The sequence below is a fragment of the Neoarius graeffei genome, chromosome 4 (genome assembly GCF_027579695.1).
Source record: "Neoarius graeffei isolate fNeoGra1 chromosome 4, fNeoGra1.pri, whole genome shotgun sequence".
In the NCBI taxonomy this organism is placed as follows: Eukaryota; Metazoa; Chordata; class Actinopteri; order Siluriformes; family Ariidae; genus Neoarius; species Neoarius graeffei.
In genome coordinates, this window is record NC_083572.1 from 66,215,595 (window position 1) to 66,359,773 (window position 144,179).

The 144,179-nt window shown below is 41.3% G+C and overlaps 3 protein-coding genes across 5 annotated transcripts; 1 reads left to right on the forward strand and 2 right to left on the reverse strand.

The window, feature by feature from the left end:
* Positions 1–4,785: 4,785 nt before the first annotated feature.
* Positions 4,786–13,460, forward strand: myl9b (myosin, light chain 9b, regulatory). Its single transcript, XM_060919500.1, has 4 exons — positions 4,786–4,879; positions 8,353–8,554; positions 11,678–11,839; positions 12,258–13,460. Exons 2-4 carry the CDS (start codon positions 8,371–8,373, stop codon positions 12,431–12,433), a joined length of 522 nt encoding a protein of 173 aa, XP_060775483.1. The 5' UTR covers positions 4,786–4,879; positions 8,353–8,370; the 3' UTR covers positions 12,434–13,460.
* A 122-nt stretch (positions 13,461–13,582) lies between these two features.
* LOC132885154 (homeobox protein TGIF2) lies at positions 13,583–22,429 on the reverse strand. 2 transcript variants are annotated; one of them, XM_060919499.1, is made up of 3 exons: positions 22,414–22,429; positions 18,681–18,937; positions 13,583–17,654 (listed from the first exon to the last, which is right to left on the reverse strand). In XM_060919499.1, exons 2-3 carry the CDS (start codon positions 18,909–18,911, stop codon positions 16,734–16,736), a joined length of 1,152 nt encoding a protein of 383 aa, XP_060775482.1. In that variant the 5' UTR covers positions 18,912–18,937; positions 22,414–22,429; the 3' UTR covers positions 13,583–16,733. The 2 variants fall into 2 exon arrangements, with proteins under 2 accessions (XP_060775482.1, XP_060775481.1); XM_060919498.1 differs by having other exon boundaries at positions 22,108–22,429.
* A 12,475-nt stretch (positions 22,430–34,904) lies between these two features.
* On the reverse strand, positions 34,905–91,664 carry dlgap4b (discs, large (Drosophila) homolog-associated protein 4b). Of its 2 annotated transcripts, XM_060919501.1 has the most exons (12): positions 91,226–91,664; positions 89,201–89,982; positions 88,545–88,759; positions 87,331–87,429; positions 83,123–83,276; positions 82,010–82,268; positions 49,513–49,880; positions 49,073–49,170; positions 46,484–46,995; positions 45,621–45,712; positions 39,472–39,627; positions 34,905–38,994 (listed from the first exon to the last, which is right to left on the reverse strand). In XM_060919501.1, the coding sequence occupies exons 1-12, from the start codon at positions 91,662–91,664 to the stop codon at positions 38,776–38,778; spliced, it is 3,393 nt and encodes a 1,130-aa protein (XP_060775484.1). In that variant the 3' UTR covers positions 34,905–38,775. The 2 variants fall into 2 exon arrangements, with proteins under 2 accessions (XP_060775484.1, XP_060775486.1); XM_060919503.1 differs by lacking the exon at positions 87,331–87,429.
* Positions 91,665–144,179: the final 52,515 nt, after the last annotated feature.

The window sequence follows — 144,179 nt, forward strand, 5'->3', positions numbered from 1 at the left end:
CGCCATGTGATATTGTAAGCTCATCCTACATGTATTACGTCACAATATTGAGATGGTTGTCAAGACAGCATGACGTCACACTTCGGAGCTGTCGAACACCAGAACTTCATTAGATCATTAGAATATTGCTCCATCGAGTGTGGAAGTATAATAATAATAACAATAATAATAATAATAGAGGTGGTGATGTACCAAGAAGGTCCGGGTTCGAGCCCCGTGGCCGGCGAGGGCCTTTCTGTGCGGAGTTTGCATGTTCTCCCCGTGTCCGCGTGGGTTTCCTCCGGTTTCCCCCATGGTCCAAAGACATGCAGGTTAGGCTAATTGGTGGCTCTAAATTGACCGTAGGTGTGAATGTGAGTGTGAATGGTTGTCTGTGTCTATGTGTCAGCCCTGTGATGACCTGGTGACTTGTTCAGGGTGTACCCCGCCTTTCGCCCGTAGTCAGCTGGGATAGGCTCCAGCTTGCCTGCGACCCTGTAGAACAGGATAAAGCGGCTACAGATAATGAGATGAGATAATAATAGGGGTGGTGATGTAGTGGTTAGCACTGTTGCCTCACAGCAAGAAGGTCCTGGGTTCGAGCCCAGCAGCTGGCGAGGGCCTTTCTATGCAGAGTTTGCATGTTCTCCCCGTGTCTGCATGGGTTTCCTCCGGGTGCTCCGGTTTCCCCCACAGTCCAAAGACATGCAGGTTAGGTTAACTGGTGACTCTAAATTGACCGTAGGTGTGAATGTGAGTGTGAATGGTTGTCTGTGTCTATGTGTCAGCCCTGTGATGACCTGGCGACTTGTCCAGGGTGTACCCCGCCTCTCGCCCGTAGTCAGCTGGGATAGGCTCCAGCTTGCCTGAGACCCTGTAGGACAGGATAAGCGGCGACAGATAATGATGGATGGATGGATGGATGGATAATAATAATAATGGGGTGGTGGTGTAGTAGTTCACATTGTCGCCTCACAGCAAGAAGGTCCTGGGTTCGAGCCCAGCAGCCAGTGAGGGCCTTACTGTGTGGAGTTTGCATGTTCTCCCCGTGTCGGTTTCCTCTGGGTGCTCCGGTTTCCCCCACAGTCCAAAGACATGCAGGTTAGGTTAACTGGTGACTCTAAATTGAGCATAGGTGTGAATGTGAGTGTGAATGGTTGTCTGTGTCTATGTGTCAGCCCTGTGATGACCTGGCGACTTGTCCAGGGTGTACCCCGCCTTTCGCCCGTAGTCAGCTGGGATAGGCTCCAGCTTGCCTGCGACCCTGTAAAACAGGATAAGCAGTGACAGATAATGGATGGATGGATGATAATATTTGCTGGCTTTTTTTCATGGTATATCAGATATATTTCATTCAGCTAGCTCATCTTCGACTCGTTCAATATCATGCTAGCTGAATGGAATATATCTGAAATACCATGAAAAAAAAGCCAGCCAATATTATTTCAATGTTTTGTTTATTGTTTTGCTTCATCACTGAAAATTGTTCCCAAAGAAGCTACAGCTGCAGAGAATGTTACATGTTACCATGCCAACGCACAGACAGACTCACTGACAGCTAAAGGAAAACCCGGACATTCTCATCGCAGGTAAGCATGGTGGAAAGATCATGGACATGTTTTTACTTATCAAGTTCACTGATATTTCATGATCTCCTTGTCAAAACCTACTTTGTTTCTTACTCTTTCATATGACAGTCACCATTTTGTATCTAAATGCGCATTTGAGAAGTCACGTGAGGTGTCATAATAGTGATCACTTTTGCCAGTGTCCACCATTATCGACACCCTGTGGAATTACGTAACATTTACAATGTTTATGTATCGATCTTTGTGTAACATTGTTGAAGTAAATGAAGTACTTTAAAAAAAAAAAGTTCTGTGATTTTTTTCTGATTCATAACAGAATGGAATGTTTATAGAGTATTTGGAATCCTATTGCAATAAATAGAATTCGACCAGAAATAAATTCCTAGCATATAAAACATTACATGCTTGAAATATTCAGATTTTTCTATTCCATTCAGAAAATATATATATATATTTTTGGGCTTTTTTTCACCTTTATTGGATAGGACAGTGTAGAGACAGGACAGGAAATGAGTGGGAGAGAGAGATGGGGAGGGAGTGGGAAATGACCTCGGGTCGGAATCAAACCCGGGTCCCTGGATTTATGGTATGGCACCTTAGCCACCTGAGCCACGACGCACAAAGGTGTCAATAATTGTGGAATGGTGTCACGTGATCTGATATGCTAAGTAATCGGGAATCAACTTATTTTTTTCCAGTGGCACTTTGAGTAATTATTCATGCACAATTTATGTATTGAAAGTCTTCTACTTTTGCAACGGCCAAAAGATCATTAAGGTGTCGATAATTGTAGCCACCACTCTAGTAAATATCAGCTCTGTTAGAACGCCGCCTGTCCAATCAAATTAGTGTACTGGAACTAACTGTTAATAAAGTGAAATGGAAACTCAATCCATCCCATTTACAACATCCTTACACACACACACACACACACACGTTTGTCTCACTATCCTTGTGAGGACCTTCCATTGACATAATTATTATTGCAGTTAATTAATGCTGTACCCGCACCCAAACCTAACCCTAACCTCAGTAATGAAAAGGAAAGTTTTTGGCTCTTTTAATTTTTTGTTTTTCAATTTTGTTTTAAAAAATAAACTAACACAACAGGGCGGCACGGTGGTGTCGTGGTTAGCACTGTCGCCTCACAGCAAGAAGGTCCGGGTTCGAGCCCCGTGGCCGGCGAGGGCCTTTCTGTGTGGAGTTTGCATGTTCTCCCCGTGTCCGCGTGGGTTTCCTCCGGGTGCTCCGGTTTCCCCCACAGTCCAAAGACATGCAGGTTAGGTTAACTGGTGACTCTAAGGCTACGTTTACACTAGACCGTATCTGTCTCGTTTTCTTCGCGGATGCACTGTCCGTTTACATTAACCCCCCTGAAAAAGCGGGGAAACGGGAATCCGCCAGCGTCCACGTATTCAATCTAGATCGTATCAGCTCCGGTGCTGTGTAAACATTGAGAATACGCGAATACGCTGTGCTGAGCTCTAGCTGGTGTCTCATTGGACAACGTCACTGTGACATCCACCTTCCTGATTCGCTGGCGTTGGTCATGTGACGCGACTGCTGAAAAACGGCGCAGACTTCCGCCTTGTATCACCTTTCATTAAAGAGTATAAAAGTATGAAAATACTGCAAATACTGATGCAAATACTGCCCATTGTGTAGTTATGATTGTCTTTAGGCTTGCCATCCTTCCACTTGCAAGTAATAAGTGATATGCGCTGGGATCTCACACACAGCGGCTCAGTCCCGAATCGTGGCTTGTTCACTTCACTCGCGCGCTCTGTGAGCTGCGCAGGGCCGGAGTGCGCACCCTCCAGAGGGCACTCGCTGTTCAGGGCGGAGTGATTTGGAGCGCAGGATGCCTGCGGAGCCGAGCGTATCCGCGTATTGGTGTTGCTGTGTGCACGGCTAACGGTTTTAGTGTAAACGCGAATCGTTTTAAGAACGTTAATCTGATGATCCGCTGATTCGACGTAATGTAAACGTAGCCTAAATTGAGCGTAGGTGTGAATGTGAGTGTGAATGGTTGTCTGTGTCTATGTGTCAGCCCTGTGATGACCTGGCGACTTGTCCAGGGTGTACCCCGCCTTTCGCCCGTAGTCAGCTGGGATAGGCTCCAGCTTGCCTGCGACCCTGTAGAACAGGATAAAGCGGCTAGAGATAACGAGATGAGATGAGACTAACACAACAGCAGTTTCCTTGTGGGGACCATCCGAATGTCCCCACAATGTCGAAATCATCAGATTTTACTATTTTTGTGGGGACATTTGGTCCTCAGTAATATATAAAAACACGTGCGCACACACACACACGGGTGTACTTGAATGTTGTATATTTTAATTCGTATATTGGTATAATCTAATTATTCATTGAATATAACGTGTTATTTAAAATGTATTCCTCTTCGTTCCTTTTTACACACCTCCATTTACAGGACCATTCTGTCCAAGTGTCCAGTTGTGAATTTTGTTTCACTTCCAAAAAGCATCACCTGTGAATCCAGCCTGTTTCTTTCGGTCATTTTGTCTCTTTGCCTTTCAGACAACTCTTTAATCCCTTCAATAATGTCATGCTGTTCAAACATCAAGCAGCACATCTTATAAACTGTATCCCATTCTTTCTGACTCTTTTACACTTTCATTGTTATACTGGTGCTGTCTCTCTTCACTGTGTTAGTATCAGATAACAAGATACTAAGACTGAATCTTAAGCCATTGCAAAAAACCTCAATGTGAAGAAAAAAAGGTGCAAAAAAACCACGAAAGTATTATTGGGCCTCAACAAGTTATTCAGACAGAAAGAGGACGGGGCTGTAGGGATTAGTGAAAACATTACTTCCATACATTCATGCTCATATGTGTACAACCTCTTCCTTTTTAAGGCGTGTTTCGGCTGTGTGGTTCTGAGATATAAACTGTAGTATATAACCTTTAATATCTTCGTTGTCCATCCTCTGTCCTCACACACACACACACACTTGTGGGTTTTTTTTCTTTTCTAAATAAGGCAGACTTCCTTATCTGTGTTTCTGTCATTTCGGCCCCATTCCTGTGAGTATCCCATTCTGCAGGGTTCAGGCCAAGGGGCAGGCCGCAGCTGCACATTCTTTTCCCTTATATGGCTAAATCCCTGCTTGGGCCCTGCCCCTTATGGGTAAACCAGGACCCCTGATAGGTCAGGAGATAAATGGGAGGGGTGAATTACTAAACTGATGCTTTAAACAAACTTTTGTACAGAGTTACTGCCTCCATCCCTCTCTCTCACAGACAAAGCTTAATCGGCCGTTCACTTCATCACCTGAAGCCAAGGTGAGCAGGAAGGGGTTTTTTTTCTTTCTTTTTTTTCGATTTTATTAATACAGCTAGATAGTAAAGGCTGTGTTCAGTGGTGTTGAGCTTTGGTATGTGTGGCTCTGCACTGTCTGTTGCTGCTGTTGGCTGTAGTGAATAGATAGATGGAGATGTTGATGTATGTTCTATGTATAGAGAAAGCTGGTCTGGGGTCAATTACAGTTAACATCACAGTTCCGAACTGAAATTTGCCTCTGAATGTGTGTCCCAGAGTGTAAGAGTGTGGGATTGTTCATAACAGTAATAGACTGGTCGTAATAACATTAAGATGCAGTGAGATCATTAAACAGCTATCAGTAATAAAATCTGCAGAAGACACAGCTGTTCCTAAATATGCTTTTAAGTAGACTGACTGATTCCTCACTGCCTGTCTCCTACTGTGACGATGTTTGTTTTTAGTGCCATTGTGAGGGAATTTGGCTGTAACCCGCAGGCAGTGTAGCCTGAAGAATGTTGTTTCTAATCTTGCTTCTGTTATCTGGGGTCAGAGGTTAAGACAAAAGTGGTCTTGTGTGTTGTAAGACTATGTGGAGAGGCCTGAGGTTGAAAGAAGAGAGCGAAGGAGCAATTTCCCAGAACAAAACACTTATTAACTACAAAGAGAATAAAAGAAATGGTTTGGAGCGTCTACTGACAAAAATAAAACGTTGTTTAGATAAAAAGCATACTGGCAAAGCTGAAGCATTAAGTGGTTTAACTTCATCTACGTACACATAATAATACAATTTAGAATTTTGTCAAGACGAGGAGCTTTGATACGAAAGAGTTAAGTGCGGTCTTTAGAAGTTGTGGAGGTCTCAGTAGGATTACTGTGACTGTGTAAAATGGAAAAGGATACAGACATTTTGAGTTGTCGTTTCACTCGTTTTAAACTTTTATTTTAAATGGGATTATTTGCAGATTCATCTGAGATTTCCCCCAAAACACACACACACACACACACACACACCAACAAACTGGGATATGAAGTGAGCTGGATTGTGTAATGGTATAAAAACAGTCTACACGTTATGATAGGAAAAACCAGCGACATGGAGAGTGTGTCTATTTTTAAGCGAGTAGTAGAAACATGGGATTTAAAAAGCAGTTGTTGCAAAGCAGCTGCCACCACTATAACATTTAAAAAAAAAAAAACAAAGACACTTGTGAATATCACAGGAAATTTTGCACATTGCCTGAGACTTATGTCCACTTGGCATTTACAAGGATTTCTCATCTCATCTCATTATCTCTAGCCGCTTTATCCTGTCCTACAGGGTCGCAGGCAAGCTGGAGCCTATCCCAGCTGACTACGGGCGAAAGGCGGGGTACACCCTGGACAAGTCGCCAGGTCATCACAGGGCTGACACATAGACACAGACAACCATTCACACTCACATTCACACCTACGGTCAATTTAGAGTCACCAGTTAACCTAACCTGCATGTCTTTGGACTGTGGGGGAAACCGGAGCACCCGGAGGAAACCCACGCGGACACGGGGAGAACATGCAAACTCCACACAGAAAGGCCCTCGCTGGCCACGGGGCTCGAACCCGGACCTTCTTGCTGTGAGGCGACAGCGCTAACCACTACACCACCATGCCGCCCATTTACAAGGATTTGTAAATGTAAATATTTTATTCAGCAGTTGATAGACAGACAGACAGACTTTATGAAATGAAGTCTGCTCATGAACGTTTGGAAAAGAAAAAGAATGCACGATTCCTAGTTTGGACCATATCATGTTAACTTTAATTGTTAATGCCTATGCGAAGTATTTGCTGATCTTATTTACCACATACCGATCAGCATAAAAAGAAATGACTGCATCCACAGTGTGCTAGTCACTGTATTATCCTAAGTATAGCTCATGGCCTTCTCTTATATTATGAGTCATTGCTAGCTCACCCCTACCTCAAAGAATTGTATGACATGCTGTGACTATATCCAAATTAAAACAAGGACATCAGCATGTGTAATAGGACAGACTCGAAGCTGGTAGATTGCTAACAACATGACGTGCACTTCATTACAGCTTACAGTACAGCACAGCAAAGCATAGGAACCCTGAAAGGCAGCGCTGCTCTGTGCATATTGTTGCAGTATTGATTCGGTGAGGAGTTATTTTTGTCGCGTGAAGCTGAAACATGATCCTTGGACTGAAATTCACACAGGAAATGAGGTCTCACAGGGGAGAGGGAAGAGAAGTTCAGAAGATACAAAGGAGCATTGTAGTTGTGAGAGAGTTAGAGAATGTGACTGTGTAGTACATGGTTAGAGCAATGCACACAGTATATAATGACTAATGTAGGTACGCAGGGACTTTTTTTTTCTTTTTTCTGTTGAGTCTGCAAACTTCATGTATTGGCTGATTGCTAACACCCAACCTAAATATTGTGAGACGGTCATAGGTAGACTAAGACGAGAACAGGCAGGCACACAAAACCAAACCAAACAAACCATAATTTTTTAAAAACATCATGGCTAGTTCATATACAAAGGAAAACTGAGCTTCAAACCAGGGTGTGTCTTTATTGAGGAAAAACGTAAAATAGTTTCTCTGCTCAAGTGAAATCAAGCATATAGTTATTGGAGTACCTGTATGCATATACACACCGTGATATCCAGATCAGGCTTGACCTGGTTACATGCTTGAAGAAGTAACAGGCATCTTAACTTCCTCAAATGTGGCCAAGAACTGTGGCTGCATGTCAGCTTTCCTGGCTTTTTGTATTATGCCACGGCTACACGAGTCGGCAATCAGAGCGAGCCAGATGCCTCAGTGTGGCAGGATGACACCACCCTCATGTTTCCTTTCTCATGATCCCCTCAATCATAAATGCAATACTGCAATATGGATCATTAAAGGAACCTCCACCATTTATATTGAAATATATGTCACGATTTTGGTGATAGTATCTTGGTTGATGCTCTGTTTTTGTTGTGGGAAGGTGGTAGTTGTGTGCCATGTAGAAGACACAGGGGGACATTGCTAATGCAGTTACACTGGTGATTAATCAAATAATATTTCCAACAACTTCAAACATAAGGGATAATGGGCAGGGTTCGCTGTTTGCACCTAAAAAAAGGCAAGAGCTTCTTTTCTCACGCATCATTTACTGGCTCTTTCGGTAGACATGAAGTGAGGGCTAATTCTCACTGGTACCACAATCAGCAGGTAGTCAAATGGCATTGATGGTAATATAGGACATCTTTAACCAAAGTGAAAATTGATCAATACGTCAATGAAAGGTGTTTCAACTAAAAAAGTCAACTGTGAATTTCATTCTAAAATAAATCTGGGACACCATTGAAGATCACATGTTAATATGCAAGTTGTTCAGGGTGGATTTTTCCAGAAATAACTGTACATAAAACTAGACTTAGAAACAAGCAGACGCGCCAGTGTTTGACTTTATATTGTCAGTTACAGCTTTAACTCATCCCCAGGTTCAGTCAGACGCCATCATGTCCAGCAAACGTGCCAAAGGAAAGTCCACAAAGAAGAGGCCACAGAGGGCCACGTCCAATGTGTTTGCTATGTTCGACCAGTCGCAGATCCAGGAGTTCAAGGAGGCCTTCAATATGATTGACCAGAACAGGGACGGATTCATTGACAAGGAGGATCTACATGACATGTTAGCCTCCTTGGGTATGTCAGTGGAAAAATTTTTTTAAATTAATTAAATAAATAAATAAAAGCCATTATGGGTAGAATTACAGTGTGTGTTTAAATATACAGGGCTGTACTATTTAAGTACAAACTTTATTATAGATTTTATGTTGTATGATTTCTACATTATTGAGTCTGTACAAAAACATTTTAGATTTCCAAACATTAGTTTTCCTGCATGAAATCAATGTTACAAAAAAATATTTGAATGTCTGTAAAGAAAGCAGAATATAGTGGAAGAGACAACTTTTCAGACAAAAACCGTAGTGAAGGTTGCTGGATTTTGCTGCAAAAATAAGAAGCCAATGTGGCTGGTTCTGCAGGATGCTCAGCAAAACTTACTCGCTAATTTCCTTATATAACTGCGCGCGCATACACATATACACACATATATACATACAAACACACACCACACCAAATATTTATTACTGTTTACTGCTCTTTATCGTATCTTTTTAAATGTAGAAACATGTTTTGTTTCATTATTTTTGATGCCATCTTTGTTTTACAGCATTTTTGGCATGTGCCAAAAACTTTCAGTTCTAATTATTTTTTTCCATGTTTTTTTTCTTTATTTTTATTAATTAAAAGACACTTCATGCCTTAAAGTAATGATGGATGTCATTTCTCTTTACTTAGTTGAGCGGTTTTTGACATAATATAGATTACTACAGTTGTGGAATCAGGCTATTTACTGTATTTTTATTATTTACTGTTTGATCTCAAACACATTAAGAAGGCAAGAAATTGCACTGATTAACTTTTGACGAGGCACCTGTTAATTGAAAATCATTCCAGGTGACGACCTCATGAAGCTGGTTAAGATAATGCCAATAGTGCACAAAGCGTCGTCAGGGTAAACGCTGGCTACTTTGAGTAATCTAAAATATGAAACATATGTTTTTTGTTAACACTTTGTTTACTCCATAATTCCATGTATGTTCTTTCATAATTTTGATGTCTTCAGGATTGTTCTACAATTTTGAAAATAATGAAAAATACAAAAAAACCTATGAATGAGTAGGCGTGTCCAAACATTTGACTGGCACTGTACATACAACCCCAAATCAGAAAAAGTTGGGATGGTATGGAAAATGCAAATTAAAAAAAGAAAGCAGTGATTTCTAAATTGACTTGTATTTCATTACAGACAGTATGAACCCAAGATATTTCATGTTTTTGTCTGGTCAACTTCATTTCACTTGTTAATATAAATCAATTCCTTCCTGTCAGGCCTGCAACACTTTCCAAAAAAGTTGGGATGAGGGCAAATTAGGGCAAGTAATGAGGTAAAACAATGAATTAATGATGTGATTTGAAACAGGTGATTGTAATCGTGATTTGGTACAAAATCAGTATCCAGGAAAGGCCTAGTCTTTGAGGAGCAAAGATGAGCTGAGGATCTCCAGTTTGTCAACAAATGCCTGAGATTACTGAAATACAATGTTCCTCAAAGAAAGATATGAAGGGATTTGGATATTTCACCCTAAATGGTACATAATCTCGTTAAATGATTCACGGAATCTGGAGGAATATCAGTGTATAAAGGGCAAGGGCACGAGCCTAAGCTGAACACCCGTGCTCTCCGACAACAGTGCTTCAAGAACCATCATTCATCTATAGCTGATATAGCCACATGGGCTTGGGATTGCTTTGGCAGACCTTTTGTCATCCACAAATACCAGTTAAAAATTTACTGTGCAAAAAGGAAGCCTTATGCTAACTGCGTCCAAGAGCACCGTCGACTTCCCTGCGCTCAGAGGCATCTCGGATGGACCATCACACAGTGGAAATGTGTATTATAGTCAGATGAATCAGTATTCCAGCTTTTTCCCCCCTTTTTTGTAAGAAATGGATGCTGCGTGCTCCAGACCAAAGATGCAAAGGACCAACCAGACTGTTGCCAGCAACAAGTCCAAAAGCCAGGGTCTGTCATGGTATGGGGTTGTGTCAGTGCCCTTGGTAAAGGTAACTTACACTAATTTGATGGCAAGACCATGCAAAACCACATTCTGCACACATTACAAAGGCATGGCTGTGGAAGAAGAGGGTGCCTGTCCCCTCTGGAGAACATGTGGTAAATTTTGAAACAAAAAATGACATGAACGTCCCCGTACTGTTGCACACCTTAAGACCTGTTTGCAGGAAGAATGGGACAAAAAAACCCACCTGAAACACTTCATCACTTAGCGTCTTCAGTCCTTAAACATCTTTTAGGTGTTGTGAGAAGGAATAGCAACATTACAAAGTGGCAAATGCTTTACTGTTCTAACCTTTTTTGAAATATGTTGCAAAAATCAAAATGGAAATGTTATTTTGGGAAAAAAAAATCATGATGTAAAACATCAATGTGCTGTTCTGTTGCTTTGAGTGCAATATGGGTCAAAGATTATTTACAAATCATTGTTTTCAGTTTTGAAACTGCTGAAAAAGTTAATACTAACACTTTTCTGTTTTAGCCAGCATTAACTTTTTCAGCAGTTTGTGCTACAGTAGCTCTCCTATGGGACTGGACCATATAGGCTACCCTTCGTGCCTCATGCAAATCAGTGAACCTTCGACACCCATGACCCTGTTGCCAGTTCACCGGTTGTCCTTCCTTGGACCACTTTTGGTAGGTACTAACCACTGCATACCGGGAACACGCCACAGGATGTGCCATTTTGGAGATGCTCAGATCCAATCATCTCGCCATCACAATTTAGCCCTGGTCAGATTCGCTCAGGTTCTTACGCTTGCCCATTTTTCCTGCTTCCAACACGTCAACTTCAAGAACTGACTGTTCTCTTGCTGCCTGATATATCCCACCCCTTGACAGGTTCCATTGTAATGAGATAAATGTTATTCACTTCACCTGTCAGTGGTCATAATGTTGTGGCTGATCAGTGTAGATATAAAACCCCAAACCAGAAAAAGTTGGAAGAGTCTGTTGAAATTAAAACTGAAAACAATGATTTGTAAATAATTATATACAAGTGTGTATTTTTAGTCTACAATAACATGACTCATTTTAGTTGCTTGTGGGATTACATTATTTGTTCAGGATTATATTTAATAAACTGACCATTTCACAAGCACTGCTTTGGTCTTAAATGTGTGCAGGTAAAAACCCGTCTGATGACTACCTAGAGGGCATGATGAGTGAAGCTCCAGGTCCCATCAACTTCACCATGTTCCTCACCATGTTCGGGGAACGTCTGAATGGAACAGACCCTGAGGATGTGATCAGGAATGCCTTCGCCTGCTTTGATGAGGAAGGATCTGGTAAGCCAAACACTGCATTTCATAACCTTTACACTAATTAGGAATGGTTGGAAAAGTAATTCTATAATAAATTTAAAAAAAAAAAGTTTTGGGGATTCTGGCAGCAAAACACCACACTCTCAGCCCAGAGTTTTATTTAGTATCTTAAAAAAAAAAAACAAGCAACTCTGTATAATGATTGAACATTATAATTTCTTTGAAAAAAAAAATTGCCATGGTTACTTATTTCCAAGTAAAATACATATTCCTACTGTAAAATTTTGTATGATACGTACTTAAATATTGAGGAATTTAACAGGCCTTTAAATGTTTTACAGAGCATTAGTAAATTTCTCACATCCTTGAACGTGAATTTCATTTCACCCATGTTGAAGTGTTCTCCCACTGCAATGCGAATGCCTTCACTTTTCCTGGGCAGGTGTGATTCACGAAGATCACCTGAGAGAGCTGTTGACCACTATGGGGGATCGTTTCACCGATGAGGAAGTGGATGAGCTATTCCGAGAGGCTCCCATTGACAAGAAAGGCAATTTCAACTACGCCGAATTCACTCGCATCCTTAAACATGGAGCTAAGGACAAGGATGACATGTAAAACCTGAGAGACTCTTAACCTGGCAGCAGAGTGCATTTTACTTACAGCAATAATGTGTCCATAAAGGGAGAACAAAAACAAACTATGCATTATTGTAAAGTAAAAAGCACACAACACAATTGTGTTACACTATAACCACAAAAATAATTACTTTTAATTATAGTCTACTTGCACTTGTGTAGATTCAGTTGTGAGAACGCTATACCTCTTTCCCCCCCTCCACATGCCCATGCGCCTTAAAGAATTATCATGCACAGAGCTCTTTTTATTCTGCAGACGTTCAAATAGTTTGTTGGTTACTGTGAAGTTCAGCTAATATGAAGTCAACAAAAGATTGTTGTGCAACATCGTTTCATAGTTCAGAGGGAAATCATTGGAATATGGTCAGATTAAACAGAGAAAACACTGGCTTTTTTTTTTTTAAAGAAGGAATTGTGGCATTATCTTTCAGGGAAAATTGTAGCTCTTTCGGGTGACCAAAAGCTTAAAAAAAAAAAAAAGCCTGCACAGTTCCCTCACTTTCTGCACCCAACATCTGTCCAGGGTTTATGCCTTCTTTACTGAACCCAAATTTTATTAAACGCATCAAGCGTGTTTAAGCATTTCCCTTAAACGGACACCAAGATGCCCAAAAATAAGATGGTTATGTAACATATCTGAAAGAGTCTCCAGTGTCAGCACTTTAAACAGTCGGAAGCAAGGCGATGCCTTTAAGTTTAACAAGGGGATTTTTTTTTTTTGTCTTGACGTCAAGAGAGTTAAAAGGAGTGCTTGGATCCCTAAATTTAAAACAAGTACATTGGGTAACAAAATTAACTTGACAAATTGCTGTTGTATAAGAGGAAGAAATCACTTTCATATCGTAACACAATCACCCAATTTTTTGATTACTTTCCTACAACAGCATGCCGTGTTAAGAGTCATTTTGAGACCAATGAGCAAACCTTGCACATCATTTTAAAATGTCATCTTTTAATGGGAGACAGTTACTATCCTATTCAATAAAATTTGATTCTTATTATAAAAACATTTCACAATTCTTGTTTATTATGGAGCAGTTGGTGACGCCAATACTCTCCCACCATCAACTCCTCTCAAGCACAGTAATAAGCAAAGCCGGTGCTGTAGTAACGCACACATGCATTCAACTTGTATGAAAACTGTACTTTATTTCTCTGAAATGTACAAAAGGAAGGAGGACACATCACAAGTTTAAGGCAGATATTGCACAGACTAGTCCAAAGATTTCTAGAAAAGCTGGGAAGATTCTCTTGTTCTCAGGTAAGGCACAAATGCCAAGTTCACTGTCCATACTTTTTTTTTTTTTTAACTTGATACACTGATAGGAAATGTAAGAAAACAAAAAACCATTCATATCCATCTTTAAAGTATTTGGTCATATATATAGAGAGAGACAGCTACACATGTATTATACATAAAAACCAGACCCAATAGACATGCGCTTTATATCTACAAGACCCCTTCTCAACTAAATAGACACGGTATCTAGAATATCAACATCAGTCATTCTACCGAAGTGAAAAAATATAGCATCTCTGAAAAATATACGTATACATCCAGTACCCATTATTGTTCCAGGAACCCAGTAACTAACAGAAAACTCACAGTGGTTTTTCATGTAGTGGTACACTGGTCTTAACACCTAGTTATCGTCTATGCCAATTTCTCATTTCCAGAAAACCAAAGCTGGACATACAAGCATGTCAAAACACTGGTCTAAAGCACATTACTGATCTCTAATACTCTTGGTTTTCTCACCAGTGGCTAAAATCTATACTAAAAGGAGGAATGACTGACTTAACCTGAGACTGAATGCAATGCAGAAAACAAAAGAAATTTTACAATATTACAGAACATAAGGGCTGACCTCCAAAACAGGACACAGTCATGATTAGATGCCACCTTACTTGAAACAGAACCGTGACCATAAAGAGAGGGGGGGGCCCTTAGATGTCTGCAAAATTTTAGCATTTTCACAAATACATAAGTTAACTGCTGATAAAACAACTGGAGGGGGAGAATGGCACCACTGGAGGTAAACTAGAACGGTGTGCATTGAATACAGTGACTACAACTCATTCAGGCACAAAGCTATAAGGTTAAAAAAAAAAATGAAAATGGTACATCACCGTTTCATGGAACTTGGGCATGGAAAGAAACGTGGACCGTAACACACAAACGGTGTGACAACAGTTACAATAAAATCAATAACGTACATAATGAGAAACAAACATGAATAGAAAGAAAAAGAAAACCTCTTATAATGCTCCAAAGTTTAAACTAAAAGAAATGCCAGCACCCTAATACAGCGATCTTTCACATTCACAGGCACACAATCCTGCGCTGAAATTGATCCCATGTCAACAAGGCTATTATACCCACCTTCTTTGCTATAGTGAAGACAGCTGTGCACCTTTTTATACCAGCATTACGAAAGATGCTTTACAGTATTCCTCAGCTCATGAAATAAAGTTTAAATCCAAGAACAAGCTAATAGTATGAGCCAATAAGGATATGAACACACTACTGGTGAATCTGAAAGATAAAACTGATCGTGTCTTCTCTCACTTTCCCCACATCGATCCATGTAACATATACCTTAATTCTGCTCTCTCACACTATCTGCCTGTCTGATGTGCACGCGCACACAAACGAGTTTGTGACATCTATGGAAATGCTCAACACTTTGCACCCCTAAAGCGCCATAAACGCTCCACATTTAATTAAAAAAAAAAACCAAAACTTAAAGCTTGTCTGGGATAGGAAGGAGCGTCCCTCAGGAAATCAGTGGCGGCTCTGCAGCTGTCTCACGCCATGTCACTGCAGAGGAACGATCAGGCTGAGCTATGCTCTCTGCAGTGCAATCAATTTCCCCAAGCATCCATCTCCTCTCCCTCATCCTTACAACCTTACCACAGACACTGTGCTCAAGGAGGCAAAACAAAATTTGAATAATACCCCCCCCAAAAAAAATTTAAGGTTTTGAAGTACTGGCGACATACAGACTTAGAAATAAAGTGCAGAATGTATGAGTGACCACACAAAAACAGAAAAGAAAGATGATATTTGGAAGTCGTGGTCCCATTTGCAGTGGTTTCAGGCCACTGGAATGAGGTATCAAACAAACAAGGCTGCAGCATGCCAGGGGTTTTCAAACCAAAAAAAGTGTAGCTCCTAGACTCAGCAGGATTAAGTCCAAGTCCCTGTTTGCACACTGACATCCAACCCACCAGCATTTCATTCAACATCGCATGCTGGTGCACAACGAGCATTCAAGAGTCATGTACAACGTTATTTAGCCATGCTACATTATAGTCTACTTATCTAGCCCTAAACCGGGACACTGGAACATGCAGGCAAGAACAGCATCAAAATCCGCTCGGTCTTATGTTACATCATATCAGAATTCACTCTTCTGAGATTAACGTGGGTGTGCTGTTTCACTAGTGTACTGCGTTTCAAACTGAACTTCAGCTAAACCAAAAATCATGTATTGTGTAAGTAAACATCAAGTATTGTGATATGATGTTTTTGCCATAATCGCCTACCCCTACTTTAACCAAAATATCTAAGGCAAAAACAGACCAAGGCCACTTGTGTAACTTCTAACGGCAGTCCTAAAAGCAAAAAAAAAAAAAAATACATGTCTTGCCTATCAGTTAGATACATAACACTGAGAAACATCACAACTCTGCCAGGGTTTGTGTGGAAAGTTCCCCATTCGTGGCAAACCTGAAAATGCCCTGTTCAGGATTGTAAGCCCATGAGATTTGCTTCCCTTTTAAGTCGAGCCTCATCATACATTCTCAATAACCGTCGTGCTGAAATGGTTAAGAGGACCCAAAATAAATGTAGTGAAAATGACAGAAAGGTCTTTTAAAAGTTTTAAAAGACTTGCTGCTTTAAAAACACATCCTTTGTGTCAATAAAAGGTAAACTTAGTGTATGACATACAAACAGATTATCTGAACCAATCAGGCGAAATGTCGCATGACCTTCTGGTTGGTCGTCTGGCAACCGTCCAATCACATCCATGACAACTGGAGATTGTCAAGGAGAGGGTGACATTGTGGCCATATAACTGTCCATCTTCTCGCATGTCCCCAAAAAAAAAAAAAAAAAAAAGGGAAAAAAGTGTCACGGACAAGCTCGGCCAAACAAGAACCTGGAACAAAGGAGTGTCGCATTCACGTCTTGGGTGTGTGGAATGTCCTTTTCTCAGCTGTTGCTTTTTGTCCTTCATAAATGCATACACCTGCCATTTTGATTCTCTCATTTCTCAGTTGACTGCTTCTCGGACAGCGTGGAGCGTGTGCTGTGAGCTCCAGGTGTGTGAGACACTGGTTGGAGGTGGACTCGCTGGTCTTAGCATGCTCCACACATCTTTTGGCTGAAAATTCACTGCTCCAGCAACTCTGTGTGGACCTACTGGCAGGTTAACGCCTGCTTCACTGGCAGGAAGAGCAGAAGCATTTAACGCAGGCACAGAGACGGGGAGAACGGCCTTCTCCTGCAAGCTTGGAGTAGAGTCAGGTTTGCTGCTGGAGTTGAGGTTTTCATGGCTCTTTTCCTGCTCTGTCTTCCTAATGAGAGCTTCTGCTGCTGAAACAGACACAGGAACAGAACAGGGCACTCTAGTTGAAGGTTGCTCCTTCTGTCTCTGGTTTTCTTGCTCCGCTGCTCTCTGTAGAGCTGCATCTACGAGCAGCTTGAGGTCGCTGAAGTCATGTGGGCAGAGCTCTGGGGGTGTAGGGGGCGGGGTGTTGAACAGCACCACAGTAGGACTCATCGTTCCCAGGCTTGGACTGCTGGAAGAAGACCCTGGAATAGTAGTTAGACTAGGAGGTCCATTCACACTTTCTTTCTTGATCAGGCCACGAGTATCCACCTGCATGAGGGTCTGGACACCACAGTCTTGGCCTGTTAACCCTGACCCCACTAAACAGCCAGCCCCGGTCAAGATGGCAGTTGCTGTATTACCTAGCATGCTCAGGTCCAATGTGGGGGCAGGGCGAATGACAGAGGGGCGGGATGCAGGGACCAGTGGAGGGGTAGAGTGGTCTGGGGAGGCAGACCCAACTGATCGGCTGTCTGATTTGCTGGCACGGCGGGAGATTGTGAACTGAGTCGGGTCCTTTCCATCCTTCCTAAGCAGGTCAGGGAGCAGCCGTCGCCGTGCATTGATAAACCAGTTACAGATCTGAAAGATAGCATTAAAGACAGTCAATTTTGTATGAAAATGAACACAAATACACCCTCCCCCATCAGAAGTTCCTCCAGTTCTACACACAGTCAGAAAACACACGTGCTTGAGTCAGAAACAGATTTCTGAACTGGCAGGCAAATAGAGGCACTTTCTATTGCTGATTTTTAAAATTCAGATTTGTTTTCCCCCCCAAGGCATCACAGAAACCAGAGAATATGAAGAGAACAATTGCAAATCACAAAACGTGTTACAGCGGGGGTGCAGAGGTGTTTGCACACACCATTTGTCCCTCCTCAAACAGATGTTTTACAGTGTTCCATGTCAAACTAGGCTGAGCCAAAGAAACCACCAAAACTAAAAATTGTGTGCCGATACTGAGAACCAATACAGACAAGACTTATGATTACAGTTATAAGACTTGCATGTGGACCCAGCAGTCGGTTACCAAACAATCACAATGCAAGGGAAATCTTACTTCACAGCTCGTCATCACTGGAATGAGAATGACTACTTCTTACATAACCAACCCACATTCCTTGGCGTCATTTTTCACATTACTATTGTTTCTGGTCTTGTGATAAAAGTAAATCACTGTTTAGATTTGCTGTCCAATCACCTCAACCAACTATGAACAGAATCCATTTCTGCTTATCATTATAGAGCCTTGGGCATGTGTGCACCCTCTTGTGCCTAGACTACAAATTGCAGGTTTCCAAACAGCTGGCTGTAATGGAGTTTGGAGGGAAAAATGCAAAGCCACAATACAAGGGCCTCAGTGCCTGCATTCCTGCACACTGACACCACCACTGCTCCTGACTCACAATCAAGGACAGAACATGGCCGAGATCACACACACCATGTTTTTAAATGGGCTGTTTCTGCAAATAGATCAGGGTGTGTAACATTTGCTAAATGCCTCTATCTGTTGTTTTAAAAGACACTGGGAATACTAGGGAAATAACATGTACCAAGACACCAATACGAACACAAGATCCTTGAGAAGTAGATTATAAAGCTCACCTGCGAAATGGAGAGATTAGTCTGTCCTGACAGACTAAGCTTCTCCTGCTCAGAAGGATAGGCGTTAAAACGATGCTCATATAGCCAGCTCCTCAGAATCTGAACCGACTCTTTAGGCAGGTTCCCCCGGCGGCGACGCTTAGCAGAAGCTCCACGGGCACCAGTGGAAAGATTGAGTGGATAAGCTTCATCCTCACAGGGATCGCTGTCTGACATGGCAGAAAACTCCATCTCTCCACTGTGCTCCTCTTCACACACTGGAAATCAAGGTAACAAACAGTAGGCATTACTGGTCTAAAACAAAAAAAACACGTGGCATAAAAATGGCAGGGAAAATTAGTCGTTTTTTCCCTTCCCCCTTTTTAAAAACATAACGCATATACAACATACACTTTACATAATCAGGTTTAAACAAGACAAAACACAGTGAATCAAATTCGCATCTACATACAAAGGCCTGACCTCCCTTGAAGCAGATCTGCTTTACATTTCAATGGATGAATGGCTGGTGGCGATTCATTTTAAGAAAGAACATTGTAATCTGAAGACCTAAACACACATTATTGGCAAAGGTACATGAAGTATGAGCTTACATCATGGCATATAATGTCTAACCATATAACCCCCCACACACACAAAAAAAAAACCCCCACAGCAGTCTGAAACAGGACATCTTAAAAATAGCTACTCCGTGCCCCATCAAGAACAGCATTGTTTCTGCAGCACTTGCACTCAAGCAGCCATTACATAAAACAGAGCACTAAAATATACCTTTATACTTTGTGACCAGTGACTATAGATGTACCAGATAACCTCACACACAGACCTGAAGTGCAGCGAGTCCACGGGGAAAAAAAAGGGGTAGAAACAATGCCAGAAAGCCAAGCTGTGAGTGAAGCGTAAAATAAATTGAGCGAGTGAGTCATGGCTGCACATGCAATCTCGCTCAAAACCCGCCAGTGAAGCATTCAGCAGTGTGTTTATCAAGACTAATTTTCTCTCTCACACACACCCCTTATAAAGTGCTATCAGCAGACAAAATTAATGTTGCTTGTTTCCCTTTAACTTTGGGACAGCCCACTCTGCTCCAGACATACTACTATAATTAAAAAAAAAAAAAAAGAAGAAGTGTTTCACTAAATAGCAGTTATTTTGTTCAGGACTGAGCCATTGTCATACAAATGTGCAGCAAATAGGTCATTCAAAACGCAAATGAGACATCATTCACAAACATCTGCTAGGAAAACGTAGCCACCGCACGGTCATCATAAAGTAAGAATTTAATAAATACAGCCTATTTAGAAAAGTCAAAGAATCATCATCTCTATTCTGAGGCAAACAACTGTGACTCCTATTTAAATCAGAAACCATGACTGTGTAACTCGTCCCAGAAAGCATGCTGTCCTTGGTTAAATAACACTTTGTATTTTGTTTTCAGGCAGTCTGCATCTTTTGTGCTTCTTTTTTGAAATCATATCCCAAAGAAAATCTATGACAAATAGGAACATAAATCTGTAGACAGACACTTCATTATAGATGATGAGACTTCCTTGGTTTTTTTATAGCCTGAATCATTTTGTCAAACGTAAAATTAGCTCGATGTTTGGTACCGAATTGTACAAGATAAGGGTTCCTACAAAAGCCTGGAGCAGGCATCCTGAGGGCTGAGATAATGATTAGCTAAGTCGAGGCAAGTTCTCTTCAGATGAGCAGTAGGAGTGAATCTATCCACTCTTTAATTTCCTCCCTTTCATCCCCCTACGCTTCCTCTCTGCTCCATTCACCACACAAGCTGGACCTTTCCACACTTTCCCAAACTCCAAAGCAAAGCGTCGGCGCTCGTCTGTGTGTAAATAAAACTAAAAAAAAAATTTAAAAGCAAGAATTGTGCATTTATACAGCAGTTTTTAAACATCTGAGAGGCTTTTGTTCTTCAGTGAAGAAAGCTATTTCAAGGCTGGATACAGAAAGCCGAGTCCAATCACCATCTTAGCAGTAAAGGAGGAAAATGTCCTCTTCAGCGTCTGCTTGTTGACATGCAGAACAAAAAAAAAAACAAACCAAAAGTCTCCTCAGACTGACTGACCTAAACTTCAAAAAGTTTTGGGCATGTTTTAGCGAGTACCTGGGAATAAAAGTGCCAGTGAACTCAGCACTGACTTGCCCGAGGAGTTTTATGATATTTTTTTGAACTGAAAGAAAGGTTTAGTGGGAGAACAATGGCGCAGAAAATGTGCTAGAAAATATGGTTCCTGTGTTTTTCTGTCTCACAGTGAAACCCGAAGCCTGCAGGAGCAGACAGAAATGTGGCAGTTCCTGCGTTCTTTCCCAACAAAGGAGTGTGTGTGTGTGCTCTATCCATCTCAAGTACTGAGGGGCTTTAGTGTGTGTGTGTGTGTGTGTGTGGTATCCATCTCGAGCAAGGACGGGGTTTTAGTGCTCCTTTACCCTTCCAAAGCTGACACCCTCCTCCCCTCCCCCTGGACATACAGCTAAAGCTAACTACAGCCGTTACAGACAGGCGTCAGTCTCGCTTTATTATCCAACAACCGGTGACTGTAAATAAAATTGAGCTGCTGCCGCCTGCGGCGACGACAAAATACTCCAAATACTCCAGACTGGCCTTGCTGACGTGCACACACACACACACACTTTCTGCTGAAAGCGGATAAAACCTGTAACTCCGAGATAAACACAATGATCCTGGATTTGTAGCTGTGTGTGAAAGATGAGGATAGCACTGATCTGATCTGATCTGTCAAATATTTCCACACGTATAGAAATGAGTTCACCTCCCAACATATCTGAGCCAATAACTATGTAATATTCTCGGGATTTGAACCTACTCTGTAACACACGAGGCCGCCAAACTTTTCCAGGCATGCAACAAATGCTGGCAGTTTGTTACCGTTATAAAGAGCGTCCAGTCTCCAGAAGCCTGAAAGTGGAAATCCCCACTGGTTCAGCCGTGCTAATGAGCAGCTAGCGACAAAATGTGCAACAAATAAATAAATATATTTTCCAAAACACCGCACACGCAAATTATCGGTCTTGATATATCAGACATGATTAAGCTTTTTTTTTTTTTTTAAAGTCCTTTATTTTCCTAGTCAGGGCCGCTGAGAGACTCTGTACACTCATTATGACAAAACACGCTTTAACTGTGCTGTTGTTTAGGACAGCAGCAGATGGACACCATGCTCAGCTTAGCGGCAGGCAGTTAGCTTAGCTTAGCTTAATTTAGCTTAGCTTAGCCTGCTCAGCTAGCCATCCGTCCGTCCACATTCAAACAAACACACACACACACACACACACACACACAAAGCCACATTCTTCTTAAAATCTACACTCATTCTAACTTCAATATCCATCCAGCACGAAAACTAGCTAAGGAAAAAATAAAAATCTGGTATAAAATTCACTTTACCTCTTTTGACAGATTTCATCCTTTGTTAGATTGGGTTTCAGGATTTAAAAAAAAAAAAAAAAAAAATACACAGCTTTCGAAGTTCCTCAGAGAAGAAAAGCGCGTGCTGCCCACAAAGCAGCGACACAACGGCAGCTTCTTCTGGCCCAAAATGCGGTGGGGTTTTTCAGCCTGCGTTCGTCTTTTTCACCCCCCAAAAAAACTCAGACTAGCGCGGCGTTACCGTGTCCTACCGAGTCTGCTTCATTTCTCGCACATGTTAATGAAAGCAGAAAAAATGGTGTTGACAAACGCGTCCCGATTTACCTGCAATGCCGTTCGTTCTCCGCCAGCGCTGTGTCAGTGACAGAGCACTTGACCCCACCCCCAGCCGTCCATCAGCCAATCAGAAGCCGCCGATCCAAGCTCCATACACCTCCACATCACCAGCGACTAATGAACAATCCAGCTGAAGCAGACACACAAATATATATATATATATATATATATATATATATATATATATATATATATATAACATTATTAACGTTAAATCGTTTAGCATCCATCCATTATCTTCTATACTGGCTCTAGTTCACGGCAAGGTTCGAACCCAGATCATATTCGCTGTGAGGCGACAGTAATAACCACTGCTCCACCCTTAAAAAAAGTTTTTAGCTAAATTTTATTTTCTTTTGAAGGACCGTGATAGTGCTGTCGATATACTCTAGCAAATAGCAAAACCAGGCCTTCGCTCAGTCTGGTCCAGTCAGTCTACAGTGTTTTAGCCCCATCTTTGAATTGAACTAATTTTGATCATAATTTTGACACCAGTAACAGTCATTTATCAGTTTTTAGAGTTATGGATGAGAGTGATTGGCGGCCATTTTGTCGTAACCGCTAACATGCTGAACATCTTACAGTACATTCTTCAGGTGTTTTAGCCCCATCTTTGAATTGAACTGATTTTGATCATAATTTTACCTTCTAAGACACCAATAACAGTCATTTATCAGTTTTTAGAGTTATGGATGAGAAGTTATATCACCCACAACCATATACTGATTGGCGGCCATTTTGTCGTGACCGCTAACATGCTAAACATCTTAGATTCTTCAGGTGTTTTGGCCCTATCTTTGAATTTAACTGATTTTGATCATAAGTTTACTTTCTAAGACACCAATAACAGTCATTTATCAATTTTTAGAGTTATGGATGAGAAGTTATATCACCCACAACCATATACTGATTGGCAGCCATTTTGTCGTGACCGCTAACATACTGAACATCTTACATTCTTCAGGTGTTTTAGCCCCATCTTTGAATTGAACTAAGTTTGATCATAATTTTGACATCAGTCATTTATCAGTTTTTAGAGTTATGGATGAGAAGTTATATCGCCCGCAACCATATACTGATTGGCGGCCATTTTGTCATAACCGCTAACATGCTGAACATCATACAGTACGTTCTTCAGGTGTTTTAGCCCCATCTTTGAATTGAACTAATTTTGATCATAATTTTGACACCAGTAACAGTCATTTATCAGTTTTTAGAGTTATGGATGAGAAGTTATATCGCCCGCAACCATATACTGATTGGTGGCCATTTTGTTGTGACTACTAACATGCTGAACATCTTACATTCTTCAGGTGTTTTAGCCCCATCTTTGAATTGAACAAATTTTGATCATAATTTTACCTTTTAAGACACCAATAACAGTCATTCATGAGAGCTTTTAGAATTAAGTTTCACAAAAAATTATATAAATATTGACTGGCGACCATATTGCCATGACCATGAACATCTGACCATAGGAAAAGCCCAAGCTTTTCTGTGAGTAAATACAGTAAAAAAAAAAAATCTATTGAAAAAATGGAAATAGATGTCCTTTATTTATTTTTGGGGCTAAAACACTTGAAGATAGGGGTAATACACTGGGGGCTAAACCACCAGATGCAGTCCAGTCTGTAACCAACTTACAGCACTCAGTAAAAATGGCTCTGTAGGTAGCTACAATTTGTACTTAAAATCTCCACACAGTTTAATAAATATATATTCGTATATAATTTTATAACCCATACAACTATATAGTTTCTTTAAATAAAGCCCATCTTTACTACTTTCTACCGCGAAAACATGTAGGGTTAAACGAAGAAGGGAATATTTGCAGATGTTTAATGTCCTTTTGGTTTAGCCTGTTAGCATATTCAAGCTGCAGATCGTGGGATGTTTCAGAGAAGGAAAAAGTGGGAAATTTTGGGAAAATTGTGTCTGGGAGAATAGATTTGTTCTTATTTCACCATGGCAGAGGTTCCTTACCTCTTAAAATATGTCCCCTTAACAGGGCAACACCATGTTTTTTTAAGATGCTATTACAACTATGACATGGTGACTGACGCTGGTAAACCTACACGCTACACAAGATACACAGATGTATCATCGATGTCCAAACAAACTAACTGATTATTTGACTCAGAAATGTTCCTGGATTAGCACTGTGAATATCACTCACGTCTCGGTTCAGCTAATTATTTCATTTCTTTACATAATTTCAGAGGTGGACAAAGTACCCAACTTCATTACTTAAGTCAAAGTACAGATCCCACTGGTTAAATGTTACTCCGATACAAGTGAAAGTTGTCCAGTCAAATTTTTACTCAAGTATAGTACATTTTCTGTCAACGCAGCGTTGTATTATTACCACAACGCTTACAAAACCTAATGCCGTTACCAAAGACAGAAATGTGACTTCACAAAACGAACACATCATGGTGGTTTAATGTTAAGCTAGCTAGTCAGTGAAGCTCCACCTGACATGCTAGTAAACTCTTTTCAAACTCAAAATCATATTGGGTAGCTAATATTACTAGAAAAGAAAGATTTCTACATTCTGTTTATTTGGCAAGATTATGCTAAACGTATTTCTGAAAGGACTTCAGATAAGTTAACGTTATTCATGTTAGCGTAACTCCGTTTTTACACGCTAACTAACAGTGTCCAAGTTAACTAGCTATGTGTAAACGTTAGCCATGGACAAGGCTACGGCAACTTGGCAGGAAAATCCATAGAAAGTCATTGACTGACCAGACTGCAGAGCTATTGCAACGTTATCGCTAGCTCTAAAAGCACAGACAACTTCGTTGCAAGCTTTCTCTTGGAATAAAACATTTACATACTTCAATATGCTTCTGCAGGTTGGACGACAAATTTTTGTAGGTTGTGATTTGGTTCATTTTATGTAAACAAAGCAAACATTTAAAATGAAATGACTCTTTAATACTTTCAGAAAACTGAAACATGGGTGGGCCATGGGTGTGTGCATTCCCCAGAAGAACCACCTCTTTCCATTCTGCCATCAACTGATCTTGTTCGAATAATGCTGCTGAGAAATCATTGAACTTGATTTTATCCGGTCTATGGACGTGACCCTAGTGATTACTGATAGGCTGTCTCAGTGTCACCTGCAAAAAAACCAATCACATTTTAGAAAAGAAAAAACATCCACTTTCAAAGCTGCTTCATTGTAACGAGGACCTTGATGGAAATGTAGTGGAGTGAAAAGTACGATATTTGTCTTTCAAATGTAGTGAAGTCATAAGTTTCCAAAAAAAATACTCAAGTAAAGTACAGATACTCAAAAAGTGTACTTAAGTACAGTACTCAAGTAAACGTTACTCTGCATAATTTTAACGATTATTTCACAGTATAACTCACAATATAGGCCTCCCTGCACTACCACAACACTCCAGTAGGGGGAGCAGGTTGAACCTCACTCTTCCCTCTTGTGTGTTTTTTCTTCCACATGCAGGAATGTGCTGTAGGCACAGTGGCCAGAGTGAAGTGGTAGTTTAACACTCAGAGGTCCGGGGCCTTTCAGACAGTTTGAGGCAGTCTGCTACACCTTGACATTTCTAAGTTTTTCATCTAACTAAGAACATCTATGCAAAAGTGGCACATATGGTGATATTCTAGAAAACCTCAACAGTAACAATATGAGAGTAAAGTAAATGTAATGAAATTAGTTTTTATTAAAATTCAGTGTAAACACAACTAGACAAAAACCTATTTTCAAAGGTCTTCAAATCTTGTAAAAAAACACACACACTATAAATATATCTAGCCAAGACTTTTGAAGTTTGAACCTTGTAAACATAAGTATTGGCTACATAAAAGTAAGAAGAGCATTCAGGTTACATCCACACGACAACGGCAACGAGATATTATTTAAAAAAATATCGCGTCCATATGGGCAACGGATCAGTAAAATATCAGGTACATATGGCAACGCAACGCTTGCTGAAAACGATGCAATACACATGCCACACCTCTACGTGCGCTGTAAGACGGTCCCATTGGAGACACCAGAACAATAGAAGAAGTAGGATGCATGCGCATAAACCCCTTCTTCTACCCGGCGTGAAGCACTCACAGGAACAAACACACAACAACAAGAAGAAGATGGCTGCGACTACGTGAGGAAATCGTGCCTTCTGTGTGTACAAATTAGTTTTATTAGTGTGCATAGTTATATATAACTTAATTTTCTTATTGTGTGTGAACATTTTGAAAAGCAGTCTTATCCAATAAAAAAAAGAAATTCAAGAAATGGTTCAGTTACTTGTTTATTTAAAAGAAAAGCTGTATACAAAAGTGAATGCAATGCGTGGTTCATACAAAACAGCGAGAGTGCTGCTTGTTCTAGTCATGTGGTTGTGACGTCATCGTAAACAAATCCGTTCTACTCATCCAGACGACTTCGCAATGGCGCAGCTGCCAGATTTTTCCACTCTGGAACCCGTTCTCGTTTTGGGGCACCCAAAACACCGGTGCCGTGTGGACGCCAGGCCGAAACGATAAACAATTTTATCAGATTCACCTGAATCCGTTGCCGTGTGGACAGCCTCTCAGTAATGTTATGTAGTTTCAATACATGGGTGCAGATCCCGGGGGGGACATGAACCCCCCAATTTCTGAAAAACATGAATTGCCCTCCCAATAAAAATCCCCTAAATTATTCAAAATTGTACAAACAAATGTATTTTCAGACAAATGATTCCCTGTGCAGTACTTTTTGAATGATGTGGCGAGCCTCTACGAAGTTGTGATTTATGGTTGCATGGTATGAGTTGCATACGGGCAAAAAAAAAAAAAAAAAATCACTTTTGTGTCCCCCCCCCCCAATCCTGACATCAGATCTGCACCCCTGTTTCAATACAAATTGCAAAAAAGTCAGAAAAACTGAAACCAGTGGCTATTTCAAATGAATACTGATTAGATGGGTGTATCACACCTGTAACTGCCCCCACCCCCCGTCACTGTTCATGTGGTGTTGACTGTCAATCTGTCAATGGCTGTCTTTGTCCTGTCAATGGCTCCACCAGGGCACTGTTGTTACCTTCCCCCAAAGCTTTGCGAGCTACTGCAAAGAAAGTGTCACTGTGGCTCTCTGCTCCCATGTACAGTCTGTCACAGGCAACCCTATTCCAAGTGTGTCCAAATCCAAAAGAGCTTATAAAAATCCTCTTCAACTGTACATACTCAATAAATTGTTCAATAGGTAATGATGCCTGGAATGTCACTGTGGCTCTCTGCTTCCATTTCCATCTCTTTGTAAAGTCACAGGCAAACCAGTTCCAAAAGTGTGTCCAAATCCAAAAGAGCTTATAAAATATGACCTCTTCAGCTGTATGATAGCCAATAAGTTGTGAAGTCGCAATCAGCAAAGAAAAGCGCTTCCAATAATCTTTGCCTCAAATCACCAGTCCTCATCTGGATGCCAAGCATCAAAACAGTTTCTGTCTGGTTGAAGGCAGAGGTAGACATCACATGCTTTGCACTTCCACTGGGTCTTTGTTTGTCTTCCTTGCTGTCTGCAGTACACACAGCATCTGCAACCATCACCGGCCCTCTTCCCACCTGTGCTAAGCACGATCCCACAAACTGGATTGTGTGCCTTGTCAGCTTACTTCAGGGGAGCCTGTGGGGCCTGAAAACCCAGTGGCACACCATACAGCTGTGCAGTGAGCTCCTCCATGAATTGCTTGTGGCTCATGCTTTTCTCATGCATGTTTTCCATGAGTTCTTTGTGGAGAATGAAGGCATTTGTTGCAGTGATGTCCAGGAAGTGAAAAAAAGAGCTTCTTATACCACTTCACAGTTTTGTGCGGTGTTGTGCAGTACTGGATCAACTGATCCGACAAATCCACACCACCCATGAACTTCTTGTACTCTACCACAGGTTTTGGGGCATGGAACAGACTGTCTTGACCAGGCACCCTGTCTGTTTTTCACTCTCCGCTGCACTGCATCCCCAGTGTAGGCAGCATGGATAGTGGAGGAGATAGACACCTCTCATGTATCCATCCACTTCACATAGACAGCAGGTCCATCTCTTATCCAGGAAATTGTTCCTCTGGGTGAATGCTTTGTCAGTGCATTGATGTTACTGCGTGGGCAATCCCTTCAGGATTCTCTGTATGTTCCACAAGCAGTAAACTTGGCAGCATACAAGTCCTTGAAAAGCTTTGGACTTGTGTAAAAATTGTCCATGTAGATATGGTATCCAGACCCCAAATATCCTTTGTTAGTCAGTGACATGACAGTCATAAGAGAGGCCATAGCCCATGGGCAAATTGTTCTTTCCTGTATATACAGAAAAGTTGACAGTGTACCCATTGCTGGAGTCTGCGAGTACAAACAACTTGAAGCCCCACTTGGTTGGTTTGTCTTTCATGTATTGTCTCATAGTATGGCCTCTGGAAGCCACCATGCGTTCATTCACAGAAAGGTTCCTGTGGGGATGATAGAATGCCTTATAGACATTCTGGATGGTGCCCATGAGGGGTTTGACACGGAACAGCTTGTCATGGGCTGAGGTTCCCTTCTTGGCATCATTCGCTCTGTCTTCATCTGGGTCACTCATGTGCACATTCCAGAAGATTGTTCGGTATCTGTCCCTTGCCATCATCTCTGCTGGAAAAGGGACAGTGAAGATGTTGTGTCTCCTCCAGTAGTCATTGACTTGACTCATCTTGAGCATGCCCATGTAGAATACCAGTCCAAGGAATCTGTAGAATTCAGCTACTCCAACATCCACCCAGCTGTACTTGGCACCTCTGGCAACGTTCCTGGCAGCTTGCTTGTTGATGTTACGGCAGAGTGTTTCTACAGTATCCTCTGAAAAGAACAGCTTGAAGAGATGCAGAGGAGTGTGGTTGTCCTCTGCCGTCAGGTGCACACCAGGCTCCCTTGCAGGTAGAAAGCGCAGTGGTGGTGGAGTAGCATCTTCTTCACGTTCTGTCTTCCATGAAAGTGGATGCTGTTGTTTGGTCTGACGTCGTGCTCTCTTCTTAGCTGGTGCAGGTGAGATGTTCTCCACATTACTGTAAATACAATAGAAGATACAGTATTTAGAATTTGCTGTTACATTGTCTTTTTCCAACATTGAATTCATTATTAGAAGACAGATATAATGGCGGGGCGGCACGGTGGTGTAGTGGTTGGCACTGTCGCCTCACAGCAAGAAGGTCCGGGTTCGAGCCCCGTGGCCGGTGAGGGCCTTTCTGCGCGGCGTTTGCATGTTCACCCCGTGTCCGTGTGGGTTTCCTCTGGGTGCTCCGGTTTATCCTGTTCTACAGGGTCGCAGGCAAGCTGGAGCCTATCCCAGCTGACCACGGGCGAAAGGTGGGGTACACCCTGGACAAGTCGCTAAGTCATCAGAGGGCTGACACATGGACAACCATTCACACTCACATTCACATCTACGGTCAATTTAGAGTCATCAGTTAACCTAACCTGCATGTCTTTGGACTGTGGGGGAAACCGGAGCACCCGGAGGAAACCCACGCGGAGAACATGCAAACTCCACACAGAAAGGCCCTCGCTGGCCACGGGGCTCGAACTGCTGTGAGGCGACAGCGCTAACCACTACACCACCGTGCCGCCCTGTGGACTTGTTTATACCGGTGAAACGAGGCGTGTTCTCACCCTGTCCTTAGCATCAGTGTGTCATTAAGAGGCTGCTACTGCCTAGAGAGCTGAAAATCCTAAGATTTCTTTTTATTGTCTTTACAAAGAGCCATCGATGAAAATTATTTTAAAACGCACATACATATATATATATATATATATATATATATATAAATAAATAAATGTATGTGTTTTAAAATTATATATATATGAAAATTATTTTAAAACGCACATACATATATACATATACATATATATATATATATATATATATATATATACACACACACACATACACACACACTAGTGCATCTCAAAAAATTAGAATAATTGTGAAAAAGTTCAATATTTTCCATCAGTTATTTAAGAAAATTAAAATGTTATATACTATAGACTCATTACACATAAACTAAAATGTTTTAAGCATTTTTCTATTTTAATTGTAATCAGTATGGCATACAGTACAAAAACATTTAAAAAAACATCTCAAAATATTAGAATATTTCATTTTGAGTTTGAGCAAAACAGTATGAACACAGTGTATCTCTCGGTCTAGTTCAGTACACTCAACCACAATCATGGGGAAGACTGCTGACTTGACTGTTGTCCAGAAGATGATCACTGATGCCCTCCACAAGGAGGGTAAGCCACAAAAGGTCATTGCTGAAAAGGGTGGCTGGAAAAGGTGCACAAGCAACAGGGATGGCCGCAGTCTTGAGAGGATTGTCAAGAAAAGTTGATTCAAGAACTTGGGAGAGCTTCACAAGGAGTGGACTGAGGCTGGTGTCAGTGTATCAAGACCCATCACGAACAGACATCTTCAAGAAAGGGGATACAACTTTTGCATTCCTAATATCAAGCTACTCCTGAGTCAGAGACAATGTCAGAAGTGTCTTATCTGGGCTACGGAGAGAAAGAAATGGACTGTTGCTCAGTGGTCCAAAGTCCTCTTTTCAGATGAAAGTACATTTTGCATTTAATTTGGAAATCACGGTTCTAGAGTCTGGAGGAAGAGTGGAGAGGCACAGAATCCAAGGTGTTTGAAGCCCAGTGTGAAGTTTCCACAGTCTGTGATGATTTGGGGTGCCATGTCATCTGCTGGTGTTGGTCCACTGTATTTTATCAAGTCCAAAGTCAACACAGCCATCTACCAGGAGATTTTAGAGCACTTCATGCTTCCATCTGCTGACAAGCTTTTGCTGATTTCCTTTTCCAGCAGGACTTAGCACCTACCCACAGTGCCAAAACTACTGCCAAATGGTTTGCTGACCATGATATTACTGTGTTTGATTGGCCAGCCAACTTGCCTGACCTGAATCCCATAGAGAATCTATGAGGTATTGTCAAGAGGAAGATGAGAAACACCCGACCCAAAAATACAGATACGCTGAAGGCCACTATCAAAGCAACCTGGGCTTCAATAACACTTCAGCAGTGCCACAGACTGATCACCTCCATGCCACACCGCATTGATACAGTAATTCATGGTAAAGGAGCCCCAACCAAGTACTGAGTGTATAAATGAATATACTTTTCAGAAGTTGGACATTTCTGTATTGTAAGTCCTTTTTTTGATTGATCTTAGGGAATATTCTAATAATTTGAGATACTGGATTTCTGATTTTCATGAGCTATAAGCCATAATCATCAAAATTAAAACAAAAAAGGCTTTAAATATTTTACTTTACATGTAATGAATATAGAATATATGAAAGTTTACCTTTTTGAATTAAATTATGAAAAAAAGGAACTTTTTCATGGTATTCTAATTTTTTGAGATGCACTAGTGTGTGTATATATATATATATATATATAATTTGTAAATTAGAAGATTCAAGGTTTCTAATGGTGTCATATGTCTCCAGGACAAAAACTTGCATAGCTTCAGATGTGTATTTGGAACAGTCTTCAATATCTCCCGGGGGGGAGAGCAGACCTTTAAACCAGAGTTGCAACCCCCAAGCTGTAACTCCTACAGGATAATATCCACCATTCAAAGGCCTTTGCAAAGCTCAATCCTAAAGTGATTGCTGTAGGTGCTGTATATTCCACACTCCAGTGCCTGTAGCTGCGGTGTTGTGTTTATTGTTCTGGGTGTACCTGCTCAGCATATTGTCTTGTCTCATGTTGCACTCCAACCTTTTCTGATTTGCAGTACATGCGTAGTGATTGTCTTGCCTGTCGTCACTTTTCTGTAATACATTGCACCAAGGCCTTGAAAAACATTTTATCTTACTGTGCACTTGTATATAGCTAGCATGACAATAAAACACTCTACTCTGCTCTACTTATGTCACAAATGTGGTAAAAGTACCCAATCTAACAGCACTTTCCCTTTCAATGTCACACTCTAATGGCTACTTAACAGAGATTATCATATTTAAATTCTGATTCATCAACCAGTACTGCTGAATTGTTGAATCTTAGACTATCTTTGTCATTCAGTATGCAACAAGTGTACACAGAACGAAATTTCGTTGCAGCACGGAATTAAATATGAAAGTGTATTAAATTATACAGCAGCAAAAATATTATAAAAGTGCAATAGTATAAAGTGACCTGTGGAATTAGGAATTGTTCAAGTATAAATAGAAGTTTAGAGTTTGGATTTGGAGTTCAGCAGTCTGGTGACCTAGGGGGAAAAAGCTGTTACAGAACCTGGTGATCCTGCACCAAATGCTGTGGAACCTCTTTCCAGAGGCCAGAAGAAAGAAAGCACAGCTTTATTTATCACACACTTGTGAAATTCCTCTCTGCATTTAACCCATCTGAAGCAGTGAAAATCAAACACACAAACATACCCAGAGCAGTGGGCAGCCATGCTAATAGCGCCCGGGGAGCAGTTGGGAGTTAGGTGCCTCACTCAAGGGCACCTCAGCCCAAAGCCTAACCGCATGTCTTTGAACTGTAGGGGAAACTGGAGCACCCGGAGGAAACACACGCGGACATGGGGGGAACATGCCAACTCCACACAGAAAGGCCCCCCGCCAGCCACTGGGTTCGAACCCAGAACCTTCTTGCTGTACTTACACCACTGTGCTGCCCCACGGGGGGGGGGGGGGGGGGGGGGGGGGGGGGGGAACGACACTCCATGGTGAGGGTGTGAGGGATCACTGATGATGTTTCTGGCTCAGGACATGCAGCACCTAGGTGCGATGTCCTGAATGGAGGGAAGAGAAGTCCCAATGATTTTCTCCACTGTCCTCACCACTCTTCTCACACAGCCCTCCAGTCAGAAGCACTGCAGCCTCCACACCACACAGATGCAGCTGGTCAGAACGCACTCTATGGTGCTTCTGTAGAATGTAGTGAGGATAAGCAGGGGCAGGTGGGCTCTCCTCATCCTATGCAGGAAGTGCAGACACTGCTGTGCCTTCTTGACCAGTGACACGGTGTTCACAGACCAGGTGAAGTTGTCAGTGACGTGCACCCCCAGGAACTTGGTGCTATTGACCACCTCCACAGCCGTGTTGTTGAGAAGTGGAGCGTGGCTGGGCTGGTTTTTCCTGAAGTCAACAACGATCTCAGAATCTCAGTTGAATTACAATTTCAGAAGCCAAAGAGAAAAGTTAAAATGCTACAGCTTAAATAGGAGGAAAAGCCTACAATTTCACAGCACCTCACTGAGGCAACAATTAAGGCTACATCCACACGACAACGAGATGTTATTTAAAAAAATATCGCGTCCAAATGGGCAGCGATCAGTAAAATATCAGGTCCATATGGCAACGCAACGCTTGCTGAAAACAATGCAATACACATGCCACACCTCTAGGGGCGCTGTAAGACGGTCCCTTCGGAGACACCAGAACAATAGAAGTAGTAAGGACGCATGCGCATAAACTATTATGCGCGAGACTTTATATTAGCCACAAAGTCAGGAAAATCTGTTCGTAAAATTACATTATAATGACCAAATATAATGAAAAGTATTTTTCCAGTCTCACCTGTGAAAGGTAATCCCATGTGATCTCGTTTGGATGGTAAACCTGTTGGTACAGTTAAACGCAGCACATGAATGAGGCATCTTTATTCTCCGCTTTGACCTATCCAATATGGCGGCGAGGATGACGTATGATTCTACGCGGAAGGCGGCGTCTTTAATGGTCCGGAATAAATTGAATGCTACACGTTGATGGATTAATTTGTTGTTCTATGCCCTTTTTGAGGAATGCATTGTAGGACTTAAACCAACATCTGAAGAGGTGAGATCGCTCCTTTTTTTCCCTATTTTTGCTGGCGGGATTGACTCTGCCCTAAGGGCTATTTTCTCTCTCTCACTTTGCACCATTACACAATAAATATTCACAGTGAAAATATTTTGTAAGCGCGTTTCATGAACCAAGTTATAGGATTTGTTGACAACTCGCATCGAGTTTGTTACACTTCTACCCGGCGTGAAGCACTCACAGTCATGTGGTTGTGACGTCATCGTAAACAAATCCGTTCTACTCATCCAGACGACTTCGCAACGGCAACGTTGCCAGATCTTTCCACTCTGGAACCCGTTCTCAAAAAGATTGCGTTTTGGGCACCCAAAACGCCGGTGCCGTGTGGACGCCAGGCCTAAACGATAAGCAATTGTATCGGAGTCACCTGAATCCGTTGCCGTGTGGACAGGGCCTGAAAAGCCATGATCAAGTTAATAGTCAGGTGTAGAAGTGTACTGTAAAAACCTGCAGTAGTATTCTGTGGTGCGTGTATAAAACTAACACGCTCAAATTGAGATTGATCACATCCTTTATTTTTGTGGTCACTGTGGTTTGAGAACTTTGCACTATGGTTTAAGTAGCAATATAGCAAAAAGAAGAATACAATAAACAATCTTTTGATTAACTTAAGTCCGTTTTTATTGTATTTCTTACTAAAACAAAAAAGACCCTGACATACACAGCCTAAAATTTATATAGCATTAGATATACCTAACAAATCCTAGTCAGTAAAATATGTGCTTGTCTCATAAAATATCAATTATAATAATTTCTTATTTTTTGCTACAGATGCTTGCATTGAATGTTGAGTTCTCCTTGACCCCTCATATAGCCCCTGTAGTATAACCAAATGGATTTAAAAGTAAAACATAGCCAGAAAAAGACAAAAGATTTGAGAGAAAACCTAGCTCATTTTTTTTTTTTTTTGCAGGTTAGGCTGATGAACACCAGGTAGAAGTATACACTTACGGTTAAGTGCAGGGTGAGTACAGGGTCACCATTTGGGCTTCCCTTACCCCAGCTTGGGCTGTAGCCTACCAAAATTGTGCCGCGTGTCAGTTACTTAAGAGGTATATTAAAAACTTTAGAACCTAAGCAGCGTGAGCAGGGCAGAAACCGAATGTCCCTCCAAAGTGTCTCTCAATTGAAAAGTTGTCTTCAAAATATTGTCCCGCAATTCCACACGTGGGGCTTTTCTGCTGTCCAACAGAGAAAGCAGTTTCCCAGCTTTTAAAACACACCGAGTGTGTCAAAGACGACAAGAAGAGTATTGGTCCACTGTGGTCCTAAGGGAAGCCCACATACATGATCAAGAAAACAGACTCAAAGTAAAATACATTCAGACTAGATTGAATGAAAACAAGGAATAGATGAAAGATTTAAGAACTACTTCATGTGAGAAAAGAAAATTTTCAAAAGCTGGAAACAAATACATTAAATGAACAAAGAAATTCAGTAAGCACAAAGATATTATACGAATAGACAAATGTAGTAAGTGAGGGAAACATGGATCTACAAGATCTACTAATAAAGAGGGAAATCTGGGAGCTTTAGTAGTTTTTAGATGAAACCGTTCATCCAGCAATCTCTACATTTACATTATTTTCCTTTTCCTAACTGCAGTGTAACAGACGTTAAATGTATTCAAAGCCTTGTAGATGCGATTCATGTTTCTTCATCATTTCTTGAATCAAGGACAAAAATGTCCAATATATACACACACACACGAGTGTGAAACCTTTTTCCATTTTCCCTGCCCCAGCTGTGTGTAAACATGATCATAATTCTTCAAGTTACAAGCTCAGACACAGCTTTGACGATTCTATATGCTGGCCTTCACTCGCGCTTACATTTTATGCCCCTTAGTGTTACAACCATTTCTGGCCTATTCTCGAGGACGTATTTTGAGAATTACAATCTAACCAGCTGTCCTTGCAATCATGTAATAACAAGACACCAGAGAAACAATGAGAACTACAGACGATTCATTTCCACCATGATTTGTTCCAACCTGCAGATGGCACAACTCTATTTAGCAGATCTCGGACTCAGAATAAGCATACTTCACTGACTTACTTGAAACCCCAATTCACCGATTTAGAAATGGGGCTGTTAAAGTAGTTCTGTAGGGATTTGTCAGACAGACATGCCTTGAAACCCTGTGGAGGGATAAGCTGTAGGCCATCAGCACACAAAGCCGCAGGCGTTAACGACTCACCCCCGGGCCAAATGGGGGAAAGCAGTGGAGAGAGAGGAGATCCTATTCACACCGTTACTGCAAACAGCAAAGGGAGCCATCACTGGCCTCGCTAACACACAACAGTGCAGACAAAGGGAGCCAATCACTCAACTATTTCATCATGCAGAGTGCTTGTGGGTGTGGGTCTGTTTAAAGAAAGCAGGTGGGCCACTGGATGGGTCTTTCCTAGTTAAAATGCACATATATCCCTTTTTAAATGGACGGAGTCAGATACAAATTCTTGGTGCATTGCTCAGGCTTCATATCTGTTTTGAGAATGTATGGATGTAAAGTTTCATTCGTCGGAGTCCTTCAAATCCACGAAAAAATAAAAAGTACGTCCCACTCTGTGCTGTGAAGCCTGGAGCTACTTTCTTACAAGTGTTATCAGCTTCCTGTTGTCCATGACCCAAATGAACTCGCATTACTCCTTAGGAATGTCAGTGTGCTTCAAGACCAACAGTGCCAGACTAGACTCTCAATTAACTTCCTGTTCATCAGCATGGATAAACTACGCAAATACTGATGCAAATGAAAACCTCTTGCGATTTCTGTTTTTATAACGCTGGGTTGGTGCAAATGGTGCAACCATTTAGATAAGTTCAAAATTAAAGCACCTCTTCGAAACCCTGTCATCATTTGATAAACCAGTAAAAAGGTTTGAAATGACACCTAACAAATGCATATAAAATAATTTAATAATTCTTCTTTAAAACAGACATAACTTCAATGAGGATAAATAATAACAAGGTAAACAAAGTAAATGAAAGAGAATTTAAAAAAATTTAAAATAAAAAAAAGATAGGACTATGGAAAGTAGAATAAAAATGCCTTCACTTTGTCAGGACAGCTCACAGGATAAAGGACCCAAACAAGCACAGAGGTGCCGTCACTCCATAACCTACCTTAGGATTGTTTTAACTCTGCAATGTTACATGTTCTACAGCTTTAGAATGACTAAATACGATTAAGTAAAATGATTGTTTTTAACAGAGTGTCAACATTTTAGAGTGAGCTCATTAATTATCTTTCATGATCTTTCCTTACAATAAAAAATAAAAAAAATAATAAATAAAAAGCAGCTGGTTCATTTTCCTACAGGATACTAAAATTGGCAGTGGTTTTGATGCGTGATCAGACCCTACCTGTGAGCTACGGTTCCTGAAAGAATTGTGCCTTCATTACGGCAAAGTGACATTTCTAACTGCAATATAAGATGCGTGTAGATTCAGAAGCATATAATGTGCCTTCCCTGCTTACTTTTTAATCGCAAAATATATATATTTTTAAAATAACGGGGAAATAAATGGTATTTTATCAGCTGCAGTTCAGTCACACATAATTGGGTCACTGTTAGTTACATGGTTTATCAAGATATCAGAACAGGCAATCATTTCTCCAAAACCCACCCAAAACTTCCTACATCTACTATTAATCAATCAATCAGTGATTTATATTTTCCTTAAAATTTTTAAAAATCACATTTTCAAAGGGAATCTTATTTATTGCTCCTTTAAAATGGAGTGTGCGCGCGCGTGTGTGCGCATTAACATTAGGCAAGCACCCAGTAAATGGTATGAAAGCTTACCATGAAGGGAAAGTCAAGTAGGAGTGAAAACCAGATGGGTGAAATAAAGTGCCCTACATTTCTATACCATTCTTTTCCATTCTAAAAGGCTTTTGTTTATTCGTTACTGCGATCGGGGGGGGGGGGGGGGGGGGAGATCTATAGCTTGGTGCTAGTGGCTGAAAATCAACAGACCAAATTAGCAAACAGGAAGACAAATATTTCAGAGAGGGCACACATTAGAAGGCATCCTCCAAGCAAGTATGTGTATATGGAAACCTCAGAGGAGGATTTTCTACTAGATGCAGTGGTAAAGGCAAAAAAAAATCCAAGTGTGGCTACCTTAGTCCACATAGATTAAATCTCTTATCCAAGATATTAGAACATTTAAAAACAGTCTGATATAGACTTTAGTTGATATAATTATCAGCAATAATAATAATAATAATAATAATAATGTCTGTGAGGTTTTCCTTGGCAGTCTCTGAAAAGAGAAGCTCTTTGTGTGGCCTGTCCACAACTTCCACATTCTCCTTTCTCAATTTTAGGCTGCCACCAAAATAAAGAGCATTTTGCATTTGATACTAGAGCAGATCTGTGTAGTGCTCTGATGTCTTCTCACTCTTGTTTTCTCTTTCCCCTTCATTCTTTCCTCTCCCCACATGGCTGAGCCGTGGTTCCATTTCATCATTTCTCTTCTCTCAGAGGCGTGTCTGGGCTTCGGGGACGTAGATCTCGATGTTGTCCGAGCTCTCGGTGGCAGAGTTCTGTTTGACTGACTGTGCTCTCTTGGCTGCCATCAGTCTCTTACGGGCTTCCTGCCTCTGTTTATCTGCCGCCTCACTGCTTTTCTCCCGGGTCAGCACTGCCTTGCTCTTCCCAGGCTTCTTTGGCACAGGTGGAGCTTGCTTCTGATTCTTCTAGAGATCAAAATAGTGTTTACATGCACAAGAAGAAGCTGATTGTTCGCTGAATTTGGCAGTTATCAAAATGAGTCAAGCAGGTATGTAAACAGCATGCCACAATATCCTAAAATCATATGAAACTAATTATTCAATTTTGGATAAGATTTTAGCCCAAATAATGGGGTTATTCAGTACATGTATACTATTAATCTCATTTCTTTGATTTTTTAAAAATTTCATACGTATGCAAACATAACTGGAAACTCACGAAGAAATGTTTTTTTACAATGCAACACAGCTGAATTGTTTCAAGTCTGTGCTTTTGTAAGAAATTACAAGAAATGCAGTGCATAACATGTTCATCACCGCTAGTCCATGGATTGGCTGATAAAATAGTTCAAGCTACTTTTAAAACGCTGAGGCCACCCACTCACTATGGAAAAACATATTTAAAGTCAGTGCAGCTACTTGAATTCTTAGAATGACCTATACCTGTTTGTCTGGGGAATCTCGGTCCAGTTTCCAGTCATTAGTTTTGAGGTGGTAGAGCTCATCAAATTTGAGGCTAATGTCTTCTATTGAGAGCTGAAGAAGGTCCCAGAATCCTGCCAAGTCCTGAGCGGTGGGCCTCGGGTTAGCATTCACATTCTACAGGAGAAAGCCAGCGAGAAAAGGAAATTAAAACAATTGCAGCTTAATTTGGTTTAGCTTTAAAATCAAATAAACCAATAATAAAATTTGGGTGGATTCACTCTAAAGAAGAATGACTTTATTCATCACACGCTTGTGAAATTCCTCTCTGCATTTAACCCATCTGAAGCAGTGAACACACATGCGCACACATACCCAGAGCAGTGGGCAGCCATGCTAACAGCACCTGGGGAGTTAGGTGCCTCACTCAAGGGCACTTCAGCCCAAGGCCGTCCCATATTAACCTAACTGCATGCCTTTGAACTGTGGGGGAAACCGGCGCGCGCGGAGGAAACCCACAGACACGGGGAGAACATACAAACTCCACACAGAAAGGCCCCCGCTGGCTGCAAATCCAGAACCTTCTTGCTGTGAGGCGACTGTGCTAACCACTACACCACTCTGGTTTCCTCCCACACATGCCTGTCCATCCATCCATCCATTTTGGCACATCACTGCAGTGACGTGGCCACCCTGACGGCTTCGGCCATCAAAGTCTCTAGGGAACATTACAGTAGTGGTTTCCCGTTGCCTTCTAGTGGATAATTATAGAGGTTTTCTCCTCTCAACCATTCACACTCACACCTATGGACAATTTAGAGCCACCAGTTAGCCTAACCTGCATGCCTTTGGACTGTGGGGGAAACCGGAGCACCCAGAGGAAACCCACGCAGACACGGGGAGAACATGCAAACTCCACACAGAAAGGCCCTCGCCGACCGCTGGGCTCAAACCCAGGACCTTCTTACTGTGAGGCAACAATGCTAATCTACCGTGCCGGTAGGTGGACTGGCTACTCTAAATTTCTCCTAGTTGTGAATGAAGGTGCAAACGGGTGTGATACACAAAGATGGATGGGTGGCCCAGTTCAGCTTTGCAGTCAGTGATCCTGGGACTGGCTCCAGATCCAATCTGACCCAGTTTAAAGAGCTTACTGAAGATGAATGATTGTTAAATGGCATGTTCTGAAATTTGACCGATGTCTTGATTTCCTTGTGCACAAGAGGGCAGTATAACACTGAACAGAAGGCAAGAATGCGACACCACTCTTTCAGGGGCATTTTAGGCTACGTTCACACTGCAGGCTGAAGTGACTCAAATCCGATCTTTTCGCCCATATGTGACCTGTATCCGATCTTTTATTGACAATATGAACGACACAGATCCGATTTTTTCAAATCCGACCCAGGCCGTTTGGATATGTGGTGCTAATTCAGATTCCTATCCGCTCTTTTCATATGCGACTTCAGTCTGAACCGCCAGGTCGCATTCATCCGACTTACACGTCATCAACAAGCCACAAACGTCACTATTCTGCGCTGAAGTAGGCGGCGGGTCTCTCAAAAAAGTTACAACAACATGGCGCATAATCACGGGCGCAGATAGACGGTGGGACGAGTCATATTTAAATTCACCTCGTTCGGTCCCCCCTACTTATAGGGAGGAAAAAACGTCTATGCTGTCTTTCTTTGCATAAGGCAAACCTCACGGAAAAATCAAAAGACTAATTACCATTCGGTTTATTAAGGTGCACAGCAGTGTATACATATAGTTGCAACAACTCACATAAAACAAAACAAAGACTGATATTCGGTTGGTTGAGCTGCGCAGACTGCACAGGTTGCGAGCTCGGTTGCTATGGTTACTAACAACAAGTTTGACAGGCATATTGGGGTTGGTTTGCTGGCAGCTTTGTCCCCCCCAGTTTTTTGTCCCCCCCAGTTCAAAAAACGTATCTGCGCCTCTGCGCATGACATCAATGCGAGGGACGCTTCGGGCTGTGAAGGTTCTGAATCTTCTCAATGGAAGGACGCAGAGGTTAGGGAGCTGATTTCCATTTGGGGGGATGCAGCTATTCAAGCTAGATTGGATGGGTCATACCGCAACCGGGCGGTTTTACTTCCGTAAACACTGGCCATGCTCACTGCGTGTGACGTCGTCGTATCCTGCAGTGCGCATGCGGAACACTTTTAGGTCGCTTTTCGTTCATACTGAGGATCACATACAAGTCGCATATATTTGTTAATGTGAACGACCTCACAAAAAAATCGGATTTCACAAAAAAATCGGAATTGAGCATTAAGCCTTGCAGTGTGAACGTAGCGTTAGTGTCATTGTCTGCTTGCTGGCAAGATTTTAGGAGGTGGGAGTAAACAGGAGAGCTTGAGAGGAAACTCTTGAATATTCCACACAGACAGTAACCAGAGCTGCTGTATGCTGGGTTATGCGGTCTACCCCAGTGCATCGCATCACTCTTTCTGCTTTATACCACAGTGCTCTAGAAGTCTGTGTTATGATGTGTCAGGTGTTTGATTTTCTAGAATAGCACAGCTAAGACGTTGGACTACTGATTGGAAAGTTGTTAGTTCAAGTCCCAGCACAGCCAAGCTACCACTGCTGGGCCCTTGAGCAAGGCCTTTAACTCTCAGCTACTTAGTTATAAAAATGAAATAAATGTAAATTGCTCTTGATAACTGTGCCTTCCAAGTGCCATAAATTTAAATGCAGTGTTGGCTGTAAGGCAAATCGCAGCGATGTTTATTTAGCTCCCATTAGTGATTTGTAACAGTCAGAGGTAAGGGAGCAGCTTTACATTTTTTCACACATCAGCCTTCAGGACAGACGGCATTTTGCATTTTCTCTGCAAAATGACACTGCATTTTTTGTGTGTTTAAAACAGGGGAAGGAATGATTAAAATCAAAATCAATCAATCATCGGCACTCTTGGGGTATAAGAACAACAAAAGACTTCAGGAAATGCAGTTATTGGAAAATAATCAACTCCAGGATGGCACGGGCTAATGGTTTGAGAAGCAGCTTTGGGACCAAAAGGTTGCTGGTTCGATTCCCTGGACCAGCAGGAATGGCTGAAGTGCCCTTGAGCAAGGCACCTAACCCCCACCTGCTCCCCAGGCTGCTCTGGATATGTTGTACACCACTCAGGATAAAAGCATCTGCTAAATGCCATTAATATAATGTAAATGTAACAGTAACTCTGCTTTGCACTGGACCACAATACACTATCTCACCTTTGAAGATTTTCTGAGAACAGCATCCTAAAAAGTGTTTTATTCTTTACTTGTACAATCCTTATAAAGCAGTGGCTATGATTATATGCAAGAATTTTTGTGAACTGAAATGAACTCATTCTGAATTCAATTCTAAAAAGTGTTTATATGCACCCTGTTGGGAATCTCTTTTTAAATAAAAGTATTATACAGGGTGTAATCCACACCAAACATTTACACACACACACACACACACGAAATTAGTGTCAGTGTTCCCACAAAACAAAACAAGAATCCTGGCAGTGTACCAAGCAGCTGATGATATGTCTGCGTGTCGGGTAAAACCCTAGACTGGATCACTTGCGTCTTAAATCTTGGATAATTTTAGTTTCAGCAAAATGTCCTCTACATGTCCTTATTAAATAGACGCAAGTAAAAATGTGTCCTGCATCTTTCTACATTGAAACTATAAACTGGATACCTCTTAATCCAACCCATTATTTTTAAATCTTTTATAATGAGTAACAAGACTTGTTTCCTCACAACAAGCATGTCACACATCCACTGGTTTTCTCCCCCCCCGCAAAGGAAATAAGAATCAAGTTGGAACATACTATGGGCAGTAATACATAATTAAGAAACACCATATGAAAAATCAATGATAAAACAGAAGAGGGGGAAAAAAAAAAAAAAACAACTTAAGAAAATGTCTTTAGCAGCTTTTTAAAATGGGCGGCACGGTGGTGTAGTGGTTAGCGCTGTCGCCTCACAGCAAGAAGGTCCGGGTTCGAGCCTGGCGAGGACCTTTCTGTGCGGAGTTTGCATGTTCTCCCCGTGTCCGCGTGGGTTTCCTCCGGGTGCTCCGGTTTCCCCCACAGTCCAAAAACATGCAGGTTAGGTTAACTGGTGACTCTAAATTGACCGTAGGTGTGAATGTGAGTGTGAATGGTTATCTGTGTCTATGTGTCAGCCCTGTGATGACCTGGCAACTTGTCCAGGGTGTACCCCGCCTTTCGCCCGTAGTCAGTTGGGATAGGCTCCAGCTTGCCTGCGACCCTGTAGAACAGGATAAAGCGGCTAGAGATAATGAGATGAGAATGAGCTTTTTAAAATATCTAGTAGTTGCCTGTCTGATCTCAAATGGGAAATCATTAATTAGTAGGTTTACATGAAGATTTTCTGTATTTGGACTGTCAATCTGTGGAAACTCCAACAGCTATTAGTTTGCAAGTAAACGTAGCTAGTCTGACCCTGCCTCATTTTGGTTTCAATCTCAACTTCATAACAGATTTGATCTGAAATCACCACCATTTCAACATGCCTACAAATATCGGAGTTTTGGCCATATTCACCATTCTAAATCAGCTGACTGAGTTAATGGGGTTCGAAAGTAGACTTTACTTCATGGAAGTGGGTGTCATTCTTCAATAATGTGTAGAATAGTATATGTTTGGGATGTGCATCTCCATCACTGAGGCGATACACGTCTCGATGCACCGCCAGTGATCCGATACATGAAAGATAAACATGAAGCGAGTACTCGTGCGATAGGATACGATTCAGCCCATTCCAACGCACTGCCATTCGACACGATTTGATTCAATGCGAGGCAATTCAATGGACGCGATGTGATGCAAAAGAATATGATGCTACACAATTCGATATAGTAGTTCATCCTCCTTCGTGATAATCTGCGAGTTGCCTGGATACGCTTCCAACTCGGCAAGACTTGGCCGTGAGAATTGGCCACTGACTGCAGTGGAGATGAGGGCACACACTTCAACAGTTCAGAGAGGAGGAATCAATCTAAATATAAAATTATTGGCTAAAGGTTACTAGTCCCTTTTCCAAATAGGAAGAAACCTGTGGTCACGTACACTCAAGCACACAGTGAAATTTAACCTCTGTATTTAACCCAGCTGAAGCAGTGAACACACACAAGTGAGCAATGAGCACACACTAAAGCTGTGTTCACATATATACCGGTACGAAAGTGGTATAACTGTATCGATACAAAGTATACCGGTATAGTTTAGTGCACATGTCCACACTAGCGAGAAATGTTTGCGGTTTTCTTTCACAGTAGTTGAAATGCGCGTGCGCGAAATGTTTCCGTGGTTACCGAGTAACTTCCTTCCGAGAATATGGCGGATGAAACAACGTGTGTGTGCTTTTTGTTGTCAGTGTACAGTCTGTATTTCTGGTGGTCATTTATTCAGTCGAATCGTATAAAACGCGCGAGGCAGTTGAGAAAGAAACAAACGAATCTCCGTTCTTCACTATTTTATTCAGCGAAGACATCGATTGAGGTGTGTGACTTTGCGCATGCGCATTATATTTGTATCGATACAGAACCGCTTCATCTGTCCACGCTACAGCGAAGCGCTACAGTACCGGTACGAAACCCATACATTTGTGGGTTTCGTACCGATACAGTTATACCGCTACAGTACCGGTATAGTTGCTAGTGTGGACAGGTGTTGCGGTACGAAAGTAGTATCGTATCGGTACAAAATCCCTAGTGTGGACAGGGTAAAAGAAAGGTACAGAGCCTCTACTAATAATTACATGAATAAACTGGATTTTACAGATGTGAGGACATTAGAAACGATGCATCCTGATTGCCATCCCAAACTGTATACAGTGCACTTTTTTTTTTTTTAAACTGGAGTCATCAACTAGTGAACTTTTAAATCAGTGAACTGATGCAAATTGGTGAATTATCATCCATATAGTGTAGAACTATGTCAAGTTTATTTGCACAACACTTAAACATTGTCACAAACCGGCTTGACAGAAAATTAAAGATTTTGTATGCAAATGTGTAGATACCATGATAATGATCTTTCCTGTGGTAAATGGCTTACTTGTGCCTGCATGTATGTATGTGTGGGAAACATTGGGGAGAGAGAGAGAGAGAGAGAGAGACAGACAGACACTCACCAAATTTTGTTCGCATAACCCTCTGAACTGCTGAAACTTTTGAGACATGAGGAGCTGAGCACTGCCCACTGCACTGCGCACCTTACCCAGCACTGCACACACACACAGTGAGGAAAAAATACAAAATACAATATTAACCACTTGACAAACAAACAGTTTGTTCAGTCTAAAAACAGAGAAAATGTGTAACGCCGTGCCATCTCAATTTAGGCTCTTCTGAAAGAACAGCATTAATTGTAAAAGTAGCGTCAGTCGTGAAAACATCAACTTCCTCCTTGGCCTCCTTTCCATGTTCTTTCTCTTATTTAAAATTTCACCAACCAGCCAATTCACTACCGACACCAAAGATCCAATCCAAACCTGCCCATGGCATTTACCAGCCAATGCAAATTCACCACTAATTTGCCAATCAGCATGCAGAACTCTTCACACGCAATATTGATTATTAGAACTCAAATGAGTCTTGAGCTGGGTCTCAAATGGGGTACTTCACATACTTTTAGCGTGGGCCGTGTGTTCATACTGGAAAAAAATTCACTGAAATGTAGTGCATGTTAATACTTGAATGACCAAACAGCTGAAAAATGAACACCGTTCGCCTTTCGTGGTTGCAACCTGAGCTATGTGGGAAACCACCAGATGGCTCTGTGGTTTAAATTTTGCTGAAAGATTGAAGCACAGAGCAAGAATTTATGCTGAAATACCACAACATAGAAATAAATTGTAATTTTTTTGGTTTGCTGCAAAATATAAGTCATTTCGGGTACTCAAGTAGACATTTTAAAGAACACAGTATGTTATTTGTGAGTCACATGTTTGTAGTCTGCAGCTGCACACACAAACGCACATCAATTCCCTCTTACCCTCTTCAGAGAGCTGGTGCTCTTTGGTCTCCTCCTCCATCTGTTTGCACCATCCCTCCATCCGTGCGGTCTCTGCCTGCAGCAGCTTCAGGAACCAATGCCCATCTCTCCGGCATGCCGACATGCCACCTGACGACGTGTGCGTGGGGACTCCGTTTCCAGTCCCGTTGCCGCTCTCCAACCAGGGGTCGGGCGGCGGCAGGGAGGAGGGGTCGAGGGCGGGGTCTAAGCTCTCTGAAAACGAGGAAGAGCTGCTTTTTGTTGTCGAGCGATTAGTCAGGAGCTGGCGGGAAGGACCGCTGGTTGTCACAACGTCTTCATCGTGGCTACCGTTGTCGAGAGAGATTTGGGCGTGGAAGTCCACGGATTGGCTAGAGCTGTTGACCATGACTTTTTTCTCAGTGGGTCTAGAGGCGTTGTTGGATGAAACACTGGTGACAGAATTAAGAGAGAGATCTTGTGTGTCGGAGTCCGTTTCCTGCTTCGATGCCATACTACTGGAACGGCTGAGTCTGGGTGTAGAAGGAAGAAAAAAAAAAAAAGGCATTTGTAGATTTAAATAAGACCATATTTAACAGTAATGTTTATGCTCAAAAAAGAAAAACCCTCTGTTCTAGCCAAAAATCTGTGGTAAAGAACTCCCGAGGCCCGTCCTTGGATTCGGTCTTATCTATAACGGAGATAAGTGAAAGCCCATGCACAGAACAGCAAACAGGTCTGAACACCAGACTAAAAACTGCCAAGTTTAGTGAGCTACTATTACAGCAGACAGAGCTGTATCTGGCAGGAAGTAAGAAGAGTCTCTGGTGGATGCAGGAGATACATTATAGATAGTTATCTTTTATCCACCAAGTTAGACAGCACGGTTTGCCTGTGGAAGACATATTTTTAAAATTCTTATTACAACCCCGATTCCAAAAAAGTTGGGACAAAGTACAAATTGTAAATAAAAACGGAATGCAATAATTTACAAATCTCAAAAACTGATATTGTATTCATAATAGAACATAGACAACATATCAAATGTCGAAAGTGAGACATTTTGAAATTTCGTGACAGCAACACATCTCAAAAAAGTTGGGACAGGGGCAATAAGAGGCTGGAAAAGTTAAAGGTACAAAAAAGGAACAGCTGGAGGACCAAATTGCAACTCATTAGGTCAATTGGCAATAGGTCATTAACATGACTGGGTATAAAAAGGAGCATCTTGGAGTGGCAGCGGCTCTCAGAAGTAAAGATGGGAAGAGGATCACCAATCCCCCTAATTCTGCGCCGACAAATAGTGGAGCAATATCAGAAAGGAGTTCGACAGTGTAAAATTGCAAAGAGTTTGAACATATCATCATCTACAGTGCATAATATCATCAAAAGATTCAGAGAATCAGGAAGAATCTCTGTGCGTAAGGGTCAAGGCCGGAAAACCATACTGGGTGCCCGTGATCTTCGGGCCCTTAGATGGCACTGCATCACATACAGGCATGCTTCTGTATTGGAAATCACAAAATGGGCTCAGGAATATTTCCAGAGAACATTATCTGTGAACACAATTCACCGTGCCATCCGCCGTTGCCAGCTAAAACTCTATAGTTCAAAGAAGAAGCCGTATCTAAACATGATCCAGAAGTGCAGACGTCTTCTCTGGGCCAAGGCTCATTTAAAATGGACTGTGGCAAAGTGGAAAACTGTTCTGTGGTCAGACGAATCAAAATTTGAAGTTCTTTATGGAAATCAGGGACGCCGTGTCATTTGGAATAAAGAGGAGAAGGACGACCCAAGTTATCAGCGCTCAGTTCAGAAGCCTGCATCTCTGATGGTATGGGGTTGCATTAGTGCGTGTGGCATGGGCAGCTTACACATCTGGAAAGACACCATCAATGCTGAAAGGTATATCCAGGTTCTAGAGCAACATATGCTCCCATCCAGACGACGTCTCTTTTAGGGAAGACCTTGCATTTTCCAACATGACAATGCCAAACCACATACTGCATCAATTACAGCATCATGGCTACGTAGAAGAAGGGTCCGGGTACTGAACTGGCCAGCCTGCAGTCCAGATCTTTCACCCAGAGAAAACATTTGGCGCATCATAAAACGGAAGATACGACAAAAAAGACCTAAGACAGTTGAGCAACTAGAATCCTACATTAGACAAGAATGGGTTAACATTCCTATCCCTAAACTTGAGCAACTTGTCTCCTCAGTCCCCAGACGTTTACAGACTGTTGTAAAGAGAAAAGGGGATGTCTCACAGTGGTAAACATGGCCTTGTCCCAACTTTGAGATGTGTTGTCGTGAAAAGAAAAAAAAAAAAACAAAAAAAAAAAAACTAATTTTTCTCTTTAAATGATACATTTTCTCAGTTTAAACATTTGATATGTCATCTATGTTCTATTCTGAATAAAATGTGGAATTTTGAAACTTCCACATCATTGCATTCTGTTTTTATTTACAATTTGTACTTTGTCCCAACTTTTTTAGAATCGTGGTTGTAAATGGACTAATAAAAGGTAAAACATCTTTCACAGTAGATGCCCTTTTCTTCCGCTCAGAAGTTGAAAGGAGAAAAACGGTGAGACAGGAAGTACTCACGTCCAGCCGTCCTCCACCTGCACTCCAATCGACTGGAACCTGGCCAATGGCGGCGTCGGCGTCTCGACTCTGTTCTGAATTTCCTGGATGCTGTCCACCTATTATTTAATCACAGAGTACAGGGTTTAACAGCATATTTATTATCAAAAGTTTAATGAAACACAACATGCAAAAAGTATTCCTTTGACCGAATATAAGGTTAAACAACATTCAACATCCTGTCCTGGATGATCATTATGCCAAAGAGTTCAGTGTTTTACTACATCAACACAACTTAGGAGGTATTCAAGATAAAATCTGTACATCAAAACAAAAAACACTGATGTCGTGTAAGGCCCAAAACCAGTCTGTGATTAAGCCTTCCAACTCTCAGTTGTGGTCGTCAATGTGTTTTAAAAAGGCTTGCAGGGATGGAAGTCCCGCTTGAAACTTGCACCCACCTGTATTCCAATAGAAGAAAGTTTGCGACGGGGTACGGGCTCCGTTCTGGGCTTGTCTGCTGCTCCTCCTGCCTTCACCTGCTCATTCTGCAGCTCACGAGAGGAGTCCGGTGAAAGCACCACAGCTGCCGGAACCTGTGGCTCGCGAGGTCCGAGCACAGGCGGGTGACTTCGTGACCCTTTTGTCAAGCTGCTGTCTGACGAGCTGCCGTTGGTGTGGCTCTTGAACTCGTGGTTGTCCAAGTAACCGTCCTGCGCCGATTCGGTGCTGCTCTGCACAGTCACGGAGATGAAGGGCTTGGAGGTGGAATTGCGAGGAGGGACAGGGGGAGGAGCTATCTTCTTACACGTTGTTATACATGTTGAGACTGCACAGAAGAAGAGTGCAAAAGGAAATGTTACTTTTACACCTACAACCAAAACATTAATAATTAAATGTGCAACATTATATTTGCGAGCGTGTTTATATGGAGGTTTTTTTTTTGTCCAATTCACCAAACCGTCTAAACAACTGCACTTGCATTTTAATCTTGATGTTTTCTGACTAACAGCTGCCATTTGGAGTGTTGTTCTATAACATACAAGATGTATGTAATTAGCTATAATGTGATTTCAAGGGAGCAGGAAACAATGAACACAGCTAACCAAAAGCTCGTATGTATGTATGTGTGCGTGTGAGAGAGAGAGAGAGAGAGAGAGAGAGAGAGAGAGAGAGAGAGAGAGAGAGAATCATGGAATTTCTGTAATAAAGGATTCATTCAGCCCACGCCCCAAAGCATTTGTGATAGAATGCATGCGGGTAAAAACCCAGGAAATGAAGTTGATGCAGGAAGTAATGACTGGCTCTAATTTTCCACTAATTACACAAGTACACACACACACACACACTCGCTCTCTATTCTTTTCTTCTCTTGTATCATTTTACTGACTCAATAGATAAACTTTTGAGAAAGTCAATAAAATTGATGTATAGGTGCACAGATATAAAAAAAAAAGGGGGGGGGGGAACTGTTGCTTGTTTAAGGGCAAACAAAAGACAAAAGGCTGAAAGCACGGTGTTCAGCATTTACCATTAAGTAAGTAGACCTCATGCACTGTGAAGTGCTGCTTTACTGCTGACTGAACGTCTGTATATGGGAACATCCTGCTCTGTTTAATGGACTAAGTGTGTGGATAACAAACACACACACTTCGATACACTGAGGGAGACTGGGAGTACATCGATTTGGCAAAGTTTTACAGAAAGTACTTTTTTGCATCACCGTGTGCTACGGCGCCTGCACCGTGTCCTGCTGCAAGACTCTGCAGCGCATCGTGAGAGCAGCTGAGAGGATCATTGGTGTCTCTCTCCCTTCTCTTATGGCTATCTATAACTCCCGCCTCACCCGCAAAGCCATCAGGATTGCAGGTGACCCCACCCACCCATCTCACAACCTCTTCAGCCTGCTGCCGTCGGGGAGGAGACTGCGGAGTCTCCGGGCCAAAACCAGCAGGCTCAAGAACAGTTTCTTTCACCAGGCAGTCAGGAGGCTCAACTCCCTCCCTGTTCTGCCCCTCCTCCCCCCTCTGCCCCCTGCCACAGATTCTGCCCACACACACCCCTGCCCCCCCTTCAGCATCTGACATGTCACCCTCACAGTTTCCCCCCACCAACACACACACATACTCTCAACGTTCATTCACACACTGAACTCAGGGACTGCACATTTCACTTTACCTCACTCATTTGCACTATTCCGCACTACCTCACCTTAACAGCTATTAGTTTATTGTTTATACTGCTTATTTCATGTTTACCTGCTATTCCTCAAGTGCCCTTGACTCTTTATTTGCTCCAATTTATATATGCGCGTGTGTGTGTGTATATATATATATATATAAAAAAAAAAAAGAGAGTGTTTAGTCCATGTCTTTTTTTTACCTTTATTCGACAGGACAGTGTAGAGACAGGTAATGAGCAGGAGAGGGAGAGAGACGGGTCGGATTCGAACCCAGGCCCCCGGATTTATGGTGTGGCGCCTTATCCACCTGAGCCACGACGCCCCCGTTTAGTCCATGTCTAGTTCTTATCTAGAGTGTTTGCACTGTTTATATTGTTTATTTCAATTATTCTATTTTTATTTATTGCATTGCCTGTTTGCACCGTGGGTCAGAGAGGACTGTAATTTCATCTGTGCTGTATGTCGAGCATGTATAGCATATTTGACAAAGTGGACTTTAAAAAAAAAAAAAAAAAGCTGATTGTCCTTCATATGAAACCATTTCCATACCTCGCTGCATGTGTGTAGGTTACCAGTGTTTACTGTACGCTCTGCTGTGACGCAAATATGCCGCCCTGTTCCCCTTTTTCCTACACCATGCTGGTTATTCCAGCCCTGTCTCTCAGTAGGTGGGTGAGTACACAAGTCAATGTGTGTTTGGGTGGGGGTGGGGGGGGGGGGGGGATTTATGAGTGTATAAAGTGGTGTCTGCAGATGTGTGTATAAGCGTTCAAGGATGTGTGTGTCTGTCTCTTTCTCAGCATGAGAGAAATAGAACAGAAATGTATTTTGGGGAATATGGGTGGAGCCAGCAGCCAGCCAGAGAGCGAGCAATTGATGAAATGTGAAAGAAGCTGACAGAAATCTTCCCACATGGGGTGTGTATACAATTTTAGATTTAGCTCTCTGCGCACCATACATAATGACCTCGAGCTGAGATTGTTTTTTCAGCCCTCCAATAAAAAGTTGGGGTTTTACTTGCCCCCTCTTCTGTAGCCGGCGTGTAAATCTGATTAGAAAACAACGTTAGCCTCAAATCTCAACCGTGTTTACACTGTAGAACCTGACAGGAAACATGCAGCAAGCAGACACACAGCCGAGTGGTAAAAAGCCATATAAAAGAACTCCTGTTCCTGTTTTGTCCAAAAGCAGGTATTCAAACTCCTGTGCAAACACGCGAGAGAGATCAAGGTAAACAGGCAAGACAAAAGAGCTGCTGTTAAATTTGATCCATGCTAAGTATTGCTGTTTTGTGTGTGTACACAAGTCTTTCTGCTTCCAGGAACTGTAGTCACATAGTAGCCAGACAAATTTCTGTAGACGTGAGTAACTTCACTAGTTACGCAAAGTCATTAGACGAGAATTCTATCAGACTGCCTGATTTTATATCTCCTGAACAATATGCAAATAAGCATACACCAATTTCTCCACGCTCCGGCCAGTGTTTATTAGGAAATACTTTTACATCTCATTTGTGCAGTTATCCAATCAGACTATCATGTGGCAGCAACACAAAGCACAGAATCAGTTTTTGGTTTTTGACCATTTTCTACACTGTAGAACAATACTGAAGATGTTGAAAGTATGAAATGACATATGGAACATATATGGAATTACTTTATCTGGTTTGAAAAAAAAAAATCCCATACATCTCATTATCTTTAGCTGCTTTATCCTGTTCTACAGGGTCGCAGGCAAGCTGCAGCCTATAAATCCCATATATATATATATATATATATATATATATATATATATATATATAAAAATATATATATATATATATATATATATATATATATATATATATATATAAAAAAGATTCTTCAAACTAGCCAGTGTCTACCCTGATGACGCTTTGCACGCTATTGGCGTTATCTTAACCAGCTTCATGAAGTCATCACCTGGAACGCTTTTCAATTAATAGGTGCACCTCGTCAAAAGTTAATTAGTGCAATTTCTTGCCTTCTTAAATGTGTTTGGGATCAAAAAGTAAAAGAGTAAACAGCCGTATTCCACAACTGTAGTAATCCATATTATGTCAAGAACCGCTCAACTAAGGAAAGACGGTCCATCATTACTTTAAGACATGAAGTGTCTTAATAAATAAAAAGAAAGAAAAAATGTTGAATAAGGTGTGTACAAGCTTTCAACTGGTACTGTATTTCAGAAACTGCTGATCTTCTGGCATCTCACACAAATCTCTAGTTTACACAGAATGGTGGTGATGGGGAACAAAAAAGCCCATCCAGTGTGGGTTGAAATGCCTAGTACAGGGCTTTTCAAAGTGTGGGGTGCAGAGCGCCTCCCCTAGGGGGCACCAGAGTTCTTCAGGGGGGGCGCAACGTGAGGAAAAAATAAACCAGAATAAGTTACTATTGCGGACATTTAGTGAACTTCAGCTAGCCTTTGCCAGAGACAAAATGGATCGATTTTCAATACCTAAAGCTACAGTGAGTGAGGAGAGAGAGTCTGGGCCAAGCAAAAAAAAGAAGGAAGTATGACCACGATTATTTAAAGTTTGGATTTTCATTGACTGGATCTGAAGATGCTCCACTGCCACAGTGTGCTGTCTGCCAAGAGGTGCTAGCTAACGATGCTATGAGATGTTTAAAATGTGTAAAACAAGATGTTTAAAAAAAAAAAAAAAGCACAGGTGTTTAAAATGTGTAAAAGAAAAAAATGTGTAGAACCATTTTTTAAAAATACGAATGGAACATTAAGTATAGCAACAACAAAAATTGTGGTGGGGGGCGGGCGCTGTTGTTTATTTGCCATCTGAGGGGGGTCTGACTCTCCCACACTTTGAAAATCCCTGGCCTAGTAGATTTGAGAGGTCAGAGGAGAATGGTCAGATTGGTTCAAGCAGACATGAAGGCTATAGTAACTCAAATAAAATCACTCTTTACAACTATGGTAAGCAGAAAAGCATCTCAGAATGCACAACACGTTGAACCTTGATAAAAGCAGAAGCACATCAGGTTCCACTTCTATCAGTAAAAACTGAGGCTGGACTGGGCACAGATCCACCAAACCATGTGATGTTTTTCCAATCTTCAACTAAACCACATTACCTTCTGATCATGATCACCAGAAACAGACTGCCATTTCTTTCTTTCATGCCCAGCTCATCATAAAATGCACATTAATGCAGGCTTCCAGACACTTTCTCTCATCTGCTCCAAGTCAGCTGCTTAAGTGCTCTACACTAACTTCCGTGTTTTTTTTTCTCCTTTGTAATTTTGCTTTTAATCCAAATAAACATGTATTCAGATATACTGTGTGCGCATGGGGAATTCCAGTCTAGAGAAAGAAGTTTGGTGTACATCTGAGTCAACACTGCTGGCTGTTACTCCCCTGACTGGAGCCTGCTTACAGCTTCATGACTCACATCATATGAGCAATGATCTGTCCACTGATGCCGAGTGACTATTCTTCAGACTATGCTGGATAGTCTTCACTGGCTTTGTAATAGCTTCTTAAATGGATTGTGTAAGACAATACCCGAATTTAAGTCTGGAAGGCTGAGGCAGAACTTCCCTGCAACTGGCTCCCCCCCCCCAATGGTCAGAAGGTGGCGCAGGGCTCGACATTAATGATAGCCCAACTGTCCGGGACAACCAAATGTTTGGTCTGGACAAGTCAAATCTATTTCTGCCTGTCTGATGGGACAAGTTGAATATTTGCTGAAAATCACAATTTTTATAGTAATTATTCAAGAGTTACATCAATAAAGTTCCAACAAAACTAGTTCAATCCCCTCAGTGATCTGGCCATGTTATTGTTTACAAAATTCCGGGGAAGCCGAGTACAGCAGGTGTGTGTAAATACAACCACATCGTAATATCTAATTATAGACCCTGAATTAATCGAAATGGCAATCAAATACTTCAATAAAATAAATATTTGTGGTGAATCATTCATTTCATTTTTCTTTTGTATGGTACATTAACGATCACAAATATTGTGAAATATTTCGCAGGAATTTTACGACCGTGTCAAACTCACGGTTTGTTTTCATTCACAATGTGATTCTGTCACCCTTACGTTCAACTTGTTTACTTTTGGTTTAATTTCTTTAAATCATTAAAGCATAATGATCATCATAACTATACCTGCTTTTTGATAAACTTTGTTAAATCGCTTAATCTTTGTAATTACATAGCAATAAGATTATGGTCAGTACAAGTGAAAAATCTTGCTGCTTGTCCAACTGGACTAAAAAGTTAAATGTTGAACCCTGTGGTGATTAATATTTATACCACAGAGATTATGAATTCTCAAATAAAGGTGCGGATTTGTTTTCTAAAACAGCACGGCTCTAAAAATAGTTCCAAACGACAGGTTTATGTTAAAGCGCTTATTCTATTCTAAGGGACTGTTTCTATAGTAACAGCTCATACACGGGGACTCGTATTGTGGATGCTCCACATAATCAAAACCTAAAAATGAACAGCTTAAGAAAAAAAATACTTAAAGAAATGTGTATAAATCATTAAACGTGGTGATGTTTTCTATTAAATTCAATTCAAAACACTTTATTTGTCCCCGCAGGACAATTAAAAGAGCATCAAGAGCAGCATTAGGGCAGTCGAACATCAGACAACATAAAAACATAAAAACACAAATTAGAATACTCTACAGCTGTCAGTTCTGTGTGCATTCAGTCTGACGAGGGGCTGGACAATGATGTTGGGACAGGGAAGGGTCAGTGTTCAGGAGTCGGACCGCTGTGGGAACAAAGGTGGACCTCCTCCTTTGTGTCCTGCAGCGTGGACAGCGCAGCCTGCGTCCTAATGGAAGCCACTCCAACACTGAGTGTAGTGTGTGTGAGGGGTCATGTAGGATCCTGTGGGCGGTGCGGATGGTTTGCTGGTCACAAAAAGCAGAGAGAGCTCGAACAGGGAGTCCAATGATTTTGGAACAGACTTTGGTGATAGTGAGTAGTCTTGACCGGTCTTGTAGGCTGATGGAGTGAAACCATGAGATGAATGAAAATGTTAATACACTCTCAATGAAAGAGTGGTAGAAAGTCAGGAGAATGTCTTTATTTACTCCAAATGATCTCAGCTTCCTCAGCAAATATTGTCTCTGGTGGCACTTCTTGAGGATCTCCTCAGTGTTGGAGGAAAACCTCAGAAGACTGTCAAATATTGTGCCCAAATACTTGTATTCCTCCACCAGCTCCACCGGCTCCCCCCGGATGGTGGTCGTGTGAGCCTCTGCCAGTTGTCTCTGCTTGATGGAGAATGTCACAATCAACTCTTTGGTCTTATTAGAGTTCAACTGGAGACCGGCTCCCTCACACCAGGAGATGAAGTCCTGAAGTACAGAGCCATGGTGTGGGTTAGAGGCGGAAAGCAGAGAGAGCAGGACTGTGTCGTCCGCAAATTTCACCAGATGACAGTCTGGCTGAGTGGACCTGCAATCATCGGTGTAGAGGATGTAAAGCAGGGGCGATAGGACACAGCCCTGTGGGGAGCCAGTGGAGGTGTGGAGAGGTTTAATTAACATTTATAAAAGGAGTCTCGAGCGTCAGTGCTTTGTAAATGATCAGTGAGTTTTTCCACCACAGGAGAGGGTATGACTTTGCTTTCTCTCTAACGCACCCCGTAGCTTGTCATGTTTTTTTCCCCCCTTTTGGCCTAAATTTGACGGGAGAACACAGTGAGGCTGGTGATGGATTAACTCTTTAGAGCTGCTACAATGTGATAACCAGAGATGGACAAAGTACCCAACTTCATTACTGAAGTCAAAGTACAGGTCCCGCTGGTCAAATGTTACTCCAATACAAGTGAAAGTAGTACAGTCAAATTTTTACTTAAAGTACTGAAGTACTTGCTTTTAAAAATACTTGCGTATTAAAAGTATATTTTCTGTCAACGCATTGTTGTATTATTGCCACGACACTTACAAAACCTAATGCCGTTACCAAAGACAGAAATGTGAATTCACAAAATGAACGCATGCTGTGCCATCATGGTGGTTTAACGCTAAGCTAGCTAGTCAGTGAAACTCCACCTGACATGCTAGCAAACACTTTTCAAACTTGAATCATATTGTGTAGCTAATGTTACTAGGAAAAAAAAAAAAAGATTTCTACATTGTTTATTTGGCAAGATTATACTAAAACATTTCTGAAAGGACTTCGGATAAGTTAACGTTATTCATGTTAGCGTAACTCCGTTTTTACATGCTAACTAACAGTGTCCAAGTTAACTAGCCGTGTGTTATTGTTAGCCGTGGACAAGGCTACGGCAAATTTTGCGGGCAAATCCATAGAAGGTCATTTGACTAACCAGACTGCATAGCTACGTTTGCAACGTTATCACTAGCTCTAAAAGCACAGACAACTTCGTTGCAAGCTTTCTCTTGGAATAAAACATTTACATCCCTCACTATGCTTCTGCAGATCAGATGGTGAGTTTTTGTAGGCCGTGATGTGGCTCATTTTTGGCAAACAAAACAAAAACATTTAACCCTTTGGTGACTGACCCCTTGAAAATGGTTCCTCCAGGAACGATGACGTTTCAGTTGTCAAGACAACGGAAAAACTAAAATACAAAAACAGAAAGATACGTCACAATGCTCTTGTGCACAAAACAAAATGCTCTTGTATTTGTATTTTAGTTTTTCCGTTGTCTTGACAACTGAAACGTCATGGTTCCTGGAGGAACCATTTTCAAGGGGTCAGTCACCAAAGGGTTAAAACTTAACCAAACCAATCCTTAAAGGAACAGTCCACCGTACTTCCATAATGAAATATGCTCTTATCTGAATTGAGACGAGCTGCTCCGTACCTCTCCGAGCTTTGCGCGACCTCCCAGTCAGTCAGACGCGCTGTCACTCCTGTTAGCAATGTAGCTAGGCTCAGTATGGCCAATGGTATTTTTTGGGGCTGTAGTTAGATGCGACCAAACTCTTCCGCGTTTTTCCTGTTTACATAGGTTTATATGACCAGTGATATGAAACAAGTTCAGTGAAAAAATTGAAACGTAGCGATTTTCTATGCTATGGAAAGTCGGCACTATAATGACAGGCGTACTAACACCTTCTGCGCGCTTCGACAGCGCATTGATACGGAGCTCAGATATCAATGCGCTGTCGAAGCGCGCAGAAGGTGTTAGTACGCCTGTCATTATAGTGCCGACTTTCCATAGCATAGAAAATCGCTACGTTTCAATTTTTTTCACTGAACTTTTTTCATATCACTGGTCATATAAATCTATGTAAACAGGAAAAACGCGGAAGAGTTTGGTCGCATCTAACTACAGCCCCAAAAAATACCATTGGCCATGCTGAGCCTAGCTACATTGCTAACAGGAGTGACAGCGCGTCTGACTGCGTCTGACTGACTGGGAGGTCGCGCAAAGCTCGGAGAGGTACGGAGCAGCTCGTCTCAATTCAGATAAGAGCATATTTCATTATGGAAGTACGGTGGACTGTTCCTTTAATCCTTTCAGAAAACTGAAACATGGGTTCAGCCATCAACTGATTGTGTTCAAATAACGCAGCTGAGAAAATCACTGATCTTGATTTTATCCAGTCTATGGACGTGACGTGACCCTAGTGATTACTGATAGGCTGTCTCAGTGTCACCTGCAATAAAACGATCACGTTTTAGAAGAGAAGAGAAAAGAAAAAAAACACATCCACTTTCAAAGCTGCTTCATCGTAACGAGTAACAAGGACCTTGATAGAAATGTAGTGGAGTGAAAAGTACGATATTTGCCTTTCAAATGTAGTGAAGTTAAAGTCAGAAGTTTCAATAAATTAAATAAATACTCGAGTACAGATACTCAAAAAGTGTACTTAAGTACAGTACTCAAGTAAATGTACTTCGTTACTGTCCACCTCTAGTAATAACAGGAACTAACCTGTTTCATGGGTGTCAAGAACACTGAATGTAACCATAGAAAATGAAAACGGTTTTGGGGGCGTCGTGGCTCAGGTGGTTAAGGCGCCATACCATGAATGCGGGCGACCCGGGTTCGATTCCGGCCCGAGGTCATTTCCCGATCCCTTCCCGTCTCTCTCTCCCGCTCATTTCCTGTCTCTACACTGTCCTATCCAATAAAGGTGCAAAAAGCCCCAAAAAAATCTTTAAAAAAAGAAAAGAAAATGAAAACGGTTTCATGCGTCATTCTTTAATTAATAAATATTATAAAAGATGCCAAATTACTGTGGTCCAAGAGAGAGTGCGGTGACATAACAGCACATGCAGTCATGGTCCAGTTCTCACTCATCTCTGATGCTTGACTATATTTTCATCTGGAACGTGGGGAGTTTTGCTGTACTTGTGAAGCAGACAGCTACATTCCCTCATTCTTTGCAGAGTCAGCATACACAGTGGTAAGTGCATATGTGAACCGTCCTAATGCTTAAACATAAATCCCGGATTTGGCTGAAAGGTGATAAAATGCTTAAGGCAGTGCCCTACCCAGACACAGCCTCGTCAAGTCAACCAAACACTCCCTTCCAGAACACTACAGGGGTGTAGCAAACATTTTAAATATCCTAACTTTTTTAAATATAAACGTTAATAGCACTCCAGAAGTTGGATACTATAAAAAGAACAAGCATCTGAAGCTCAGCTTACATTGAAACAACAACTGATACTGCAATGAGACTGGTTCTGGTTGGTTTAGATGTCTGTTGAGATGAGTGATGACAAGAGTTACTTAAATTAATTCCTGAAACACAAACACACTCAATCTTCCTCATTAGTACAGATATGGTTTGTGACGAGCTGTTTCCTGTCTAGAATTCTTACATCCTTCCAGTGAAATGTTGAGAAGACTTGTGCACTTGGGTGTGACTCGAGACAGTGTTCATTGCCAGGTCAGTCCTGCAACACGACATATAAACTCAAACAGGAGTCAATGAGAAAGAAAAGAAGGAAGTAGTCTGTTCAGGACATTCTGTAATCTGTTGGCTACGTCAAGATCACGTGTTTAAACCGTCCAATAAAAATATCGAAAGAAAAATGTCAAACATCCCGGAAGTTTCCGATTCATTATAAGCGATCTCATTGGCTGCCAATGTTGTCCCCCACCAGACGGACAAAGCCGACTGACTTTAATAAGCTAGGAGAAGACTCGCTGGACAATTTGATCCACATCAGCATGGATGACAGCGAGATGGACTGCGAGAGGGTTGGCCAACATTGGGCCGAGCAAAAGCCAAGGAGAATTAATCTGCTTTAAAGGAGCAGAAAACTTAATTCATTAGTTTGGGTTTGCAGAAAGATTATGTACTTATAAACACTCTCATGAAGTGAAGTTGTCCAAATGTGTCAAATATAGCATAATTTCAAATAATCATCATAAGCATTTTTGGCAGCGTGATGTCCCTGGGATCCATTTAACAAAAGAAGGCTCCGGATTATTCTTTTGTTAAAGGCTCACAGTGACATCACACTGCCAAATACAGAATGAAGATTTTCAAATCTATCATATACCTCAGTAATCTATAACAAAACAGTTTAACTTGCATGTTGAACTTTAAGGTGAAATTTCAAATGTGTATAGATTAATACTGTTTAGGTCAGAAATCATTGAAACACTGGTAAAATCTATCCTATAATCATGTATCTAAAACCTCTCAGAGACCCTGAAAATGCACCTGAGAGCATCTATTTTCAAAAAATTTTCTGGGGGTGCATGCCCCCAGACCCCCCTAGTTTCACTTCGCGCCGTTGGCACTCAATTGTCTGTGTTTTATCATGCCAGAATTTAGGGCTTTAATTTTTTTCTGGGGAAAACACTGCATGACCTCGGCCAGTACTTTCAAGACCTCAGTCACGGTATTTCACAATACGGACCTCCCAGCTGGTAAATAACACACACACACACACATATATATACACACACACGTACATATACACATTTTATATATCTCCTGTCCTATCTTGTACAGTCTTCATTTGGAATACGCTTAGCTATATACTGACCCTATTACACAGTACGAAGCAGTTTCACCAGATCCGGGGGTATAAACAGCAAAAAACACAAATGACAAAAAGGGCCACAGTTGTTTTCAGCAGCTGGATTACAAGTTTGACTAACCGTGTCCAAATACTTCTGTCTTCACTTTGTAGGAATCTGCAGTGGTCAAAAACGCTAACTTCAGTTATGTTTGAGATCAGCTAACCAACAAATATAATCTACTGCAGACTCGCCTCCATGATGGAGATCTCCATCTTATGCTCCATAAGGTCCTGTGCTTTAAGAATGCTGGACTCGAGCTAACCACAGTTCATGTACAAAGCCACAAATTACTAACCTATCAGTTTACAGACTCAAAGCTTGAACAGTTCAGAAAGCACGTGCTGTGGCATGCAGCCCTCTCTGCATACAGAATGCAGACATCATTTTTCCAGATTTGGCTTTAAAAAGACATGGAACATGAACAAAAAACAGGCATAACGGCACTTTCAGTACCGCTAAATTACTTAAAATGAACCGAAAACAGATCAGGGTCTGATTAACATGCCGTTCACGCAGGAGCAGACTGCTCACCCACTTGACTAATGTATTAAACTAAATATACTTTAATATACAGTAGGTGCTACATGACCATGTGCATGTGCGTAATGCATACTCTCACTAATCACTCACTCTCACATTCCTAAGATTTGTTGACAGCGCTGCAGATAGTAGCCTCAGTGACGAGACAACACACAGAAACTTGGCAGTCATGCTGTTAACATGCAGCGCTATGCTTGGAATGAATTCAGAACTCAAACACCCTCTTTCTTTCCCTCCCTCTCAAATTTTAATTCTATAGTTGACTTGCACAAGTGAGTGCTACTCGTTCGTCATCCAAGTGCTTTATATTAGCTGGGGTCATGGAAACATCATCTCCACAACACTAGGTGCAAGGTGAGAGAGAATTCCACATGGAACACCAGATCACTGTAGGACATTTGCACGTTACTGTTGTTCATCCCAATCCTTAACTTCAGTAATTAAAAAAAAAAAAAAAAAAGGCAATTTCCTCCTGGAAAGCAGCCAAATGTCACCTCAAGGTTAAACTATCATATTTAGTCCCCAGACAGAGACAAAACAAACATACTGCAGACACACACAATATGCCAGGATCAGACTACACAAATTCAGCTTGATTTTGACATGATTTTGTCAAGGACGACATATTTTAAAAGTTTGGCCTAAATGTAAATGATGAACAAGCCTTGTCGTGTGATGTAATCAAAGAACAGCGATGTGGCATCTGGGATGCCACACAGCACTCCGACAAAAAAAGTTTAGCATGTCAGAATTTATTTGAAGACTTTCATCGCAAAATTATATATCTCCAGTTTTGCTAATTTGAGAAAAAGCTATTTTTTTGTTGTGCATTATTGAAAAATGAAACTGATATTTGAAAAAATTATAAGCTACTCTAAATCATATGACATGTTCTGATAAAATCTTTAACTCATACAAAATGAGAAAAAACAAAACTTTTTTTTCCCAAAAAATGCTATAAATCCATTTGACCATTTTTTCACAAAATACTAATATCTCCAAGTTAATTAATAATGACAAAAGTCTAAAGTTTTGCATGCAGTAAACTAGGGGTCGACCGATAATCGGCCTGGCCGATATATCGGGCCGATATTCTGCATTTTTAGGGTTATCGGTATCGGCCATAATTTCCACCGATATGCCGATAACATGCCTTTTTGCAGCCATTTCGTTCCTAACGCGACTGTCACTGCACGTCCTTTCCTGCACTCGCCTCTCTGAGTTCAAGAACACGGTCCCGCCCACCACAACATCTGATTTGTTTGGCACAAGAGATATAGCCAATCGACACGTGCAGCTAAACACTCTGAACTGTTTCAAGGTAAGGACACGCTGCTTTTCCCGCAATAAGTCACAAACACACAAGTTGCAAAAGCACATCATCATATGTTTACATTCTTCATCTACTACTCGTTAAAATTGTCCATTTGCATCTGTGTAGCCAGGCAAACTTAGCTTATGGAAGGAAGCACTTGAATTAGCCTACAACCAACTAGTCTCGCTGAAACAGCATAACGTAGGCTGCAGTCATTTTTAAATCCCCGTCTGGAAACGTTGTGAATGTGTCAGTAGTTCTACTCGAACAGTAGAATGACAGCCACACAGAGGTGGTCAAGGGAAGACGAAATAAAACGTAGTGTTTGTGCTCTGTAGGCTAGCGCAAGCCTACTGGCTATTTGTTATGGTGATGAGTAAACTTCATGACGTGACTCGTGCTCAAAAAGCGCATTGCACTTGTATATGTTAGGTAACTTTATAAAGCGCTATTTGAACATTTAAACAAACCAGATGTGACTAGTATTTATAATTCTTGCGCAAGTGATTCTCCTCGCTTGCGCTTCTGATTCAGAAAGCGATATACTCTTAAAGGAGCAGCCGCTCCTAATAGGGAGTGATAGCCTACTTTACTGAATGTTTGATTTTACTTTTTAAAAAATGCTGCAGGCAGCTCCCTACACTTGATTTGTTATTTAAAAACTACTTGAAGTTGGTAAGTCTTACTTAGTTCTTAGTGTAAAAGAATCCAGAGTGTATTTTCATTTATTTTCCACTGAAAATGGTGAGCTGTAATATAGTAGGGAGTGACATTTTTTTATTGGTGAATATTTATTTTATTTCTCATTTTATTCTAACTAATGTTTGACTTTATTGTACAAATGCTGCTGGCATCTCCCTGCACAAAATTTCATGTTCAATTTTACAATTAAACATACATTTCATGGATATGAAGGTCTGTGTCAGTGTGTGCTATGTTTAATTTCATGTGAATTATAATGTTTACATTTATCGGTTGCACATATCGGTTATCGGCATCCCAATTCCATAATAATCGGTATCGGTCCTGAAAAAAAACATATTGGTCGATCCCTACAGTAAACTGTCACAATATCGTTTCTTAAATAATAATAATAATAATAATAATAATAATAAAGTCCTCCCAAGCATAATAAATGTGAAACTTTACACTTAATTGTAGCATTTACCCTTTGTAACAAGAATGCTCTGAAGAGTTATATAGTAAAAAGCACTATGATGGTTTCACCCCACGGTTAATTTTTTAGAGCTAGCAACAGGACTAAAATATAGATATATGCACAAATCAGTTTACAAGAAAACCCTGCATGCCTCATCTAAAATAGTAATTTGTTCTTTTAACCTTTTGTCCCATTTTACGTCCTGACCTCCTTCTCTCCAGCATTAAAAGCTAAATCATCGTTGGAAAGTTTGTCCGTATGACAAAGAGAACGATTGTCCAGTGCATTGTGAGTACACCCAATTTGTGGCACCTTTCCACCAGCAGAAGACCTTATTTGCTTCTTTATTTCACGCTCATGAAATTCTACAGTCCACCCTCTTTTTCTTAGCTTTGGTGAAACCAGTATTTTATCCTCTAATCCGTCAAAATCATTCATTATTTGCAGAGAATAGTTCTCGATTCAGCGTCACTTCAAACGATCGTAGACGCTGCCATATTGGACAATCAAGTGCGCTGACTAGCTGAGCGGATATAGCACGATTCAGAAGAAAATTACAGTGACAGATATCATGGTTTGATAAAGTAGAACTTCGTGCAGGAAAAGCAATGGGATGTGTCGCGTTTTGACAAAAAAAAAAAAAAAAAAAAATTGAGATGTGAATAGAACTTACACAATAGACGATGTATATTGGTTCCAAAATTTCAAATATGGCGCTTATTGCATTTTGCGATGAAAGTCTTCATTTATAATAAATAAATAAAATGAAAATTCCTCACATAGTTCAACTACTCCAACAACATGTTCCTTGATAGCCATGTTTTACAATTTCTTGACTCTCCTCCCCAAAAAAACAAAACAAGAACAACAACTTTATCACACGTACATTCTGCATTTAAGCCATCTGAAGAAGTGAAAACACACATGAGCAATGAGCACACAGACATACCCAGAGCAGTGGGCAGCTATACTACAGCGCCTGGGGAGCAGTTTGGGATTAGGTGCCTCGCTCAAGGGCACTTCAGCCCAAGGCCGCCCCATGTTAACCTAACTGCATGTCTTTGGACTGTGGGGGAAACCGGAGCACCCGGAGGAAACCCACGCAGACACGGGGAGAACATGCAAACTCCACACAGAAAGGTCAGCCACTGGACACGAACCCAAAACCTTCTTGCTGCGAGGTGCCAGTGCTAACCGCTACACCACCGTGCCGCCCAGGACATGAACGATGATTGGCTGGGGTCAAACTTGCAGTGCCGTCGTTGTCTCCCGATAGAAACACAGCAAGACTTTATGGCACTATGATTGCCTAATCGGACATGGTGACTATCGCGAAAAGACAAAAATATCATGTTGTCTGATGATCCTGGCATTAGCCAGAACGGAATGTGATTCATCTACTGAAGAAGCCAAAAATCGATTGGGAGTATAAAAATAGAGCCACTCATACAGCCCCAACTGGACCACAATAAATGTTAGGGGTTTTTTTTGTTTAGTTTTTTTTTTTTGCAGTGAGGGCTGGCCATGGGTAGTCAGATCAATATAAACCCAGCCAATTCTATGATCTCCCTTCAGCCATACTTGGCTCAGGGTGAACTCTTCATCCTTTCCTACCATCTCATCTATGAACCATGTAACTATTGATTAGGCTTGAACTGCACAACATACAGGAGATTTCCTGCATTAGACCTAGTCTGGCTAACGCGACTTCAAAGCTCTGCGAGCATTTGGTCTGGCAAAGATATTAAGCCCAACCATTTCCCAAAGTGCGTGGTTGACCCGCCTCCCTGAAATGCCTCAGTTTGCTACTGCTTGAAGCCAGAAAAGGCTGTGACGAAGCTTAAACCAATCACATCACTCTTTCCTCTGACGTATGTGACACGACGGGGCTAACTGGTAGATTAAACTCTTACCGAAGCCGGTCGGGAGCAAGGCGAAAACGTCCTTCCTTTCAATAAATACCTCCAGGGCTGCTCTTTGCTCCGTTTTCAATGAGAACTTCCCGTTGAATGCTTTCAATACAGCATCTACCGCTGTGTTAAAGGCTTGCCGCTGCTCCATGTTCATGATGTGAATGAAGCGCTTCCGGCATAGATTCTGTAAACAATCTACGGCTTCCGGTCGCAGTTCTACTACGTCACTGCCTTGAACACGCCTCTACCCAGGGCCGTTGGAGATGCTCAAAGTTGATTGGCTCCCGATTTTTCGGGAGCTTGGAAGAGCTGTAGATAGCTTGCCTGGCCAGACTAAGCTCGCAACAGGCCCTCGTGTTGCGTCACGCTTAGGATGGGCAGGCCCAGGCTACATTAGACCTGCCACTGAGCTGAGGAGGTGGGGGAAAAAGAAAGAAGAAAAAAAAAAAAGCTAGGAGGAGACAGGTGTGTGGTGACTTGGTTACACATTCAGACACAAGTGTAAACACGTGTATACAGCGCATCTGGTAAAGTATGTGTCATCACTAAACTAATGGGTGTGAACATGAGAGGTTGAGAAAGAGACTGACTGTCTGCATACCAACTGTATGATGCTCCAGACCCTGCTCAATATCACGTCCTCTAAATAACTCTTCACAAGACCTCAGTCACAGACTAAATCTGGCATCTTTAATAGACCTGATGGAAACCAGTGCATCTTGAAACATCTTGGGTGCCTAGGTGACCAAATATAGAACGGAAGCTGAGTTGTGTGTAAATGAGACCTCCAGGAAACAAGGAAACGGAGAAACCACATTTACACCCACCAAATGAAACCCAACCTCGACAAAGCCAGCTAATAACATCACATTTACTGATGATAGGGATTGAGAGGGAAGAGAAAAGTGTTATTTACTACACAGCAACTTAAGAGCGACTGCAGTGCATTGCATATTTATGAATTCAATGTGCAACATGCTTGCATGCAATTCTGAAATGTAATTCTAAATAATGCATACCTCCTGAAGTGCCCGGAGCAGCAAACAGAAAACAGGCTTTGATGCAAATAAATTACCGCTTTCTTTAATTCCTCCAATCTGAGATAGAAGAACTGATTTCCACTGCCAGATCTTTTATTACATGCCATGCAATTAAGCAGATGGAGACGTAATCATTATCATCAGCCAGGCTAAACTTGGCTGTGGTTCTGTGACACCAAGACTCCTGCACACTACAGACTGAAATCATACATTATCTACAAGGAAGTACCCTTAAAATCTAGGGTGTACATAAAAACTTGCTCGAAAACAGTCACAGTCAGGTATTCGAATCTGCGTCCACAACTGAACATACTATTATTTCATCCTTTAAAAAACAAAAAAAATTTATGGTACAAAAATTGTAATAAGAGATAGCATAGTGGTGTAGTGGAGCGCATCCCCGCCTCACAGCTCCCGGGTCCCTGGTTCAATTCTGAGCTAAGCTTAGTGTCGGCGTGCAGTTTCATATTTGTGCTTGTTCTCACGGGTTTCCTTCCACCTCCCCCCCTCCAAAAAAAAAAAATAATAATTTAGTTAGACTGGTTGTGCTCAATTGTCCCTAGGTGTGAATAATGTATGAAGGAAGAGAGACCTTGTAATTCAAAAAGGTGCTACATGACAATTCTATGATTTTAACATACTGAGCCACAACTTTCAATTTCCTTTCTAGACTTTTAAAAAATTAAACAATATTTTGGTATTTAAAAAAAAAAAAAAAAAAAAGTCTCATCTTACTGTCCAGCAAAACATTCAATAACAAAGTCAGATTTTTAAGATGCTACAGTATAAAAAAATATTTTAATCGCATATATTCCATCCCCATTCACTGGATATGAGCAATTGCGTGCTCTGATTGGCTACTCTACTACTAGGATATCAACTCATATACCATGAGTAGAGAAAAACAAAGTGGCGGAGCGTGTTGCCGAACCAACAGAGGACGAAATAAACTCTACTCAACCCCCCCCCCCAAAAAAAAGCAACAAAACATGGAATTAAAAGTACGTGATGGTAAGAACATTTCCCCCCCTCCACAAGAATTATTACGAATGCATTTTTCACAAATTGCGACTGTCATTTCACCGGTTTGTTTACATTGTAAGCCGAAATGATTGTCAGATGTTTTGTAAGAAGTTCTTTATTGAATCTGCAAAATTAATGCACTGTTTCTCAAAATCCAGTGAATTTGGATAGAATAAAACAATTATTCCGCTCATTCCCATCGTAAATGGTTGATAGCCAACTTGACGCGTCCTCATGTACGACTCAATTTCGTGGAATAACCGAACTGGGTTTAAATATTAATATAGAGAGCCATGATGCACAGTACTGTGCAGAAGTCTTTAGTACAACTTGTTACTGATGTTTATTTTATGAATTCTGCATTAGTCAGTACAAAGCATTTTATATTTCCAAACATGACTTTTCGAACAAAAAAAAAAATGTTTGCATGTCAGCAAAGAAAGCAGCATTTTATGTAACATCCCTTCTCACACACACAAAAAAAAAAAATATATGCGCGCGCGAGTCAAAATTCTCTAGGATGGACATTAATACTACGTTCACACTGCAAGGCTTAATGCTCAATTCCGATTTTTTTGTGAAATCCGCTTTTTTTGTGAGGTCGTTCACATTAACAAATATATACGACTTGTATGTGATCTTCAGTATGAACGAAAAGCGACCTAAAAGTGTTCCGCATGCGCATTGCAGGATACGACGACGTCACACGCAGTGAGCATGGCCAGTGTTTACGGAAGTAACCTAAAGTTTCCTGTGTACCAGTTGCGGTATGACCCATCCAATCTAGCTTGAATAGCTGCATCCCCCCAAATGGAAATCAGCTCCCTAACCTCTGCGTCCTTCCATTGAGAAGATTCAGAACCTTCACAGCCCGAAGCATCCCTCGCATTGTCGTCATGCACCATGTTGTTGTAACTTTTTTTGAGAGACCCGCCGCCTACTTCAGCGCAGAATAGTGACGTTTGTGGCTTGTTGATGACGTGCAAGTCAGATGAATGCGACCTGGCGGTTCAGACTGAAGTCGCATATGAAAAGATCGGATAGGAATCGGAATTAGGGCCACATATCCAAACGGCCTGGGTCGGATTTGAAAAAAATCGGATCTGTGTCATTCATATTGTCAATAAAAGATCGGATACAGGTCACATATGGGCGAAAAAAAAAAATCGGATTTGAGTCACTTCAGCCTGCAGTGTGAACGTAGTGTATATCTTGCCAGCTCATTTCCATTTAGCAGACAGACATTCTTATCCAGAGAGACAAACAACAAGGGGAGCAGTTGGGGGTTAGCTGCCTTGCTCAAGGGCACTTCAGCCATTCCTGCTGGCCCAGGGAATTGAACCAGCACCCTTTTGGTCCCAAAGCTGCTTCTTTAACTATGAGGCCATGGCTTCCCCATTTCCTTATAAAGCTGCACAAAGTGTACCAAACAACTGATGCATTTTTTTCTTTAAATAGCAAAGGATCAGCACATCAAATATTGAATTTATTAAAATTTACTGTTTTCTGCACTTTAAATTTTTTAATGTAAAAATGTTTAATTTCATTACTTTTTCAAGCATCTTTGCTTTACAGCATTTCTTTGCATTTGCCCAAGACTTTTGCACAGTACAGTATAAACATAAGATAATTCTGAGTGGAACAGATTGTTCAGTCATTTAATCATAGCTGGGGTGGAACATAACGTGATTACCCTTCAATGTGTTCAATGGTGACAATCAAAAATCAGCAGCTGTTTTGAGGAGAGAAGAAGTCTGTTCTGTTACTGAAACTGATGAATGGAGAACAATACGAGTCGAGACGTGAACTAACAAGGCGAAAATAAAAGTCTATTCTTGATACATCAGAACATCCCGTTCACAGAGGATTCGGTATTGACAACAGGGTCTTCTTTGTGTGTGTGTGTGTGTGTGTGTGTGTGTGGGGGGGGGGGGATTTTCCACTTTGTGAATTATTATCGAATTCTAGTAATATCTCGGAACAGAAGCTAAAAATAAAAACTTGTATTCATTTTTAAATTACTGACTCAGTTATTCACAAATTCTTGGTAGTGGAATTGACAGACACGATTGGTTTGTAATGTACGTGGAATGTAGATTCTGCATTCTCTTTCAGTCTTTCCTACACACAGGCATAGAAGCATTAGACAATTCTGGAGCCCAGAATATTGTCTCTTACCCAGAGCTAGAAGAACAGCCATCAGTAAGAGCATCAGCGTTAACGCTGTTAATATTAAATGACCTATGCCAGCTGAAAGGCTGTCTCACAGTGATAACTTGGTAAACACAAGAATAGCCTATGCCATCACAGATTCTATTTTGTGTGCGTTTGCCATCTAGCCCATCCTGTGAAGGGAGTTGAGTGAATGAACAGCACGTTCCCCTCCCTCTGTATCATGGCTGAAGTGCCCTTGAGCAAGATGCTCAACCTGCTCACCGGGCGCTGTAGCATAGCTGCCCACTGCTCTGGGTGTGTGTGTGCGCGCTCACTTATGAGGGTGTGCACATGCGCGTGTTCACTGCTGAGGATGAGTTAAATGCAGAGGAGGAATTTTGCTGTGCTTGAGTGTCCATGACTAACAAAGGCTTCTTCTTCCCTTGCTATGATCCATGTAAAGTTTGTTCTCTCTCTTGTCGAGGCTGTGCCAACTCACTCTGCTTACAAACTGATGGCCAGAAAACACACTGTCATATTCGCCAAGACATACAGCATCCCGGTCTACATCTGCCCCCCCCCCCAAAAAAAGAAAACACACCACACACGCTTCCAAGTGGACCATCTGCTCAGAAATACTGTGCAACAAAAACGAATACTAATTAAATGCTAATTTACAGCATAGTCAGATGGAACATTCTTCCTCCATTAATTTATGCTAACAGGCGTGTAAACTTAGCTTGAAATTACCACAGTCACTTTGGCGAAAAATATCCCCTGCGCACGTCTGGCGAGATCAGATCTTGTGCGCAGATGACTGGGCGAAAAACAAGGTTCAATCTTTGAACACCACACAGACACACTGGTCATACAATGTGTTTATAATCTCAACAAACATCACACAATTTAATGGAAACATCTTTTAGTTTTTACGCCATTTTGATTGGCTGAGCGAACTGCAAATAACTGCCTACAAATGGTCTGCTCATGCACAGTTTCTCTGCACTTTTGTCCACACGGCTCACGTCCCTATATTGACAGACAACGAGTTTGCTTCTTTAATTAAACACCGAAAAAAAAAAAAGCTTTTAGTGCAAACTTTACAACCAGTATTTAAAAAACACACTGAAAATTACTGAACTCTTTTCACAAACTATTGGGATTCGTTAGTGTCTTGCAAGCAATTATTTGCCTCTGCTTTCAGCAAATAATTGCTTGCTCGCCACGAACAAGTCAATTTATTTTGTTCAACCTCATCCAATAATTGCTTATTATTGGGGGTTTTCCCAATTTTGCTCATTCGTTTCATCCGTTTCCAAATATCTGCAGGTTACTGTTTCAGAAAAATTTTCCAGTCAACTGTTCAAGCTAATTAACATGAACAGCTTTTTTTTTTTAATTTAATTTAAGCAGATCTCTTCCCACTTTTGCTACTCTCGATTTTACGATTAGACTCATTTTGGGAAGTGCCAATTACCCTGAACATGAAATCTTTTACTTTTCTCACAGCACATGCATATTATTGGAAAGCACGTTCATAAGGACAACAGTTTTTCCAAATTCTGATATGTAATATTTTTGGTAACGTGCAATCACGTGAGTAAGTTACATAAATTTTTTTGTTCATAAAAGAACTTACCATTAAGAGTAATGTCATGAAAGTCGGCTAGTCTCAGCAATCAACCTTTTCTCACTCAACACTTCACTGTCTATGGAATTTTGAATTTCATGTGTTATGGTCAAGTTTAATAATTAAAAAAAGTTCAGGAATTTGGTTAACATAAGAATAATTTGTTCTGGTTTGGTTATTATTAAAGTCTCTAACCTTTCAGAGAAGGACAAACCCTGACCTTGGAGAGAGACCTTCTGCACCAACACGCAGGTGTGTACGTAGAGAAATGACTCAATAACTAAGCAGCTTTAACATTGCGTGGCAGCAACCCAAAGACAGCATCAAACATGATTGTGGGGGAAACAGTGCTCATAAGCAGCCGTCATCATTAGCGATCCCTCATCCCGAACTGATTTTAGGAACAAATGCCAACAAAAACAACACGCACAATATAATGAAAAAAAAAAAAAAGTCTTACATCGAGAGGCTGCAACATGTTCAGTGGCCTGCAGTCGTGGTTTTGATAACAGGTGCCAGGAATGAAAAAAAAAAAAGTAGTTAACAGCTGTGATGTTTTTAAGCAAAGTAATCCGCAGATTTATTTCGCGTCTCTGGTATGATAATACTGAAGCAAAACTTTGTACACCCTCTGCATTAAAAAAAAAAAAAAAGACACTAATCTACTAAACAAAAAAAAAGTGGGATCTGTGACACTGTACAGTAAAAATCATTGTGTGTGTAAATCTCTCTTTATTGAGTTTCTCTGAGGGCGGACTGTTTGCTTATAAATAACCCGCTGCAAACGGGTCGCTATGATGCACGCAACTCTACTGCGTTCACATTGAAGCTATTCAAACTTATAATTACAGAGAAAAATAAAAGCTGCAGGTTATACTTACAAATATAAACACACATGCACATGACTCTTTCTGTGATGTAACTGGGGCAACCATGGCCTGAAGGTTAGAGAAGCAACCTTGGGCCCAAAGGGTCACTGGTTCAATTCCTGGGACTGGCAGAAAACATGTGAGGGGAGTTGAGTGAATGAACAGCACTTTCCCCTCCCTCTGTATCCCTGAACAAGGCACCTAACCCCCACAGCTACCCACTGTTCTGGGTGTCTGGATGCTCATGTGTGTGTTCACTGCTTCAGATGGGTTAAATGCAGATGAGGAACGTCACTGTGCTTGAGCCTACTCAGATTAATGCTGCCGCACCCAACTGAGCGGTCAAGTTTCAGTATCTTAGTAGGTATACAGATATACAAAATATGTAAGCGATAAAAACACAAGGGCGGGGTGGGGTACTAGTATAGGAAAACAATGCATGGCAGGTTGGTGCGATGTGGTACGGTGCAAGGTCACTGCAGAGTCACTGTTCCTACCATTACTATTGATTATTTTCCTATTACTGCCTGTACTAAAGTTTTTATTCCTTTTATACCACAGCAGTTTGTCAATTATTTTTGTCATGCTTTTTATAGCTAAATGTAATGTTTCCAACATCCGACAAGTTAGTTCTTGCTATCGCTCACATTATAGCAGCTATAAACATCCATTCCTTCACTAGCCTCTCTCGAACTTTATTAAAAAAAAAAAAAAAGGAGCACAACCGGTTATGCTACCAAGAAAACAAAGTAAAGTCCTTTGTCCTGATTTACGGTCACAAAACGCTGAAACTCACAGGACTCCTTCCTTCATTTATTTATTTAGGTTACGTAAATGTCCCCAAACAGAAAGTGTCACCAGATTGAAGACTTTGTTAATGAGGAAAAATTTATTTTTTAACCTGTTTATTAGATTATGTAGACCTTGGACTATACAAGTCCCTGTGATTTAGCTGAATGAGGTGCTGTTTAGGAAAATTTAAAATCAACACCTTCTGACTAGGGCGGCACAGTGGTGTAGTGGTTAGCGCTGTCGCCTCACAGCAAGAAGGTCCGGGTTCGAGCCCCGTGGCCAGCGAGGGCCTTTCTGTGCGGAGTTTGCATGTTCTCCCCGTGTCCGCGTGGGTTTCCTCTGGGTGCTCCGGTTTCCCCCACAGTCCAAAGACATGCAGGTTAGGTTAACTGGTGACTCTAAGTTGACCGTAGGTGTGAATGGTTGTCTGTGTCTGTTACCCCTTTTCCACCAAATCAGTTCCAGGGCTGGTGCTGGTTCACAACTCGTTCAACTTGCGAGCCAGCTGAGAACCAGTTTGCTTTTCCATAGCTCGGGGTGCTAAGGGGAGCCACGTCATTACGTCTGCATAAACCTTGGCGCGAACATCGAAGCAACAACACAGAGAAGCAGCAGTAACAACAACAATAATAACGGAGGACTTCGTGTTTGTACAGCTGCTGCTTCTCGTCGCTTAAAAATGATGATCTTTCGCAGTCTTGCTATTGTTGTCGGTCTCAACAACTCCGCCCCCCGCTGACGTAAGCGGTTCTTTCCTCTGGCCCAACAAAGAGTTGGTGCTAGCCTGGAACCGGTTTTTCTGGCCCCAGAGACAGTTCTTTGTCAGTGGAAACAGAAAACCCGGTTCCAAACTAAGCACTGGCCTCGAACCAGCCCTGGAACTGCTTTGGTGGAAAAGGGGCATGTGTGTCAGCCCTGTGATGACCTGGCGACTTGTCCAGGGTGTACCCTGCCTTTCGCCCATAGTCAGCTGGGATAGGCTCTATGGAATCAATTTTGTGCCAAAATGTTCATACAATACTTTTGAAATATCAAACAAAAATGACAAATCAAAATACAAAAAAAAAAAGTCAAAATTTTTTTAGACTGGCAAACAAATTATTCGTGTAATCGTGCAAAATATTACTCTTCAGAAACCTTTTATTTTTGTTCCGCGTCTTTCTCAGTTTTGTTTGACGTAATTTTATTTTGGTTGCGATTCCAGCTCTCGTTTGCGCTCCCTGACTTTTTGCTTGCAGTTTTGGCACAAACTTCACGTGTGGGTGGGCTGTCCAGGAATGCATTCCCATTAGGTAACTTGTGTTTGACTGACAGCTATGTTCAGCAATCCCCCCGGAGGCTGTTGCGGCCATTTCCTACTCGGATTTTGGTGGACTGTTTGACGAGTGACCGATCCATTGACGGTAAACAAGGATCGAGTGGACTTGTGTACTACTGCAACACATACAACACGTTTGTCCCGTACTTACACTTTGTTGAATTAATTCAATATCATAGTCGCCACTGAACTCCACTCGATCCTTATTTACCGTCAATGGATCGGTCACTCATCAAACAGTCCGCCAGAATCCGAGTAGGGAATGGCTGAGCGTAGCTGTCAGTCAAACACAAGTTAGCCAATGGGAATGCATTCCTGGACAGCCCACCCACACGTCAAGTTTGTGCCAAAACTGCAAGCAAAAAGTCAGGGAGCGCAAACGAGAAAGCTGGAATCGCAACCAAAATAAATTACGTCAAACAAAACTGAGAAAGACGCGGAACAAAAATAAAAGGTTTCTGAAGAGTAATAGACTGATATTTTGCACGATTACACAAATAATTTGTTTGCCAGTCTAAAAAAATTGACTTTTTTTTCTTTTTTTGTATTTTGATTTGTCGTTTTTGTTTGATATTTCAAAAGTATTGTATGAACATTTTGGCACAAAATTGATTCCATAAGGCTCCAGCTTGCCTGGGACCCTGTAGAACAGGATAAAGAGGCTACAGATAATGAGATGAGACCTTCTGACCAATCAGAATCCAGAATTTAACCGAGGTATAAGTAGTATGCATCTTCAAGTTCAATTAAAAAAAAAAAGTTTAACAGTCTGACTACTTACCCTCTTGTTGTATGGGTGCACAACAGTGATCGTGAAAGAAAAAGAGAGAGAGCTCAGTGACACTCAGGAGTTTCAGGACAGTCCCTACGGGTGTGTAGGAAGTGGGCGGGGCTCTTCTTGTGGCCAGTGGGCGGGGCCGCTGCGTGGCTGACTAAGATAGACAACACCCTATTTAGCTCGAGCAGGCGAGCGCACGTGCTCCGATGAACAGTTCAAAGGTTGACAGGAATAATAAAAACTTACACAAAGCTAAACAGTTAGCATAATAAACAGAGGTTTAATAAAGTAAAAACCCAGAGTGCTGCTCTACTGTGTCGTCCTGCCAAAACCGTACCGAGTCAGTGAAGCTCCATAAACCGGCTTCTTGAGGAAAAAGACCGGTTTCAAGGTAAAAACTGAGGTATCACTAATTACAACAGAGGTTTGTTCGTTTAATTCCCTTTTCTAAGTGATTCCGACCTGGATGAAATCCGCTAGTTTTCCTCAGACTCAGACAGACAGACAGTCATATGCAGGTAGGCGGCTGCTGGAGGAAAGCATCCATGACTGTAACAACCTCACCAACACAGCCATCAGGAAACAGAAAAACATGTCTGACAGATTAAAACGGAATAAAAACAACCAAAGTAGATAATCACCTCACAGCTAAGCGGTAAGGGACTGCATATTTACCTATTTACCACCCATCACGCATCTTCATCTCAGCGCATCCGTGTTTCAAAGGAATAAATATTCACTTGAAACCACCAGGTTTTTCCCCGAGTGACGCTAAAATAACATTTCTAAAATAACACCTCGCTGTGGCTGACTAAAACGAGCTAATTTTCTAATTTGCCGTAAAGACGTCCAGTGTCGTGGTCCACGTCGCGGAAAGAAAGGATTGTAAGAAACGCCTCTTTCCTATTGGCCATTGGAGTATTGTTTGGAGAAGATGCACCTTATTGGATAAATAGGCTGTCGGTCAAAGAAGTACGCGTATGTGATTGGCTCACGTTACTATGGACCAACCCTAAAATCCTGTCACGCACCAGCGTTGTATCTCACTAGACTCCCGCCCTGTCTGACGCAAATAGTGAATGAAGATGTGGTGCTTCTTCTCGTTTTATAAACTTTTCTTGTTAGTTAAATAAATGTCAATTCACCAATATGATACCATTTCCCCCTTTCAAATATCCAAGAATTCAAATATTGCAAAGACTACTGTATTCTTTCTTCAAATAACCCCAAAGCTCAAATAAAAAAACATTGCTGCTGTTAACATCTCACAACTTTGTAATAAATGTTTGATTTTTTTAAATTTGTGTTTTTTTTCTCCTGTCTGTCTAGTCCTCTGGTGAGATTGTATAGATTGTATTGTTTGAGTTTTGCACAGGGTGGTACGGTGGTGTAGTGCTATCGCCTCACAGCAAGAAGGTCCGGGTTCGAGCCCCGTAGCCAGCGAGGGCCTTTCTGTGCGGAGTTTGCATGTTCTCCCCGCGTCCGCGTGGGTTTCCTCTGGGTGCTCCGGTTTCCCCCACAGTCCAAAGACATGCAGGTTAGGTTAACTGGTGACTCTAAATTGACCGTAGGTGTGAATGTGAGTGTGAATGGTTGTCTGTGTCTATGTGTCAGCCCTGTGATGACCTGCAACTTGTCCAGGGTGTACCCCGCCTTTCACCCATAGTCAGCTGGGATAGGCTCCAGCTTGCCTGCGACCCTGTAGAACAGGATAAAGTGGCTAGAGATAATGAGAGGAGATGAGAACGTGTTTATTGTCATATGCACAGTAAGGACATGTCCTCTTACACAATGAAATTCTTAGTTTGCTGTCCACCATGAATGCCAATTGCAAATAAATAAATAGGCAGAAGAAACAATATAAAGTTAAGGCAATATCCATCCATCCACCCATTATCTGTAGCCGACATATCCTGTTCTACAGGGTCGCAGGCAAGCTGGAGCCTATCCCAGCTGACTATGGGCGAGAGGCGGGGTACACCTTGGACAAGTCGCCAGATCATCACAGGGCTGACACACAGAGACAAACAACCATTCACACTCACACCTACGGTCAACTTAGAGCCACCAATTAACCGAACCTGCATGTCTTTGGACTGTGGGGGAAACCGGCGCACCCGGAAGAAACCCACGCAGACAACATGCAAACTCCACGTAGAAAGGCCCTCGCCGGCCTCGAACCCAGAACCTTCTTGCTGTGATGCAACAGTGCTAACCATTACACCACTGTGCCGCCCCCGTTAAGGCAATATAATGCAAAATAAAAGCAAAAAACACCCAGTATAGTACAAAATAAAGGTAAATGTAGTGCAAAATAGGTAGTGGAACACAAAAATAAGGCAATAATTGGATGTAGCAGCAAAAAGGGCAGTTAAAAGGACAGTTTCTTTGCCCTGCTTCCCTTCCTCGATTCTTGGTGACCCCCTTCAGGGTAAGACATGTTATCAAGTGGAATTTTGTCTGGTAAACTGATCAAAGAGGACAAACAAATGGAATAACTTTTCAGTTCCTATACACATGGATGATGATTGTACTGATTGTACTGAATTTCACATATTGTCCAATTCCAATGATCCCTTCAATGAAAAAGTTAGTACTTTTTTCCTAATCATACATCCATTATCTGTAAACGCTTATCCTGTGCAGGGTCGCGGGCAAGTTAGAGCCTATAGAGATCTTGCATGTGACGTCACAGCCGATCCAGATTGTAACAGACGCCATCTTGTCAGTTAAACGCCATATTTCCGCCTTCTACTTCTAGTTCTACTTCTGCTTCTACAACCCCGATTCCAAAAAAGTTGGGACAAAGTACAAATTGTAGATAAAAACGGAATGCAATAATTTACAAATCTCAAAAACTGATATTGTATTCACAATAGAACATAGACAACATATCAAATGTCGAAAGTGAGACATTTTGAAATTTCATGCCAAATATTGGCTCATTTGAAATTTCATGACAGCAACACATCTCAAAAAAGTTAGGACAGGGGCAATAAGAGGCTGGAAAAGTTAAAGGTACAAAAAAGGAACAGCTGGAGGACCAAATTGCAACTCATTAGGTCAATTGGCAATAGGTCATTAATATGACTGGGTATAAAAAGAGCATCTTGGAGTGGCAGCGGCTCTCAGAAGTAAAGATGGGAAGAGGATCACCAATACCCCTAATTCTGTGCCGACAAATAGTGGAGCAATATCAGAAAGGAGTTCGACAGTGTAAAATTGCAAAGAGTTTGAACATATCATCATCTACAGTGCATAATATCATCAAAAGATTCAGAGAATCTGGAAGAATCTCTGTGCGTAAGGGTCAAGGCCGGAAAACCATACTGGGTGCCCGTGATCTTCGGGCCCTTAGACGGCACTGCATCACATACAGGCATGCTTCTGTATTGGAAATCACAAAATGGGCTCAGGAATATTTCCAGAGAACATTATCTGTGAACACAATTCACCGTGCCATCCGCTGTTGCCAGATAAAACTCTATAGTTCAAAGAAGAAGCCGTATCTAAACATGATCCAGAAGCGCAGACGTCTTCTCTGGGCCAAGGCTCATTTAAAATGGACTGTGACAAAGTGGAAAACTGTTCTGTGGTCAGATGAATCAAAATTTGAAGTTCTTTATGGAAATCAGGGACACCGTGTCATTCGGACTAAAGAGGAGAAGGATGACCCAAGTTGTTATCGGCGCTCAGTTCAGAAGCCTGCATCTCTGATGGTATGGGGTTGCATTAGTGCATGTGGCATGGGCAGCTTACACATCTGGAAAGACACCATCAATGCTGAAAGGTATATCCAGGTTCTAGAGCAACATATGCTCCCATCCAGACGACGTCTCTTTCAGGGAAGACCTTGCACTTTCCAACATGACAATGCCAAAACACATACTGCATCAATTACAGCATCATGGCTGCATAGAAGAAGGGTCCGGGTACTGAACTGGCCAGCCTGCAGTCCAGATCTTTCACCCATAGAAAACATTTGGCGCATCATAAAACGGAAGATACAACAAAAAAGACCTAAGACAGTTGAGCAACTAGAATCCTACATTAGACAAGAATGGGTTAACATTCCTCTCCCTAAACTTGAGCAACTTGTCTCCTCAGTCCCCAGACGTTTACAGACTGTTGTAAAGAGAGAAGGGGATGTCTCACAGTGGTAAACATGGCCTTGTCCCAACTTTTTTGAGATGTGTTGTTGTCATGAAATTTAAAATCACCTAATTTTTCTCTTTAAATGATACATTTTCTCAATTTAAACATTTGATATGTCATCTATGTTCTATTCTGAATAAAATATGGAATTTTGAAACTTCCACTTCATTGCATTCCATTTTTATTTACAATTTATACTTTGTCCCAACTTTTTTGGAATCGGGGTTGTACTTCTACCTTTTCTTCTGGAAAACCTACTCTACTACAATGGCTGTGGCTACAAGCTCTCCCTACCTGTGCACGTTTTTTGTGGTTTTTGTGTGTATTTTTGCGTGTTGTTCGTCTGTATCGGACTTCAAGATCCACTACAACCGTATGGACTTACTGGACATTGGTTTCCAGCAGAAAATGACGGTTTGTAGCGATTTTCATCGCATGCACAACATTCCGGACGAGATAGCGAGACCAGCGGGGTCTCCGTGGATTGTTATCGGGTCTGGCAGGCGAAGGAGGCGGCGTCGGGAGCGGAAGCAAAAGCGAGGCTGCAGGCAGAGCCGGCCTGTTGACTAAGCTCAGAAAACAGCCACTCCACTGCTAAGCCGCTCCCTCTCCAACGCCAGAGCCATGGTAAACAAGACGGACGATTTGGAATTACAGCTGGAATTACCTTATTCTATTCTATAATCGGCTGGTCAGTGCTATACTAGATAATACTTAAGTGACTTACCCGTCCAATGAGGATTGTTATTTTCTTGTTTACAAGATGCCACATCTGAGGGGGGGCTGACAAATCCTGAATTTCTGTAAAGATAACTGTCCAGAGATTTATAAGCACGCAGTGCTTCACCACTGAACAGCGAGGGAAAGTTAATGAGGTAATTATACACGTCTGGGTATTCCGCTGGCAGTTCAATATCCACTGACACGGTCGTGAAAACTACGTCCGGTAAGCCATAAGGGTCACTGATCTGTAGATCGTTTATTTTAGACATATATCTAGTTATCTGTTCATTAGAAAAATGAGCCCTGTAGTCCGTCGGTTGAAATTGATCCATTCTGTACACGAGTGCAGCAGTATTCAGCTGTGTTTTTTACCGACAAGATGGCGGCTGTGAACTTTCCAGTCACGTGACTGCAAGATCTCTATCCCAGCTGACTATGGGTGAGAGGCGGGGTACCCCCTGGACAAGTCGCCAGGTCATCGCAGGGCTGACACAGAGACAAACAACCATTCACACTCACATTCACACCTACGATCAATTTAGAGTCACCAGTTAACCTAACCCGCATGTCTTTGGACTGTGGGGGAAACCGGAGCACCCGGAGGAAACCCACGCAGACACGGGGAGAACATGCAAACTCCACACAGAAAGGCCCTCGCCAGCCACGGGGCTCGACCCCAGAACCTTCTTGCTGTGAGGCGACAGTGCTAACCACTACACCACCGTGCCGCCTCCTAATCATACAGTCTTCCATAAAAGTGCATTTTCTTAGAGCACACACAATCCTCTCATACCCTGATGCTCATGACTAGTGTTATGCTGGGATCAGACTACACAAATTCAGCCTGATTTTGACACAATTTTGTTCTGGATGACAAATTTCCAGCATCAGGTCCTAATATGAACATTGGCAATGACAAATGTGACTTGTAGTGTGACATATTTGAAGAACAATGATTATAGCATCTGGGATGTCCCACAACACCCAACGAAAAGTCTAGCATGCCAGAATTTTTTGCATTTTCTCACCTAGTTTGATAACTCCTATGACTTGTCCCTTGATAGCCATGAGTGATAATTTCTTGACTCTCCTCCCCAATGACACGCAAGGATGTGAACGATGATTAGTCAGGGTCAAACTTGTAATGTTGCCGGTCTCCCGTGAGAATTTACAGCACTATGTTTGCCTAATCTGACACAGTGACCATAGTGAAAGACAAAAAAAATCATGTAGTATGATCCTGGCATTAGACAGGATTGGAAAGACAACTCCTAGAGAAAGATCTGCATGAGTCTTTTTAGCTGAACCCTTGTTAAATGTATTCTATGAACTTGGTACTCACCGGTGCTGGTACTGTAGGTGCGTACAGTTGTAGCAGTGGGTGGTGGCGGCGAATCTGAATCTAGTGATGCCGTGTCATCATCTTGGGAGCAGCCAGCTTGGATGGCACGGAGGTAACTATGGCTTCGGGAACGGAAGCAGGGAGGCAAATCAGGCTCCTCTGGCCGGGAATGAGAACGTGTGAGCATGTGCATCTCTCCAAATACAGACTCTGAACAGGAGTCTTCTCCATAGCATTGGTTCAACTCTGAGTCCCGCATCTGAAGACAGAGAGACAGGTTCAGCCCTGCTCCCAGGGCAGTTGGCTTGGATTGCCAGGTTGGTTGTTATCAAGACAGATGAAGTTGCACAGTAAACATATGAGAGTATCTGATCATGTGCTGGCATTTCTTGGTAACTAAACCCAACTCTGGTTCGTGGGAGAAGGTGGGGCATGCTCAGTATGAACATTAACAGATGTCTTGCTTAATTCTAAACTATTTGATCAGCTGAAGTGGATCTTAAAGATACTTCAGTAATTATAAAAAAAAATAGCTTGGATGCAAGTATTTAAATAAATAAGTTTTTTTTCTCTCTATGATGGGCTAAAAGTAAGACGTGTAGAGAAACCAAGCTCTTCAGGTATAAGAGCAAAGAGAGGAGGAATTCATTAACATAACATCAATGCTGAGGCAAATTCATCTGATATAAACTTGTATCATTAAGTCATACTCTACCCTCTATGTGGCAACTGAGCATTCTAGTAGTAGACACAATGAATTAGATTTTTTTTTTCCATTTTGATATAAGAGGATCCTGTCAACCCCACTCAAACAGCAGCATTAACAGCCAAGGCCATTTCATTCCAGTGGGCTTCATTCATTACACCAGGCCTCTTTAATTGATCATTTGTCACTCTGCTGAAGTGGAGAGGGAAACGAGTGAGGCAGGGTGGAAATGGCTCTGAGGCTAATCTCAGAAGCTTTTCACAGCCATTTAGACATGGGACCGCAAATGTTTTTAAAACTGTTATGAAATTATAAATGCATACACTTGTCAAGATATGATTGTACGTAAAGATTTGCACAGGCTATGATGTTACACATTCATGCAAAACTTGCAGAAGACATCTGACCTGGCTGATGCAGCTGTTGCGTCCAAGTGTGCTGCAGCCCTGACTGAAGTCGTCATCATCCCAGCGTGGGAATGCTGAGCTTATAGAACCTCCGATACAGTCCAAATTATCCACACTGCGATTCCCAGAGAATTCTCGCAGAGATGGAAGACAACTGAGAAGAGAAGAGAAAAGAAGAGGAGAGCAAAGTAGAAGAAGAATAGGTTTAAATTTGCCCATGTAACAATCAGCATTTCGTGTTGTTACTCTGCTCTTCCAATGGGCGTTTATAATCACGCTGCCCGTCCAAACAAAAAGTCGCACACTATAATATTTCACTGGACCGCCTTTAGCTTTGATTATTGCGGATTTCCTGTGGCTTTGTTTCAACAAATTTATCCAATATCACAGCATTTATTTCCATCCAGATTTGCAAGATTTTTTTGGCAAGATCTTGTCTTGATGACGGGCGAGTCGAAACACTCTGTAAAGTCTTCTCCAGCACATCCCAAAGACTTTCGATGGGGTTAAGGTCAGGATTCTGTGGTGGCCAATTCATGTGTGAAAATGATTCCTCATGCTCTCTGAGCCACTCTTTCACAATTTGAGCCCTAATTTTATGCCCCTGCCATCATGGAATAAAATATCCATTAATGTGATAACCTGGGTATTCAGTACATTCTGGTAATCAGCTGACTTCATTTTATTGCCACAGAACGTTGTTGAGCCTCGACCTGACCAACTGAAGCAACCCCAGATCATAACACTGCCTCCAGAGGCTTGAACAATGACCAGTATTCATGATGGATGCATCGCTTCATGTGCTTCCCTTCTTACTCTGACATGTCCATCGCTCAGGAATAGGGTAAATCTGGACTCATTAGACCACATGACCTTATCCCATTGCTCCACAGTCCAATCTTTATGCTCTCTAGAAAACTGAAGCCTTTTCTTCTGATTAGCTTGACTAACAAGTGGTTTTTATGGCCACAAAGCTGTTCAGTCCCAATCCTGCGAATTGTCGTCGCACTGTGAGTGTGGAAATGCTCTTTCTAGTCAAGCCTGTTGTTAATGGTGTTTATGAGGTAAAGGTGTAGATCTGGAGGGTCCTCAGACAGAGAGTGTTTTGGTAAACTGGGATGTATGGATGCTGTCAGTCCCCCACTCGCTTGCTCACTTGAGTTTGTTGACGGTGTAGTGGCTGGCTGCTTTATGTCCCGGGGCTCCCTCATGCCTGTGTTGCCTTCTGGCTCTCCCCTTTTAGCTATGCTGTCATAGTTAGTTGCCGGAGTCCCTGCTTGTACTCAGTGCAATATGTATACTGCTCCTACTTATTCAGGTGACATCGGGCATACCTAACAACCTGTGTTCCCCCCCCATCTGTCCCTCTGAGTTACATGTCAGTCCTGGGATCGAGATGCTGATCTCTTCTGCTCCTCGGACCTGCCTGATCCATCCTGGTGCCCTGTGTCTGGTTGGAGTCTCATCGCATCGCTTCTGTGGAGGACGGCCCCATGTGGACAGTTGAAAGTCATACCTGGAGGACGCTCTGGACACTGACAGTAATGCTTTTATGGCTGAGGACTACAGTTGACTTGCTAACTTTAGGACTAAGGCCCTGTCCACACGGCAACGGATTCAGGTGAATCCGATACAATTTTTTATCGTTTCAGCCTGGCGTCCACACGGCACCGGCGTTTTGGGTGCCCCAAAACGCTATTTTTTGAGAACGGTTTCCAGAGTGGAAAAATCTGGCAACGGCGCCGTTGCGAAGTCGTCTGGATGAGTAGAACGGATTTGTTTACGATGACGTCACAACCACATGACTAGAACAAGCAGCACTCACTCATTCACACCAGGTAGAAGAAGGGGTTTATGTGCATGCGTCCTACTTCTTCTATTGTTCTGGTGTCTCCGATGGGACCGTCTTACAGTGCACGTAGAGGTGTGGCATGTGTATTGCATCGTTTTCAGCAAGCGTTGCGTTGCCATATGAACCTGATATTTTACTGATCCGTTGCCCATGTGGCCGCGATATTTTTTTTACCTGCTAAAAAAAAATCTCGTTGCCGTTGTCGTGTGGATGTAGCCTAACTATAGTCATGTTGTCTGTTGTTGCCCAAATGAGGCTGGGTTCCCTTTTGAGTCTGGTTCCTCCCGAGGTTTCTTCCTCATGTCGTCTGAGGGAGTTTTCCCTTGCCACCATTGCCACAGACGTGCTCATTGGGGATAGATTAGGGATAAAATTAGCTCATGTTTTGAGTCGTTCAAATTCTGTAAAGCTGCTTTGCGACAATGTTTATTGTTAAAAGCGCTATACAAATAAACTTGACTTGACTCTTACTTTCAATATTAAACATAGCTGTGAGTTCTACTGTTGATTTTTTATGATTCGACTTCACCAAGTGTTTAAGTGATCGCCGATCATGGCCAGTCAGGACAGTTTTCCAACCACATTTCCTCTGTGAAGCTGACAGTTCACCACTATCCTTTCAGGTTTTAATAATGCATTGGACAGATCTTAACCCAATTCCAGTCATTTCAGCAATCTCCTTAGTTGCTTTCTTTGCTTGAGGCAGGCCAGTAATTTGACCCTTCTGAAACACAGTACCATCTTTTCCACGACCACAGGATACGTCTTCTGACATGATTGGTAAAGAAATGAGAAGTTACTCATTGCATCAGTTTGGGTTAAAAGGTTATTTAAAACCAAATAGCGACTTTTTTTTTTGGCTAGGCAGTGTACAAAGCAAATGGAAAAAGTTGCCATGAGGAAAAAGCTCTATGCTATGATGTAGACAAATATATGTAACAAAACACAGGGGTGTGTTGTTATAGGAAAATAACCAATGATAGTTTGGTGTGATGTGACCTGACATGAAGCAAACTTCTTGTGACCACCCTGAAGATTATTTTCCCCTAACAGCATATCCTGAAGTGTGTTATCTCTTTATACAGCAGCAATTTGCCAATGTTTAAAAATGTCAATTTATTAATGTATGATGCATTATACTTTTTTACCTGTTTATCATTACATTTGATATTATGAAACACTATAGCAGTTATAAACAACATCAATCTTTCCCTCACCAGCCTCTCTTTTTTTCTCTGTTTGGAAGTTTGATGACAAAATACAGCATGTCATGTTACTGAGAAACCAAAAAGGAAAAAAGTCCTCGGTCCTGAAGACTCTACCGTGGCATAAAACTGACTGACCGTTACAAAGTGCTGACACCATGGACTCCTTTGATAAATCTTAAATAAATGTCTCCTTAAAGAGAGGCAGTTGTTAATATAACCTATATCTATCTCTAATTATAACACAATTAATAAGTACTTTTACATTTTCTTGCAGACTGTCTGATCTGTGCTCTATATAGAAAATTAATCAATACCATCTGACTGTCCAATCAGATTTGGTTAATCACCAGCGCTGTGATATAACTCCTTTCAACAAATGTTTTTCTATCCAACTAGTTATTCATTAACCCATCAGTCTGTGCACACATCCATCCACATAGCTGTGTCAATTCTGCAGTGGTGGCTCAGTGGTTAGGACTCTGGATTACTGCTTTGAAGGTTGTGAGTTTGAATCCCAGTAATGCCAAGCTGCAACTGTTGGACACCTGAACAAAATCCTTAACCCTCATCTGCTCTGCATAAATGTATGCTGCTTTGGATAAAATCATGTGCCAATGTAGTTGATCTGCACATTTGGCTGGTGACATAATTTAAATGACATTATACACAAATGACAAATCCAACTAAAGTGAAAATGACCATTTCTGTGATTTGTCCAAAAAGGGCATCTAGGGTGAGGTTGAGCAATGGCCACAAACTCAGAGCAGGCTTTCCCCATTTTATTTCACTGAGTTATGAGTGTAACAGCTTAAAAAAAAAAAAAAAGCGTCATTTCCGTGTCTACCTAACTACTGTTCAATTCAATAGAGAAAGCCACTCAAGAGTTGTAGAATCCAGAGCCTTACTCATTAACCATCTCATAATAGGAGTACCGAGCACTCAGGCATGATAGAGTCTGATACTGGATATTCACAATAGAAAATGCATGATCTCTTATCACATAACTGTTACTCTGTACTCATATTCTGAGATGAATGTAGACCCAGGTGTCTGGATGAACTGCAGCGTTGCAGTCGATGGTAAAGCGGCTCCCCCCGGTGTGCTGTGTGAGGAGCTGCAGATGACCTGCTTCTCTTCACTGCACTGACCTTACGGAGCGTCCGATCTGCTGCAGAGTGGCAATGCTGTGGAGGGGAGACCATAGGGCCTCCAGATCCCCCTGGAGCATCGAGTAGTCCAGTGGACGGCTGGGAGAGAGGGCATTTAAAGGTGAAGAGGGCAAGAGGGCAACAGGTTACGGATAAGGAGGACGGTATGGTGTATGGTGTACTAGAGATGAGGGGATAGGAAAATGATTCTGAACATGTAAAGGGATTTCAAGTGGGGTAGATAGGATAGGGAGATATACTAATGGAAAAATTAAAGCTCTGCACTTTTATAATCGTGGTCATTTTTAAAGCCTACAACCAGCAATAAAACTTGTTCTGTACAACATTACAGGTTGCCAAATGTACTGTTGGGTGTGTTTTTTCTTCGAGGAACAGAAAAATAAAATCAAATAAAGTTGCATTTAAAAGGTCGGTTGAAGCTTAGATTATAGCAAGAAGAAAGGCTACACTATTAGTGTTGCCTGTGTATTCTTTAATTCCTCAAATGTCAGCGGGATTTAGGAAGACAGAAAGCAGTTCATAATAATTCTTCACTCAGGAATGGCATGTGCCAACATCGCCAGACACCAAACAACAGACAACTTCTTGACAATCGCTTTTAAAGGAATCCCACAAGTACATCTTCAGAAGATTGATGACTCCCTGTTGACTTCAAGAGGCTTGAGAAAAGTACTGAAGAGCTGGCTGGTAGTGTTCGCTGTCATTATTGCTTTCCTGCTATTCCTGGACTGTATTGCTTTACTGATATTGATGTTACTTATACAGACAGGGGTGGAATTTCTCTCCAAAAAATAAATATGGTGCATATTTTTCCATTAGTATATATTTGAAGTGACATGCTCGAGAATATTGCAGGTGTGTGGATTTTACATCTTCTTGAGGAGTTATTCTTCTGTCTATGTCAGTAGGGTGGAACCTTGTTCCTAAACACAGCATTCATATTTCTGCATTATGATGAAACGTGAAAATGTGCATTTTATTAACATCGACAAAACAAAAGGCGTAACAGTTCTATACACCATATATTTCTTACACACAGTTTTTCTGTTTAGAAGAAGGTGTGAGAGATGGCATATTAAAAGAGGAGAGGTTAGCTGTGCTAAATCTGTCACATGACCGGGCGCAGCTTGAGTGTGTGTATGTGTGTGGGCGTGTGTGTGTGTATTTATATCAATGGCAGGATGCCCACTTACTTTCTGGAAGGGAACTGGTCACTGAGCGACTGCTGTGTGGCACGTAGGTAGCTCTGTCTGCGCGCAGCAGTCTTTGGTGAGGGTTTCAAGCTGCTGTCCGAGTCATCGCTGTCCTCCAGGTCCCCCATAGCCTTAACGTAGCTGCCACTGCGCATCCGCCTGCATGGGATCTCACCTCGACCAAGAGTCCCGCTCCACTCTCCTGTAGAGGGCATCTACACCCAGTTCACAGATTGAACATAATAAGCATAAATACTGTTGGTAGAAATATCATTTGTATGACAGAGATGATATTCAGGTTATAACCTGTCATGTCAGTATTGTCTCATCTGTTGTACGTCTACTTATGTGTAGTTTTGTTTGATTTGTTGACATGTGGTTTACTTGATTCTTGTAGGAAATACAAAGAACCACTGAAAGCTTCATTGATAACATGCGCAACATATTTATACCTGTTCTGTAGCCTTTCAGAGCCATAATAAAATAGCCTTTTTTGTTGTTATATCTTGCTTGCAACATACAAGTATGTTAGCAATGAAGCCCTCAGTGGTTCTCTGAAATATATAATCAATGAAACACCTCTGCATCAGTGAAACTTCTCTATATGTCTGGGACAACTTCCTGAGTTGCCCCTATCAGTATACCCCCAGACTCACCCTGCCTCGCACCTGGAGATAATGGCAGGCCAGCTCCTGTTGGCATGACTTGGACTTGAGCAGGGAACGATCCAGTGTGGCTGAGCCCTTCGGGCACAACTGCCTACTGGGTCCCAGTGTGAGCGTGGACCAGGGCCCACCCTTCCCATAATTCCCTTCCACAACTGCCATTCTTCCTCCTCCTCCTCCTCCCCCTCCCCCAGGGCCTGGGAGTGCAAGGAGGCCCTGGTGCTTCAGGTCATTGTTGCTCTTTGAGGCTTTCAGTGTGTGCTCGCTAATGGTGTTGTAGCCTTGCATTAAATACTTTGAATTTGCTTGGCTTTCCAGCGCTGACCCTGATGCAGAGCTCTGACGACCCAGAGTCATCATCGCCACAGGGCTCCTGTAGTTAATGATATCACTGTCCAGGTCATCCGAACTCCAGTAGCCAGACATGTTGGAGCGTGGACGCCGTTTTGCTGTGCCCTCACTCTTGACCCGGTCTTTGCTTTTGCTGCGCCGGTGGTGTTTGTCCTCATTGGCGCTGCTTCCTGAACGCCCATTCATGTTGCCCTTCATAGCCGAGCTTTCGAGTGACTGTGACTTTGCAAAGAGTTTCTGCACAGAGTGAACCAGGTAGCGGATCTTCCCTGGGCTATCAGTGCGCTGCTGCTGCTGTTTAGTTGTTTCCACAGCTGTGCTACGATGAAACTGTAAGGTGCTGAAGCCATCCCGCTGCCCTGGCAACTGCTTCTCAAACTGATCCAGGAGGTTCGCTGGTAACCGGTTCATCTTCCCTGCAGCTAGATGCAAACAGAAAGAAGGGTTTAATACGTGATTTAGCACTGACTTGGACTGTTAAGCTCTTCTGCCTCATTCTTGCATATCAGGATATTATGGAATTTAAAGGCACTTATTTTGTTACCTCCAATTTTTTCCTTTAATGCAGCTAACTTAATGCATATCACATTTCATATTTTCTCATTTCATTTAAATGTTATTGTTATGATCCATTGGAATGGAAAAAAATCCTTTCTAAAGGTTATAAACGATACGTAAAAAGAGGAAGAACCCTGCATGGAAATGTCCAAAACTTTCTCTCTCTCTCTCTCTCTCTCTCTCTCTCTCTCTCTCTTTATAGAATACCTAGACTATTTGGAAATAATGTATTATTATGCCAGTTCTGATTATCTACAATTCTCCTACACAAACTCATAATTAGCACAATTCACTTGTAAATTAAATAATCACAGTATCATTTGTGTAATTTATTCAAATAGAGTATATTATCAAAATCTTCAGAAAGAAGCAACTGGCTTTATGGACCACACAAATTGTTTACTGCAAATGAAATGTGTATGGAGTTACATCAAATGGATACATCAAATTAAAATTGCTCAACAGATATCTCATCTCATTATCTCTAGCCGCTTTATCCTTCTACAGGGTCACAGGCAAGCTGGAGCCTATCCCAGCTGACTACGGGCAAAAGGCGGGGTACACCCTGGACAAGTCGCCAGGTCATCACAGGGCTGACACATAGACACAGACAACCATTCACACTCACATTCACACCTACGCTCAATTTAGAGTCACCAGTTAACCTAACCTGCATGTCTTTGGACTGTGGGAGAAACCGGAGCACCCGGAGGAAACCCATGCGGACACGGGGAGAACATGCAAACTCCACACAGAAAGGCCCTCGCTGGCCCTGAACCCAGGACCTTCTTACTGTGAGGCGACAGCGCTAACCACTACACCACCGTGCCGCCTGCTCAACAGATATACTCTACAAAAATCCCTTTCATAAAGAAACAGTATCAACAGCTGCTATGTAACAACTATATAAAGACCTACATTAATTATGTAAGCACAGGCATTTGGTTTGAAGTTCATGTTCCTGTCCTGACCTGGGGATGGGTTTCCCAAAAACCTTTTAATGCTAAGAGCATTTTAACTAGGAGAGAGAGTGTTTATTGTGCTGCTCGCTCTACCATTTTACGATGACCTTTGTGCTAAGATGCTTTTGGGAAACTCCGCACTGACCTGATATTGTAGCAGATCCACTGGTGATCATGGCTGTGCGTCCTGTTCCAGGTCCCATGTTCATTCCCATGCCGATAGACATAGAGGTACCCAGTGTGCCTGTGCTGATCCCCCCGATGTTGTCTCCAGCTGGAGGTGAGAAGTCACCCTGTTCGAAATGAGAGTTGTAATGGATACGTGGGAAGGTGCCACTGGTGGACAGCTGGTTGTTGAGGGGCATCAGGCAGTCTGGGGGAAGACCACCTGAGCTGGGCGAATTGGAGAAGTGATGGGGCTCCAGGGCTCCATAATGATCCATGGTGGAAGAAGGGACAATGTAGGGTTGATGTGATAGGGTGGAGCTAGCCGAGGGTGGGTACAATGGATCGAGGCGAGAGGGTGAGTGTGGAGGGTCACAGTCAGAGAGATGACGTGTGCGGTGGGGGGTGTAGCCTTTCATGATGCGATGTGGCAACCCCCCCAAAGACCCCTAAAGTAGCAGCATAGCTCCACCAGGGAGAGAGACACACCCTGGAGGAGATGTCCTGGAGAAAAATGAGGTAAAGGGGACAGAGAAGAGGGAAAGAGAGAAAAATTTGTGTCAAAAGATTTCATATTGCTGTCATCAGAGCATCATTTGTACTGAACCGGTATCCTACTGTGCTCATCTGTATGGGTTAAACTCTAGCACCTACCTAGACATGTGCATGCATGCACGCCAGAGATAAAACTGATTCTTGTAAACAGGATAATAAGCAGACTGTAGTAAAGCTTTTCCACTAAGAATGGTTTCATAATGGGAATGAATGGGCATATCGGAGAAAAGGCTATCCTACACAAATAGTCATTTTCATCCTGAGCCACAAACAACCTTACCACCTATTTTATGAGGACTCTAACTAGCAGAGGTGGACAGTAATGAAGTACATTTACTTGAGTACTGTACTTAAGTACACTTTTTGAGTATCTGTACTTTACTTGAGTATTATTTTTTTGGAAACTTATGACTAACTTTACTACATTTGAAAGACAAATATCATACTTTTTACTCCACTACATTTCTGTCAAGTTCCTCGTTACTATGAAGCAGCTTTGAAAGTCTTTTTTTTTTCTTTTCTAAAACATGATTTTTTTTTTCACAGGTGACACTGAGACAGCCTATCAGTAATCACTAGGGTCACGTCACGTCCATAGACTGGATAAAATCAAGTTCAATGATTTCCCAGTAGCATTATTTGAACAAGATCAGTTGATGGCAGAATGGAAGGAGGCAGTTCTTCTGGGGAATGCACACACCCATGGCCCATGAACCCATGTTTTAGTTTTCTGAAAGGAATAAAGATTCGTTTCATTTTAAATGTTTGCTTTGTTTACCTAAAACAAACCACATCATGGCCTATAAAAACCCGCCATCCAACCTGCAGAAGCATATTGAGGTATGTAAAGTTTTATTCCAAGAGAAAGCTTGCAATGAAATTGTCTGTGCTTTTAGAGTTTGCAATAACATTGCAAATGTAGCTATGCAGTCTGATTAGTCAAAGGACTTTCTATGGATTTGCCCGCCAAGATGCCGTAGCCTTGTCCACGGCTAACGTTAACACATAGCTAGTTAACTTGGACACTGTTAGTTAGCATGTAAAAACGGCATTACGCTAACATGAATAATGTTAACTTATCTGAAGTCCTTTCAGAAATGTTTTAGCATAATCTTGCCAAATAAACAGAATGTAGAAATCTTTCTTTTCTAGAAATGTTAGTGTCCCAATATGATTTTGAGTTTGAAAAGAGTTTGCTAGCATGTCAGGTGGAGTTTCACTGACTAGCTAGCTTAACATTAAACCACCATGATGGCACAGCATGCGTTCATTTTGTAAATCCAGTAAATTCAGTAGGTTGTTTCAGAGGCATTAGGTTTTGTAAGCGTTGTGGCAATAATACAACAATGCATTGAGAGAAAATGTACTTTTAATACTTAAGTATTTTTAAAAGCAAGTACTTCAGTACTTTAACTTAAGTAAAAGTTTGACTGTAAAACTTTCATTTGTATCGGTGTAACATCTGAGCAGTGGGATCTGTACTTTGACTTAAGTAATGAAGTTGGGTACTTTGTCCACCTCTAGTAACTAGCTGCCTCACACACAAAAAATACAGCTGTCTTTTTAGCTATTATACAGTGTATACCTCTGTAAAGCACGTAAGCACACATCCCTACTGCGTCATAGTCATGTAGATAGCTTAAAGCACGTCATATGGCTTACTCTTGCTCTACAGCCAATACTAGTAGGGGGCTACTACTGCATACTGTGTGCCCAGACTGTCTGTGGCCTTCTATTGCCTACTTGACATGTTGGAACATGCCAGAGAGAGAAAGGAACCATTCATTTGCTACAGCATTACTGTCACTGGCATCAAAACACCCAAGATAATGCTACTTTTACTTCAGCCATTTAGGTGGAGCAGTTAGATGAAGACGTTGACGAGTATGCCCAGCCAATACTTCTCAGTGCCTTTTTTTAAAGGAAAAAATTTTTTTTCATGCCGTGTAAGCATTGCATTTATGAGACAGAATTAGAGAAAGAGAGCCGACAACCCAAAATACCACAGGGGTCTCAGTGGAAAAACAGCAGAAACCTGAAACAAGGCTGGCAATGAACAGCCGACAGACACAAGCAGATCATGACCATGACTAACAAGAAAAGGAGGTACATTCTAGTATCATCAGTACTTCACGTACATTTTATTTTGAAGCACACACATTTATAACATCAAACGACTTCAGAAATGCAGAACAGAAGAGAGAAAGAGAACGATAATCAAACGCTCTACTTCGGAAGAAAGAAGAGTTTTGAGGAAAAGTGAAAATAAAAAAAAGGACATTGCCATTTCAGTTCAAGCGAATCATTAAAGTGAATTAATTCAAATCCATGTAAGATTAAAATTGCTATCGAAAGCTTCAAATCAATTTTTCATTTAGCTTAATGCTGTATGGTGTACAGCCTGAGACAGCAGCGAATGCACACACACGCACACACTTCCTTTAATATCCCTTCTCCTCATGAATGATTTCTCCTATATGAATTTGCACTTCTCTGCTCCTATGGTATTATCTGTTGGGATTATTATTATTTATTTATGAACTTAGATTCATTCATTAAGTGCCTATTTTGAATTCAATCACTCAGTGGTAACGCGAGGATAAACTTAGGAAATAATAATCTTGGATTAGTCTGATGCATTCACTTACTCATCCCAATGTGCCTCCAAACCTGAGAGAAGAGTGAGAAACGTGTGTGTGTGTGTGTGTGTGTGTGTGTGTGAGAGAGAGAGAAAGAGAGAGAGAGAGTTGGGTAAAGCTCCAGGTGTACAGACTGTATTTTTTGGACTTGCTTGCCATGCAGTCACCATCTGCTAATGTCTTTAGTGAAGGAATGACACTGCCACCCATACCACACACACACACACACACACACACACACACACACACACACACATTTTATATTAAGTTAAACCCCATTCAATTTGAAAAACATGTTTTTCCATTCATACTGCTGATTCCCCACATAAATGGACTGCATTATATCTTTCTCAGCTCATGGTCTTTGGTGTATAAATGTCTGGCTCTGACGTACACAAGAATATAATGTTTATTGAAAATCTTCTTAAAACGACTCTGCCTCGTTCTTCCGCCTGTTGGTTTGACGTTCTGATTTGACCTTGTTGTTGTTTTGATAAAGGTACAGTCTGGGTCATCACAAGCTTTTAAAGTCTCACTGAGTTATTTACAAGTTTTATTCTTGAACTCCGTGATAGTTGGAACATTTTCAGTCGAGTGGTGTAATGTTCTAATGACTTCTTACTTTATTTGTCTGTGGGAATCAACGAGCAAATTCCCACCTTAAATAGTTAAACATGTGCAAAATACCATACGTACTCAAAAGGACATGCAACTAAACCCAACTAAAATATATCAACATATCTAAAAGACCGCACTCAAATAAACCAATATGATTTTACACTTAATCACACCATCTAAAGACCTTGAAAGGCCATACAAATAGATAGATAGATAAATACAATTAATTAAAGATGCTGTAGACTCATGCTATAGCTCCTCTGAAATGCCTATGATGTTATGGTTACAGTTAAGACCAAAAATCTAGCTCAGTTGACCAAGTAAACTACATGGCCAAAAGCATGTGGACACCTGAGCATCACGCCCAAATTTGCTCACTTCCCAAACTGTTGCTGCAAAGTTTGATGCACACAAAATTTGTATGCTGTAGTATCTCCGCAAACTGAGGAGAGCAAGAATCCCGGCCCCCATCATGCACACATTCTACAGAGGCACCATCGAGAACATCCTGACCAGCTGCATCACCGTGTGGTACGGCACCTGCATCATGTCCTGCTGCAAGACTCTGCAGCGCATCGTGAGAGCAGCTGAGAGGATCATTAGTGTCTCTCTCCCTTCTCTTATGGATATCTATAACTCCTGCCTCACCCGCAAAGCCATCAGGATTGCAGGTGACCCCACCCACCCATATCACAGCCTCTTCAGCCTGCTGCCGTCGGGGAGGAGACTGCGGAGTCTCTGGGCCAAAACCAGCAGGCTCAAGAACAGTTTCTTTCACCAGGCGGTCAGGAGGCTCAACTCCCTCCCTGTTCTGCCCCTCCTCCCCCCTCTGCCCCCTGCCACAGATTCTGCCCACACACACCCCTGCCCCCCCTTCAGCATCTGACATGTCACCCTCACAGTTTCCCCCCACCAACACACACACATACTCTCAACGTTCATTCACACACTGAACTCAGGGACTGCACATTTCACTTTACCTCACTCATTTGTACTATTCCGCACTACCTCACCTTAACAGCTATTAGTTTATTGTTTATACTGCTTATTTCATGTTTACCTGCTATATCTCAAGTGCCCTTGACTGTTTATTTGCTCCAATTTATATGTGTGTATATATATATATATATATATATATATATATATATATATATATATATATATATATACACACACACACACGCGCATATATATATATATATATATATATATATATATATATATATATATATATATATATATATGAGCGTTTAGTCTATGTCTAGTTCTTATCTAGAGTGTTTATACTGTTTATATTGTTTATTTCAATTATTCTATTTTTATTTATTGCATTGCCTGTTTGCACTGTGGGTCAGAGAGGACTGTAATTTCATCTGTGCTGTATGTCGAGCATGTATAGCATATTTGACAATAAAGTTGACTTGACTTGACTTAAGAATTTCCCTTCATTGGAACTAAGAGGCACAAACCATGAAACAGCACGACAATGCACCTGCGCACAAAGCAAGGTCCATGAAGACACAGTTTGCCAAGGTTGGTGTGGAAAAACTCAAGTGGCCTGCACAGAGCCCTGACCTCAACCGCAGTCAACACCTTTGGGATGAGTTGGAATACTGACTGCACCCCAGGCCTTCTTGCATGACATCAGTTTCCAACCTCACTCATGCTCTTGTAGCTAAATGGCATGAAACCAACTTTGGCCTTTTATTTTTTATTAAACATTGTGTGTAATGTGTGGGTAATGTGTCTGGTTTGATTCTGAGCTCAGATTATGGTCTGCAGAGTTTTGCATTTTCTTCACTGTCACTTCCTTTTTTTTTTTTTTGTTTATGCTTCATTTCTGGTGTACTGTAATTAGGGCCGAGTCACTTCCTGGTTTGGTTATCGCAGCATCTTGTGACCTGCAGGTATTTATTTATCCCACCTTTTCTTTAGTACTCCCAGGCCTTCTATGTCTAACAGTCTGTCCTAGCCCTTATATATAGGTTTGATGCGTTTCTCTTGTTGGGCTTTCCCCCATGTTTGTTTCACCTGTAGTTGTGATGTTTCTGGTTTTGTTCAAAGTTTAATTTTATTTCTGCATGCATATTATGTATAGTCCTGGTTTCACCTGTGCCACCTGTCTGATGTACCCGGTCTTGCTTAATTTCAATAAACATGGCTCACACCTCCAGCCAATATTCTTATCAGTTTTGTCAGATTTATCTTTCCAGCTCATGTTAGTGTTACAGTTCTCCTCGTGTCTGTTTCCTCTGGGTTGTCTGGTTTCCTCCCACCTCCCCAAAACATGCATGTAGGTGGATTGGCTATGCTCAGTTGCCATAATTTAGTACTTCTCCGACACACCACACACCTAAAAACCTAAAAGATAAACACACCTACAAGTACCAGTCAAAAGTTTGGATGCACCTTCTAATTCAATGTTTTTTTCTTTTAATGTTTTTAATTTTTATTAATTAAAAGTCACTTCATGTCTTAAAGTAATGATGGATGTTGTTTCTTGTTACTTAATTGAGCAGTTCTTGACATAATATGGATTACTACAGTTGTGGAATAGGGCTATTTACTGTATTTTTATTATTTACTATTTACTGTTTGATTTCAAATGCATTAAGAAGGCAATAAATTGCACTAATTAACTTCTGACGAGGCACACTTGTTAACTGAAAAGCATTCCAGGTGACGACCTCATGAAGCTGGTTCAGATAATGCCAATGGTGTAACAAAGCATCATCAAGGGAAACGCTGGCTACTTTGAAGAATCTAAAATATGAAACATATATATGTGTATTGTCTCACATTTTTTGTTTACCACCATCCATCTAAACTTATCCAAGGATCATACACCTAAAGACACCCAAAGCACTACATACCTAAATGTATCTAACATGCTGTACACCCAGTCACCCAAAAGACCATGGGTGTAACTATGCTTTGGAAAGTGCTATAGACAAGAATAATGAGGAAAAGTTAGAGCTTCCAACCAGCAGTGATCTAAACTCTATAGTAAGAACAGGAAGATGGATGCTTTGAAATGGATGCAAAAAAGAATATGTTTGAAAACACACAACACCAGAACGACAATGCAGTTGAACACAGACAGTTGAACCACTGAAGTGGGGAGAAGATGGTGGGGGGGGGGGGGGGGGGGGGGGGTGTCAAGAGGAGCAGAATGAGAAGCTAATGTGGATGTAGGAGGAGTTTGAGGCATGGTCTTTCTCCCAAACTTCAGTGTAGTTGTCTTTTTCCTCTCCAAACAGTAGGGGGCGCCAAGGGGCAATGCATATACACAATGTGCACATGCACAGTAACTCCATAACTACAAAGAAGGACAACTAAGCAGAAAGAACTGCTCCAAGAGCAATCAGAGGACATTATCTATCACACTAGTGATCTTATCCATGACCAGCATCATCTCACCTGCGTAATGATAACTAATTTTACATTTTATTCTTTGAATAAATGTGAAATATACTCAATATGTTTTTCATGCTCATACGTAGAGCATTCATATCCTCGGGTAATGAAAGACCAGAGGCTGTTGTGTGAGAGCAGGTTTGAGTCAGAATGAGTTCCTCTGGCTTATGCTTGTTCTGTCTTGTGTTTTATAAGACTGAACACCCTCATGCGTCTTTTTCCTTTTTCTCCCTCCTGCCTGGAGAATGATGCAGCTTAGAGCACAAAACAATGACTGTGATTTTGCCACATCTATTCAATCTCATGCTGAGTGTGTATATGTAATACATATGCATACATACAACCAGAATCATATTTAATTCTGTGTGTATGTGTGTGTGTGTATATATATATATGTGTGTGTGTGTGTGTGTGTGTGTGTGTGTGTGTGTGTGTGTATATATATATATATATATATATATATATATATATATATATATATGTGTGTGTGTGTGCGTGTGTGTAATGGACACTGAAGCTGAGACATCTATAATAAACAAAAAATGGAGATAAAAGGACATGATGGGCATATGACAGAAAAGAAAGACATAGGGAGGGAAAGACGATACACAAGGACAGACCAGAAGGAAACACTCAGCAACCATATGTTCACAGTGTGCAGATTATCAAAGAGCGAGAGAGAGAGAGAGAGAGAGAGAGAGAGAGAGAGAGAGAGAGAGAGATGCTCAATCTAACCTTGTCCTAATTATATTCTGCACTGGGTGGGACCATTTTGCTCTATTTTAACAGCTCTAAATTTACTCTCAGTCTAACTCTCCCCCCTTTCGCACTGTGGCTCTTTGTTGTGATGAATGGTTTCTTCTCTTTGCAACCATTTCCCCTCCTAATTCAGACACGTGTGGAAAAAGTAATAGTAAAACACTAATAGGAGAAAATTGTGAGGACAAAAAAGAACATTTTTCTTTTCTGGCCAAGTCACCCAGTATCCCTGAACCACACTGAGCAAGCATTTGACTTAAGGGTTGTTTTATAATCAGGGTACAAAGTTTGTGCCACAGGGGTCCAAAATTCAAATTGATTCAAAGTGGTTCTTGTACCAGTTTTTAAGTGAAGGACAAGTTAAAGAACAGATTTCAGGTAATTTTTTGACATATGTGTATGGTAGTTTTGTGTAATCTGCTATAAGATAAAGAAGATTAAGTGTAGCTTTAAGCAGGGCTGGGAGAAACAAATGAAGTGATTCTCGGAGAGAACTTTTTTTTTGACAATTCAGAATCCACTACTTCCATAGTGCTTTTAAATATAAGGCTGTAAGCTTTGTGTTAGTTGTCTCTAATATTTATGTCCCAATATCTTGACCACATTTTAGGATGAAAATAATCATTTTAGATATGTTATTTTATATTGAAAAATTAGCTGTCTCGGAGAGGACATTTTTTTGACACAATTACATACTAATTTGATCAAAATAGTCTGAAAACTTACTGGCATTGAACATTAAAACTTAACTATGTTTCCAATGATATGGAACCAAATATGTGTTTTATGGTATAAAGAATGATTTAAGTGCATCCCTTTTGGAGCTACCTGTGGTCAAAAAAGCACTTTTTCTAAATGACACGAGTAATTTTGCTAAATATGACACATATTGCCATACATTCACCAAAAATAACCTTATCACCAATTTTTTTTTTGCATGGTAAATAGAGCTATCACAGGGCTACAATAAACAACCAAGTTTATTTAATCAAGCCTTTTGATATTGAAGATAATAAGTGTTAAATGTGATTTTTAGCTTGCGTACCCTGATTGTAAAACAACCCTTAAAATAGCCAGGAAGTAAAATGGCTTTATTACAGACCTGGCACAACAGTAGTAGTGATCAGGACCAGTGTCTTCTGATGTTTGAGTCACACACGTCACTCAGTAAGTTTACATGCACACTAATATGCCACTGTTACTGTTATATAATATGACAGTATTTGGAATTTAATGCGGGTCGTGTAAACAGCATATTCTGTTTGGATATTCCGATATTATTCAGCTTTTTGGAGCATTCTTTGGATATGTATGCAGCGCATTTGGAATATGGATCTCATTTTGGAGTTTTTACAGCAGTTTGGGATGCACTACCTTTTACCTGTTTACGGTCAGCTGTGTGTATTGTACACAAACCAACTAGACAACAGTTTGCAAGGTAAATGCATGTAAATAGAAACATGAGAGTAATATTCATTTTCATTAGCCATGTGAATGACTTAGAAGGAATATTGCCTTTTTTTTTGGAAAAAGGGCAAAAACCTGAATATTTTGTGCATGTAAACGTAATGAGTGAGTGTGTAGGATTTGCAACCAAATTTTAAACATGATAACTAAACAAGATAATTTGAAATATTATCAGTCCCCTAAATTGGTAGATCACAGGTTCTCAATCCTGGTCCAGGAGTACTACTTGTCAGGCACATTATTGTTTTCCCTGCTCTAACACACCCGAGTCATCTAATTACATTACAGACGTAATTATCCAGAGCAATGTACAATGAGCAGTTGGGAGCTAGGTGCCTTGCTCAAGGTTACGTCTACCATGGATTTTCCTGCCAGTCCAGGGAATCATACCATCAACCAAGACTGCTTCTAGAAGAACTTTATTCATCACACATACACTTGTGGAATTCCTCTCTGCTGTAGGTACCGCCACCATCCCGTCTAGAACTACAAATCCCATCAACTAACTTCCGCGATGACCTACGTCATGGCTGGGCGGGATCACCTACATCACGTCCTCCATGACTCTATAAGTGACCCGGAAACTTCCAATTCGCTCTCTCTCGTTGTGGATCTCTGCATCATACAGACGTAAAGAGATAACCCTCCGTTCATCAGAATGTCCAAAATCAAGATGTCTGCCTTGCAAGAAGAAGGACTCAGCGCGCTTTCATATTTACCACTGGCCACGGTAAAAATACTACTTAAGTTGCGCCGTCTCACTCATATTGAGTTACAACCGGTTTTATTTGTATTATAAGTAACGTTACGACTGCAGCCCAAGCAGTTAATTAAAAGTTAGAAGCGACCGGATTCCTTCTGACTTAATCGCTGTGCACATTGTTTGATCAGAGACTTTTCCTCACGAACGACGAAGTTCGGACCAAGGAAACCTCTGCGCTTTCACGGAAGCGACCCATGAGCTTCTGTGAACCCCGCAAAACTTCGGGATATCTGGAAGTAAGGCTGGCATTTGGGCAAATTAGTCTTAGGAATTAGCTTTATGAAGTAGTGTGAATTTAAACTCAGGAACTGTTTAATTGTGCACACTGTAGACACTTAGAGTGTTGAGTTGATCATTGTGGTTCTATATTGTTCTCTCAGTTGTTTTAATAGATAGGTTGTTGCATGCTTTTCTCTATCCTTTCTAACACCTTTAATTTCATTATTACACATATTTTGACCTCATCAAGATTTCAGTGGATTTAGTAATGTTATAAGCTAGTGGGTTAGCTACCACGGCTAATTCCTTTGTCTCAAGAAGACCACGAGGTGATTCTCACCTCCCCCAACACACACACACCCTTGCTATCCCTCTCATACACACACACACGCACACATACATACCTCACCATTTATGCTTATATATATATATATATATATATATATATATATATATATATATATATATATATATATATATATATCGATGTTGACCATATTGAATGTATTCAAACTGCTATTACCCATTTAGTATCATTGTTATAATAAATTCAATTAGTTTGTTAAACTGTGCCTGTCTGTTTTTGCTACTATATTTTTGAGGTCACACAATCTCAAAGAACTCCAAATTGCCTTCACCCAAGTGTATATGAATACTATTGGCTGTAGTGCCTATGTAATACGGTAAGTCATACATTATTGCTGCATTGGTAGTGATCATAATAATTTGGAATATGACGCGGTACGCGGTGGTCCGGATCACCGTATTTTCCATACAAAACGAGGGCATTAATTAATTATTTTTCCTGGATTGTGGTCCGGTTCACCGTATGCTGTATTATATTACGATATAAATAAAAACTTACCAAAATCATACTGTGTTTGTCATTTAATACGAGTTTTTTTACAAAGTCGTACATCATTTGTTATTTTTTCTCAAACCGGAAGAGAAATGCATGCGTAAAACACACGCGCAATAAAAGATACCAGTTCTAACGCATGTAAAAAAGCGGGAGCTGCCACGAGGGAAGTGAAAAATAATTTTACCAACTTTCGTCATTATGTCTCAGGGTGGTTATGAACAGCTTCTAAGGAATAAGAAAAAATGTGCTAGAGACTACAAAGCAACAGAAGAAAGGGCAAAGGAAAGAATTTATTCTAAATTAGGGGAAGAAGTAGCTGAAAATTTAAAATTTATTTGTCTTCTGAACTTGGTGGTCCGGACCACACCTGAAAACGGCGTGGTCCGGACCACAACGGTAGTCCGGACCACCGCGTACCGCGTCATATACCATAATTTAGCTGTTTGGTAATTTATTATTAAACACCAAAATTAATGGTATTATTAATGAGACTGATTTAATGAGACTGATCACTTAAGACCAATTGCACCCACACTGCATTTAACCCATCTGAAGCAGTGAACACACATGAGCAATGATCAAACACACACATACCCAGAGCAGTGGGCAGCCATGCTAACAGAGCCCAGGGAGCAGTTGGGGGTTAGGTGCCTCGCTCAAGGGCCCCTCAGCCTAAGGCCGTCCCATGGACTGTGGGGGAAACCAGAGCACCTGGAGGAAACCCGCACAGACACGGGGAGAACATGTAAACTCCACACAGAAAGGCCCCCGTCGGCCGCTGGGCTCAAACCCAGAAACTTCTTGCTGTGAGGCGACAGTGCTAACCACTACACCACCGTGCCGCCCAGCTGCCTTTAACCTTTAGGCCATGGTTGCCCCAGCCTACTAATCAGCTAATTCCTGGGTTGAAGTTATTGTGTAAAAACAGAGCAAACGCTAAAATGTACAAAACCAGGGCTGGATACCTGCACAAGAAATTTGCCTGAGTAAAATTTACTCAAATTGAAGAAAATTTTACTCTACGCCAGATAACATTTGGTCCCTCTCTAAAAAGAGTAAAAGTTACTCTTTTGATAGAGCTGTTTTTCCAGAGTCAATTCTCCATCAATTCAGTGTTAATATTTTACTCTTTGTAATGGTATTTGACTCTCTTCAGTGTGTCTTGAAATTAACTCTTGGATTATTTTACTCAGTTCAGAGCCACAACCAACTTTGTGACACAATTACTCTGTAATTTTGCTCCAACTCCAGCTCCAAATTTTACCCTCTAAACTCAAAATAGAGCAAAATTAACTATTTACAGTGGTGCTTGAAAGTTTGTGAACCCTTTAGAATTTTCTATATTTTTGCATAAATATGAGCTAAAACATCATCAGATTTTCACCCAAGTCCTAAAAGTAGATGAAGAGAACCCAGTTAAACAAATGAGACAACAGTATTCTACTTGGTCATTTATTTATTGAGGAAAATGATCCAATATTACATATCTGTGAGTGGCAGAAGTATGTGAACCTTGAGGATTAGCAGTTAATTTGAAGGTGAAATTAGAGTCAGGTGTTTTCAATCAATGGGATGACAATCAGGTGTGAGTGGGCACCCTGTTTTATTTAAAGAACAGGGATCTATCAAAGTCTGATCTTCACAGCACATGTTTGTGGAAGTGTATCATGGCACGAACAAAGGAGATCTCTGAGGACCTCAGAAAAAGCGTTGTTGATCCTCATCAGGCTGGAAAAGGTTACAAAACCATCTCTAAAGAGTTTGGACTCCACCAATCCACAGTCAGACAGATTGTGTACAAATGGAGGAAATTCAAGACCATTGTTACCCTCCCCAGGAGTGGTCGACCAACAAAGATCACTCCAAGAGCAAGGCGTGTAATAGTCGGCGAGGTCACAAAGGACCCCAGGGTAACTTCTAAGCAACTGAAGGCCTCTCTCACATTGGCTAATGTTAATGTTCATGAGTCTGCCATCAGGAGAACACTGTACAACAATGGTGTGCATGGCAGGGTTGCAAGGAGAAAGCCACTGCTCTCCAAAAAGAACATTGCTGCTCATCTGCAGTTTGCTAAAGATCACGTGGACAAGCCAGAAGGTTATTGGAAAAATGTTTTGTGGACGGATGAGACCAGAATAGAACTTTTTGGTTTAAATGAGAAGCGTTATGTTTGGAGAAAGGAAAACACTGCATTCCAGCATAAGAACCTTATCCCATCTGTGAAACATGGTGATGGTAGTATCATGGTTTGGGCCTGTTTTGCTGCATCTGGGCCAGGACAGCTTGCCATCATTGATGGAACAATGAATTCTGAATTATGAAAGTGAATTCTAAAGGAAAATGTCAGGACATCTGTCCATGAACTGAATCTCAAGAGAAGGTGGGTCATGCAGCAAGACAATGACCCTAAGCACACAAGTCATTCTACCAAAGAATGGTTAAAGAAGAATAAAGTTAATGTTTGGGAATGGCCAAGTCAAAGTCCTGACCTTAATCCAATCGAAATGTTGTGGAAGAACCTGAAGCGAGCAGTTCATGTGAGGAAACCTACCAACATCCCAGAGTTGAAGCTGTTCTGTATGGAGGAATGGGCTAAAATTCCTCCAAGTCGGTGTGCAGGACTGATCAACAGTTACCGGAAATGTTTAGTTGCAGTTATTGCTGCACAAGAGGGTCACACCAGATACTGAAAGCAAAGGTTCACATACTTTTGCCATTCACAGATATGTAATATTGGATCGTTTTCCTCAATAAATAAACGACCAAGTATAATATTTTTGTCTCCATTTGTTTAACTGGGTTCTCTTTATCTACTTTTAGGACTTGTGTGAAAATCTGATGATGTTTTAGGTCATATTTATGCAGAAATATAGGAAATTCTAAAGGGTTCACAAACTTTCAAGCACCACTGTATGAGGAAAATACTTTTAATTCTGGAAAAATTGCTTAGTCGTTTTTCCTGTGTATGGACTGGATTATTGTAAAATTTCTGACTTGTGATATCAATAGAGGCATAAATTATCCTGAAAAGTGCTCACATTCTGCAATAAAGGAGAAAAACATATTTTCCAATGACACTAGACTGTAATGTAGGTGTGTCATTATACATTTCCACTTTTGAAGTGAGCTGTTAGTAATAAAGTTCTTCACTTTTTGAAAGATAGACTCTGCATTTGTTTATTGAATAAAACATCACTCTCACCACTCTTCCACTCTTCTTTCAATCAGCTTATCTTTTCTAACATGAAATATTATAGATCTTTCATGGCTAATTACATTTTAAGCATATAACCCCTCAACAAAATGGGCTTCCAGGAAGTGTGCAAAAACACCTTCCCTTTTCTTCAGCCTTCCCTACTTGTTTCTTTATCTTCTTTGAACAAAGCAGAGATATGAGGATTAGCATTATATCCTTTTATCTACAGTGAGCCTTAAGCGTTAGAAGAAGCACATAAAGTGTATCGTCTGTATCTTTATCAGAAGGCTGCAGTGTGTGATATGTATTTGCATTGCATGAAATGATGAAAACCTGGAGACTGAATAAACCTATCAGTGCATGAAAATTAAAGGGAAAAGCATTGGGTTTCATAGCAGGTTTTTTGAAAAGTATGCACACAAACAAAGATGTAGAATATAGGTTTGTGTAGCTTTATAACTAAGAAGAAGCCCAGAATAATAACGAGAATAAAAACGTACAATTAGCAGGCTGCTGACTGAGTAGTACATTTTGACATGGCATGCAAATAATGTAAATAAAACTACCTCATAATGTGTGTTTGAACAATTGCTTAGGAGGGGTAACAAAGTTATTACCACCATATGAAAAACCAGTCCTTTGAAGACACACCTAAACTGACTCAGAGACTGTGCTGCTGTCAATAATCTGCTAATGGATGCCTGTCAACGTGTCACCACAGGATGAGCTGTTTCCATGGCAACTCTGAGTATAATGCACATTCTTCATGGCTGTGGACATGTGTGTTTATTGCCATTGGCCAATGTAAGGGTGTGTGATCTGAAACAGCTCAAACCTCAAGAGGCTCTTGCACAACATCAAACAACAGAAAGAATTTGACATAACACAAAATACGTCCTGTCACAAAGACCCCCTACTGCAGAACACTGTACTTACATTTGGAGGTCATCACACAGGTGGCAGGGATCAAACAACCTCTCAGTTTCCTGTTGAAAGACAAATTGGTTTATCAGAGGTGGACAGTAATGAAGTACATTTACTTGAGTACTGTACTTAAGTACACTTTTTGAGTATCTGTACTTTACTTGAGTATTTTTTTTTGGAAACTTATGACTTTAACTTCACTACATTTGAAAGGCAAATATTGTACTTTTCACTCCACGACATTTCTATCAAGGTCCTCGTTACTCATTACTATGAAGCAGCTTTGAAAGTGGATGTTTTTTTCTTTTCTAAAATGTGATGGTTTTCTCACAGGTGACACTGAGACAGCCTATCAGTAATCACTGGGGTCATGTCACATCCATAGACTAGATAAAATCAAGTTTAATGATTTCTCAGCAGGATTATTTGAACACGATCAGTTGATGGGAGAATGGAAGGAGGCGGTTCTTCTGGGGAATGCACGTACCCATGGCCCATGAACCCATGTTTCAGTTTTTTGAAAGGATTAAAGATCTGTTTTGTTTTAAATGTTTGCTTTGTTTGCTGAAAACGAACCACATCACGGCCTACAAAAACTCGCCGTCCAACTTATGGAAGCATATTGAGGTATGTAAACATTTTATTCCAAGAGAAAGCTTGCAGTGAACTTGTCTGCGCTTTCAGAACTAGCGCTAACGTTGCAATAGCTATGCAGTCTGGTTAGTCAAATGACTTTCTATGGATTTGCCTGCCAAGATGCCGTAGCCTTGTTCACGGCTAACACATAGCTAGTTAACTTGGACACTGTTAGTTAGCATGTAAAAACAGAGTTACGCTAACATGAATAACGTTAACTTATCTGACGTCCTTTCAGAAATATATGTTTTAGCATAATCTTGCCAAATAAACAGAATGTAGAAATCTTTCTTTTCTAGTAGCGTTAGCTACCCAATATGATTCGAGTTTGAAAAGAGTTTGCTAGCATGTCAGGTAGCATTTCACTGACTAGCTAGCTTAACGTTAAACCACCATGATGGCACAGCATGCATTCATTTTGTGAATTCACATTTCTGTCTTTGGCAACGGCATTAGGTTTTGTAAGCGTTGTGGCAACAATACAACGATGCGTTGACAGAAAATATACTTTTAATATGCAAGTATTTTTAAAAGCAAGTACTTCAGTACTTTAACTTAAGTAAAAATTTGACTGGACAACTTTCACTCGTATTGGAGTAACATTTGACCAGCGGGATCTGTACTTTGACTTAAGTAATGAAGTTGGGTACTTTGTCCACCTCTGTGGTTTATTAGTCTTAAGTAATTTCATCAGTCTTAAGAAAACCCAGTTGCACTCTCATACTAATGTATATGCAAAAAAAGTGACTGCTTTACTTTGTACCCTGGTGAATAGTTAACATTTGATAAGCACACAGCTCTCTGGTGACAGAAGCATTGTCTTAAAATGTCACTCCATCCACCATCTTATTCTTGTGATGTCTGTATTTTGAGCTACTGTATGCCTGGGACTTTTAGTTAAGAAGCATAATATTTCATCATTTTTAATGAAAACTGCAGGCTTGTTAAATTGCTACACCTACATAAAACATCTTTGAGAAGAAAAAACAGTATGTGAAGTTTTAAAAATCAAAACAAAATTTGTGGATAAAACAAGAATGTTATGATCATTAATCACTCGAGGAAGTTCAGTGTCACTGTCTAAAGAGATTCCAGTGTAAAGCTTCATCGCGAAACCTCATCTGGTTTTTGAGTAATCAAAAACATATTCATGTAGTCAAAGGGCTGCATGTTTATTGTACTGTAGTGTCAAAGGCTAATCCTATATCCAGCCACACTGACAAAATACTCTCTACAAGTACATGAACTCTCTGCTGTCAGGGCCTCCTCTGTTTCTGTATTAACTGCAGACCTCAGGCTGAGTATTGAGATTTAACAGCATTTTTGAAATAAATGTAAATTTCTACAGCCATACAGCTTTAATGGCAACAATGGTGATGACGATATACTCTACATACAGTGGTGCTTGAAAGTTTGTGAACCCTTTAGAATTTTCTATATTTCTGCATAAATATGACCTAAAACATCATCAGATTTTCACACAAGTCCTAAAACTATAGATAAAGAGAACCCAGTTAAACAAATGAGACAAAAATGTTATACTTGGTCATTTATTTATTGAGGAAAATGATCCAATATTACATATCTGTGAGTGGCAAAAGTATGTGAACCTTGAGATTCAGCTCATGGAGTCTTGATATTTTCCTTTAGAATTTGCTGGTATAATTCAGAATTCATTGTTCCATCAATGATGGCAAGCCATCCTGGCCCAGATGCAGCAAAACAGGCCCAAACCATGATACTACCACCACCATGTTTCACAGATGGGCTAAGGTTCTTGTGCTGGAATGCAGTGTTTTCCTTTCTCCAAACATAAGGCTTAACATTTAAACCAAAAAGTTCTATTTTGGTCTCATCTGTCCACAAAACATTTTTCCAATAACCTTCTGGCTTGTCCACGTGATCTTTAGCAAACTGCAGACGAGCAGCAGTGTCCATTTGGAGAGCAGTAGCTTTCTCCTTGCAACCCTGCCATGCACTCCATTGTTGTACAGTGTTCTCCTGATGGTGGAGTCATGAACTTTAACATTAGCCAGTGTGAGCGAGGCCTTCAGTTGCTTAGAAGTTACCCTGGGTTTTTTTGTGACCTTGCCGACTATTACACACCTTGCTGTTAGAGTGATCTTTGTTGGTCGACCACTCCTGGGGAGGGTAACAACAGTCTTGAATTTCCTCCATGTGTACACAGTCTGTCTGACTGTGGATTGGTGGAGTCCAAACTCTTTAGAGATGGTTTTGTAACCTTTTCCAGCCTGATGAGCATCAACAACACTTTTTCTGAGGTCCTCAGAAATCTCCTTTGTTCATGCCATGATACACTTCCACGAATATGTGTTGTGAAGATCAGACTTTGATAGATCCCTGTTCTTTAAATAAAACAGGGTGCCCACTCACACCTGATTGTCATCCCATTGATTGAAAACACCTGACTCTAATTTCACCTTCAAATTAACTGCTAATCCTACAGGTTCACATACTTTTGCCACTCACAGATATGTAATATTGGATCATTTTCCTCAATAAATAAATGACCAAGTATAACATTTTTGTCTCATTTGTTTAACTGGGTTCTCTTTATCTACTTTTAGGACTTGTGTGAAAATCTGATGTTTTAGGTCATATTTATGCAGAAATATAGAAAATTCTAAAGGGTTCACAAACTTTCAAGCACCACTGTACAATGGGGTCTAGAAGTCTGAGTCCACAATGAAAATATGGGATTTTTTTCATTTAAAATAGTATTATATATATATATATATATATATATATATATATATATATATATATATATATATATATATATTTTTTTTTTTTTTTAAAGAAATATTTAAAAAATTTTAAGTATTTACAAATGTTTAAAACAAAGAAAGTGTTCAATATCTTGAGTAGTACCTATTCAATATTCTACACTGTTTCAAGATTAAATTTGTGACAGTGGCCATGTTAATTGCTTTGTACAAAAGCTCAGATTTTTCTCATCCCAAAAATAGGTCCCAAATTTCCAAATTTCAAAGGCTGGTCCATTTCTAAAATAATGCCAGAGGCTGAGGCTGCACAGTGACTGATCAATGACAGCAAAATGTATTTTTTTTAATTTTAAAAATGGCATTGAAATATGCAATTTCCAAGCATTTCAGTTTATTTTTAATGATATTTATATTGGTCTCAAAACTTGCAAGTGGATCATGTATCTGCTGACAGTTTATAACAGCACATGTTTAGCATCTGACCGCACCAGGCAGTATGTATTTTTACGGGGCAACAACATTGACATTTGATAAATCATACAGTAATCTTCAATCATTACAGACATAAGGCAATTTTTTAAAACAATTTTATATTTGTAAACCACAAGAAAAAGCCTGTAACATTAACTGTCCCAACTCTCCCCATTTGGCCATTTTGGGAAAAAAAAAATCCTTAAATGTTTTTTCCCCGGGAATTTTAGTTTAATAAACAAACTCTATCTGGTAACTCTAGGCTACATACTTTAATTCCTAACAAATCCCGAATTCACCAGTGTACATTACAACCTAGAATGGAGGTGGACTGTGAAGCAGTAAATACAAGTTTTTGGTTGACAAAAGTATTTAACTGCACAAACTTTGCTGCAGTGTCCATCCTTGTGGCTCCAAAGGAAGTAGGTTACTCTCAGGGGCCACATCTAACTTCTGATATAATCTAAAACCTGATATTACACAGTTTTGCGAAGATATGAAGTTTATCTTTGAGTGGTGAATGTATATTTCCCGAGAAGATAAACTTCATATCTTTGTGCCACTGTGTAATGTTCTTTGCCAAGTTTCCCAAAAGCATTGTAGCAGAAAGAGCATCGTTAAATGGTAGAGCGAGCAGCACAATAAACACTCTCTTTCCTAGTTAAGCTGCTCTTAGCATTCAGAGGCTTTTGGGAAACCCACCACTTTATATTATATGGACACAAATAAAAACATACAAGTTAATAAAAATAATTTTAATTTTGAATGTTCACCATTTTGATAACGTGAGTCGAGTCAGCGGGAAAACAAGCCAAGCCAAGAAGCCTTTATTTGTCACACATACTGTAACACTCAAGAACAGAATCAAGCACACAGTGAAATTTAGCCTCTGTATTTAACCCATCTGAAGCAGTGAACACACACATGCGAGCAATGAGCACACACACATACCCAGAGCAGTGGGCAGCTATACTATAGTGCCCAGGGAGCAGTTGGAGGTTAGGTGCCTTGCTCAAGGGCACTTGAACCTAAGGCCACCCCATGTTAACCTAACCTCATGTCTTTGGACTGTGGGGGAAACCGGAGCACCCGGAGGAAACCCACGCAGACACAGGGAGAACATGCAAACTCCACATACCCGGTAGAAGGGCCCCCGTCGGCCACTGGGCTCAAACCCAGAACCTTCTTGCTGTGAGGTGGCAGTGCGAACCATTACACCACCATGCCACCTGTGCCACCGGGAGTGATGTAATTGGAGTGAAATATCAGAAAATATGCCACTCAGATCCGCGATGTATTTGGTATGGAACATATGAGTTTTTCAACATCAGAAGATACACTTCATATCTTCAGGCCAACATGTGATTTTCTTTTTATTATATAGACACATTCACAAACAAAAAGTACCCAAATTTATCAAAACAATTCACCGATTTCCTCATGAGTGACATATAGAGAGATTTATGCCACGATTTTGAATCTCCAGTCTTGCAAAGTGGGAATTGTAAAAGAGAAAATGGAAAATTGAAATCAGGAGGAGTAAATTTAAATGAAAAAAAAAGAAGGAAATGCAACAGTGATAGTTGTCTTTTTCACACTTGGTCACAAACAATCGTTTGTATTCTGTAATCCAGACCCGAGCAAGGACCATTAACTTTTAAATCACATTGAACCATACAGGGGCAGCTATATTAATTCTAGGATTTCACAAACAACCTTCACAAGCAACAAGAGAGAGAGAGAGAGCACCCATTCCTCTGTGTGTGTGTGTCCACTTAAAACTTAATTAGAAGCATGTGGCCCTTACTCTGCTGACTATAAATTAATTAGTTACCCTCACTATAGCAAACAAGAAGCAGTCTCTGCAACCTGCCATCAGTGCCTGCCTGTTTCTTTTACTCTGCTCATTATGTCCTCCTTATTATTTTGAATCAATGGCCTAATTAAGTTTCTGGGATGATTTATATGTTCATTGGGTGCGCTCTCTCTCTCTCTCTCTCTCTCTCTCTCTCACACACACACACAGTAGCAGGACCTTTCTCTTGTTTGAAGGTTTATATTTGATAGAAAGGAGGAGATTAGATAGAAAGGGAAAGCAATTAGCAAGCAAAATGGCTTCATTTGCCTGATTAGCCTTTTAATGTGAACACATTAAATGTCATTTCAGTTTCCCACTTGTCTTTATTCAGTGATGTAAGGTGAGTTTACATCTTAAAAGGGAATGCATGAAATACAGAGATGGAGAGAAAAGAAGAAACCTGAAATGCCAGTGACATAAGTGGACAATAAGAGTAGCTTCACAGAAAGCATTACATATTAAAGCACTGCATATTTGAAAAGTTACATTGTCTTGCAAAAGTATTCATCCCCCGTGGTGTTTGTCCTGTCTTGTCGCATTACAAGCTGGAATTAAAATGGATTTTTGGGGGGATTTGATTTATACAACGTCTACCACTTTAAAGGTGAAAATTGTTGTTTTATTGTGGCACAAACAATAATTAAGATGAAAAAACAGAGAAATCTGGAGTATAAGTATTCATAAAGTATAAATATGCATAAGTATTCATCCCCCCCAAAGTCAATACTTTGTAAAGCCACCTGTTGCTGCAATTAAAGCTGCAATTCTCTTGGGGTATGTCTCTATTAGCTTAGCACATCTAGCCACTGGGATTTTTGCCCATTCCTCAAGGCAAAACTGCTCCAACTCCTTCACGTTAGATGGGTTGTGTTGGTGAACAGCAATCTTCAAGTTATGCCATAGATTCTCAATTGGATTGAGGTCTGGGCTTTGACTAGGCCATTCCAAAACATTTAAAATGTTTCCCTTTAAACCACTCCAGTGTAGCTTTAGCAGTATGTTTAGGGTCATTGTCCTGCTGGAATGTGACCCTTCGTCCCAGTCTCAAACCTCTGGCCGATTCAAACAGGTTTTCCTCCAGAATTGCCCTGTATTTAGTGCCATCCATCTTTCCTTCAATCCTGACCTGCTTTCCTGTCCCTGCGGATGAAAAACATCCCCACAGCATGATGCTGCCACAACCATGCTTCTCTGTAGGAATGGTGTTCTCAGGGTGTTGGGTTTGTGCCACACATGGCATTTCCCATGATGGCAAAAAAGTTCCATTTTAGTCTCATCTGACCAGAGAATCTTCTTCCATGTGTGCGGGGAGTCTGCCGCATGCTGTTGGGCAAACTCCAAACGTGTTTTCTTATTTTTTTCCTGAAGCAATGGCTTTTTTCTGGCCACTCTTCCATAAAGGCCCGCTCTGTGGAGTGTATGGCTTAAAGTAGTCCTTTGGACAGACACTCCCATCTCTGCTGTGGATCTCTGCAGCTCCTTCAGTGTTTGTATCTTTGTCGCATCTCTGATTAATGCCCTCCTTGCCCGGTCTGTGAGTTTTGATGAGTGGCCTTCTCTTGTCAGGTTTGTAGTGGTGCCATATTCTTTCCATTTTGCCATAATGGATTTAATGGTGCTCCATGGAATATTCAAAGTTCAGGATTTTTTTTATAACCCAACCCTGATCTATACTTCTCCACAACTTTGTCTCTGACCTGTTTGAAGTGCTCCTTGGTTCTCATGTTGCTTGCTTAGTAGTGTAGCAGAGTCAGGGTCCTTCCAGAACAGGTTGATTTATACAGACATCATGTGGCAGATCATGTGACACTTTGATTGCACACAGGTGGATCTTAATCAACTAACTAGACTGCATTTCTGCAGAGAAAATGCAAAGTGTGCTTGATGAGCTGTAGCAGAACAGCTATCATGTTATCATGCTAAAAGCTAGCATGCCAAAATGCTAATGCCAACATGCTAATGCAAACATGCTAACAACTAGCATGCTAACAGTTAGGATACTAACATGCTAACAGCACACTAACATGCTAAAAGCTAACATGTTAACATGTTAATGATAACATGCTAATAGATAACATGCTAACAGCTAGCATTCTAACATGCTAATGATGAACATGCTATTTGTTAAAATTCTAACACTTTAAGGCTAATATGCTGACAGCTATCATGCTAACATGCTAATGGCTAGTATGTTAACTTTTAGCATGCTAACATGCTGAGGGTGACATGCTAACAGCTAACAGTTAGCATGCTACCATGCTAATCCTAACATGTTAACAGCTCTCATGATAACATGCTAATGGTGAACATGCTAACAACTCGCAAGATAACAGCAGGCATGATATCGTAATTGGTAACATGCTAACAGCTAGCATGGTAACACGTGAATGCTTATATGCTAATTGCTACTGTGTGCACGCGTGTAAGTATTCCTAATAAAGTGGCCATTGAGTTGAAGTTGATTTGCTGTCAAAGTCTCAAATGAGCAGATCCTTGCCAAATACATCATCACCTATGGGGGAAGGGAGGAATGACTCAGTCAAGCTTCCATTGATTAGCGGCAAAATGGAGAAAAAATGGACGGATGAAAGGCAAGACAAAGACGAGTGCGGGTCAGAACCGATATCGTGTGTGTGATGGGTGATTTGGCCTGAGGTGCCGTATGAAGTTTGGTGGATGTGTGGTGAAGTGTTACTGAGCAAAACTCCATTCATTTGAATGGGGCCAAAAATCAATGGAAGCCTATGGAGGTAAAAAGAGATGTGTGAAAGACGAGTGCAGGTCTCAGATGAGGGGATGGATCTGTGCAGGGACTTGGCTTGAGGCATCAAGTGAAGTTTCTTTAAGTTTGGTCACTTGGTTAAAAAAATTGATGGAGAGTGAAAGTTTTTCTCCTGAAACACCATTCATTTTCAATGGGGCCAAAAATCAATGCAAGCGTATGGAGGAAAAAGGGATGAGCAAAAAGAAAGGAAAAATATGAGTGCCGGTCAGAACCGATTGCACATATGTGTCGGGGGAGTTGGCCTGAAGGTTTGATGAGGTTTGGTGCATCTGCGATGGAGCGTACCCCAGTAGGATGATTCGATTCATGAGCCCTATTCATTCTCTATGGGAAAAAAACAAAAGAAAAACGACAAGAACAAGAGAACGGGCACGTTGATCCAAAAGCTGTATGCAAGCACACTACACCACTTCGGGCCAGACGTCTCAGAGTTAGAACGGTGTCTATCTCGAACACCCTAGGAGGAGTAGTGGATCCAAAAACGTGTCAGAATAAGGCAGAATAAGTAAACTTAAGAAGAACAATATGTGACTTATGAAGTGAATTGGTTGGACCAGCTCTTATTTAGGGGTTTCATATGAAAGGGGATGAATACCTATGCACACTCCAGATTTCTGTTTTTTCATCTTAATGATTGTTTGTGTCACAATTAAAAAAAAAAAATTGCACCTTTAAAGTGGTAGGCATGTTGCATAATTCAAATGGTGCTAACCCTCCAAAAATCAATTTTAATTCCAGCTTGTAATGTGAAAAAACACGACAAACACCAAGGAAGATGAATACTTTTGTAAGACACTGTATTTGCTTCAGTGTAATCTGATAATTCTCATAAATGTCATAAAATCTGATCATTTCTTCTCATGGCACATACAGAAATGCAAACGTGTTCAAGGGCACGCATGTATGTGCGCACGCGCACGCACACACAAATGTATCTCAAAAAAATGTGAATATCGTGAAAAAGTTGTTTTTTTTCAAAGTGATTAACAAGTAAAATTTACAAACAAAGATACAAAGCCTAAAGGCAACCTAATATACAACTTGTTGTAGGCTACAACTGTATGTTTATTCTAATAGTAGTAATGAAGCTGAAGTGATCTGCACACAGTGATGCAGTGGCACTGACCTACTGCTATTATTGTAGCAGTCTTCACACTAGCATGAGTGTTCTTCTGCACCAGTGCTTTTATTGTCGCACAGTCTTTCTTAGAACGTTTATTCAGAACACACAGCCATTCTCATGTTGAACTGTTGTGTAAATTTTAAAGTGAATATTATGAAGTACAGTACCAGTCCAAAGTTTGGACACACCTTCTAATTCAGTGGTTATTTTTTTATTTTTATTAATTAAAAGTCACTTCATGTCTTCAAGTAATGATGGATGTCATTTCTCTTTATTTAGCTGAGCGGTTTTTGACATAATGTGGATTACTACAGTTGTGGAACAGGGCTATTTACTATTTACTGTTTGATCTCAAATTCATTAAGAAGGCAATAAATTGCACTAATTAACTTTTGATGAGGCACATCTGTTAACTGCAAAGCATTCCAGGTGACTACCTCATGAAGCTGGTTAAGATAATGCTAATAGTGTGCAAAGCATCATCAAGGTAAACAGTGGCTACTTTGAAGAATCTAAAATATGAAACATATTTTGTTTTTTAACACTTTTTTGTTTACCACATAATTCCATATATGTCTCATCTCATCTCTAGCCGCTTTATCCTGTTCTACAGGGTCGCAGGCAAGCTGGAGCCTATCCCAGCTGACTACGGGCGAATGGCGGGGTACACCCTGAACAAGTCGCCAGGTCATCACAGGGCTGACACATAGACACAAACAACCATTCACACTCACACCTACAGTCAATTTAGAGTCACCAGTTAACCTAACCTGCATGTCTTTGGACTGTGGGGGAAACCAGAGCACCCGGAGGAAACCCACGCAGACACGGGGAGAACATGCAAACTCCACACAGAAAGGCCCTCGCCGGCCACGGGGCTCGAACCCGGACCTTCTTGCTGTGAGGCGACAGCGCTAACCACTACACCACCGTGCCGCCCCAATTCCATATATCTCATCTCATTATCTCTAGCCGCTTTATCCTGTTCTATAGGGTCGCAGGCAAGCTGGAGCCTATCCCAGCTGACTACGGGCGAAAGGCAGGGTACAGCCTGAACAAGTCGCCAGGTCATCACAGGGCTGACACATAGACACAGACAACCATTCACACTCACATCTACAGTCAATTTAAAGTCACCAGTTAACCTAACCTGCATGTCTTTGGACTGTGGGGGAAACCAGAGCACCCGGAGGAAACCCACGCAGACACGGGGAGAACATGCAAACTCCACACAGAAAGGCCCTCGCCGGCCACAGGGCTCGAACCCGGACCTTCTTGCTGTGAGGCGACAGCGCTAACCACTACACCACCGTGCCGCCCCCAATTCCATATATGTTCCATATATTATTTGGTACTTTTCAAGTCTTCAGTATTGTTGTACAATGTATAAAATAGTCAAAATACAGAAAAACCTATGAATCAGTAGGTGTGTCCAAACTTTTGACTGGTAATGTATGTGTTAATCTCATCATCTCATCTCATTATCTCTAGCCGCTTTATCCTTCTACAGGGTCGCAGGCAAGCTGGAGCCTATCCCAGCTGACTACGGGCGAAAGGCGGGGTACACCCTGGACAAGTCGCCAGGTCATCACAGGGCTGACACATAGACACAGACAACCATTCACACTCACACCTACGGTCAATTTAGAGTCATCAGTTAACCTAACCTGCATGTCTTTGGACTGTGGGGGAAACCGGAGCACCCGGAGGAAACCCACGCGGACACGGGGAGAACATGCAAACTCCACACAGAAAGGCCCTCGCCGGCCCCGGGGCTCGAACCCAGGACCTTCTCGCTGTGAGGCGACAGCGCTAACCACTACACCACCGTGCCGCCCTATGTGTTAATCATTCCTGATTTTACCCAAGTTGACTTCTTTATAGGCGGCACGGTGGTGTAGTGGTTAGCATGGTCACCTCACAGCAAGAAGGTTCTGGGTTCGAGCCCAGTGGCCAACGAGGGCCTTCCTGTGTGGAGTTTGCATGTTCTCCCCGTGTCCACGTGGGTTTGCTTCGGTTCCCCCCACAGTCCAAAGGCATGCAGGTTAGGCTAATTGGTGGCTCTAAATTGACTGTAGATGTGAATGGTTGTTTGTGTCTATGTATCAGCCCTGTGATGACCTGGTGACTTGTCCAGGGTGTACCCTGCCTCTTGCCTACAGTCAGCTGGGATAGGCTCCAGCTTGCCTGCAACCCTGTAGAACAGGATAAGTGGCTACAGATAATGGATGGATGGACTTCTTCATATGAGTTGTGTGCATTCTTACAGTTTTGCCCTTTTAAGTCTGTGTTCATTTTTCTGAAACCCACCAAATATACATCTTTTTATTATTCAAATCAGAATGTTTTTCTGGTTGTTGTTTCATTGCCAGGTTCATTGTAGGTTGTTGTTTCATGTTCATTGTAGAACATACTGGAACACATGGGGAAAAATGATAAGATGACTTATATCAGGCAATTCAGAGACAACCACTACTCATTGTTTTTCCTCCTTTCGCAATTTTATTTATTGCCAATACCCATCAGTGACATAATGATGGTTATATTACACCCATATGATAGTCCTGCTGCCCTGTCACATCTACCAGTTAGCGAGGGCAAAGATTAATACATATTTCCTTCAAACTACACAAAGCCTTTTTACAAACTACTGCTAGTGCAATGCCAGATTTTAGCTGAACACACTTGGAGGAAAGTGCTAGCTACCATATTCACTGATGCCCATGACTGGCTAACATTCTCGGTTTGGCTAATGATTGGCTAACACCACCCAAACAGCAGAGACAATTATGCTCTCTTGAACTCTGACCTCCCAAGGATAGGAGCACCACTCTGGAGTTGATTCTAATTCATTTTGATCTCAGCTTCAGCATTAATTTTGATTCTGAGCTTCTCAACATACATAAGTATATGAATACAAGAGTCGATAGGGGCACAGTCAAAAGAGATGGGCCAGTGGACTAAGGCCCTGTCCACACGGCAACGGATTCAGGTGACTCCGATACAATTGTTTATCGTTTAGGCCTGGCGTCCACACGGCACCGGCGTTTTGGGTGCCCAAAACGCAATCTTTTTGAGAACGGGTTCCAGAGTGGAAAGATCTGGCAACGTTGCCGTTGTGAAGTCGTCTGGATGAGTAGAACAGATTTGTTTATGATGACGTCACAACCACATGACTGTGAGTGCTTCACGCCAGGTAGAAGTGTAACGAACTCGATGTGAGTTGTCAACAAATCCTATAACTTGGTTCATGAAACGCGCTTACAAAATATTTTCACTGTGAATATTTTTTGTGTAATGGTGCAAAGTGAGAGAGAGAGAGAGAGAGAGAGAGAGAGAGAGAGACTCTGCCCTTAGGGCAGAGTCAATCCCGCCAGCAAAAATAGGGAAAAAAAGGAGCGATCTCACCTCTTCAGATGTTGGTTTAAGTCCTACAATACATTCCTCAAAAAGGGCGTAGAAGAGCAAATTAATCCATCAACGTGTAGCATTCAGTTTATTCCGGACCATTAAAGACGCCGCCTTCTGTGTAGAATCATACATCATCCTCGCCGCCATATTGGATAGGTCAAAGCGGAGAATAAAGATTCATGTGCTGCATTTAACTGTACCAACAGGTTTACCGTCCAAACGAGATCACATGGGATTACCTTTCACAGGTGAGAAACAACAAATTAATCCATCAACGTGTAGCATTCAATTTATTCCGGACCATTAAAGACACCGCCTTCCGCGTAGAATCATACGTCATCCTCGCCGCCATATTGGATAGGTCAAAGCGGAGAATAAAGATTAGCTGCGTTTAACTGTACCAACAGGTTTGCCGTCCAAACGAGATCACATGGGATTACCTTTCACAGGTGAGACTGGAAAAATACTTTTCATTGTATTTGGTCATTATAATGTAATTTTACGAACAGATTTTCCTGACTTTGTGGCTAATATGAAGTCTTGCGCATAATAGTTTATGCGCATGCGTCCTTACTTCTTCTATTGTTCTGGTGTCTCCGAAGGGACCGTCTTACAGCGCCCCTAGAGGTGTGGCATGTGTATTGCATCGTTTTCAGCAAGCGTTGCGTTGCCATATGGACCTGATATTTTACTGATCGTTGCCCATTTGGACGCGATATATTTTTAAATAACATCTCGTTGCCGTTGTCGTGTGGATGTAGCCTAAGCTGCAGTCCTACAATTGAAGCAGTTCACCACCATCATCATCATCATCACTCTCTCTCTCTCTCTCGCTCTCTCTCTCTAACATTAGCTAGCTAGTTTGGGGATTACATTTATCTCAACAGCATTTAGCATTAACTCTTATTCAGAGTGAATTAGACAGGAGCTCATTAAATAACCTAATCCGAATGCAGAGTCTGAACATGTCAACAAGCTCAAACACTACCAGAAACCAGAGTCAGTGCTGATTCACAGACACATAGTGTATGAATAAAGGGGTCTTTGCTCTGTGTTTGTTGAGTTAGTGAAGACAGTAAGGGACTCAGCTGTTCACACAGCCACGGCGGAAGCTCATTCCTCCACATGGGTGCCAGAACTGAGAAGAGTTTTTATTCTTGTGGGATTTGGGCAATGTTGTACTAATATGAGTTAGCATTTCATGTATATAAATTTGGATCGATACTGCTTCCAATTTCCTTCTTGGATCCTCCAATAATAGATTTTGAACACACTGGATATTGTAACACAAGTGTTACATTCTGTTGTAAGAGTTGAACCAGTATTGAGTCAGGATCATGTGTATTTCAGTTTAGGCTTCATTTGGGGCAGCACGGTGGTGCAGTGGTTAGCACTGCTGCCTCGCAACAAGATGGTTCCAGGTTCAAATCTCATGGCTGACAGGGCCTTTCTGTGCGGAGTTTGCATGTTCTCCCTGTGTCTGTGTGGGTTTCCTCTGGGTGCTCTGGTTTCCCTCACAGTCCAAAGACATGCAGTTAGGTTAACTGATGACTCTAAATTGCCCAGAGGTGTGAATGGTTAATGGCTGAGAGGAGAAAACCTCTATCATAACCCAATATAGGCAATGGCAAACCACTACTGTAATTCCCCTAGAAACTTTGATGCTTGAAGAAAAAGCTGTCAGAGCAGCTGTGTCACTGTAGTGATATGCTAGAGAGAGAAAGAGAGGCTTTAGTTGCAGATGTATGGAGTAAAAAAAAAAAAAATAGAACAGAATAATTCTGATGTTTGTAACCATTTAAAACACTTTTTAAAAAAAAATCAATAAATCATTATCTCACTTAATCTTAATCCTGATCCAGTACTGTATAAGACTGAGATCACTATTTTTGTGCCTTTATAATTTTGTGTTATTGTGATGTGTATAATTGAAAATGACAGATCTGTCATTTTCCTTATAAATCAGAACAATACAATGCCTTGAAAAAGTATTCATACCCCTTGAACTTTTTCACATTTTTCCACCTTACAACCATGAACTTAAAAGTTTTTTATTGAGATTTTATGTGATAGACCAACACAGAGTATCACATAATTGTGAAGTGAAACGAAAATGATATTTTTCTAAAAAATTTTTTTAAATCAAAATTTTAAACAAATAAAAATCTGAAAAATGTGGTGTGCATTAGTATTCAGCCCCCCTGCGTCAATACTTTGTAGAGTCACCCTTTGCTGCAATTACAGCTGCAAGTCTTTTGTGGTATGCCTCTACCAGCTTTGCACATCTAGGCCCTGTCCACACAAGTACGTTTTTGTCGAATCCACATAAATACTTTATCGTTTCGGCCTCGCGTCCAGACGGAGCTGGCTTTTTCGAGGCGTGAAACCGGTATTTTTTGAAAATGGGTCCCAGAGTGGGAAAATCCAAAAACGCCGGATAGCCCGGAGTCGTCTGGACGGCGAAGCGGATTTTTTCAGAAACGATGACGTATAAATCCCGCCTCTCTAACCTTTAACCTCAGCTGCCGCCGCTAGACGCGTCATAACAACAACAACGGCGGACTACAGGCTCGTGCTCGTACTGCAGAAACAACTCCGTCTATTACGGCTGCTACAACAAAACCTTCTGCTTTTATATTACTGCGAGGAGCAACAAAACTTCTCGTGTTATGAGCTTGTTTTGTAAACAGCGCGTGACCTTTATATGCATGCTCCATGGCTTCTCTTCCGGTTTTAGTGTATTGGTGTGGTGGCGTCACAGCACCACATACAGACCTGGCATATGTACTACAGCGTTTTGGGTCGTTTCCAGTGAATCAAAACGATACCGTGTTTACGGAGATTTTTTTCAAAACGACAGCGTATTGGGTGAGGCCGCGTACTCGTGTGGACGGGCCCTAGACACTGAAATTTTTGCCCATTCTTCTTTGCAAAATAGCTCAAGCTCAGCCAGATTGGATGGAGAGCGTCTATGAACAGCAATTTTCAAGTCTTGCCACAGATGCTCAATGGGATTTAAGTCTGGACTTTGACTGGGCCATTCTAACACATGAATATTCTTTGATCTAAACCATTCCATTGTAGCTCTGGCTGTATGTTTAGGGTCATTGTCTTGCTGGAAGGTGAATCTCCTTCCCAGGCTACATCCACACAACAACGGCAACGAGATTTTTTTTTTTAAATATCGCGTCCACATGGGCAACGGATCAGTAAAATATCAGGTTCATATGGCAACGCAACGCTTGCTGAAAACAATGCAATACACATGCCACACCTCTACGTGCGCTGTAAGACGGTCCCATCGGAGACACCAGAACAATAGAAGAAGTAGACGCATGCGCATAAACCCCTTCTTCTGTAGCATCAGCCACAAAGTTTTGATTATTAATCAGTGGCGTAAAACGAAAGACGCGGAAAGAGGAATGAATGGGGGTAGATGGAAGCCGGTACGCCAACATTCTGATATCCTCCAGAATTCTTTAATGGTCCGGAATAAATTGAATGCTACACGTTGATGGATTACTTTGTTCTTCTACGCCCTTTTTGAGGAATGTATTGTCGGACTTAAACCAACATCTGAAGAGGTGAGATTGCTCCTTTTTTTTTCCTATTTTTGCTGGCGGGATTGTTTTTGGAAAGCGCACGGGCGGTGTGGTTATACTCAGTACTTCCGCAGTGTTTGGACTAAAGACTCTGCCCTAAGGGCTATTCTCTCTCTCTCTCTCTCACTTTGCACCATTACACAATAAATATTCACAGTGAAAATATTTTGTAAGCGCGTTTCATGAACCAAGTTATAGGATTTGTTGACAACTCGCATCGAATTCGTTACACTTCTACCCAGCGTGAAGCACTGACAGTCATGTGGTTGTGAAGTCATCGTAAACAAATCCGTTCTACTCATCCAGACGACTTCGCAACGGGGCCGTTGCCAGATTTTTCCACTCTGGAACCCGTTCTCAAAAGATTTCATTTTGGGGCACCCAAAACGCCGGTGCCGTGTGGACGCCAGGCCGAAACGATAAACAATTTTATCAGATTCACCTGAATCCGTTGCTGTGTGGACAGGGCCCCAGTCTCAAGTCTTTTGCAGCCTCCAACAGGTTTTCTTCCAGCATTGCCCTGTATTTAGCTCCATCCATCTTCCCATCAACTCTGACCAGCTTCCCTGTCCCTGCTGAAGAAAAGCATCCCCATAGCATGATGCTGCCACCACCATGTTTCACAGTGGGGATGGTGTGTGCAGGGTGATGAGCAGTGTTAGTTTTCTGCCACACATAGCGCTTTGCATTTACGCCAAAAAGTTCAACTTTGGTCTCATCTGACCAAAGCACCTTCTTCCACATGTTTGCTGTGTCCCCTACATGGCTTCTGGCAAACTGCAAAAGGGACTTCTTATGCCTGTCTTTCAACAATGGGTTTCTTCTTGCCACTCTTCCAAAAAGGCCAGATTTGTGGAGTGTATGACTTATAGTTGTCCTGTGCACAGATTCTCCCACCTGAGCTGTGGATTTCTGCAGCTCCTCCAGAGTGATCATGGGCCTCTTGGCTGCTTCTCTGACTAGTGCTCTCCTTGCTCGCTCTGTCAGTTTAGGTGGACGGCCATGTCTTGGTAGGTTTGCAGTTGTGCCATACTTTTTCCATTTTTGAATGATGGATTGAACAGTGCTTCTTGAGATGTTCAGAGCTTGGGATATTTTTTTATAACCTAACCCTGCTTTAAACTTCTCCAGAACTTTATCCCTGACCTGTCTGGTGAGTTCTTTGGTCTTCATGATGCTGTTTGTTCTTCAGTGTTCTTTAAAGGATATGGAACATAAAACATAAAAGCACGCTATATCAGTTTCTTTCCATTAAAAATATTAATTAATTGCATCAACAAATACAAAATCATCTATTAAATTCAGCAAAATCATTATATTCGTGATGATTATATGGCATTTCTGCTCGACTTCCGATATGCATTTTTTGCAACCGGAAGAGCCACTGTCACGTGATCATACGTCACAAAAGCTTTCGGGCACAGCACAAGCGGGTAGATGAATGGAGAAGTGGATGACAAGAAAATTGTTTTTATAGTCTTTAAAGTACATTGGACATCATACATTGGACATCATGGTGTATTGTGCTGCTTATGGTTGCAATAATTCCAATGGGAAATGCCCTGGAGTAAGTTTTTTTGCATTCACCAAGGACCCGAAGCTGAGGAAAGTGTGGGCTCACCTGCGCATGCGCAGTAGGCTTCGTGCATGCGCCGTAGGCTTGGTAGGACAACTTTACAGAACACCTGTTGAAAAAAACTTTGCACCTACTGTTTCCCACAAACTGTATTCGGACCATTTCACTGAGGATTCTTTCAACATTAATACTCAGGTACTGAGCGATATTAATTCATGAAACAGGAAGCATAAGGATGAGAAAAAAAACAGTTCAAATCGGGAAGCCGCGCACACCTGCGCCAGGCTGCACAAATACGCGCAGCTTCCCGACCCAAACCGCCTCTCTCTCATCCTTACACTTCATGCCTCATGCTCCATGAACCAACATCGCTATTTTTTAAAAAAAAATCGGATCTGCGCGATTCAGCCGTGAAAAAGGTGGCATCCGCCGAAAGGCGCGCTGTTTGCATCCCTGCCGGCCAGGGGACAGGGCAGGAATATTTTTGTTGATATGAGTGATCCGGTGCGATTTCGCGACCCCCCTGTTGAAGACCTCTGCGCTAAGCGACTGAAAGCTGAGGTAAGGATTAGTATTATAATTTTGGGTGTATCAATTATTGATTATCATAATTCTGACTCGTTTCGCCATTTTGAATGTTTTCATCTCGGACTCTGGAAGCATTGTATCTCAATCAATCTCGAAAAATATCAGCAAAAAAAAACCTAGCTTGCAACGGACTTTAGCTAGATCTATGATGAACTTTCAATGTATGATACAAAAATAATACTTCTTTCAACAGATCATTAGCCTTTGAGAAGAATTGTTTTTAACTTACCAGGAAGTGTTATCCAGCCGACCGCTTTCAGTTTCATGAGGGCTGAATGAACTCTCAGAATCATCTGACCCGTCAGAGTAAAGACAAGATCTATGTTCATGTGAATTTCCAGCTATCGGTTCGAATTGATAGGGTCTAACTTCACATCTCTGTGAAACATCGGGAATATCACTGTCGATGGTGTCCATTTCGGTAACCTGTTTACATTAGATTCCCAAGCGCTGGCTCCTTGGAAAGTTGTGACGTCACAGGTCACGTGACCACCTAGCTCATTAACGAATCATTGTTTTACGCTGATGTATAGAAAAACTTGAATAATGTGATGATTTTCACATTTTTGACGCCCTGCAGTGATTTAGATGGCATTTCTTATGTCCTTTATACATAATTATACCCAGGTAAAAATCCATGTCCCATATCCTTTAACAAACCACTGAGGCCTTCACAGAACAAGTGTATTTATGCTGAGAGTAAATTACACACAGTAGGACTCTATTAACTAATTAGATGACTTCTGAAGGCAATTGATTGCACTGGATTGCATTTAGAGTTATCAGAGTACAGAGGGCTGAATACTAATGCACACCACATTTTTCAGATTTTTATTTGTTTAAAATTTTGAAGACCATTTATCATTTTCATTTCACTTCACAATTATGTGCTACTCTGTGTTGGTCTATCACATAAAATCTCAATAAAAAACTTCTAAGTTCGTGGTTGTAAGGTGGAAAAATGTGAAAAAGTTCAAGGGGTATGAATACTTTTTCAAGGCACTGTATATAATTAAAATAGCTGAAAACATATTTTGGTGTGTTTAATGCATAATTTTGAGTTCGGCCAGGTTCTAACGTCATACCAAAACAAAATACATCACTGATTCCTTCACATTCAGAAAGGTTAAAAACATTCATCATACGTTCAAAAACGTTCATCATAGTGTCGCACTGTATTATCTAATTCTCACTGCTTATAACTATACACCTACCCGGTGGAGATGAGCTGGGAAACTGAAGACTGAAGGAACAGCTCCCTCTCTGATCCTGACTGTCTGACCTGTTCTGTCAAAATCCTTCATATTAGCCACAAAGTCAGAAAAATCTGTTCGTAAAATTACGTTATAATGACCAAATACAATGAAAAGTATTTTTCCAGTCTCACCTGTGAAAGGTAATCCTATGTGATCTCGTTTGGACGGTAAACCTGTTGGTACAGTTAAATGCAGCACATGAATGAGGCATCTTTATTCTCGGCTACTGTCTAGATGCTATACCAGAGACGGTTGAAAAATCTCCACTTTGCCACATCCAATATGGCGGCGAGGATGATGTATGATTTTATGCAGAATGCGGCGTCTATGTTTATATGTCTATGGGCTGGTCCACTCATTCTCTCCATACTGTGTATTCCACCATTACTGCTAGGCTCAGGCAATTACTAAAACCTGGGACGGAACGGGATGTCACCGGTTTTAGCAACAACCACAGGGAGGTCACTGCCCGAGCGATATGTCCCGTCCTGTTCCGTCCCGGGTTTTACCAACAACCCTCGGCTCACTCTCAAGGAGGACTGGTGCAACGGAACTCACTTTAAAAAAAAAAAAACTTTCCTTTTCTTGTTTTTTTCCCTTTAATTGTTGGTACTGCACCCTCTTTCAATATGGGCCAACGCTCCTCAACAGATCAGAGGTTTCATACGAGTCTTCAGTAAAATGTGCAGAGCAGAGGAGAGACCACTTCGTAGGCGCCCAATGTGTTTGTGAACTTCTCGCAAAACGCGTCCAAATCTTTGCAGTTTGAACATTCTTGGGCCATGAATGTAACATAAATCCACCTTCTGTCATGTTGCTGCACCGGCCAAAAACACATCTACGTGGCATGGCGATAAATTAGCTCAAAATGGAGGATCGGAGTTGCAGTCAGCTCTGTGTTTTAGTATAGCGGAAATGGCGATGAGACCGATAGACTTCCTGTTGTGACGTTACAGATGTCAAGGTCATTCACTCAGACCACTACCTATATAAATCACTTTAATCATAAAAATTACTATATTAGATTTATTGTTAGCACTTAAAACTATTCCAGTGCCATTCTTGAGGTCTCAAGGCATTTATAAACGAAAGTGAGGCCATGGCTCTGTGTATATCTTTTAAGGATGGTTCCACATGGATAACCTAAAAATTGCTGTAGGTAGTCCACATATAGGGCAACACGGTGGTGTAGTGGTTAGCACTGTCGCCTCACAGCAAGAAGGTTCCGGATACGAGCCCAGCAGCCAACGGGGGCCTTTCTTTGCAGGGTTTGCATGTTCTTCCTGTGTCTGCGTGGGTTTCCTCTGGGTGCTCCAGTTTCCCCCAAAGACATGTGGTTATTAGGTCAACTGGCTACTCTAAATTGTCCATAGGTGTGAATGGTTGAGAGGAAAAAACCTCTATAATAATCCAGTAGAAGGCAATGGGAAACCACAACTGTAATTCCTCCCTAGAAAACTTTGATGGCTGAAGCCATCAGAGTGGACCTACCATCAGGCAGAACACTGAAGAAGAAGTCCACATAGACACCATAAAGATTTGCACTTACCAAAAACCTTCTATGCCCCAAACCCACCTGTACTTCATTGGATAACATCACTTAGTTTTTGAAAACTTCTTCTGTAGTCAAAATTGATGCTCATACTGAAGATCCTTTCAATGCACTCAGTAGTCTCATCTCATCTCATTATCTCTAGCCGCTTTATCCTTCTACAGGGTCGCATGTAAGCTGGAGCCTATCCCAGCTGACTACGGGCGAAAGGCGGGGTACACCCTGGACAAGTCGCCAGGTCATCACAGGGCTGACACATAGACACAGACAACCATTCACACTCACATTCACACCTACGGTCAATTTAGAGTCACCAGTTAACCTAACCTGCATGTCTTTGGACTGTGGGGGAAACCGGAGCACCCGGAGGAAACCCACACGGACACGGGGAGAACATGCAAACTCCACACAGAAAGGCCCTCGCCGGCCCCGGGGCTCGAACCCAGGACCTTCTTGCTGTGAGGCGACAGCGCTAACCACTACACCACCGTGCCGCCCGCACTCAGTAGTGTTTGACTTTATATTAGGTATATCAGGTGAAAATTCTAATTCGTCCAAATTGCTTGAAAATGCTCTCATTGAATTGAAAGTTGAATGCAGAACAACATACTTTTTACAGAATTAAAATATGTTTACCTGTTCTTGAGATATTACAAATCAAAGATTGAAAAAACGGCTTAATTTTTAGAAAACTGTTGTAATATTATGTATTCGGATCACATGGTCCAAAATGGGCCTCATTCACGAATGAGATCAAATGTTTTTTTCTTAATAACTTTTCTATTTTTCAAGATATTTACATGGAAATTGGCAGGCACATAGATGAATGTATACTGAATACACAATTTGAAAAATTAGTATAAACAAATTAGGCAAATCAGTATTAATTAGGGGGCGGCACGGTGGTGTAGTGGTTAGCGCTGTCGCCTCACAGCAAGAAGGTCCTGGGTTCGAGCCCCGGGGCTGGCGAGGGCCTTTCTGTGCGGAGTTTGCATGTTCTCCCCGTGTCCGCGTGGGTTTCCTCCGGGTGCTCCGGTTTCCCCCACAGTCCAAAGACATGCAGGTTAGGTTAACTGGTGACTCTAAATTGACCGTAGGTGTGAATGTGAGTGTGAATGGTTGTCTGTGTCTATGTGTCAGCCCTGTGATGACCTGGCGACTTGTCCAGGGTGTACCCCGCCTTTCGCCCGTAGTCAGCTGGGATAGGCTCCAGCTTGCCTGCGACCCTGTAGAACAGGATAAAGTAGCTAGAGGAGATGAGATGGGAACCTGCCGTTACTCCCAAAGTATTGAACAGATCTTAACGAGATAAATTTCTTTGGAAAGCAGAGATACGCTTTTTAATGATTGTATTCATGATAGAAAATATTCAAGAGTTAAGCAATGACAGATTTGGAAACTTTGATGAACGTCTGCATGCACAGCACAGCCAGTCAGCGTCTGATATACTTATTTATAGTGTACAGCTATGGTAGAGTAGTGATTTATATTCACACTATCTGCTGTTACTCAAAAGAGTATGGGTTCCCTCAAGGTTTTTTCCTCACCACTGTTGCCTCTGGCTTGCTCATTAGTGATCTCAATCAGCACCTTGATTTTTGTAAAGCTGCTCTAAAATAATGAATTTACCATACTAGTGCATCTCAAAAAAATTAGAATATTGTGGAAAAAGTTCAATATTTTCCATCAGTTATTTAAGAAAGTTAAAATGTTATATATTATAGACTCATTACACATAAACTAAAATGTTTCAAGCATTTTTCTATTTTAATTTTAATCAGTATGGCATACAGTACAAAAACAAAAAAAAACCCATCTCAAAATATTAGAATATTTCATTTTGAGTTTGAGCAAAACAGTATGAACACAGTGTATCTCTCGGTCTAGTTCAGTACACTCAACCACAATCATGGGGAAGACTGCTGACTTGACTGTTGTCCAGAAGATGATCACTGATGCCCTCCACAAGGAGGGTAAGCCACAAAAGGTCATTGCTGAAAAGGGTGGCTGGAAAAGGTGCACAAGCAACAGGGATGGCCGCAGTCTTGAGAGGATTGTCAAGAAAAGTTGATTCAAGAACTTGGGAGAGCTTCACAAGGAGTGGACTGAGGCTGGTGTCAGTGTATCAAGACCCATCACGAACAGACATCTTCAAGAAAGGGGATATAACTTTCGCATTCCTAATATCAAGCTACTCCTGAGCCAGAGACAATGTCAGAAGTGTCTTATCTGGGCTAAGGAGAGAAAGAAATGGACTGTTGCTCAGTGGTCCAAAGTCCTCTTTTCAGATGAAAGTACATTTTGCATTTAATTTGGAAATCACGGTTCTAGAGTCTGGAGGAAGAGTGGAGAGGCACAGAATCCAAGGTGTTTGAAGCCCAGTGTGAGGTTTCCACAGTCTGTGATGATTTGGGGTGCCATGTCATCTGCTGGTGTTGGTCCACTGTATTTTATCAAGTCCAAAGTCAACACAGCCATCTACCAGGAGATTTTAGAGCACTTCATGCTTCCATCTGCTGACGAGCTTTTTGGAGATGCTGATGTCCTTTTCCAGCAGGACTTAGCACCTACCCACAGTGCCAAAACTACTACCAAATGGTTTGCTGACCATGATATTACTATGTTTGACTGGCCAGCCAACTTGCCTGACCTGAACCCCATAGAGAATCTATGGGGTATTGTCAAGAGGAAGATGAGAAACACCCGACCCAAAAATACAGATACGCTGAAGGCCACTATCAAAGCAACCTGGGCTTCAATAACACCTCAGCAGTGCCACAGACTGATCACCTCCATGCCACACCGCATTGATACAGTAATTCATGGTAAAGGAGCCCCAACCAAGTACTGAGTGTATAAATGAATATACATTTCAGAAGTTGGACATTTCTGTATTGTAAATCCTTTTTTTGATTGATCTTAGGGAATATTCTAATAATTTGAGATACTGGATTTCTGATTTTCATGAGCTATAAGCCATAATCATCAACATTAAAACAAAAAAGGCTTTAAATATTTCACTTTACATGTAATGAATATAGCAGGGTTTTTTCTAGAAAAACTTAGTATGAGGGCGCTCACCATGGCGAGGGAGCGGGGGCGGGGGGGGGGGGGGGGGGGGGGATATGGTGCCGGTTGTCCCCCCCCCGCCGTGCAAAGCCTTTGAAAAATGCTCCAATGGGACATTCTGAGGCTATCTGAGAGGGAAATTGTAACAAATTGTCTGTCAACATTGAAAAAGAAAGAAGTAAGGCCCCCCCCCCAAAAAAATAGTGTGTTTCTGGTAACATGAAATACTAAAATAAGGTCGGTAGGTAGGAAAGTTTTTTTTTTTCTTAATTTTTTTTTATTTTGTTCGAAAAAATTAACACAAGTAAACATCTTACAAAATAGTATTTTGGCACAGAATCCTTTATACCACACATCATAATAAAATAAGTGTTTTAAATCTTTAAACGAATAAAAAAAATATCGCGAGAGTTCGAGTTATGATCTACGGAAACGATATTTCATGATATTTTCATGTAATAACGTGAAAACACCTTATCAAGAAATAACGTGAAAATAATGTCCTAGGCTAGGCTACTTCCATTAAAAGCAGACGGCCTAGCCTAGCCTACTGTAGAACTTGGGTCGAGCAAAAACATGGCTGAATCCTGAATGACTCCTATTTGTATAAATAGGGGACTACATAGGCGGCAAAATGTAGTGTTTTTCCCTGCCATGGAAGTGCACTTGTATACTGAAAAGGAAGCAATTTGCATTACAGCCTTGAATGAGGATTCAAAATGGCGGCTCGGCTCAGTTTATGGAGGAGGGCTGATAGAAGTGGCGAAACATTTTACTTTTTATCGTTTCTTTCACAACTTGAATGCGTTGAAACAAAAAATTATGACAAACTAACGCCGCTTACACTAAAATATCGAGGGAAATTTGTAATAAAAACTTTACCGTCGGCAATTTCGACGCGGAAATTCTCGATCGGTCGGGTTACCGGAAACACACTTTTTTTTTTTTTTTTTTTTAATTTGGCCTAATCTTCTTCTGCCCCAGACAGTCTTTGGCTTTCTTCCGCTTCGTGCCGCGGGATGACATCTTTAAATGCCCAAGTGTCAACAAAAACAACTCGCGAACTACTTCTGTCAAAAGCTCCCGTGCCGGTGGGTGAAAGGTCATTCAGTCTCGAGAAATCTCGCTCTACAAGTCAGCTGACCTTGCATGTAACCCATGTCAAATCTCGCGAGAGCAGCCGCGACAAGTAAACAACTAAACAACATGGCGCCTCAGTCTGGAAAACGCCAATTCGGATTGTGTTTGGACCGTCTGGCGGTGTATCTACTATGATTGGAATATTTTTGGAGCAATTATAACGTATTTGATGATCAGACACATTGTCACGTAGTGTTGCTGGGATGTTTTCACAGAGTCGGTAAGGGGGCGCACGCCGAGAGTAAGAGGGCGCAGCGCCCCTGTTCCCCCGTTTAGACGAAAGCCTGTATAGAATATATGAAAGTTTACCTTTTGAATTAAATTATGAAAAAAGGAACTTTTTCATGGTATTCTAATTTTTTGAGATGCACTAGTACATGGTTGAATTAATCTGCAACTTGAAAAAAATGTAACATCATGAGGTGGCAAGACCCTCTCGGAGGAAAGTGCTATCTGCCCCTTTCTGCATGCACGAGCTCACCAATGCCCTTGATTGGCTAATGTTGCTGTGATTGACAGGGAAGAGAGAGTATGCCATCCCTCCCACAAATTTTAAGTGCATGTTGTAGTATTTATCCGTACAATTTACTAATTAGTAAAAGCTTAATGAAATTAAGCACAAACCAAAATTTGGGTGGCACTTTGATGCAGCAGACAATTGCTGTCTCACAGCTCAGGGGTCTCTGGTTCAATCGTGAGCTCAGGTTACTGTCTGTGTGGCGTTTCACATGTTGTACTTGTGTCAGATGGTGAAACAGTACATGTGCTTTCTAGCTGTTTTATACAAGCACACCGCTCCCACCAGTATATTTTGTTCCACATGTAAATGTAATTACTGCTGCCTGGATGAGACAAAAGCTGTTAGCACATCACTGCTAATTTTCAATGCTCATAACAGGAAAGTGTCATAATTAGAATGTAACCACATTTATGACATTTAATACAGCACAACATTAGCAGCTAAATCACCACAAGCTGTTGGAGCCACTCGCACATTATATTTCTTCACATTCACAGGACACATGATGGCCTATAATTAAATATCTCTCTTTAAATTACAACAACTCCATGCTTATAGTTCTGAACACAGGGAATAATAGCAAAGATCTGGGGTCCAAATATAGGCTGTCTAATAATCTTTTCAGAATTATGACTATAATAATGCATCTGAAAGTGTGAGCTCTTTTTTGTTCATTGATTTATATCCACAGGCACTTGCGCCAAGACATGCTTCATTTCCCTTTCGAGAGCATACACTGAGGGGAAATATGTAGTTGAACACTTTTTTTGTTTCTTAATATACTCCTAGTGCATATATCCACTTCACATTTAAACACATATTTTGACTTTGTACTTTTATAATATAAATGTATATGAAGATAAACAAAAATATGCATTCATGGGCATAGCAAAGATATGCTTAAAAACAAATGTGATGGGGAAAAAAGTATTTGTACACCACAGATTACTAACATTAGTACACTGCAACCCTGTTATAACAAAGTCCTTGGGGGACGTACAAATAGTTCGTTATACCGAAAAGTTTATAATACTGAAATGGACCCAATTGTCACACCAAACACTCACTCTTATGTAAAACAAGACCAACGGTGTTCAATTTATATGCGCTTAATTCACTTACATATTTATGAAGTAAAGGAAATAAGTCACACTTGCTGTCATTTGCTTGCCACATCTTTCTTTTCAGCCCAGCATGTTGATTACAGTTATGGACAAAGTCTCAGAGCTCTTTTTATTTTGCTTTAAAAGTTGAAATTAAAATTTTCAGGATATCATATTCTTGAGACAAACTTATTGCTTTCTCACCATGCTTTAGATGGTCCAGGATATGAAGTTTGTCTTTGACAGAGAGTGTCTTACGTTTATGAGTGTCATGTAATGGAGGCAGATGATGGATGTAATTGCAGGAAGAGTATTTATTTAAAAATAGGCAGGCAGACAGTTCAAAAACATAAGACAGAGGCAGGGTCATGGAACAGGCAATGGTTAAGCGAGGCACAAACAGAATATCAGAGGTAATCACAAAGGTAAAGTCCAAAATACAAAAATGAGTCAAAAGCAGTACACAGAACAAAGGCTTGGTAATGTGAGACACAAGGTACAGCACGTATACTTTGCAAAGAAAGAAAGTACAACTTTATTCATCACACACTTGGGAAATTCCTCTCTGCATTTAACCCATCTGAAGCAGTGAAGTCTCTGTGTTTAGGGAATTCTTATAAGTGCACACTGTAATTGTGCTCTAATCCAGAACAGGTGCATGGTAATTAGTCCTAATGGCACTGCGCATACATCTGCATGTGTTGCATGTTCAAGAGCACCAATGCATGTGGACATGACAAGTAGCCATGATAACAATGCTTACAGAGTAGAGACTTGAGTAAGGCTACATCCACACGACAACGGCAACGAGATGTTATTTAAAAAAATATCGCGTCCACATGGGCAACGATCAGTAAGATATCAGGTCCATATGGCAACGCAACGCTTGCTGAAAACGATGCAATACACATGCCACACCTCTAGGGGCGCTGTAAGACGGTCCCTTCGGAGACACCAGAACAATAGAAGAAGTAAGGACGCATGCGCATAAACTATTATGCGTGAGACTTCATATTAGCCACAAAGTCAGGAAAATCTGTTCGTAAAATTACATTATAATGACCAAATACAATGAAAAGTATTTTTCCAGTCTCACCTGTGAAAGGTAATCCCATGTGATCTCGTTTGGACGGTAAACCTGTTGGTACAGTTAAACCCTTTGGTGACTGACCCCTTGAAAATGGTTCCTCCAGGAACCATGACATTTCAGTTGTCAAGACAACGGAAAAACTAAAATACAAATACAAATACAAGAGCATTTTGTTTTGTGCACAAGAGCATTGTGACGTATCTTTCTGTTTTTGTATTTTAGTTTTTCCGTTGTCTTGACAACTGAAACGTCATCGTTCCTGGAGGAACCATTTTCAAGGGGTCAGTCACCAAAGGGTTAAACGCAGCACATGAATGAGGCATCTTTATTCTCCGCTTTGACCTATCCAATATGGCGGCAAGGATGACGTATGATTCTACGCGGAAGGCGGCGTCTTTGATGGTCCAGAATAAATTGAATGCTACACGTTGATGGATTAATTTATTCTTCTACGCCCTTTTTGAGGAATGTATTGTAGGACTTAAACCAACATCTGAAGAGGTGAGATCGCTCCTTTTTTTCCCTATTTTTGCTGGCGGGATTGACTCTGCCCTAAGGGCTATTTTCTCTCTCTCTCTCTCTCTCTCTCTCTCTCACTTTGCACCATTACACAATAAATATTCACAGTGAAAATATTTTGTAAGCGCGTTTCATGAACCAAGTTATAGGATTTGTTGACAACTCGCATCGAGTTTGTTACACTTCTACTCGGCGTGAAGCACTGACAGTCATGTGGTTGTGACGTCATCGTAAACAAATCCGTTCTACTCAGCCAGACGACTTTGCAACGGCAACGTTGCCAGATCCTTCCACTCTGGAACCCGTTCTCAAAAGATTGCATTTTGGGGCACCCAAAACGCCGGTGCCGTGTGGATGCCAGGCCTAAACGATAAACAATTGTATCGGATTCACCTGAATCCGTTGCCGTGTGGACAGGGCCTAAAACTGATTTTAGCTTGTAAAATAAAGTCCTTTTAAGGGATTTTTTGATGTCAGTGATCACCATTCTCGATAATTGTTAGCAATTGACACCTAAGTGAGGGTTGTTAAGGCTTTGTTTTATGGCATTAACACGTATTGTTAAATTGACTGAGAGCTTGATTACTTATTGTTTGTCTCTGGTGGGAAGAGGAACACATGGCTCACTGATGATTTGTCTGAAGACTCCAACTCATCGAACTTAGTTTGTTATATGCGAAAGTTCATAGTAAAAGAGTTCATTATAGCGTGGTTGCAATGTACTTTGTAGCAAAACTGTTGGTAATTACAGCTTTGAGATGTCTATGGTAAGAAATATTTTGCTTTTTGCAAGGTTGTAATCAGTTGTGGCTTAGTCTTCTTGGGAAACTATTTTCCAAAATTGTAAGGTTACCAGGGTTCTCCTGATAGACTCCTCCAGAAATGATCAATGCAATTCAAGTCAAGACACTGGCGAGAACATGCAAGGCCTGTTTGTGTGTTTTAGTTTCATGGATGATGAGATAAAATTTTCCTCTAAAATGTCCCAGTACTTTGCTCCATTCATGAGTCATTTGATGATGTATGTTGTGTAAAGAGGTTGGAGGAAGATGCAAGTGCAATTTAAAGGTATTTATTTAAAAAAACACTCCAAAAAACCACAGGCAAACAGTTCCAAAACATAGGCAAAGGCATAGTCAAAAACAGGTAGATTATCAGGCGATCAGCAAACAGGATGTCAAAACTAGAATGCAAAGTAAGAAAACAAGGCAAAGTTAAAACCAGGAACAGCTAGACAGGAACAAAGACTAGGTAATCGCTGGTCAGGACATAGGACGAAACACAGGGTATAATCACACAAACTAATCAAGGACAAACAGAGAACAGGTGCAAGTGATCAGAACACATGAGGTAAAATAACCAATGATATGACAAGGGAGGAGAAGAGACATGAAGCCAAAACAAACACGTAGCAAAAAAATACCGAACAAACATGGAAATGAGCTTCCTGGATGCATGCAGCACTCGGTAAAAATATGTGACTGAACGACCCCCAAAGGTGCTACTCCCAGAGTGCCCCCTAACATATACACAGGTTGTCCAGCCCTACTGTGTAACATGTTCACCAAAGTCCCTGGGTTCTGAGGCAGGCACTGTTTAAGGCAGAGGAGCAGACAGAGGGTATGTTTGCAGAAACGTAGGGGTAAAGTGTCTTCAGCAGAGCACATGAAAGGAGCAATGTCCCTTGTGGAACAGGCACAGTGATATTCTCTGTGGAGCAGACCTGCAGAGCCATGTTCTCAGCAGAACAGACCTGTAGAGTAAAGTTCTCGGCAGGACAAGGTACTCCTGAAGAACTGACCTGCAGAATGAATTTCTTGGCAGAGCTTGGAGACGGAATAAGTGAAGCTGGCCTGTTGGTCTCTGTAATGGGCATGGACTTGGGCGTGGGTATGAGCACGGGCATGGACATAGGCTCAGGCATTGGCTGGAGACCACCCTGTTGGTTGCCTGGCATGATTATGAGCCTGAGCATGATGCTGCAAACCACCCTGGCGGTGTCTGGCAGGGGACAAGGAACTGGGCATGATGCTGGAGACCGCCCTGTCGGTCTCAGACATAGTCATGGGCAGGGTCATGACACCTCACTGACTTCCAATACGAGCATGGTATTGGAGGTCACCTCATTGACCTCCAACAAGAGCATGACATCAGAGGTCGCCCCAGTGATCTCTGGCAGGGGCATGGCATTGGAGATCACCTTGTTAACCTCCTGTGGGAGCATGACATTGGAGATCACCTCACTGGCCTTCGGCAGAGGCTGAGTCGGGTTGGCCATTTCGTTGGTGTGACTTCTGGGACAGAAGCCAGCCTCTGGTGTGAGCTCTGTGGTGGAGGCCGGCCTGTTGGCCTCTGGTGTGAGCTCTGGGATAGAGACTGCCCTGTTACCTGGAGGGAGCTCTGGGGTGAAGGCTGAGCTGAAGCCATGCAGGCTTCTGCCCTGCCCCTCTCTTCTGAGCCCTCCGGAAGAATGAACTTCCAGAAAATTTTGGGGGGGAGGCAAAATTTTCTGGGAGTTCCTCATTCTGGATAGCTCGGAACAGCCATTCAACATGTCACCAAACCTTGTGGAGTCTCTGAAGCAAGGCTGCTTGATGTTAGTGAGGAAATTAGCCCACTGGCGTGCTGACCCAGTGAGACAGTGTATAATACACCTTACCTTCACATTCTCTTGAGGCTTGAGCTCCACCAGGCTCTCATAAAATGGTTTCACTAGAGCAGGAACCCATCCATCCATCCATCCATCCATCCATCCATCCATCCATCCATCATCTGTAGCTGCTTATCCTGTGTAGGGTCACAGGCAAGCTGGAGTCTATCCCAGCTGACTATGGGCGAGAGGCAGGGTACACCCTGGACAAGTCACCAGGTCATCGCAGGGCTAACCCATAGAGACAAACAACTATTCACACTTACATCTGTGGTCAATTTAGAGCCACCAATTAGCCTAACCTGCATGTCTTTGGACTGTGGGGGAAACCGGAGCACCTGGAGGAAACCTGTGCAGACACGGGGAGAACACGCAAACTCCACACAGAAAGGCCATTGTCAGCCGCTGGGCTCAAAGCCAGGACCTTCATGCTGTGAGGTGACAGTGCTAACCACTACACCACTGTGCTGCCCCCTACACCACTGTGCTGCCCCAGCAGGAACCCATTCAGAGGGTATTTAACACCATTGTAGGGAGCAAGGATGTCTTGCCACCAGTGTTGGAGGAAACATCAGCATGGTGCTCCTGTTGTAGTACTGTTCCAGCTTTCCTGCTGCATGTGTTTATTAAGGCAAAGTATTCTGTTGTGTGACGAGGTTAGAGTAGCATGCAAGGTATGCATGCAAGGAGTGAAGGTATCAATGCGCTGTCGAAGCGCGCAGAAGGTGTTAGTACGCCTGTCATTATAGTGCGGACTTTCCATAGCATAGAAAATCGCCACGTTTCAATTTTTTTAACTGAACTTTGTTTCATGTCACTGGTCATATAAACCTATGTAAACAGGAAAAACGTGGAAGAGTTTGGTCGCATCTAACTACAGCCCCAAAAAATACCGTTGGCCATACTGAGCCTAGCTACATTGCTAACAGGAGTAAACAGGAGTAACAGCGCGTCTGACTGACTGGGAGGTCGCGCAAAGCTCGGAGAGGTACGGATAAGCTCGTCTCAATTCAGAAAAGAACATATTTCATTATGGAAGTACGGTGGACTGTTCCTTTAAAGGCATTTAAAAACACACAAAGAGCAAACAGTTGGAAACATAAGCAAAGGCATAGCCAAAAATTGGCAGATTATCAGGTGATCAGCAAACAGGGTGTCAAAGGCAAAGCTAGAACATAAGATGAGAAAATAAGGCAAAGTCAAAACCAGGAATAACCGGACAGGAACAATGGTTTGGTAATTGCCGGTCAGAATATAGGACGAATATTTCATGACAGGCACAGGAAACACAGGATACAAAATATACATACTAATCAAGGACAAATAGAGAGCGATTGTAACACATGAGGTAAAACAACCAAAGACAAGACAAGGGAGGAGACGAAAACATGAAACCAAAGCAAACACACATGGCAAAATAAACACAGATTAAACATGGAAGTGCGTTTCCTAGTGCTTCGAGCTACTTGGCGTGAGGGGGAAATACGTAGCAATGTGTAATACTCCAGTACAATTTGCAGAGAAGAGCAGCTCATTATCATGATGCTCCCACCTTCATGCTTCAATGTGGGTATAGTGTTCTTAGGATCTGAGGGTTGTATACATAACCCTTCTTTCTCCAAATAAGCTGAATTATTGCCAAAGAGTTCTATTTATGTTGCATCTGACCAGAGTACATTGTTCAAAAAAAATTTTTTTTATTTGTTTAAATGCTTATAGTTGCGTGTGTCTCTGCTTCTTTTGTTAGCAGAGGAGTTTTGGTGATGTGTAGTAACAAAAATGATTGCAGTGCATTGCTTATTGTTCTTTGCAGTTCCTGCTGCTTTTAGGCCATCACACTTTTCAACTGATTGCTGGCTTCTCTCTTATTTTCCTCATCATTATTCTGAGAGTGCATTGTGAAATCTTGTGTAGCGCACCTGTCTGGGAACAATCAGTTGTGGTTCCATGAACTTTCCACCTGCACAATTGCTGAGCCAATCGTATTGACAGGGATAGTTATTGTCTTTGCTCTGGCTCTATAGCTTCTTCCATTTTAGTGTTGTTTAAAAATGTTATCCCTGAGAACTTGAGGAAGCACCTTCATGTACACCATGATTGCTACTTGTTGTTTAAATCTTCCCAGACATTAGGAAAATGTCCGCATTCATGTAAGCATAAATATATCTTTAAACAAACAAATAAATAAATGCTTATGAATACATATGTTTTTGTTCATATTTACAAGAGCAAAGTCTAAAGATGTATATAAATTTCAAGTGGATATATCAAAGTACAGGTATATGGAATCAAATATAATTAACAGTTATTCCACAAAATCGAGTCGTACATGAGCTGATAGCTGACTAGGTACATAGCACCAAGTCGGCTATAAGCCATGTACGATGAGATTGAGTGGAATAACTGTTTTATTCTATCCACATTCACTGGATTTTGAGGAACAGAGCATTTTTATTTTTTGCAAATTCGATAAATAAAAACTTTATACAAAACGTCTGACAAAATAATTTCTGCTTAGAATGTAAACAAACCAGCAAAATAACATTAGCAATTTGTGAAAAATGTTGTAATAATAATTCTTTAAAAATAAGAAAAGATACTTTTATTCCATATTTTGTTGCTTTTTGTATTTTTTGGGGTTTTGTTTTCAAGTAGAGTTTTTACTTTGCCCTCGGTTGGTTCAGCAACACCCTCCACCATTTTGATTTTCTATACTCACAGTATATGAGCTGATAGCCTAGTAGTAGAGTAGCCAATCAGAGTGTGTGATTGCTCATATCCAGTGAATGTGGATAGAATAATACTTATTTCCCCTCATAGTTTATTGTTAGAGAAAGATGAACACACACATACAATACAGCTGACATTGCATGAATGTGTGTGTACCCCAAAAATATATGATTAGTCCAAATAGTTTTTTTAAGGGACACTAATTTCTGAAAACAAAACACAAAACAATCATGTCTTAAAACAATGCAGCCTGAGAGCCAGACAACTTAGATTCAAATGTCTGAAAAGATGGATAGTTGCCAGATAGTGGGGGAATTGGATTCAAAGGAAAGAAGATGGATGGGAACAATCTAAGCTTTTATGCCTCTCCACTGACCAGTGCTTTCCCAATCAACTGACCAGAGGCTTTTTCATCAAAACCCTGCTGCCTGCACAACAAGGCCACTCTTATCATTAACTGTTCTGAACAGATGGGGGATTAAAGTTATTAGTAAAGTTGTGAAAACTTTATAATTGTGCATACAGTATGTGCATATCAGACTCTTCTTAAAGCACTGGACTATGGCCTCTAAATGGCAAATTTGAAAATCCCTCATTTATAATCCCCCTTGATCTCTCTCTCTCTCTCTCTCTCTCCTTGAGCTATTATTATTTACCTCTCTACACGTCTTGTTATCACGATGAGTTGACCTATTGACCATTATGTTATCACACTGTGCTCACACACATCCACACTCTTTCACCATTTGTTGCATATAACTACCTTTCCTTCTATGAACTTCCCATTGACCTGACATTCCCAGAATAATATAAATAATGAAAGCATCTAACTATTTTAAATGTAACTATATATTATGAGGATATAAATATATCCTGTATCAATGTTGCTCCTACGGAGAGTGTTCATCTCTCCATTTGGTTGCATTTTTCTATTTCTATCTTTTTGCCTTCAAACCTTTCCTTTACTATTGATTCATGAGACAGTGAACAGAAGGAAAGGGAGCCGCCATCGACAAGCAATCTGCTTGATTAAATACTGGCAGCAATCAGGATTTTAAATGCCAAAAACAACCAGCCACATCTCTAATTAACAAAAAACTGACACATTGCTTCAGAACAGTATTTTTTTCCCTTTATTTTGTCAGTTTGTTGCTGCAAAATTTTAGATCATATTTAAATGACCTGAAACCAGCAGCTACAATGCTACCTAAACCTAGATGATTCTCATAGTCTTAGCATGCACAAAAATTCTCCTATTATGATAATTGAGTGCATAATTTTTTTTTTTGCCTCAGATGTGAAGTAATAGTCAGAATCAGCAGCGGATTACAATGATGAGTTGCAATGTGAAAGAGCGATGGTTAACTGAATTAGGCTGCTGCTCTTCTCTGTGGAGTACAGACAAGAGCACCTTTTGCCTTTTGAATAGTGCATGAAAGGAATTAGCGCATTAATCCTGTCACTCCCCAGGCTCTCAGCTGCCCTAGTTTCCTCAAAGACAGACAGACAGAGAGAGAGAGACAGAGAGAGAGAGAGAGAGAGAGAAAGAAAAGGGGGGTGTTGGGGTTGGGGTTAGATAGATTTGACAAAATCCTATGAAGATATAAACACAACATTAGTGTCTTACACTAAGTACAATAAAATATTCAAATTGCATACAGTGAAGGAACAGGAGTTTGTTTAGATCAAATGGGCCATGGATGTCTTTGTAAGGCAATGAAGAGAGCCTCTTTGGATTCCTATTCAATATGCTTACAAAATATGTATTCCCTATGAGAACAGCTGCAATCAAACACCTTGCAAAAGGATCCTGCTGACTTCTACACCTAAAGTTATTTTCTCTGTATTCCACAGTCTGTGACACATTTACGACTTCTACGGTATCCCCATGAGAAGTGGCCATTGGTGCTCACATTCTCAAAAAGTATGCCAAGCTTTTCCAGCTATTCCATTTGTGTCAGAGCGAACCTCCAGCACGCTCTCTCTCCTGAGACTAGTCAGGTGAGTCCAGCCTGGGTATCTTTCTCAACAGAAAGCATCCGAATTCTCACTGTGAGCTCTGTGCTTTAGCATACTGAAGAATGCATGTCTTGGAAAGTGATAGTGTAAACGTAACATTTTTGTAGGATGCATACCCATATGGGCAGCACAGTGGTGTAGTGTTTAGCACTGTCGCCTCACAGCAAGAAGGTCCTGGGTTTGAGCCCAGTGGCCGACAAGGATCTTTCTGGGTGAAGTTTGCATGTTCTCCCTGTGTCCGCGTGGGTTTCCTCCGGGTGCTCCGGTTTCCCCCACAATCCAAAGACATGAAGGTTAGGTTAACTGGTGACTCTAAATTGACCGTAGGTGTGAATGTGAGTGTGAATGATTGTGTCTATGTGTTGGCCCTGCGATGACCTGGTGACTTGTCCAGGGTGTACTCCATCTCTCGCTGGGATAGGCTGTCAGTTAACATGGTTCTTTGGCTTCTGACATTCTGTATCCTTCAGCTTGTCAACAAATGCACATGTGCAGCTGTCCATGAGAGGAGCTCAACACGCGACTTGTATTTACAACAATGGCGTAAAAGTGAATTACACTTTGCAACTGTAGGGGGAGCCCTGGAGCGAAAAAATACCAATTCTCACATCATGTTGCTTTAAGCACTGTTTATATGTTGCACAAGGTTTATGCATGTAGGGTGGAGTCTGCCTAAAACAGAGGAGGTGTGTCTCAGTTATGTGTGGTTCTGAACTTGGACTTAAACTAATGATATCAGTGCAGTACAGAATAGTATTAAGTCCAACACCACTGGCTAAGAGTTTGATCTAGCCACAATATCCATCCATCCATTTTGGCATATCACTACAGTGATGTGACCACTCTGATGGCTTCAGCCATTAAAGTGTCTATGGAACATTACAGTAGTGGTTTCCCGTTGCCTTCTACTGGATTATTACCTCGCCTGGAAGGGAGTCCACCGGGGGCGAGGTATTGTTTTCGGTGGGGTTTCTTTGTTTTTTTGTTAACAATATTACAGGAAAGTGGCTGGACCAATCTTCATGAAACTTTCAGGATAGATGGACATTGGTCTCAAATAGAACCTCCAA

Bases quoted from the DNA above. Each gene is read 5' to 3' on its own strand.
- LOC132885154 (XM_060919498.1), bottom strand. The intron at 17,655-18,680 runs GTGAGCTTTATA...GCTATCTTTCAG, and splicing joins CTAATCTCTCCATTTCGCAG to ATCTGTAACTGGTTTATCAA.
- myl9b (XM_060919500.1), top strand. From the start codon at position 8,371: ATGTCCAGCAAACGTGCCAAAGGAAAGTCCACAAAGAAGAGGCCACAG. The intron at 8,555-11,677 runs GTATGTCAGTGG...AAATGTGTGCAG, and splicing joins TGACATGTTAGCCTCCTTGG to GTAAAAACCCGTCTGATGAC. The intron at 11,840-12,257 runs GTAAGCCAAACA...TTTCCTGGGCAG, and splicing joins CTTTGATGAGGAAGGATCTG to GTGTGATTCACGAAGATCAC.
- dlgap4b (XM_060919501.1), bottom strand. From the start codon at position 91,664: ATGAAAGGCTACACCCCCCACCGCACACGTCATCTCTCTGACTGTGAC. The intron at 88,760-89,200 runs GTGAGTCTGGGG...AACTGGGTGTAG, and splicing joins ATCTCCAGGTGCGAGGCAGG to ATGCCCTCTACAGGAGAGTG. The intron at 39,628-45,620 runs GTGAGTGTCTGT...TTTCTCCTGTAG, and splicing joins GGTTATGCGAACAAAATTTG to AATGTGAATGCTAACCCGAG.